At 46.8% G+C, this 144179-nt stretch overlaps 1 protein-coding gene across 2 annotated transcripts; it reads left to right on the top strand.

The window, feature by feature from the left end:
* Positions 1 to 56736: 56736 nt before the first annotated feature.
* Positions 56737 to 123873, top strand: SLC16A1 (solute carrier family 16 member 1). Of its 2 annotated transcripts, none has more exons than XM_069633356.1 (5): positions 56737 to 56951; positions 110527 to 110787; positions 117263 to 117406; positions 118037 to 118903; positions 122905 to 123873. In XM_069633356.1, exons 2-5 carry the CDS (start codon positions 110571 to 110573, stop codon positions 123177 to 123179), a joined length of 1503 nt encoding a protein of 500 aa, XP_069489457.1. In that variant the 5' UTR covers positions 56737 to 56951; positions 110527 to 110570; the 3' UTR covers positions 123180 to 123873. The 2 variants fall into 2 exon arrangements, with proteins under 2 accessions (XP_069489457.1, XP_069489458.1); XM_069633357.1 differs by lacking the exon at positions 56737 to 56951 and adding an exon at positions 105269 to 105340.
* Positions 123874 to 144179: the final 20306 nt, after the last annotated feature.

Genomic DNA, 144179 nt, shown 5'->3' with positions numbered 1-144179 from the left:
TTAACATTAACATTAGAGCCTGCATATTTATTTTTGAATCCAAACAGGGTCATCATTGATTATATATGTTTCAGCAAGTGAAATGCATGAAGCAAGAGGCCAGGTATTAAAGAGGCGGACAGTGTGTGGCCACCAGTATAACTTATCGGAACACAGTAACCCCCTAACATACGTAAAAAGGATATTGCAAGTCCCTGAAGTGCGGTACAGGGTACTTTATCCCATATATGATGAGATATTTGTAATTTTGTAATTTGTAATTTATTTTATTTGTAAAGCGCAACCAGGCCCTAGGGCAACGGGGCGCATCATCTTGAAGGCAAGTACATACTATACAAAAATAGAATGCAGAAGGTATTTACAATATATATACAATGGTACATGGTTACAATGTGTTCCTAGACAGGGCCCTGTCTAAGGTGCAGAGTTCAAGCAGTCTGCAGGAACAAGACTAAAGACTAAAAAGGCTCAGCCTTCTAGTGGCAGGGCAGGTGCTTGCCTAGTAAGCACGTACTTGGAATGCAGTTTCTGAGAAAGGTGGCGAGGGGCCTCATTCCTTCAGTTGGCTGGGTGGGCACTGTCCTGTGGGAGTGATAGCAGTCCTTGGCTTCATTTGCAATTGGACGGATTCCTTTCCAAATTCGCAGCGTTAATCATTCCCCGTCCAACCCGGTGTATTCCCCGAGCTGAGGCACTGGTGCTGCTGGAACGAGCAGAGGCCTTCATTGGCAAAGCTGGGGCATTCCAAAGTCAACACAGCACTGGTTCTGACCCCTGGCATGATCGGGCCGTCCAGAGGACTCCACGTCACCAGCACGCCCAGGCTCTGAGGCGATAGGGCAATGCCCAAACCAAAAATGCTAGTGTGGGACAGTTTATTGGCTCATGTGGGTCCGTTTGATAAGTTACTTCACCGGGCAGCTAGTAGTTTTGGTCAGTGTTACTGGATAAACAATCTTTAAAATGCACAATGTGCATCACGTTTTATCACCCTCCCCCCCCCGCCCCCTGGGTACTACTCAAAGAGTCTGTCACAAAAGGAATGAATTGCCATTTGCAACTGCAGGCCACTTTTTGATTGGTTCCCGAGACAATCTGATGTTCCAGTCCGACCATGAGCACATCCCAGTCCTTGACTTTCCTTTTACAAATCCGTGCTTTCCGGTACTTCAATGAGCAGAGGTAGTAACCACCCCGCAGGCTATAGAAAAGGAATACTACTCAAATGCCCTGAGTGATGTAGATGAGTATCAGACCTGAAAACATCCTACTAGATGTCTCAAGGTACCCGCAGTGCTCGCGATGAGTACTGGTACTTAAAGGCCCGTTGTACCTGAGGCGTTGTAGATGAGTAATGTTACTCAATGCAGTACATGTGGAGCAGTAGGCAAGTAATGGTTCGCAGTACTTAGCAGTGCCTGTAGTGCTCTCAAACACTACAGGTCATCAATGGATCTCAGTGCCTGCAGTGCTCTCAAACACTACAGGTCATCAATGGATCTCAGTGCCTGCAGTGCTCTCAAACACTGCAGGTCATCAATGGATCTCAGTGCCTGCAGTGATCTCAAACACTGCAGGTGATCAATGGATCTCAGTGCCTGCAGTGATCTCAAACACTACAGGTCATCAATGGATCTCAGTGCCTGCAGTATTTTTGAGTATGAAAAGTACCCACTATCTCATCGTGCATGCTGTGCTGGACAGTATAACCGATACTCACGTTCCCAGAGTGCCTGCAGCCCTGTACAGCAGGAATTGTGCTCAATGTCTCATGTTCTCTGCAGTGCTGTAGGTTAAGCATATATGTGATGAAGTCACATGTGAGCAGGCAGTGGGAAAGGTGCAAGAGAATCAGGGTACTTGGGGGGCACTGCCTGCTTCACATGATTTCCCTGGAGCCGCTATATAGGTGATCCCTCAGGTGTTTGAAACCTGTGGCTGGCCAGATTTTTTGGGTGGCAACTCCCGTGTACCCTCATCATTGTCCAGGCTGGCTAGAGGGGATCAGAGATTTGGTCCAAACATGTGGTGCGCCCCAGAACCTCTCCTCCCATCCCCACCGCCTGCTCACTTGGCCCATATTTGAAAACCTAGAGTTGTTAAATAAAGGAAACATGAACCCCAAATCCATGGGGCAGGAGCACTCCACAAGCAAAGACAACAGTCTTAGTAAAAAATGACTTTAGGGAGCAGGCGCAACGGAGTATGGTCCACGAGCAGGTCCGTGGAAGTGCTTGATGACTCAGCAGATGAATGGGTATAGTGGACAGCCTTTCGCAAGCGGGGACATCAGGCAGAAGGTAGAGCCGACTGCAGAGTACGGGGAGGCCATGGTGGAGTCCGGCGGCCACCGTGACATGGCTGCCTGACTCCAAGATGAAGAGCTGTGTACCTGCAGGAAATAAGTAACACAATACTCAGCACACCTAATTCAAAGGAAGATTACATTTCAATAAACCAATTACGGGGTCTCACCACAGACTGGCCCAGTGAGCCCTGGCGAAGACCGTAATGACCACATTTCTATATAGATCAGAATATAAAAGGGGATCCGGTCAGCAATAAGGAGAGGGGGATGGGACGGGGTCAGAGAAGAGGGGCTGCACAGGAAGTGATCCAGGAGGAGGGAGGAGGGCACTTGAGGGAGAGGTTGGCGCTGGAGGAGGGGGAGATCAAGGAGTAGGAAGGGAGAGGCTGCATCAGGAAGAGGGAATGATCTTGCTTGCTTGCATTCTGAATCAACTAAAGAAAAGGGATGATCTTCTTGGTTGGAGAGCCTCTCTCTCTCTCTCTCTCTCTCTCTCTCTCTTTCTCTCTCCCTCTCTTTCTCTCTCTCTCTTTCTCTCTCTCTCTCTCTCTTTCTCTCCCCCTCTCTTTCTCTCTCTCTCTTTCTCTCTCTCTCTCTCTCTCTCTCTCTCATTAAAACAAAATCTCAAAATTGCGCCTTGGATTAACTCTCCACAAAGGGGCAAAGAAAGTCCAGTCTTTTATCTGCACACTCTTCACAACTCCTGTGACCTCCCCTGGTGGTCTTCCTCAGGTTTCTTAGGATGCCAAGAGAATTCTTTCCTTTTCTTAGCTGTTGCAGAATTTTCACAACACACTAGGGGGTATGACTCACTTCCCCTGGTCTCAGACTTATTCTGGTTTCGGGAGATCGACTCTCCTCTCCTGGCTGCTTGCAAAATGTTCAATAAGTACCTGGGGGTATGACTCCCTTCCTCTGGTTTTGTCAGCAACTCAGTTTCTCAGTTGCCCAAACATTTTCTTTCACAGTGTTCATGAAGCTGTGTCAATGGCGATGCTTCTTTTCCCTTGTTTTACTTTAGTACTCACAGTCAACCTGACTCCCTTTGCTCTGAGGCAGTGTGATTCTTAAGATTGGTGAGGATACATCAATGGGTGCGTGTCCCATACTCGTGTGCACAATTCACCTGGTATACTCTCCTGCCAGCTACTATTGTTATGAGGATCAGCGAAGATGCTTTATGGGTGCGAGTCCCAGATGCGAAGATACAGTCCACCTAGTATACTCTTCTGCCAGGAACTGTGACTAGGATGGTTAACTTGGAGGCCTTTATCGCCTTTATGTGCCCCAGACTCTCACTTTCTTTTCTTGACGTTCAATCCACCTGGTATACTCCCCTTCCAGGTACTGATACAATGACGAATAACTTTCAGATTTCTTTGTATTCTCAGGGTTGGTATCCCAGGCCAACCTTGGACAGGCCATATGAGCAATTCGAACGTGGGCTGAATGGAAAACATGTTACAGTGGGCCAATCTGAACCTTAGAAATTGGCCTTTTCTATCGAGGTTGTTTATTTTAATGTTACAGTTTCAAAGGATGTTAACAATTAAAAACAAGTCTGTGTCAGTGCAAGCCTGTGTGTGCTTACGTGAGGTCAGGAAGAGGTGACCTCTTTGCTCTTTGCAGCCGCAGCAGGTTGCCTGGCAACTGAACAGAGCTGAAACTCCCGGTCGAAGGCATCTCATTTACTCGTGTTCATTTTCATGCCTGACAAACTCTACTAAGACAATTTGTCCGACTCTCTGCCCTTGGTGTTGGACTCCAAGACTTAAATGAGAAAAAGCGATGGGATCTGCCCCATCTGTCACCCTGACTGTCAGTCCCAGCCCTGGCTACTGTTGGCTCGAGACCCCCTCTCCCCCTTCTTTGGGCTGGCGCAGGCCATCGAGTGGAAACGAAAGGTGAGTTAAAAACATATAGGATTTCTATACATGCTTAAAATTAGTATGCTGTTTGTGTATGGATGATTCTGTCTGCTGGTGCAGTGAATTTGCGTATACTGTTCATATGTGTGTGAGAGAGTTACTGACTGAATGCATTTAAAGCATTCCTTTTATAAGCAGGAGAAACGAGCCAACATTAAAGGATAGTTCCGGGACTTTTTTTTTATTGTCCCTACGGTTCGGCCATGTGTTTTTAAGCATAACTCGGTAGATCGTAGAAAACTTTCCTATGGACCTTACCCGACTTTTCGTCCATTAACGCACTCGAAATCAGCCGCCATTTTCTGATAATCCTATCATTTCCCCCCATCGACCTGGCTCACCTGCTTTTGCAGCACTAAATCAAATCCCCCGCCCCTGAGCCTGACATCAGCAGACGCGTACCGCCCATTTCCCAACGCCAAAGCACGTTTCGTGTCAACAATCGCTGCGCCTCAGCTAATGAAGTGTCGCCATGGAAATGGCAGGACGCCTCTTTCCTCAATAAGTATAAACACACCGTTTCACAACACACAGCAGCAGATTTTCGATTCCATTACTCTCTCTGTGTTACTTTGAGTATTCTGTGACTCGTTTCTGTGCTCTGGTCAGCTACCTTCGCCGCTTCTAGGCCTTGTGAACACCTGTACCATCTCTGTAAATTATTTTACTTTCTTTACCACACAATGGCTACAATAATGCCGTATATGTAAGAGCCCGAGTACACCGAGGAAGAACTCCTGGAAAGGCAAGCACGCGAAAACGATGGGGATTCGGACAGCAGTTGGGAGGACCAGTCAACGGATGAAGAGCCTGGACCATGTCGCATGGACGGCGTCTCCACCTGGTGCACGTGCAATCGGTGCGAGCTAATGCCAACTGAGGAGGAGAACTGCTGCTGCCGTGAAAATTCCGGGTGCTTGGCCTACATTTCGGAAGGCGAGCCAAGTCCGCAATGCATCACCGAGCTGCCAGAGTTCAGGGAAGCCTGCCTCTCACGGACCGTGTTGAGGATGATGATGGTGCTTATGCACGAACTTCGCGGCACTGTTCGTCCGCGTAATCCGAGTAACGAGTAAGTATACTCTGGTTGTGATGTCAGTGATGCCACTACTATTTCATGGTCGTCTCCCACATATAAAATTACATCTACATATCATTTGAATGCATGTAAATTGATTCCATATTGTGCATTTTCTAGATCGATTTTTTTTCAAAGCAGAATGACATTTTTTACCTGAATCGACAGTGATAAGAAAGTTTTGTCATTTTAATACAGTTTGCATCTTTCATTTTCACAGGTGGTACAAGCTGGTGGCCTATCGTTGCTTCACTTGGTGGCTTCACGGTAGGCTCGGACACCGCGTTCGGAGAGTAATACCTGCCTGTGCGGTACTTGCCATTAGACAACATTTCCCCAGCGACAGTGGACAATACCACGGATTTTCCCTGGATGTGCTGCAACCGGAACTTTACAATGTGTAATGTTTATTATTTATGTTCAATTGAAATTAAAATCTAAAATAAAACCCAACATATATTTTGACAATGGTTGTTTTGATTTTTTAAATGAATCTAGTGTGTCTCCATTGAATAGTCTTCCTGTGCCTTGTCTTGTCATACCACATGTCTCCGGCCAGCATCCTCCCTCACGCTGGCCGCCCACCTTCAATCCACATAAGAGTTGAACCCATATGTAGCAGACATACATATGTTATTTTGCGGGTTGGCATCAAGCCTCCCGGCCTTGCCTCCTCCCCCAAAAATACTTACCACACCACTTTGTTCAAGCGTTGGCAATAAAAGGCCGTTGGATTTTATTGATACAAAACATGGTTATAGGTAAATAATCAATATGGTTGATCATAATAAATCATCCTTTTGGGCACCGGGTACAGAGATGACCCCCTCTGGCCCGTGCCGCCTTGCCACCACAGGCCAGCCTGCTGCTGACTAACTGCCTAGGCATCCAGGGTCTCCAGGGTGAACTGCACCCATATATTCTCCTGGGAGGGTGAGGTATTTATAAACTCACCCCCCTGCCTTCCATGTACTAGATCCTGCAGCCTGCCTCTTACATGCAGTTAGATGGCCTCTCCTTGGTGAGGCCCTGCGGCAAACGAGTCTTGTCTGCACGACCACCGCCCTATCAAAGGCAGTTCGCACCGGGGTACTTGTGCTGGCAAGTGGCGCTGTCAGGGAGCGATAAAGGCCAAGAGGTGCCAAAGACCATGTACACTTCAAAGTGGTCTATAGAGCATGGGTTGTTGTTCCCATGTCTACCTCCAGACCCCGTGTCTCCTGCCAAGCATCCCCCCTCACGCTGGACGTCCCCCTGCAATCCACATAAGTGTGTCTCCATTCACGAGTCTTCCTGTGTCTTGTCTGCACGACCACCGCCCCAATCCACCCCCCGCCCTATCAAAGGCAGTTCGCACCGGGGTACTTGTGCTGGCAAGTGGAGCTGTCAGGGAGCGATAAAGGCCAAGAGGTGCCAAAGACCATGTACACTTCAAAGTGGTCTATAGAGCATGGGTTGTTGTTCCCATGTCTACCTCCAGACCCCGTGTCTCCTGCCAAGCATCCCCCCTCACGCTGGACGGCCCCCTGCAAACCGCATAATGCCACGACATATACACGTCATTCATTCACAAACACACCCCTGTTTCGAATTCTTTTTAACCCACTTCATATTTCTAATGAGAACTTCTTTGCGCTTTGCTAGTCAACCCGTGAAGGTGCTGGTTATCTGCTCTTCGTCTCTGTGAACTTCCGTGACCACTTCGAGCAAACTCGTTAGTTTGCAACCTGTGAACTGCTCCCTGTTCTACGACAAGAAACTACTCTGATCCTTGCATCTAACTGTTTGTTCGTCAAGGTAAGGCCATGTACCATAATCATTTTGCGTCCAATTTTTTAATTTATATCTATTTGCTAGTAGTTATCAAATTGCATCCATGTTTTCTTTTCGTTCAAGACAGTACATGCAAGGAACTAGTCACATGTTCTGAGTTTAGTCAAATTATTTTTATATTTTTTTAAAGTTATTCAAATACTTATCCGCATGTGAATAACGTGTATAGTTCCAAGAACCAAAACGAACCTTGCATTGAACCTTTTATGTGTCATTTAATTTTTTAACACATTGGTATTCATAGAGAATTGTTGATCTTTACTTTTCAGAACTTTCCACAATGCCTGCCTGTTCCATTGGCGGTTGCCCTTCGAAGACCCATAATAAATCGGAAGGTACTATAATGCATGTTTTCCCTAAGACAATAGATCAGATAAGAGAATGGGTCCGATATTGCGGATATCCACCGTCTGAACTTGAAAGTAGAGTCCTAGAAGTCTTTGCGGACAAGAGGGGTGATCGATACCGCATCTGCAGCAGGCACTTTAGCTCAGACATGTACTCCACATCATTGCTAATAAAGAAGAACACACCGCGAGCGAGGCGAAAATTGCTCTCAACCGCTATTCCCACTCTATTCGTCCACATCCCTCCACTGGTGAGTCAAGTTTACGTATTTATCTCTCTGCCTTGCGGTAGTGTGTAGCATTAGCTAACAATAATTTCCCCATTTATGTATCCACTCAATATGAAGGCGGAAGATTCTCCATCCGTGTCGTTATTGCAGTCATCAGCCACTTCAAGCGCCTATCGGGTAATCTTACTTGGTTATTCTGCCACTGACTTGTTTTAGGCATGTAAATTAATAGTTTTAATTTATCGTGTAATTATTTTACCTAATGGTACACCCTTGTACTCGTCCTCTAGTCTTTGTTTTCAGTTATAATTATTGTTATCCAAAATAATGCAAGTACTGTCTTTCAGGGAGATGCTGAGGAGTCCAACGTATTGACGACAACCGTTGATGTCACTCAGATGCTCGAGGTACGTTTCCGGACAGTTCCATCGATGGAGATCATCAGATCTTGCATTCTTGTAGCGTGATTGTTACACACAATGTTTCTTTCGTTTTTAGCCATTGATATGTCCTTCTGTCGTCGCCCTCCTATGTGTCTTCTTTTTTCAATATTGTGTTCATTACTAATGAAAGTCCTATGTTTCAGGGAGTCGATGGAGCATTAGTCCAAGAAGAAGGGGGAGCATGCAGTTACGGGTCGGCGCAACAGCTTGCAGAAGTGTGCACCGCAGTTACATCGTCCCTTGATTTTCTTATGCATTTGGAGGTATGGATACTGACAGTTCGATCAAGCGAAATCATATGACGTGATTACATCCGCTATACTTCCTTCTTTATTAACGCAAGTACTATGTTTCAGGGAGATGACGGAGCTTCTTCTACAAGAACATCACCCCTAGTAGTTGATGCAGATCTCTGGGTGGTGACACTTCCAACGATCGAGCAAATCGAATCATATTTACATATCCATTATTTAGTTTAGACAACTGATCATTTGTGCAGGTCTATTTAGATGAGCCGTTGACGCCTGCACAAAGTTTATGTTCTTTTTAACAAAATAGAAAACCATACTAATGCAATTAATGTGTTTCAGGGAGTTACTGAAGCATCATCTTTAATAATATCATCAATGGAAGTCTATGAGGAGCCCGAGGTATGGATCTTGACAGTTCCATCTAACTAGATCAACTATGCGTGAATAATTGTCGTTTGAATGTTCTACACAAAGCGTTCATTCGTGTTTTGCTATTGAGATGTACGTGGGTATTGGTCCCCAAGTACATTTTGTGTTTTCAATATTATTATACATACTAATGAAAGTTCTATGTTTCAGGGAGTCGATGGAGCGTCAATGCGTGATGGATGTGCTTATCATGAAAATATAGCCGTTGCAGCGCAAGAGGAAGTGGAGACATGCACACACGAGTCGGAGCAACAGCGTCCTGATGTTGAAGTTCGAGGCAAGAAAGTTTCAAAGAAAAGAAAGCAAAAGAAGGTTAGTGTCCTGGTCACTATATTATGTTGTTTTTCACTGTTAATAGTTCAATACTGTAAGTTGTGTTTAAACTGAACATCCCTTTTCCAATCTGTCCTCTAGTTGCGAGTGGGTGTACGAACTAGATCTACACAGACAGTGAAGCGAACGAGAGATGTTGCCTGTCAAACCTTTTGGCAGGGACTTGAGACTGGAGATGCATCGTGCCAATGGGAAGAATATGAAGTGATTGACAACGGAGCTATACCACCACCAGCCATTGATAGTGAATGTCCGCCTGGTAGTTCGGATGCAGTTGGAGATCAATTTACAGAATCCACACCCGCAAAAACTAAGACCGCGAGAAAGTTGAAGAAATTGTTTTATTCACCCATCGCCGGAGAAGGAACAGATGTTGCAATGGAAGAGAATGAAGTGGACGACAATGAAACACCATCAATAACACTGAACATAGCGGAAGACGATATCAGAGATTCTACCTTTCATGTGAGTGACATGTCCTCAACGTTACAGGCCGAACCAGCTGGGATGCAGAGTGACAGTATAAGGAAAGAGGCCAAATTCATTGTATTCGATAGTTGTTTGATTGATATTATTATTCGGATGAAATGTGGGCATTCGGTTGGTGGGGAAGTATGTGGGGAGCCATTGATTAATGTGACTCGTGCAATTCGAGGCACTAACCTTAAAATACATGCCACCTGTACAAAATATCATCCTTTCTCATGGTCTGCACAACCCATGCTGGGGCAACTGCCAGCAAGCAATCTACTTTGTGCAGCGGCTGCACTTTTTTAGTGGTTCAAGTTTTAAAAAGTTAGAGTCTTTCTTTCGGTTTGTGGGAATCCATTTCATTGCGAAAACTCAGTTCTACAAATACCAAACTGATTATCTATTTCCAGCCATTATCAAAGCTTGGAGAATGGAAAAAATGTCTATTGATAGTACATTCGCGGGCAAAAGGTTCAGGCTAGCCGGTGATGGACAGTGCGACAGCCCAGGATTTTCAGCCAAGTACTGCACCTACCACTTTCAGGACATGGAAAGTAAGAAAATTGTGAGTTCGGTGGTCGTGCAGGTGTCACAAAGTACATCCTCAGTGGCCATGGAGAAAGTTGGCTTTGTAGCATCATTGCAAGAACTACAATTGCGGGGAATGGTGATCGACCTGATAGCCACGGACAGACACGTTTCAATTGCCAAGACAATGAGAGAAGAGTACAAAAATATAAATCACCAATTTGACGTTTGGCATCTTGCAAAAACAATCAATAAAAAAATGTCGGCTGCAGGTAAAAAAAAAGATATGCAAGGTATTTCACAGTGGTCCAAGTCAATCAGCAACCATCTTTGGTGGAGCTCAAAAACATGTGGAGGGTCGTTGGAAATTCTACTGGAAAAATGGCGGTCAGTAATGCTACACTGTAGCAACGTTCACCGCTGGACCACAAACCAACATTTCCACAATTGTGAACATGGCCATTTGTCCACAGAAGAGGCACGGAAGAAGAAGTGGTTGATTCCTTCATCACCCACTCACAAAGCCATTGAAAAGATTGTATTTGATAAAACTATAAATAGAGATTTGAGGGGACTCACGGAATTCTGCCACACAGGAGATTTGGAGGTGTTCCACAATATGTGCCTAAAGTACAGGCCAAAACGATTGCATTTTGGCATGGAGGGCATGATAAATCGGACTCTTCTAGCGGTCTTGGCACATAACCCTAATGTTGGCCGTCAACAAAGTAGGACGACCGGAACTTTAGGGACGCTTCGCTACAATAAGGCCTTCACTAAAAGAAGTAAACAATGGGTGATCAAACCAGTGTTTGAGGATATGCAATATGAGTTTATTGAGAGACTTATTGTTGATGTCCTAGATAGGCACATACATGGAGTTGTGAACGAACCTGTGCAGGGGACAACTGCATTGCCACCCAACATTGCCTCTGTTCCATGTCCACCTAAAGCAGAGCTCATTGAGAAATACACATCACGGTTTAAATGATTGTAATTTGATTGTCTGTTCTCTCGAGTCTCCTCATGTTGCAGGCCCATTGAATATGTGTATCTATGTAATGTGTAAATAAAAGTGATTGCTCAGTGTACATGCAATGTGTCTCTCCACCCTTGCCCCTCCCTTCACCGTGCAGTAGTCCGAACCACCCGGGTGTCACCTGTGACTCTGCTCTCGAGTCTCCTCATGTCGCAGGCCCATTGAATATGTGTATCTATGTAATGTGTAAATAAAAGTGATTGCTCAGTGTACATGCAATGTGTCTCTCCACCCTTGCCCCTCCCTTCACCGTGCAGTAGTCCGAACCACCCGGGTGTCACCTGTGACTCTGCTCTCGAGTCTCCTCATGTCGCAGGCCCATTGAATATGTGTATCTATGTAATGTGTAAATAAAAGTGATTGCTCAGTGTACATGCAATGTGTCTCTCCACCCTTGCCCCTCCCTTCACCGTGCAGTAGTCCGAACCACCCGGGTGTCCCCTGTGACTCTGCTCTCGAGTCTCCTCATGTCGCAGGCCCATTGAATATGTGTATCTATGTAATGTGTAAATAAAAGTGATTGCTCAGTGTACATGCAATGTGTCTATCCAACCTTGTTCATTTGCGCATTAAATTAAACCAAACAGTAATATAAATCATTTTTCAAAAAATATAGAATGTCTTCGTATTTATGGTTCTCTGGGGCTGCAAAGCACGCAGACAAAATGCAAAGATGGAGTGTAAATTTCAAGTCCTGTGAGATGGCCTTACACTGAATGTAGCTAGCTAGGAATGTGTGCTCGTTCAAAGTGAAGGTCAGCTGCTTTGATTTTTTGCTCGGGTGCCGGAATGGCCCACGACTCAGTATAAGGTTCTATTGTTATTTGACCTTGACAGGCCGGGACCATCCCGAAAGACTTCTTTTTGGGGTGTGGTGCAATAACGTAAGAAACGATAATGAATAAAATTTCAGAAACGATAGCCATTTAATGTTCGTTCATTAGAAGAAATAACGTCGGCATAGAAGGAGTGGTATTTCGGGGCTGCCCTACGCACAGACACAATGGAAAATGCAAATATAATGTAAGTAACTCTTTAGATGAGTTTATACCGCAATTTAATTACTATACAGTAGCTTTAAAGACGGGTTAAGTTGTACTTGTACGTTCTATGTGGCATATTGTTTTGTACCGCGCACTATCTTGAGGAGAACCATCTCCTTTTACGGAAGCACCTCAAAACCTTCCTCTTTGCTTCTGCTTTCTGTCTCCCTCTCCCCTGCTACAACTGGTCCACTGTCTGCGACCTCGGTCCTGGGCCCTTCCACTCTCCACCTGCACTGCCTCCCTGTCAACCCGTTGCAAATGCCATATTATATCATATCAGTGACGAAGTGGTCCACTGGCGCTCAGGCGGCTCTGAAAAAGGCGGAGGAGAGGGGGTGGGTTACTGCAAATGACGTATAACACCCAGTTGCACTGTCCTAGCTATGAAATAATTTCCCGACCTAATATATAAAATGAATAATTTTAATAAAGATCTGATGGTGAGACTAATTTCATTTTTTATGTTTTTAAAACAGGTACATCCTTCATTATTGTATGTGTCACGCGTACCAGACACTGGCGGATGGCTTTTATAACCGCCAGTTGCTTCTGCGCGTGAACAACGTTACCACCCTGACCATTTTATGGGACGATCGCTAAGTACAAGTATGCCCTTACGCGGTACTAACGGCTAGATGCAACATACAGACCGTTGTGGTGGCCTAGTGCCTCGTTGTTGGAACAGCCATGCGATTATCAGTGCGACCGAAGAGCTTATTTTATCGTAAACCAACACCTGGTGTACTGAACACGAACATCGCTTGCCTCAAGACGAACTATTTTGGATCGAGAGCAAAGAAAAATGCAAATCGCTGAATATTCTCTAAACATTTGATGTCCAATAAATGTACTTTGCCAAATGTACAATCTTGCCGTTTGCTTTTAAACCACAGTTTCATATTCCGAATTGTGGCACTGTATTGTGAGATGATCTAAGACCCTGTGTACAGCAAAGGAACATCGCGTGCCTCAAAACGAACTTTTTGGAACGTGAGCAAATAAAATGAAAATCGCTGAATATTCTCAAAACATTTGATGTCAAATAAATGTACTTTACCAAATTTACAATCTTGCGGTTTGATTTAAAAGTACAGTTTCATATTCCCAATTGTGGCGCGCTGTGTTGTGAGCTGATTGTGTTGATTTCCGGGTTCTGTGTGGAGTCGCATAGAAGACGCCTGGGCGCGTTTGCCTACGCAGCACAGTCACGTCACGGATAGAGGCGGGGAATATGAATGTTTTGATAAAGTCTGTTTCAGGGGCGGGGGATTTGATTTAGTGCCGCAAAAGCAGGTGAGCCAGGTCGATGGGGGGAAATGATAGGATTATCAGAAAATGGCGGCTGATTTCGAGTGCGTTAATGGACGAAAAGTCGGGTAAGGTCCATAGGAAAGTTTTCTACGATCTACCGAGTTATGCTTAAAAACACATGGCCGAACCGTAGGGACAATAAAAAAAAAGTCCCGGAACTATCCTTTAAATACAGATAGCCTGCTCTGAACTCAAATTTAATATGTAAGTTCATGCTGAGCGTGCATTGTTGGGTCCTACAACGTGTATTATTGTGGGTTGTTTTGCTGTTGTGGCCTTGTATTATTGTGGACTGGCTGACTCCAAGGACTCTGGAGTCCAAGGCCCACTGTGTGTGTGATTTTGCTGTGTACCTTGACTGTGATTTCACTGATCAGAGAGGCCCATGCATGCAACACTGTGCCTAGGGGAAAAGGCCACAGGACGCTTGGACCTTCACTTAAGCCACAGTTAAGCGCACACACGCACATTAACTCAGGACAGGAGAGAACACACAGTAACTCACAGGAGAACACACGATTTGCTCCACAGATGTGCATTTTCGGTGAGGGATCTATTGGGAAGTAAAAGTAACTAAAATGGTGCCATGTCATAATTTTCAAGAAAGACACGTTAGAGCCCCACTCATCCATAGGAGAGCATGGATGTGTATTTGGGCAAGTCCCTGGACCAGCAGGCTCTGCTCATGGTTCCATTTCCGGGGCATAAACACTCCTGCAACATGTTTAGCAGCCAACTTTGTTTTGCCGATTTAAATATTTAGGACTGGGTATTGTGTGTTTGTGTAATCAGTCTCACAAATGGATTGCTTGTTTTTCATTGAGCACCGAGAAGTACATTGTACCTCTATGTATGTCGTAGCCTCAGAAGGATTATAGGCTAGTTTGGTACTGCAGGCTTACACGTGACCCTGAGAGTAAATACAGAGATCGATAGCAAGCAATAAACACTCCAAGCTAGGTAACTGAAAGGTAATAAGTACACACGGGCAAAGAGATGGATTCAATGTGCTTCCTACTGGTGGGAAGTGGTCCATGTTTCAAGGCTAGTGGGCCTGCCTGCCTTGCAACATGGCCAGTGTCATTTATTTATTTGCATTTTTAAAGCGCTGACAAAGCCGGCGGGCATCGAAGCGCTGTCACAGGAATTGTTTGTTTTTAGTTGCGTAATTGTTTTCTTTTGTCTTAGTTGCATATTTATAATGAGCTTAAATGTCTTAGTTGCATATTTATAACGAGCTTAAATACCCAGAGGTTTCTACTGTGTCGCTTCGTGTCGTCTTGCTTCCAAGGTGAACACGTTGCTGCTGAGCTATCCTCCGGGGACCAATTACAGTTGTATGGCCACTATGAAGAATGGGCGATTACTTGACAGAATAGTGGTCTGAAAGTCCTATCAGGCTGGGGAAAAGAGACGTGCTTGACATCAGATGTGCTCTGCCGCTCTAGCCTGCTGAGTGATCCATCCACTTCTCTACAGATCAGTCCTCCTGTCAGTGGAGGGTGTGCCGGATTGGATCAGGATGGGCGACTAGCTCACAATCCTAAATCTGTCCATGATAATTATCTGTGATGGATTTGTAGGTCAGAGGGCACTGAATCATAAGGATGTTGAAATACAGTGCCAGTTCCCCTTGGCACGTAGGCAGGTAAACGGGTGTATTGTATGATCAAGCACCACCTAGTTCACCGGGTCTTAATAAGCTATAGAACGTTATAGGGCACGCTGTTTTGTGGCCACCGAAATCCCCGTTTACTAAATGGCCACTTTAGAAATCTACGTGTGAAGGACCCGGAAGTCAGTTTCCAATCCCAGCAAGGCCCGCCCCTGCCAGTCACCATTCAAAGGCTGATGAGTGGTGTCAAGTTGGGTAATCAAACCCCATGATAGTGCTTAGAAGAGGGAGGAACCTCTGGCCTGTGTAATGCTGAAAGGCTGCACTGCTGTCAACATTATTCCAAGCAGTCTGTTGCTGTCTAACCATGTGCGCAAGTGTTCTCGTTGTTATAATTTTATACCAACATAAAAAAACGTCATGAATACGCTGACTGGACTAGAACTGTTGATGCAGCGTTGAATACGAGGCTTTCATATAAGCTTGTGTCACACTATAAAATAAAGGGGTGCCTTGAACCACATCTAATGGAATTCCCGGATAAGAACAGGCGCCATGATTTTATGCGTTTTCGATTTAACGTACTTAAGACAGGGAAGTTCAATGGCCTGAGGGGAAGGCTGGGTCCGGCATCATCTGTCTGTAGGTTTTGTAAACTAATTGATTTTTCTGAAACGCTGCGACATCTTCTGATTGAGTGTATGGCATTGAAAACGGAACATATTAGTTGCTTTAGTAAATTTGTAACAAATTTAGAAAGAGTGAATTTAGATATTCTGTGGTAGGAAAGACTACATGATAGAAGGGTCTCGCTTCAGATTGCTGTAATTCGCTTCGTTACAGACACGCGTAAATTATTTAAGAAAAACCCCTAGGTGCGAAGCTCTATTTGACTATCGGTACTATGATAATGTTGTGAATGTTTCCAGTGCTTTTATCTATTTAGTGCTATTCTGTATGATTCTTAATATATTTTATTTCCTGTGTATGATATCTGAGTTTTAAAATGTCTATGGTCCTCATTACGACCCTGGCGGAGGACCATGGTGCTAATAGCAGCATGGTCCATGCCGGTAACTTACCGACTCCGCCATGGAGAAAGGGGGAATTACCACCCATTACAAGGTTGGCGGGGCAGTAATTCCCCCTTCCTCCATGGCCCTTCCCATTCCCATTTTTGCCCCATAGGGCTCAATGGGAATGGGGAAGGCGCTAAGTACGGTACCGCAAATTGCGGTACCGTACTTAGCACCAACGTCCCTTTGCGGGTCCCTACTTTAACGGCTGGTGTAGAGCAGCCGTTAAGGTCGGGTCCTGCAAAGGGACCTCGTAATCAGGCGCTAATGGGTTAACGGCGCCACAGCCTTTTACGGCGCCGTTAACACATTAGCGCCAGGGTCGTAATGAGGCCCTATGAATTTGCTTATTTGAATTTTGTAAAGGTTACTTGTAACCAAAACAAATAAATAATTAAAATAAACATATTGGCGATATGTTTAAGTGGAGTTTATTGATGTCAGATTTACCAAGCTCACAAATATTTTTGGTAACTCCGTTTTTAACTTTTTGATTGTTACATGCACACAGTTGTCTACTTAGTTTATTTTATTTTAAGTTGGGTGCAGTATGAAGCACACCGCAGACTTTTTTTTAATTCCACACACTTTATTGAATGCCTTTTATTAATGTTATGTATATGTATTTTCTTTTGCTCTCTATCCTCCTTTCAGTGTACATCATGCATGTTTTGCACTACACGCTACTGTAGATATTTTTTATATGTTGTGTGATTAATACTGTGTTTTGTAAATTACTTTTATTTAACATTCATTTCTAGACTAAGCCTGAAAAGGCAAACATGCAAAAAACATTACATGGTTCTTTAAATGAGAATATACACATGAGGCGTTGTAATCTACTGTGAAATTGCAAAGGGTGAAATCCCAGCTCTGCAACTTCACCAAATGATTTAATACAGGTCAAAATATTTTACCTCGCTAGATTTATTGTTCACTAGCTGTTAAAGTTGTCAGCATCTTGAGGTGGTTTTGGTAAGGTGTTCGCTATATAAACAGCTTCACACATACAGTTTAATACATTGGAATGTTGCTTCATAAAATTACTAGTTATTGATAGCAATTTGATGCCATGGAACCTGGCTTCCCAACGTGAGTAAAGTTCTGTCATCCTGGGAAAATCATCACATGCTTCTGTGTTTGGGTCCACTCAACTGGCAAAATTGAGAGTGACAAAAACAGTAACTACTATTTGCTTTATTAAATAATTAAAAATGGGACTATTCAGTTTTATCTTGTGTTGTGGGGCAATTGAAATCTCAGTGCTGTGTTATGCACAAGCCTCCTTCCTTTTATGATTGCTTATGCATAGTGTGGGGCAGGATAGTATAGTATCACAAGTAAGGACACAGACACAAAGGTAAACTTTTCAACACCTTTATTGAGTTTGACTGTTTGACTGGCGTTGGAGACTTCCTAGTTGGCCCTAATTCTATAATGGGAGTTGTCTCGACCATCAAGATAAAATTAAAATGGTCCAAGTCAGTCAAACAAAGGAAAAGTCTGTGTCAGAAACCTATTCTTGCCCTCACGTTTCACAATAACTAAGTGTGGGAGAATGTACAAAAATAAAGATTGCATCAAAAGAATGTCAGAATGGCAATGAAAGTGGCTCACCACTCCCTTTCTCAAGTTCAGTTCACTGGGGTTCTTACAAAGTTCCTTCAAGGTGAGTGTGTGCACAGTTCAACACTTTCCCATGAATCTGTTAGGCTTCCCGCGCCTATTTAATGTCAGTTCAACGTTTATCACAGTTCTCTTCAATTGATTTTTTCGGGCTTCCCTCACCGCCTTCACAATTCTCAAACAACAAGATATTCACATAGTCACCTTTTAGTTACTCTCACACGCTGCCTATGCCCGTCTTGAAACACTTAAACATGGCTGAAACACTTTCAGCCAAACAGCTCCGCTTCACAGAGCTCGGGTAGAACTCCCTTACCCAACCTTTGTCCTTCTCTTTCACAATGTGTTACGCTGACCTGGCTCCCAAAGGGGCGTTGATAGGAACTGGACAGCTGCGGTCTCCACCAACGTGACGCGTAGTGCAGAGATGACAGATTGGACTGGCCCGCCTAATTTCATCTGCTTGATCCGTAGAAGTATTTTCCTGAAAGTGGAAAAAGGGAATTAGCCACCCGTGGATTTGAGTGATAACACCCCACTGTTCTTCCCACTAATCACCTCCGATATCTCCTTTCATAGTCTCACCTTATCTTTATAAAAGATGAGCTCTCCATCCTGCGTGGAATGCAGGGGCACATAGATAACCAGTTACTTCACTGGTCTGAAGGAGTTGGGAGAGTTCCAGACCAATATTGACTCTGAGGTCCCTGGCGAGGAACCGTAAGTATATAGTTCGTAAGAGTTAAAAAATGTCTGATATTCAGTCTTGTCCGATTCCTTTTACCTTGCAGCTTGACCCAAGAGAAGATTGCCTCGTGGCAGCTGGTAGCGTTCAGGTAAGAGTCTGTATTACCCAACACTGTCTGGTAAATGATACATGTGTTTAATCTGTTGCTTTCCCTCCTTTTGTTACGCTCACCTGGCTCCCACAGGGGCGTTGATAGGAACTGGACAGCTGCGGTCTCCACCAACGTGACGCGTAGTGCAGAGATGACAGATTGGACTGGCCCGCCTAATTTCGTCTGCTTGATCCGTAGAATTATTTTCCTGAAAGTGGAGAAAGGGAATTAGCCACCCGTGGATTTGAGTGATAACACCCCACTGTTCTTCCCACTAATCACCTCCGATATCTCCTTTCATAGTCTCACCTTATCTTTATAAAAGATGAGCTCTCCATCCTGCGTGGAATGCAGGGGCGCGTAGATAACCAGTTACTTCACTGGTCCGAAGGAGTTGGGAGAGTTCCAGACCAATATTGACTCTGAGGTCCCTGGCGAGGAACCGTAAGTATATAGTTCGTAAGAGTTAAAAAATGTCTGTTATTCAGTCTTGTCTGATTCCTTTTACCTTGCAGCTTGACCCAAGAGAAGATTGCCTCGTGGCAGCTGGTAGCGTTCAGGTAAGAGTCTGTATTACCCAACACTGTCTGGCAAATGATACATGTGTTTAATCTGTTGCTTTCCCTCCTTTTACAGGTGCGGCGTGAGAAATTATGACGTCTTGATGAATAATGCCTCCGGCGGTAAAATCAGGTAAGTCTATGGTGGTAAACAGATTGTCTTTGTTTATTCTCTCGGCTCACCTTGCTGTTTTTTGTTCCCCTTAGGTGTCGGAGTTCGGCGAAGATGAGATGGAGACTGCACCGGACCGTGGAGATGAAAAATGCCTCCGGCGGTAAAATCAGCTAGGTCTATGGAGGTAACAGAGATTGCCTTTGTTTATTCTCTTGGCTCACCTTGCTGTTCTTTTGTCCCTCTTAGGTGCCGGAGTTTGGCGAAGATGAGATGGAGACTGCGCCAGACCGTGGAGATGAAAAATGCCTCCGGCGGTAAAATCAGGTAAGTCTATGGTGGTAACAGAGATTGCCTTTGTTTATTCTCTCGGCTCACCTTGTTGTTCTTTTGTCCCCCTTAGGTGCCGGAGTTCAGCGAAGATGTGATGGAGTCTGTGGCGGATCGTGGAGGTGCTGCGAAGGCTGGTGAGAATAGCGCAGCGCTACAGAGGGCGATGCGACGCGTAAAGAATTAACGTCTCTTTCCTTGTTTGAAGGTGCGATGGATCCGGAATAAGGTGAGAAATAGAAGTAATGTTCTTGTTCTAATCTTTCCTTCTTCTTTCTAGGAGCTCCAGACTCGAGGCGGGCGTGGCAGAAGGCTGGATGCTGACGTGCAGGCACGGTGACCGTTACGCTGCTGGATGCAGAATAATGTGAAGCGTGTGCTGCTCTTCGGGCGTGGTTTAAATAGCCTTCAAAGTAGTCCCAGGTAAGAAGTTCCCCCAAGACCACACCCGAGTAAGAAAATAGTGCCTGAAGTAAAGTAGTTCCCTTTAGGCTTCACGTTGGCTTGGATTCTTAGCAGCATGGTCTGCATGAGGTAAGTGTAAGCATATGAGCCTGGCGCCTGTGGCGCCAGGACTGACCCCTTCTATGCGCCTGGTGCCTATGCGCCAGGACTGTACCCAGATAGCCCGTAGCCGGGGCTGCTGGGCTTTTGTTACTCACCGGAATGGGGAGTGTGTAAAACAGACCGGACCTCTTGTGCTGGAGAGTTGCTTGAAGGAGCTTGGGTTGGAGCCTCCACCCGAGCCTCTTCTCTGTGAGGGAATTAACTCTTTAAACTGATATGACCACCTGCTGAACTATACAGACAAGGGGACCGATCAATCAAAAGAGCGGGGAGAACACACCGCCACAGACCCAGCTGTAAAGAAAAGACAAGAGATGAATATTCTGTCAGCTTCAACCCTGGCTTTCCCCAAGACTATTACCCTTAAATAGAGTACCTGAGTGAGTTCCCCTTAAGCCATAAAAAAGTAGCTGGAGCAACCTATAAAGCAGAAGAGGCTTTAGATACTAGCTAAATGTGAAACTTATAGTAGCTAGATCTGAAACTGCCCAACATTGGTAATCAAGGAAATATACTTTACCACTGGTGGAAGTAAGAGTAGTGTAAAGAATCCTGGGCAACAACGAAAGTATAAAATAAAAAAAGGAAGGTTAGTAGGGTAGCTATCCCCGGACGGAACGAGGGTCGCACTGGTTTCGGGATGGTGCACCACAGCAAAGCGTTCCAAAATGCAAATGAAGCAATGTTATCCAAAGATGAGGTAACAGTTCGATGAAGACAGGATTCCAAATGAAGAATTTTTCTTACCAGTTTTATTTCCCAGGAGAAAGGAAGCACTTTAATGAAGGATTTCAAGAGTCCGTGGTCAAAAGTTATGAATTCAAACAGGAAGTAAATCACAATCCAGGAGTCCAGGAGTAGGCGAAAGGTCTGGTACACGGGCGGTCAGCAAACACAACAAAATCACAATCCAGGAGTCCAGGAGCAGGCGAAAGGTCTGGTACACGGGCGGTCAGCAAACACAACAAAATCACAGTCCAGGAGTCCAGGCAGCAGGCAAGAGGTCTGGTACACAGACGGCCAGCAACCAAAACCAAAGTAGAATCAAGAAGTAGGAGTCCGTGTGCAGGCAAGGTCGGTACACGGAAAAAACAGGAGACTTCCGGAATTAAGGTACAAAAGGAGCACTTTAGAAAATGCCGGTTGTAACTATAAACAGAAGCAGCGTTCTGAAAACCGCTGTGGTTTAAATACAACAAGGAGGTGTGACATATTCGAAAATGAGGCTCCCGTATTAACGCCGGGAACTACAATCCTTGACAGGTTTTCTGGGAAATGTAGTTTGTTGCAGCTATTCTCCACGGCAGCTGCCAGCGTGAGAAAAAAGGTGCATGACGGCGCCGTAGCCCCTTATGAAGAGCAACCACTTTCTTGTCCCTCTTTCTGGCCTTGCATGGAGCTCCCCAACTGTCCTTATTAACACGGGAGACTGAAGAGGCACGGGGCAGACCCCGGGGAGTGTGATGCGGCGAAGGTCGAGGTGTAACAGCTTTTTCTAAGCATCTGGATGCCTGCTCCCGGGACTGATGGGCCTGGTCCGGATTCCCGGGGGTAGGCATCATGACACAATGTTCACCTGTCAGAGACCTTCGCAACTGCATAGTATTATCACTCCCATGGATGACCACTCAGACAGTAGGGTCCTTATCATTATCGCATTGCTAGAGACTTTCGCAACCGCACAGTATTCTCAACCCTATAAGTGACAACTCTGACAATGGGGTTGAGATCTCAATGTCCGTGTCTCTTGCACTTCGTTTTGATAGTTCATTAGGACGGGTCCACAGCCACTGGGTTCCTCGTTTCACAAAATTAGCAGTTGAATTTCACATTAGCCTTTCTGGATCTCTTCACGCTCTCTTTCCCTCATGCCCTTTACTTCAATGGCTTTCAACATATTTCGCATTCATTATTCACTGTTCGGTTATCTTTCAAGAAGCGTTTAACAACGTACCTTCTCACACCGCACCTCTCTGTTACTTTGTTTCTCATCGACTCCCTCGCAAGCTAAATACATTCAAGCTCTCTGTTCAGTGTCTTAATCCTTCAACACGTAGCTTTGCGTGTAACACTGTAGCTTTCCACTATGGTGCGTATCACAAACCAGGCTGTCCCTTTCTTTGAACTCCCCGGCTGTGATTGCTTTTGGGCGTCCTTCTATTTTCAGCTTGCCAAGGTCAGGGTCTTGCCCACCTGCCCATCAGAGACTCCCGCAGCAGCCTTGCTGCCCCGAGGAGGAAACGAGTAGCTTGCTGGCACATCGAGGAAAGGGATTAGCCGGCCCATGGACTCCTTCTCTGAACTCTCCCGGCTCCTTGGAGACACGGCTTTCTCACCACACCTTCTCCATCCTCAACTTGTAGCCTGTCAGTGTCTTGCTGTCCCGTTCTCCCTGGCCTGGTTCTCAGCAGCTCTCTCTCAGCTGCTCCTCCATCTCACCTTCCAGCTTGCCTTCCTTCTTGGTCCCTGTCTCGCTTTCCATGTCTTTCTGTGCTCCACCTTTTATAGTCTGAATAGCGGTCCATGGGTTTCAAGTGTATGTGATTGTGACTGAGTGCCTGACCTCACCTGGCCTTATTAGTGGGACAAGGCCAATGCATGTTACTAGTGGTAATCTTCCTAGTCTCAGTCTTCCTCTTCCTCGTCTCAGTAGTCAGGCTGATAAGGAAAGGGGGGGAGTTATGGGAGTTGCACTATCCCATAAAGGTAGAGGGAATATGGGGTGAATAAGTGTCAGGAAATGGGGGATACCATCTCTCACCTTCGGTTGTCTCCTCCCCACTCCTTGAGGACCCCCAACCCAGGTGATCCTCCCTTGCTTTTCCACACCTAGGGTTGGGATCCAATAGCAATGGCCCTTCCCATGCCACCTGAATAAGGGATCCCTGGGGACTGAGTCCTGAAACACATTCAGGTTTTTCACAAGAGAAAGAATTCTAACCCTAACACTGGCCAGACTGCAAGTGCATGGACACAGGTTCCAAACACAAAGAAAGCCTGCAAGGGTGTGGCAGCAGATAGGAAGCAGGAGAGGGGTAGAACTCAAGGATGTTTCTGATGTGGGATGCCAATTGCTCTAAAACCAGCCCTGATCATAGTCATGGCATATGTGCGGTGCAGAAGTTCACATTTCAAGGGACTCTGATCCACTCTTGAGCACATTATTTACTCAATTACTGTATAACTCACTCCTAACGTGAAACTTTTATTTGGTCTCAGATACACATTATTGCAGGGAAAAATGCTAAGAGATGTACAACCACAATTGTTAGAGTGTGTACTGCTGACAGAATATCCTAAAACATGAATATGTGATACATAGCTTTGTCTAAAGCAAAGCATGATGGACCATAGTACAGAAGCTGACACCCATTCTGCAGATGGCCAACTTGCATGCCCTCTCTGATCACTGACTAAGGCCCAGTCTGCAGTCAGCAATCAGAACCTCGCTTGCTCTGCTCCTCAGACCGATATCATGATGATCAGTGTTCATGCATTTTTTGTATTTTGGTGTTGCAGGTAGTCATTCTCTTAGTAGCTACAAGAAGTATAAAGAACTAGGCCAAACACAATAACGCGCACAATGTATGTTTCTGTGGCAGGGAAGTTTACCTGCTATGCAACACTTTGCTATTCTGCCACGGGTAGCAGCAGCACAATACAGTAAAAACGTTAACCCCATCACAATCAACACAAAAGTGCGCAGTGCCAACCCTCCTGCATCTTCCCGAATAGTGAATTGCAGAATGTCACAAATTACTGGAATTTGCAGATGTGGGATGCTTTCTGTGTGACAACTGTTTTTTGATGTGGGACACTTTTATTTTGACCTGCCCCGGCTCATTTCTATTCCCAGTCCGACCCTGTCCCAGACCTGTGACTCTTGTTTCCTGCCAGGTTGCCAGCTTCTACACCATTGCCTTGGGCCCCTTTCACCTCCCCTTGCACTTGCGTACCTTTCTCTGTGGTCCATGTTGCTCTTAGGGCTTCACTGATGCTCCTGGCCCGCCTCCATGTTTCCTCGCCGGCCAGCGGTCCCCTAGAGCTTGCGTCAGCTCAGCAAAGGTGTTCTGACTTGAGTGTCGTGTAGACCGATGAGACCTCCGTCCCCAAGTGACGTACAGGGGAACTAAATAGAAACCCACTGTACGACCCTTGAGGCCACAGGTGAGAGATGTCTTCTCGGATCCACGGAGCCTCTTGGAACACCGATGCTGCTGTCAAGGGGGGAATGAGGTTAAGTACCAGGCAAGCACAATACAATGAAGAAGACAAGTAACTAAAGTGTCTTACCTATCTGGTGTAATGGAGACCCAGGTGACCTAGTATGGAGGTTCGAGGCTCATTAGATGCGGCGATCCTTGGAGTGGTAGAACCGCAGGTTCAGCGTGGATGAAGAGTAGCCACCTGTGGGAGTTAGGGCTTGACTTGAATCCCCAGTGGGGAAGAAGGCGTAGAAGATCAGCAAGGTACCAAGGGATGATTCAAAGACAAGTCGAGGTGTAGTCCAAAAATCCGGCAATGGGTAAACAGTTCCAAGCAAAAGTACCAAGGGGTGTCCGAGGGAGTCCGAGATAGAGTTCCGTGATCAGGGTAACAAGGAGCAAGTTGTAACGCCAAACAGTGTCCGAAGCCAGCTGAGAAGCAATGAGCGTTCTGTCTCTCAGACCTTTATACTGATCGCCCCTGGGTCATGTGACTTCTCTGGATCATGTGACGTCCACCAAGATCACATGGGGAACGCCGCAGTGTATCACGTGACTGGCGGGAAGACGTAAGGCCGCCCTTACTGCTATACGTTCTCCAAGGCAGTTGCCAATGCAGAAAGGGTTGCAATCGAGCCCGTACACTGGTACGGAGCCTTCGGTTCTGTGGGTTCACCGAATCACTTGAGCCTCGAAGCTTGGGAGGAGATGTTGGGGGAATGTGGGCAGTGTTCTGATGTGTCGTGGCCTGGTGTGCAGAGGATCGCCTAACATAGCCCCCCCCCAACGGCCCACGACCCCGTGGGCAGGACGGATGATCCCTATGGAAGCGGGCTACCAACCGCGGGGCGTTCACATCAGATGCGGAAACCCACGAACGCTCCTCCGGGCCGTAACCCGTCCAATCCACCAGATACTGGAGCCTACCCCTAAACCACCTGGAACCCAAAATGGCCGACACCTCAAAAACATCAGGAGAGGTCAAGGACACCGGCGCAACAGGTGTACGAAGACGGACTGAGTCAGGACAGGGTTTGAGGAGGGAGACATGAAACACAGGATGGATACGCCAAGAGCTGGGGAGAACTAGACGAAAAGCCACCGGATTAACAACCTGCGAGATCACATACGGCCCGACAAAGCGAGGCAGCAATTTCCGGCAACCCACCAGGCGAAGATGTCGGGAAGACAACCAGACCCTAGAACCCACCACCAGGGGGGGAGCAGCACGACGCTTGCCATCCACACGGGCCTTCATAGAGGCCTTTGCTTCAGTGAGATGAACCACTGTACTCGCATGAATAGCAGAAAGATCCCTAAGACACGTCGTGGCCGCAGGATTCAAAGAACCAGAGGCATCAGGGACCGGCAAGACCTTGGGATGTTGACCATGGAGGGCGTAAAAAGGAGAATAACCAGTAGCCGAATGAGCCGCGTTGTTATACGCGAACTCCGCAAGCCGCAAAACGGCCAACCAAGAGGACTGATGTTGCAATATGAGGCAACGAAGGTATTGTTCCATCGATTGATTCGTCCTTTCGGTCTGACCATCGGTCTCCGGATGATAGGCCGAAGAATACCTCGTATCGATGCCCAATAGTTTCGTCAAGGCCCTCCAAAACCAAGAGGTGAACTGTGAACCTCGATCGGAAACTATGACCGAAGGGAGGCCGAATAGCATAAACACATGTTCAAAAAACAAGTCCGCCAAGACAGGGGCCGAAGGGATACCCCTACAAGGAACAAAATGGGCCATTTTAGTGAACGTGTCCACCACTACCCAGACGGTATCAAAGCCTTTTGACTTGGGGAGATCGGTAACAAAATCCATTGTTAACGTATGCCAGGGCCTGGGAGGTACCGGAAGTGGAAGCAACAATCCAACCGGTCGACCCCTTTGATGTTTAGCCTGAGCACATACCGCACAAGACCTGACATAACACTCCACATCGCGCTTCATAGAAGGCCACCAACACCAACGCTTGAGTAGATCTAAAGTGCGCTCTTGTCCAGGATGGGCATTGAAGGGAGCGTCATGAGACCACTCAAGAGCTAGGTTACGTGTATCAGGTGTAGGAAGAAACAGGCGTTCATGTACGAAGGGTAAACCATCAGAATATACAGGATCCCATTCTCGCAACTGGTCAGAATGAACGCTAGTCCAGGACCGGACCGAATCCAATAGTGACAATGAGGGTGTACAGAGACAAATCACATGGCTCTTACCGAGGACAGTGTCGGGGAATGTAGGCAACTGGACCCCTCCCGGAGAACGTGACAAGGCATCCGCCTTCCCATGTGAAGTGCCAGGACGGTGCATGATATGGAAATCAAAGGCGGAAAAGAAAAGATGCCATCGGACCTGTCTGCTATTAATGCATTTCAAAGAAGCCAGATCCTGTAAGTTCCGATGATCGGAGTATACCGTGATGGGATGCCTAGCCCCCAGAAGATGATGACGCCAGACACGGAAAGCATCCATGACGGCCAAGAGTTCCTTCTCCGTAACGGTATAATGAGACTCAGTACTGGAAAACTTACGGGAATGATATGCAACTGGATGTAATTTGCCTGTATTTGGACATGTTTGTGATAATACCGCACCGAGGGCAAAGGAAGAGGCATCCGCCTCTACTATGAACGGAAGATCAGGATTTGGATGTTGGAGTACCGGTGCGGTAGTAAAGGCGGTTTTCAAAGCCTCAAAAGCCTCCTGCTGTTCTCTCTGCCATTGATAAGATACCTGAGGACTAGTCAGGGCCGTAAGCGGGGCTACAATTGTGGAGAAGGAAGAAATGAAACGTCTGTAAAAGTTGGCAAATCCTAAAAAAGCCTGCAAGGATTTGAGTGTTCGAGGTACTGGCCAATCTAATACTGCTTTGACCTTAGATTCATTCATGGATAACGCCCCAGGGGTGATGTGAAAACCCAAAAACTCAACAGTTGTCTTATGGAACTGACATTTCTCAGGTTTGGCAAACAAGGAGTGTTCTCTCAAACGGGTCAATATTTCTCGGACATGGTTCACGTGTTCGTCAAGATCACGAGAAAAGATTAAGATATCGTCCAAGTACACAACCATATATACATCCAGTATATCCCTGAATATGTCGTTCATGAATCGTTGGAAAGTGGCCGGGGCGTTACATAGGCCAAAGGGCATGACCAGATATTCGTACAGGCCATACCGAGTGCAAAAGGCGGTCTTCCACTCGTCTCCCTCGCGGACGCGTACTAAGTTGTATGCGCCGCGTAGGTCGAGCTTAGTGAAAATGGAAGCGTGTGTTAAATGGTCTAGTAGTGGAGTGATTAACGGGATGGGATACCTATCCTTTTTTGTGATAGCGTTAAGACGCCGATAATCTACACAAGGGCGTAAATCCCCCTCCTTCTTGGGTACAAAGAAGATAGGACTTGCCGCGGGTGAAGTGGAGGGGCGGATGTGTCCTAATCGTAGGGCGTTCTGTACATAGTCTTTTAGCGCCAGTTCCTCCGAAGGAGACAAAGAATAGATCCTGCCCGAAGGAATATTGGAATCGGGAAGCAGTTCGATTGGGCAGTCATATGGTCTGTGTGGAGGGAGTACCTCAGACGAGCCCCGGTCGAACACTGTCTCAAATTCTCTGTATTCTGGCGGAATCCCAGATACCAACCCCCCAACAGTATGTGTATGCACAAACTCTGGATCGTCGACAGTCAGTGTGAGTTGGGCTAAGGCCCCCAAGGCCCGAGAAGGTGTGTCAGGGGCTTGATGGACCGGAAGACAATAGTTCTGACAGATATCAGACTCAAAGACTACAGTACCTGACTGCCAATTGATCAATGGATTATGTTCATGTAACCATGGAATCCCTAGTATGATGCCGAATTGGGGTGTGGTGATCAAATCAAAACTCAGGGTTTCGGTGTGTACTTCTTGTATGGTTAACAGGAGGGGTGCGGTTTGATGTCTGACAGGACCAGAAACCAGTGCAGAGCCGTCTACGGCTTGGACATGTTCCGGACGTGTTTTCACCACTAAAGGTAGGTTGAGGGAATGGGCCAAATCAATATCTATGTAGTTACCAGTGGCACCCGAATCGATAATGATATTGACTGCATGAAGAAGGCCTGTAGAGGGACATAGGGTAGCCTTTACAGAAATGGGTTGCACACGAGTAAAGGCAAGAGAGGTACCCGGAGAAGATGACGGAACACTCGACCTGTTCTCCGGTTCTAAGGTCGAGCCGTCCGAAAAACCTGACTCTTCCGGGGCCGTCGAGGACACTCTTTCACGAAATGGCCAGTGGTACCACAATAAAAGCATGCATTATCCACCCTTCTACGTTCTCTCTCAGATGTTGTAATGGGACTACGTAACCCTCCCACTTGCATAGGTTCTTCGGTACTGGAAGCAGGTGTGCCAACAAGAGTGGGAGAGGAAGAGGCCCCTATTTCAGCTCTACGCTCCGATCGTCGTGCATCTACCTGCAAGACCAGATCAACCAATTCCTGATACTGAGTAGGCATAGAAGGGATCACTGCTAAAGCATCTTTCATGGTGTTGCTCAACCCCCTATAGAAAACCACCGCCCTCTTGTTTTCTGGCCATGATGTTTCCGCAACTAGTTGATTGAATCGGGTGATGTAATCTATCAGAGACCTTTTACCCTGAGTCAATTCCAACAACTCCAAATCCCTAGACTGTACCTTGTGTCGGGTATCGAATACTCGGGCCATTTCTAGGACCAACAAATCAAAGTCATAAAGAAGTGGGCTGTTGTTCTCTAACAGGGGATTGGCCCAAGCAGCTGCTGTTCCGGCCAAATGGGAAAGGGCGAAGGCAGCTTTAGCAGTGGTGGTGGGAAAAGCCAAAGGTCTGCATAGGAAATGTAACTTGCACTGATTAATAAAGGTTCTGAACTTCTTGGGATCCCCTTGATAGCGTTCAGGAGCAGCTAAGGGGGAAGGAGTTGGGAGTATCATCGGAGTCGGGACTACAGGAGCAGTAACGGGAGAGGGTGTAGTGGAGGAGCCGGTATCGCCAAACTCAGGGTCTGCAGGAAGGGAATGTTGAACACTTTGTATGGAATCCAACCTTTGATGGATCACAGTGTTTGCGGCGGCCATATCTGCCCTTAATATTGTAATTGCCTGAACTAAAGCAGCTATGGGTTCATCCGTGGATCCCTGCATCGTCTAACACGACTATACGGCTTCTCAGTCTGTTCTGACTTGAGTGTCGTGTAGACCGATGAGACCTCCGTCCCCAAGTGACGTACAGGGGAACTAAATAGAAACCCACTGTACGACCCTTGAGGCCACAGGTGAGAGATGTCTTCTCGGATCCACGGAGCCTCTTGGAACACCGATGCTGCTGTCAAGGGGGGAATGAGGTTAAGTACCAGGCAAGCACAATACAATGAAGAAGACAAGTAACTAAAGTGTCTTACCTATCTGGTGTAATGGAGACCCAGGTGACCTAGTATGGAGGTTCGAGGCTCATTAGATGCGGCGATCCTTGGAGTGGTAGAACCGCAGGTTCAGCGTGGATGAAGAGTAGCCACCTGTGGGAGTTAGGGCTTGACTTGAATCCCCAGTGGGGAAGAAGGCGTAGAAGATCAGCAAGGTACCAAGGGATGATTCAAAGACAAGTCGAGGTGTAGTCCAAAAATCCGGCAACGGGTAAACAGTTCCAAGCAAAAGTACCAAGGGGTGTCCGAGGGAGTCCGAGATAGAGTTCCGTGATCAGGGTAACAAGGAGCAAGTTGTAACGCCAAACAGTGTCCGAAGCCAGCTGAGAAGCAATGAGCGTTCTGTCTCTCAGACCTTTATACTGATCGCCCCTGGGTCATGTGACTTCTCTGGATCATGTGACGTCCACCAAGATCACATGGGGAACGCCGCAGTGTATCACGTGACTGGCGGGAAGACGTAAGGCCGCCCTTACTGCTATACGTTCTCCAAGGCAGTTGCCAATGCAGAAAGGGTTGCAATCGAGCCCGTACACTGGTACGGAGCCTTCGGTTCTGTGGGTTCACCGAATCACTTGAGCCTCGAAGCTTGGGAGGAGATGTTGGGGGAATGTGGGCAGTGTTCTGATGTGTCGTGGCCTGGTGTGCAGAGGATCGCCTAACAAAAGGGAACATTTGTTTAGACGTCCGTGCATCCTGCTCTGCACATGTGCCATCCCAACGGGGCACCAGGCGCTGCTTCCTCCCTATTCATGGAGTGGTCCCTCGACACCGGACCCGTCTTGCAGCGGCATACTTCCTACATTGCGTCCCGGACTGCCTTCTCTCCAGCACTTCCTTCTCTGTACCCCTGGTTCCTCCAGGGAGGACTCGACATCACTTTGAGTCCTTCCTCACTTTTTATACACCAATCAAGTACGTAGATTGACTAGACTGATCATTTTGTTTCCGCGGGTTACTCGTTAGTACTCCGTACCTCTTCCTCGTCTCATTACTAAATGGGTCAGTCTCCCAGGAACTAATAGAGTTCATCCTCATCTTGGTATTAGGAAGAAGAACTCTATTTGGGTAGTTGTTACTCTTCCTTGTCCCATTACTAAATGGGTCAGTCTCCCAGGAACTAATAGACTTTATCCTCATCTTGGTATTAGGAAGTGTCACAACTAGCTATGTCAAAAATGCACTAACCAGATCAGACAAAGCAACAGATGATATGAAGACAGTAGGAATCATCACCCTGAAGTCCCTGTGTCCCTGCCATGGTAAAACCAAGGTCACCAGAGACCTCAGGGAAACCCTCTGGGGAATAAAACCCTGTTGGTGATGGTTGTTGGATTTGGTGGAGTAAAGATTCACAGTTCGTAACGAAGCGAAGAACATCTATGGAGTGACCAGAGCGGTGCAAACTTCAGCAGGTTCAGACAGGTAATGGAGGAGGTTTGCTAGGAAGACTACCCTGAATGGCAGTAGCTGAGGCTGGGAACGCGGATATGGAAAGGTGCTAGAGGTAGGCAAAGAGAAGTAGAGTTTAGAGCGGAACGTTCCTAGAGAGAGGGCATAAATGCAGGTAAGTGTAGCAAAAGGGTATACAGTAAGAGGAGGCTCAGAGCGATACTCACAGAGCGTCGGTTTAGAAGATTGGCAATGCAAGGATTTCCATGGCAATGACCATCTTGTAGACTTTCTGCTTCTGGCACTGTAATCCGATGCCATCATCACGGTGCATGGGAACAACTGCACCGCCACTTGGAACTTTCACTGCCATGATGAAGGGAGCTTGCAATGTTTACATAGACGAGCACCGTAAGGCCCTCCATTGATGCCACACAGACCAACGCCTGGCAAGAGGCAGGACAGGAAGGGTGACTCTACTTGGGTAGTTGGTACTCTTTTCCTTCTCTTCCCAGTACTAAATGGGTCCCAGGAATTTATAGAGTTCTTCTTTATCTTAATGTTTTGAGGGAGAACTCTAGTTGTATAGTCCTTGCTCTGCCTCTTACCTTATTCTGAGTTCACTGCACTTCCCACTTCCCCTCCCCCGTGGCACTTCTACCCTTCCATCTTCCCTGCATTTGTGTGATCTGAATGACACAAGGCCTAGCAAGATCGTTATTTTGTCCTCCCTTATTTCCCCTCCTTGTCTTGTCACGCCTAGAAACACTTGTATACAGGCGCGTTATAAATGCCCCATCATATCATATCATACCAGTACTTCCTACATTGGAAGTGTAATAAAAACACATGGAAAAAGTGGGAATGGTACTTATATGGGTTTGTGAGGAAGGTGGGCTAGGGTAAGGTGGGTTGTGGGGATATCATGTTCTCGCCAGCTCGTCACTAATCCCATAGGGGATTTCCCTCCAGATGAGATCCACCCGCTCAGTACCACCCCAGGGAGGCAATCGGTTAGCAGCTTCACCTCCCTGGCCTCATGGGGAGGAATTCCCTCTGGGCGAGTAGTGGAGACATCCAGGATTCATCACAGGAGGGAAAGATCGAATGAGGAAGGGAGAAGCTGAGGTGTAAGGAGACGGTTGGCCTTTTTGAAGAAACAGTAAAAAAAGTTAAGAGAATGAGAACAAAGTAATTGTGATGAAGGACTTTGTCAGAAGGGTCCTGAACACTTGGAACCCCCACAAGCAGTGTAACACACCTTTCTGTGCACTACTCTCAGGTTGGGAAGCAGCAATGATCTGATGAGCACGAATTCTAGGGTACAGCGTCTGATTACCAGTGTCATTTAGGGGATTAAGACTTTTTAGTAATTTAAATCATTTGACACTTGTTGTAAATTGGTAATCTATCCACTTTGTAATTTCATCTAGATTAAAATGTGTGTGATGATTTTATTTCCTCTGATGTCCTTGGTATCAAAGGTTAATTGATATCACTAACTTTCATTTCAGTTAATGGGAAAGCATGATGGTCAATTAAATGTTTTCGAGCCTATGGTTTTGACAAATTCTTTTGGCCCACAACCGACCAAAGCCAACTCCACTTCCCTAGAACCTCAAAACATTGTGTTTTTTATGCAGCTCTATGTAACAACTGCATTTGCCGGGCCAGTGAACCAATTGAATTCTACTTGCCAATGTTAAGTTAATAGTGGAGCTCCAGATCAAGTTACATGGGAAAGATTAAGGCCAATCTTGACTAACATGCTATCAGTTATCAAACATCCAGAGCTCCAACTGTATTATCAGTGTTTGCTCCAACTTTGCCAAAATAATTAAAGTGTGAACCAGTAAAGCCTTTCACACATTGGCTAACCGTGTGAATATCCAGCTGTCGGTCTCTGGGTCACGCACATGCGCACCACCCATGCGGACTGCCGTATTGGCTGCACCCACAACATCTACTGGGCACTGTTGCAGACAGCATGTGAGAAACTGCAATGCTTTTGCTTATCTATGGTCACTGATCTGGGGTAGGTGTTGGGCGTACCTGTGCAGTGGCCGAAAGGTGCTGAAAGGATGTGTGGGGCGTAAGGCATCATGAAGTAGACGCAGCCAACTGAATAAAGTTTGGACTATACATTTTTATTAAATCAAAAGGAGGGTTGTCAAAAGGCCTAACTTGTCCTATGCTTACGTGGGATTTCCCAACCTAAATAAACTAAGGACAGTCTGTGTCAGGAAGTCCAAAGCAAATGGCTGTCTGTGTCCAAAACATATACTTGCCCTCACATCTAATTGTATGCAAGGTGGAGGGATGTCAGCATCAAAATGAATAGTGTTCAAATAAAGGTTCAAAGCTTCTTTCAGCTCTTGGTTTGTTAAGGGTTTTCCTTCCCCAAGTTCACAATAGTTCACCATGCAAAGGGGTTCCCTTCCCCAAGCTTTCACATCTTTCATATTTGCAACACAATTCCTTGGGAAACTTCCCACCTCTTCTGTTTTGGTCACCTTTTACCAATTTCGTATAGTTCAGTTCTTTGATTTCAAATCTCACAAGCTTTCCTTGCTTATCAACACAAGCTTCCTTGTGAGTGCTTTCAGTGGCTTTTCCCATAGAGGAGTGCACTCAGTTTAGGCACAGTTGTCGTACCACACAGTCCACCCATTACAGATCACGCAACTGACACGCCTTACTTGTGTCTTCTTCATAGGCACGTTGCCACTGCTTCAGCTTCACAGTGGTGTTTGAATCATTCTCATTTCACATCCTCATAACACTTTATCATTGCTTGTTTCACCACCATTTACTTGTTGCACTTTCACATATTCTCCTGGCTCTTGCCAATCCTTGTTCACTCTAGTTACAGTTATGGCTCTTGCCAATACTTGTTTACCAATGCAAATTTTCTCAAATCACACATTTCCTTATATTCTCATGGCTCTTGCCAATGCCTGTTTGCCAATGTTTGTTTTCTCAAATCACGCAGGTCCTTCTATCAGGAAGTTCCGCAAACTTGCTTTCAATCAGATATGTATTCAACAAGTGCTTACTTTCATTTTCATTGTGATCGTTATTCAAAAAGTACTTGCTTTCATTGAAGTCGGTATTCATTAAGGTTTTGCATGCTCGCCTGCTTCCCCGGTTCCCCCTTATGTGGTTGACTCACCGGCTGGAGTTTACGGCATTCCAGTAAGGCCTCCAGTCGCCACCAGTTCCTTCTCTCTCGTTCAGCGCCTCGCTCTGTCTCTGCAGCGTGTCTCTGTGGCTTCGCTCGTACCAGCGATGCTTCTCTCGCAGCTCGGGCTTCGCACTGCAGCTTCGCCTGGTCATGCCGGTTCCCTTTCCATGGTCCACCACTGGCCTCCAGCTTCCTTCAACCTAGCTTCCCACTGCATGAGCTCTGCATCTTCCAGGGTCTCTTGAGCACTCCACTTGCCACGCTGGCCTCCAGGAGAGGTCCATTCTCATGCAGCGGTTTGTAGACCTGCTTCCACAGCTGACTCAATTTTCGCCATGCTTCCTGCTTTAAAACCTCCCGCCAGGCTGTTTGGTCCAAGAGGACTAGACAGCTCAGTGCTGAATCGGGAGTTCCGCATTACGCTTGCTGGCCTCCTCCTTGGCCCAGTACATGACTGGTGTTTGTATGTGTATGTATCAATAAAGAAAGGATGTCTTTCTTTAGTTGGTCTCTTCCTCATCCAGTACCAAACTGATGTCTATTGGGTAATGTTTAAGGGAATCAGGAAGGAATCATAAGGAAAATATTGAAAATAGCCTATAAAGGCTTGGGGGACAGTAGACTCATTGTGGAAGGAAAATGGGGGGTGCCATGTCTCACCCAAGGGTGTCTCATCCCCACTCCCCAAGGTTTCTTCTGCACCCAGGTGATACTCCCTTGCATATCCACCCCCAGGGTCAGGATCCGGTAGTGACGGCCTTTCCCTGGCCCCCTGGGAGGAGGATATATTGGGGAAGAAGTGAGGACACCCTCCGATTCCTCATAGAATCCACGATAGTGGGGCAACTTTTTATACTAAAGAGAAAAGGGACCAAGTACATTTCCTATTGCACTGATGACAGGAGGGAACGCCAGGACCAGAGCATAAAGCTGTGGTCCAGCAGGCACGTGATGAGGGAGGGGGGTGGGGGAAGGGTTCAGGATGTCTCGGACGGGTGGGTGAGTCTGGGGGCATGGGCAAGTCACAGGGAGAGGCTCCATGTTGCCTCCCCACAATCAAGATGGCACCACCCGGGGCAGGGCTTAGGGTGACTTGAAAATGTGGGTGGTACACTGTGTGTTCTTGCTTGCATTTCCAGCCATCTGTTTAGCTGCGCATGCCTCCCTGGGTGGGAATACTCTTTTCAGCCCTCAGCACTCAGGAACCTGGATGTCTTAGAATTAGAGGGGGAAAGGACGCCTGCGAGAGATCAGGGCTCACTGCCTGCTAGCAGGTTCCCTAACACCATTAAGGTAACAGAACCCTATATCACTGAATAAAATTAGGCAGAAGCAAGCCGGTAGTGGGTGAGTTCGGATAGTGTTCCAGATCCCTTGTGTTGTAGCAGTGGGAGGAGCAAGGAAAGCAGAAGGAGAGAGCAGGAGATGGCCAAGCCAAATCATCCTCAAGGAGTCTGCTGGGGTGATGGCACAGATGGTGGTTAGAGCCAGATGGTACAGAGGTTTGGATATTTACAACTTAGAGATCATGAGAAGAGCATGTGGGAGATAACGTGCAGATGGATGCCATTTGGCTTTGGGGTTATAATTACTGCAGCCTGAAAAAGACCCAGGGGGAATGCGATCCAAGGAGACACGAAGAGGAAAGGGGACCATAAGGTATTTTCCCGGTGGGGGTGTGGCACATGGTTACAGAGTCCCGGGACACTTTGGATCATTGAGATCATGTGAAAAGGTCTAAGTAAAGAAGTGTGCACTCTGGGACTGTGTGTCCATTGAAGGGCACTTTCCCAGTTGTGGTTGCCAATGGTAGACCTTAAAAGACATTGGACTCAGAACATTAGATTTTCTTTGCTTGGGCCCCTATTACTTCACTTGACGTATTTCTCCATCCTGACATGGTTACTTGGAATGTCCCCTTTTGTCTTGGTCCTCCCCACACCCTGCACACAATGAACAAAGATATTGGGCTATCCATAAGTGATGTGTGATTTTTTGTGTCCACCTCGTCAAATCTTTTTCAAGGTAAAGTGCCGTAGCATATCCTACCTCAAGTCAAAGATGTTCTGAGTGCCGGATATTTAAACTGGTGGTCAATTGATGGGATATGAACAGTAATTGGCGTTCCGCTGGTTGAAATAACACATTCATAGATACATCAAGCAATGAGGATTAGTTTGAGATCGGAGTAATAGATGTTGGCCTACGAAACAAACTCAACCCCTATGATTTGGAGTAGGATCTTCGGTGAATACATCCTGAATATCACATCGAGCCAAGGAGGACTCTGCTCCACCAGCTCCATAGACACAACAAAGAACACACTCTAACAGGGTGCCAGCCGACATAGTCCCAGCAAATGGAACCTTGTTCATTGGACGTCATGTCTCTCGAGGTATCAAGCAGGTCTCTTTAACCTCATGGCAACCTTGGGTTAGCTCAAGCTCCAACCTCCAGCAGAATCAGGGTCTATAACTGGAGTTCAAGCAGAAGTAGATTGAGCTGAAGTTAAAGAAAGCAAATTAATGGTCTATGGTGAATCCGAATGAAAACAAGGACCGGGGGATCCAACATGTGAACATAACATCAACCATCCTCTGTTAATGGAGAGTAGCCATTCCTAGGTGTCGAGACCAACCTTCACAGCATAGAGCTCGGCTCGGCAGTAAAGGTCAGCATAGCCAGCTTGACAACACTGGGTGTTGAGACGATAATGTTCATCAAAGGTGGCAGAATCAACATGACAACTCAGTGGACTTGGACCTGCATGGGGGGATTGGGTTCAGCATGGAGATACCTGCACCCTCATCCTATGTTGTTTCCTACTGACAATGGTATATCCTTGCTTCTTTGATCTTGCATAACTGTTAGGGCTGGAAGAAAACTAGTGTGTTGTCTTTGCAGAAATACTACAAGGATGTTCATGTGTTCCTACACTACACTATCTGCTGTCATCTAATGTACATGACCAGTGCAAGAGGACCATTCCAGTGTGGTTCCAACATGGTAGTGAAGTCAATCATGCCCTCTTCGTCGCATAGGTTTCTGGAGGTTTATATATTCAGCCAGTGAGAGGTTGGACATGTTTCGCAATTCTTCTGTTGTTTGTAGTTGCTGTTGAACTCTTAGACAGTTTGTTCCAGGTTCTGTAGTGTTCAGAACTCTAGCTGGGTTCTTCTTACAATCCTGTGTTTTTCTCCCTTGTTCTTGTCCCACCATTAGATACTTGCTGATGTGGCACTCTGTCCCTCTCTGTGCTGTTTACAGAGTGGGCAGTGCAGCAACAGAGATGGGGCATCCCTAACCCCCTTCGAAACCCACAGCTCAGGGGTAAGTGCTGCCTCAGCATCAAGCCCTTGACAGGAGAAGATCACATATGGGTCCGAGTCGCTATCTCAATTTTTCTACAGAGGTTGCCCTTGTGTTTCAAATCAGCCAGCAGGTACTGTTTATATGTGTTAAGGCTACTGCCTGTTTTTTTATATTGTCTTGTTCTTTTTATTTAATTATTTAATTTTTATTGACAAATCGAGTGGAGAGTGACTGACCTCCCATGACTTCGGGTGCTCATTCCCGAAGGTCAGGTTTGTTTGATTTCAGACCTGCACGGAGGTCTCTCTTCACTGCCTATTGGCAGGTCCTTCGGGCTTGGGCTCACGGCGATACCATGTGTCGTGCTACAGGTCCCATTGCTTGGAAGTGCAGTAGATGAGCGTAATGGGCACACCTTGTGATCGCTGAAGTCCCCCCAAAGTGTAGCCCGTCTGTGCTCGTCCGGGCGCAGGGCGGACCCTGGATGTCCCTTCCTTCTACTTGTCTAGCTCTTCACATTTAGGGAAGGTGGGGGCTTATCTCGGGATGCTTTATTACGTCTTGCCCCTTCTGATATTTATTTTCCGCCTGGCTTCATTCCTCACAGTTCAGGTGGCCCTCCTACGTTGATTATAAATAATGAGTTTTACAAATGCTTCCTTCTAAATGCCCGATCAGTGGTTGCTGTGAGGAGTTAGAAATGAGAGCCGGACACAAGGTAGTCAGGTTTTCAAACAAAGACATTTATTACATTAAAATGGGTTGGGAAAATACCTTTCTGGCTCTATTCTAAAGAGGAATTTCCCTACCTAGAAATCAAAACTAAGGATCTGTCTGTGTCAGGATGTTGGGAACTGAAAAGCTGTCCCAGTGTCCAAAACTTCTCCTATTCTGACCCTCACACTATAAACAAAAAAATTAAGGGTGCAAGGAAATGTCTTTAACTTGATGTTAGAAAATGTGTTCAAAAATAAAAGTATAAGAATGACTCCAAAGAAAAACGTTCTCCAAGTTACAGGCCCTTGGATCCAGAGGGTGGTTCCCTTGCTCTGGATTCTTAAATACGATGGCAACATTGTCTCTTTAGCTAACAGTTCCCTTGGGTCTTCACTGGACTCACAAAGTTCTTGTTTAAGCATTAAGCTCTGTAACAGTCTTTCTGTAGACTTACTTGTAACATTGTAGATTACCTGGTATACTCCCCTGCCAGGAAACCTTATTCAATGTTAGCTGCCTGGTGAACTTGCCTGCCAGGACTTCTCTAATAGTTTTTCTGATCTCCTGGTATACTCCCTTGCCAGGAATCCTTATTCAATTCCAATTGCCTGCCAGGACTTCTTAATCGTTTCACAGTTCTTTGGTTATACCACAATAGTATATACCGTGAGGTGCTTGGTATATCTGTCTATGGTAACCTTTGATCAATCTTTTCCCCCCCACATTGGCATCTCATGCATCTGTATTTGATTGGGTTTTGCCTTTGTACTTTGTCTTGTCTGCATTCAAACATTCTTCTTATTGGGTGCTGAATTTGTACTTTGCCTTGACTGCATTCAAACATACTTCGGGTATTTTCTGCAATAGCAATTTTGAGCTGTTCAAACATTTGTTGCCAAGATTTTCAGAACACCCCGTAGTCCCCAGCTGCTTTGAGCAGACACACCGGTTTCTTCGAGCATCTTTGATGGTGCTCGCACCTGTGTTGTGTGGCTACTTCACCTACTTTCCACTTTGGAGTGTGCAGATGTTCTTCCAGTGTCCAGTCGTCTCTGCGGTCACACGTAGGCATTCCTTTTCAGCCCGGACTGGAGAATGATGTCTCTCCGAGCGGCCTGGCCTCCAGGAAGTCTGCACTGTTCCCACCGTCTCCACTGACCTTCTTGCTCGTCATGGCTTCTCTCCTTCTGGCCCTGTGGCTTTCTTTGTTCCAGCAAGCCTGCCAGTATGCTTTGCATTCGTGAGTCTTAGCCTTGGGTTCCACGTCCTCTCCTGCACTGCTCGATTCAATAGTGTCGTAGCCATCTTTAAATGTCCCATGCCCTGAAGACTTGAAAAAAACAACCAGCCTGCATGTTGTACTTTGAGCTCCTGCCACTTTGCACAAACTCCTGCCTCCTCCTCATCTAAGTACCTGGGTGTTTATGGGGGTTGGAGTCCATGTATGTCATTGGACTTTTAACTCCTACCTGGTTTTTCTCAGGGATTTCACATAAAGGTAATTAGAAACAAAAGGTGTAATGTGTGCGTTGTGGGGGTTTGGGACAAAGGTGGGGCTTGACCAGAATGACAATAGGCAATTAAGAACTCGTTTATTATAGGGTCATCCTCATGGCAGAGGAGGGAATAGTGGGTCTTCTCCAATTAAGACAAAGCATCTCCCCGGTAGTTGTCTCCTCCCATGTTGTCTCCTCTACTGTATTGGTTGTCAGGAGTGTAATAACCTATACAATCCCCTATATGAGTTATTCTACGGGCTCTCTCATGTCAGGTGGCAGGCCTGGTCCAGACCCAAATTACTATCTCTAACAATGTTGCAGTGTGAGGGTCTTACCATTGGTTCTTGCCCATTGCTACCCACCCCTAGGATACTGAACTGTGGTTGGCTAGAGCTGAAGTCCCCAGGCCTGGGATCCACAATGGTTCTCAGCTCTTGGTGTACCTTCTCAAGGTAATGCGAACAACTATGTTTCTGCATTGTAACTTGTGTGTACCAGCTTAGAATTAAAAAAAACACCGGGCATTGCCGACCGGTAGCCCTGTGCTGCACTCCCAGTGGAAAGTAATCCCCAAAGAAATTTCACAACCTAGTGTGGTTCAAAAACTCCTAAAAGGAGTCAGTTAGTGTCACGAGTGGGGCTCACCTGTGACTCTGTGTCTGATTCGCAGGAAGATATTTCAGCCTCAGCAGATGGCGTAGTCCGGTCCGGAGTCTTTTTTTTAGAGAAGAGATACGGTCTGTTCCGGGAACTCGCCAAAGTGGTTGCGTAAGAAGGCAGACAGCAACCAAGGCGGAGGATTCCCTGCACAGCCTGTTAGGGGAAAAAGCCAGTGGCAGAAAAAACCCCTGAATTGTTTGAATGGGCACAGGGCTGAATGGAAGTCCAACGATCTTTCAGTTCCGGGAAGAAAACAATCACTGAGGTGCGCTCTTGTAAGCGCTGCGAGGAAATAAGGCCAAGAGGTTCTGCAGCTGGGAATCCGGTAAGTGCCAGGTGACAAATCCAGCGTAGTACCCGACAGAAGAAGGCTAGGAAACCAAGTTCATTCATCCATCTAATACAGGATCGGCAGCAGGTAGGGAGTAATGAAAACTGGAGAGAGACAGAAGAAACTACAACCCGAAGCCGTGAAACTAGACGTGATACCGCAAAGACAAGAATAAATAGAAACCAAGGAGCGAACCAGATAATCCCGATGAAATCACCCAAATGTTTACGAGGAGAAACAGAAAGTATGCACAGTGAAAAAACCAGAAGCTGGAAGGAGCTGTGAAAATGGTAGGGTGAAAGTAACGATGCCCCGGAGGAAAGGCAATACGAAAATGCCGAGAGAAGGAGGCGGAGTTACCTGGAAGTGAAAAGCCGAGTGGAGGCAGAGAAACTGAGGAAATACACATAAAGAGAAAAAAGATACCGAGAGTGGTAACACCAAAGTCGGAAAAATAAGGCTAGGAAACCACAACGCTATGAAAGAGAAATGTTAGACGGGAGGTAAACACAGAGGACACGGGAACCAAAGGCAACCGTGTAGCGAAGAACAGGAAACAGTTGCAACGCAAGGAGGAGGTGTGGCTAACCTCCATATGAGGCGCACAGAACGTAAAAGCTAGAACGCTGCACAGGGCGCCGTGAAGGGTAAATTAATGGCGCTTCCACCGTGTCCAACACTTCCATCGTCCTGCCCTCATGACAGTTAGCCCAGGTAGTTGGTAGTATTTAGTTATTTTCACATACACATATTCAAACTTTTTTCCTTTTTTCATTACAAAATAATTGTTAATAAAAACATTTCAATGTTTACCTATTCCTGTCCACCTGCAGGACCATAGCTAGAAAACACCAAGCTGATTCAAGGCAGGTAAAAACAGGTAAGTAATCATATTTTATATCACACATTTAGTTTCCACCACACTGTTAAGCGCACAGTGTGGAATACAAATTCAGGCAAAAATATACAGTGGTGTATTTCAGATAACAGAAACAGAAACACAGTTGAGCTGAAAAAGCGCTCAAATTCACCTAGAATATATAAAAATGACTATGTAGAAATTCCATCATGTCACATAGCATCTTGTTTTGTTCCGAGCAATACAGTATATGCTGCTCAAACAGTCATCAACATTGAAAAGCATTCCTATGTGGTAGTGGGTGCCAACGCGTGTCGGATTGAGTTAATCCATCTTCACGGCAGGGCGTGTTTAACTTTCACAGTGTGTTTGGGATGATTTCTCTAGGTTAGTCCTACAAGTGATAAGAATATACTTATTAAATCTCTAAGAGTGAGGAGTAGTTGGAGTAGAAGAATAATTGAAACACACACTAAACTTAGTGGTAGAATAAAGGAATTCATTGATAGTCATTCGCTGTGGAGAACACTTCATAGTCCCCAGGCTGCGAAGTGGTGATGGCGGGTAAAGACTCCCAAATGGATGTCTGTAATTAGAGGGAGCTCGGGTCAGGGCCAGATACTATAGTATACTCACAACAAAGATGTACGAACTCTCATGCTTTGAGAGCAAGAGCTTGTCGGTAGCTACGAGAAGATGTCATATCAAAATAATGGAGGTATAGTGAAGTCGGCTGCTATGGGTGCCGTGACCCTTGGTCATCTACAGAAGTATGCCTGTATCATTTAAGGGGTAGATCGATCGTGTCCCCCCTCGCTTACCTGGCGATTCAGAACCGGAGCAGGAGTTGAGCAGCCCGTCACCAAGACGCGCTGCTCGCCTCTGCTCCGTGTAAATGGTTTCCATTGACGCTGTGCATGCGCGTCCCCCCTGAAGATGCCATCTTTGTGTGGGACTTCCAAGTCTGCACTCGGCAGCTGTCTCTCGGGTAATCTTCACACTGTTGAGGAGTGGAGACTCCCAAGTGGATGTCCGAAAATAGTTCAATTTGTTAGATGTTAGTATTCGGAGAGCACTAGTTAGTACACTCATATGGCCCTTAAACATCCATGGCGAAGCCGTGGAGCTATGTCCATGGTTGCCATGGTAACAACGCGCATCGCAGCTATGCTACCTGCACTCAGACAATGCGGGGAGAAGCCTGCACCAAACATTGTGGCGGACAGAGTGTCCTGACAATAACTAAAGGTATTTGTGAGGAAATATCCATACGCAGTCCCCTCTAGGTAAGAGCTGATGTAAAGGGGTTCCAAAGTAATTTAATTAAAAAGACACTCATTTGTTCCTTCCAGATTAATGTGTGGAACTCTGCAGAGGTCCAAAGGGGGGTGTAAGGACAATGTAGTTATGTTTAGGATGTATTAGATACAATGTGTCAGGGATTCCATGCATACAGGCGTAGTTTGGACCATAGAGGTAATATAAAGTTAAAGTTAAATAGCGAGAAGAGGGGCACCACAGTTAAAGTAAACTGTGTGGAGCCCCCCCTCTTGCTTAGTAATGGGGACCCAACAGGGGTGGATGAGAGAGTTCCTCAAACCTATCTGCATATGGGTCACAAGTTAAGTAGTATACTGATGCGCAAACATCATGTCTCCTGCACACAAAAGCATGAGTGTGTACAGGCCAAGTACCATTTGCTCAGAACTGTATAGTAAAGAGTGTACATTGTAGGCATCATCATTACCGGCATAACTGTCGGTTCCTAGACCGCTCACACTCTAGGTGACCAACCTCGCTGGGGGTATAAAGCGAATGCCCATGCATAGAACAATACATTAATTCAAGATGTCCCCAGTACCCTCTGCGGATCAATCACATTATAGGAAGCGCATAATGTCAAACTCGCAATTCATACCCTTGTGACTAAGACAGTCCAACAAGTCAATCCATATGATCTCCCTTTGTAGCATTTTCTTATGGATATCTCCCCCTCTTGGTCCCACCTTCACTTGTTCCAAAACCATACATTCCAGTTGGGCAATAGAGTGTCTTGATTCAATAAAGTGCATTGCTACCGGTGATCTAAGATTTTTTGTCCGTATATTGGATGTATGCTCGGTCCATATCAATTTGGCCTTTGTTGTGGTATTCCCTACATAATAAAATCCACGGGGACATTTTAATGCATAGTCAACATTGGTAGAATCACAGGTACATGAGTGTTTAAGTGTAATAGGTTTTCCTGTATGTGGATGTGAGATAGTGTTGCCTGGCAAAATGTTGCTGCAATGTTGGCAGTTAAAACACGGTTGTGTCCCTTTATATTTTGTTGAAACTGCCTGGTCCATAGGGGTTTTGGCTCTGATCAGACTATTTCTTAAGGCCTTACTGTTTCTGTATGCAAAGATGGGAAGCTGTTGGAAGAGTGATTGTGTTTGAAGGTCCATTTGTAGCATTGGCCAATTTTTATGGATAATATTCCTAATTCTCTTACTTTGAGCTGAATATGTGGTCACGTATACCATGCAGTCATCTTTTGTTCGATTTTTTGGGGTGAGTAGAGTGTTTCTCTCTATGGAGGACACCTTCTCTTCAATTCCAGAGATTGTAGTTGGATGATATCCTCTTTCCTTGAACTTTTGACGTAGCGTGGCTGCTTGTCTCACATATTCAGGGTCCTCCGAGATGTTTCTCCGGTACCGTAAGAACTGGCTCAATGGTACACTGTCCATTGTCCTGTGGGGATGGAAGCTGGTAGCTAGTAGAAGGCTATTTCAGTCTGTGGCTTTCGTAAAGATCCTGGTCTCCAATTTATCTCCCTTGATGTAGACTTCAACATCCAAGAAATTAATCCTTGATTTGCTTGTCAGTGTAGTGAATTTAATTTGCGGATGCATCTGATTCATCATGGAGAAGAAATTATCCAGTTCATCATCCGGGCCAGACCAGATGCCAAACATGTCATCTATATACCTCCCAAAGAGGGTCAGATGACGTGACCATCTCGCAGATGTCAAAAAACATGTGTTGTTTCCAGGTAGTACATGTCCATGTTGGCGTATGCTGGTGCCATAGCGGCCCCCATTCTGGAGACTGAGAGCTACAGATAAAACTTGTCTTGAAATATGAAGAAATTGTTCATCAAAACTACTTTAAGTAGTGTTAACACAAACAGTTTGCCACCCTGACAGTTGTCCACGGCCTCTAAGCTAGCTTCATGTGCAATGTTGGTATACAAGGATGTGACATCCATAGTGAAGAGGGTATACCTTTCTTTAACAAACTCAATCTCATTTAATTTATTCAGGAAATGCGTAGTGTCTTTAATGTACGTTGGGGTGTCCTGTATAAGGGTTTGTAGAATTTGATCCAGGTATTTTGCAAGGGGTTCCAGAAAGCTCTCTGTTGATGGGTCGCCCCGGTGGGTCAATCAATCTCTTATTGATCTTTGGGAAGATGTACATTACAGGGGTGATGGGATGTGTCTTTTCCAAGAATCTCTGAGTTTTCTCAGTGATCACTTCTCTCTGTTTTCCACCTCATCCAGTATCTCCTTAATCAGGATCCTCATCTGTTCTGTTGGATTGTAATCAATTTCCTGATATGTTTCACGGTCAGTTAGTTGGCGCTCCAATTCCGCTATGTATTTGGTCTTGTCCATTGGCTTAAAGATAATATTGCTGTTGTCCAACAAACTTTTGAGGGTTTGTCGTTCACTAGTCATTAGAACTAATTATTGTGCTTTGGAACTGTAGCAGTTGGGATTTAACCCTGGTCATTTTTGAACATTGTTGGGACTATTTGCATCTGGGATTCAGCCCTGTTATTATTTTTTGAACTGTGTTGGGATTCAACCTTGTTATTACTTACATCAGGATTAAATGACTTGGAACCAGAGTGCGCGCCTGACCTTCTTTTTCTACTTAATCTAACAGTATTGAACCCTACGGGCTTCACGTTATGTACAGCCCTCTGGGAAAAAAAAGCCCATTATTACCTTGCTGTGGTATTTTAATGGAATTGTGAAGCCATGTTCCCCCCATTCCATTCCACAGATGAAGTAAGGTGTCTAATGTGTACTGCAAATAAACCTTAATTGCAGATAAGTGTGATTGCTCGACTTTCACAAACCCCCTAAGTGTTAGGTCTGACATTCTAATCCCTGTGTGAATTCTGTACTCTAGACACAGACCAGATGTGAGCATCTTAGTAAAAAGTTCTAGGTAGCTTTGAATTACATAGATGCAGTTACTCTTGACTATGTAGGCAGAAAGCCCTCTTAACTGAAAAATATTCAGAACAGTCAGTCACACACTTGCATCAACATTCTATTAGCATGTATGATAGGTGGCCAGCAGGACAGGGCAACATTCAGCCAGATGATGCACGTTCCTACTAGATGAACACCTTACAGTTTTGAGATCTTAGAAATTCCATCATCCATACAAGTTGTTCATCGCATCAACCTTTTAAATATTTATTTATTTAATTGTGTTTTTATAACGCACCTAATACCATACCTGAGTTGAGTTTGAAAGCAGAGCTGATCCGGGATTTGAACCTTTGTTGCTCTGCGTGGTCTTGCTTCCAAGACCAGCGCATTGCCCCTGTGCTATCATCCATCAATATAAACCTAACAATGCCCACCATTGAACTATAGATGTCCTGTATGCTTCAAGCAGAAACCAAGATATCCATAGGCCCCAGTTTTGTTTTGGAAGGGCAGCCCCGGTTTTTTTTCACAAAAGGCTCCTTGTCCTGGCAAGATTCTATAAAACAGTCAGATGACCTAGTTTTAGGGAAATGGATTTAAACAGGATCACTGTGGACGGGTTGAGTAGGTTGCAGCTGCAGAGAAATAGTGGGGTAAAAGAGTATGTATATGCCCCTGTCCTGGAGCTTGCAGTCCTAGGATTTTAATGGGCAAATCCAGGACTTCAAGTCCCAGAATGCAAAGCAAACACCAGGCCTGGATTAATCTCCCGAATGGAATGGCTAATGTTGGTATATATGTGCTTTGGCTGGGCACAGATCTAGTGTGCACATATGAGTGCATTGCCAGAACAAGCGGCAAATTGCTAAATCATCGAAACTCTCTGGCAAGCGGCTGTTTCACAGAGGTGTGTACGTTTGTGTTTTAAAGAAGTTAAAAAAAAAAAAGAACACGAAAGCGCATTTTGCAGCCGAACTTTTCAATGTTTGACCGACTGGTTGTTCTATTACTGCACCCCATTAATAGTGACCGACGCTGCAGAAATAGCTAAAAGAACAAAGTCAAACTCATAGTAAATGATCACAGCACATACTCTCGTTGACCCTTAGCGCAACAGTCTGACACGTGACCGATCGGCCATTTTGCAGAAAGCTTCTTCAGGCAGGGTCATTGCAAGTCAACTCTAGTCTAGAGACCCACAACCGGAAATGGGGTCCTTGCTGTTGCTTGTATCGTCAACTGCCGCCCCCTCCTGGTGGCGTGCCATACGGCGGGCCAGTATTGCCTTACTCTGCCAGTCTCTTTTATGCAGGAGCATCAATTATGTATCATGCAGTTAATTATGAATGCCTTCAGAACGTGCAGCATTGCACGCTGTCTAGAGGTTAAGTTGCTTCAGTACAATTGTGCAACCACCTCCGCAACGTAAAATGACATCTAAAAGAAAATAGCAGGGAGAGGCGTAGTCGGTTGCTAGGTTACTGTCACGTACTTGTATGCATGACGAAAATCCCAGGCAGGCTTGGGCAACGTCAAGCTATACCTAATTTTGAAATCCCGTGCACGAAATACTGGTTTATGAATTGTGAAAGTGTTTTGACTGTGCCATCATTGCACTTTTTTTTTAATGTAATTCAAGATGGTAGGAAAATACATAACAACAATATCCATTTTACTCGGGGGCTATACATCCAGTCCTGGTTTTACCTTTGCAATCCTGGTTTATAATGGGAAAATCCTGGACGGCAAGTCTCAGCATGATACATTAAAACCAGGACTGGACTAGCACCACTGGAGTGCAATGGATAATGTTGGCATGTATGTTGGAAGACCCGTACATGTAATTGAAGAAGGGCCTACGAAAAACTAATAGTCACCAACTTGACCACAAGGTCACTCACTATAGGTTTATCCTAATTTTATCATAAACAGGATATGATATTTCTGCTTTGCCCTTCAGAATATAAAAACAACACTTGTATTTATATATCGCTGGGTGCAACATAAATATAACAAATTGAAATGTGACAAAGTCAGATCCCCAATTCTGTCCGAGGGCCAGGATTGGACTCAGCGGGGCAGTGTAGCTCGAGCCAAGAGCTACTTGGGGCAATGTAGGGAGTTGCCGAGCCACTCCTCCAAGTCCTTGGCCTTGCCCATATCAGTGTGAGGCACTTTCCTTGTCAGAAGACTCGAACTATGGGTTCCATTTGTTAATAGCCCCTCAAAAATATCGCCTTACAAGAATGCGCCGTATTTTTCCAGCAATATTAACCCATTGAACCTGCTGGGAACACCCCTGCAACCTCCATATTATTTTAAAGGGAGCGGGGGACACCCCTGCAAACACCACTCCCATTTCCCCCAAAATTATCCCCACTAATATCGCCTATGGACGTTCTCGACGACCATATATATGGCGATATTATTGGTGGGGATAATATTACCTGATACCAAAATACAACATTTCACGATGGCCCTTGTGTAAAACCCTAGCCCCAGTTACTTCACCCATTTGGGGAATAGTAATCCCAACTAAACTCATACTAGGACTGTAGAGAGTACCTGTGGTGTAAGAGTGCTACAATGACTAGAGAATCAGGAATTCCACGACTCTCACCCAGACTGCCTTCTGCGTAAAACCAAACATTAAAATAATTTGTTATAATCGAGAAAACTCTGTAGGATCCCATATGGCAGACCAACGAGACCAGCCTCCGACGGAACACACACAACGTGGTCAAGGTATAGCACTGCCACCACTTTCCACCCATACACCAGGTCGCACAACAATACGATGAGCCCGGTAGAGACAACGCTTCACAGTCTACATTGAAGTCCTTGGTGATGCTGAACAAGCACCAGCAAACAGATAGGTAACCCTTCCAATCACTGTGTTGGAAGCCTAAGGTTGACAATGTTAAATACGCCCCAACCGGAAACGAATGGTGACGGCTCCCAAATGAAAGACAGTCGTGAGGATAACATTCAACGAGCAACAAAGCACTCTGCGATGAAGGAGAATGCCAGGGAGTACAGGCTCAAGTTCTATAACATGAAAGAGAAAACAAATAGGCCATCAACGAGTAGCTAGCTAAGCTAATTATTTTCTGCCATTTTAGCGGATACGTCTATTATATACATAAAGATGTCCTGCTAGTTGGTGCAAGAATGTGCATGTTCAAGAAAAACTTTACTTCAACCTGGAGTAACCCTTGGAAATAGCAAACATGTAGAAGGGACAGAAGGAGAAATACAGGCTGAGAAAGTTATAACACAAGAAGCTGATAAAACTAAAACCAGCCCAAGATGCACACTTGAAAAAGGCAGTTGAAAGGGACGCAGAATGTAAAGCAGCAGAGAAGAGAGAGAATGATTCCACTGTGGTAGCCGGGAGATAACCTGCCATCAACTATGGCTTCATGGTTGTCCACTTTTCTTCCTGTACAAAAGTCACTTGGTTTATCAATGAGGGTTCTGACCTTTCCCCTTGTTTTTGTTTTTAAAACAATTTTATTAATTTTATTCAAACAACAAATAACAAACCAAACTCAACTTACAGTGGACACATAACTTGCTCATCAATGCACATACATTGTAACTTTTTTCGCCCACTGTATTCCCCTCCCGCCCCCGAGCCTACTTTCTCCCATTGTTAGTCTCCATCTCTTGTGGTGGGGAGACCTCTCCTGCCATGCTTATTGAATCATCATCCCTTGGTCCATCATACGAGGGCCCAAATAGCTCTGCTATTAGTTGTCTCCAACCTGCTAGGGCTCCAGCTTCAGCCTCTATGTCTCCTTTACACGCTTCCTGCCATGCCACTGTTTCTGCCTCCGCCCACTTCTGCAAGTCCCTCCACCACGTCTCCACTTTGGGCTTGTGACACGCTTTCCATCCCATTGCAATCCTTCTCTTCGCCAGAACATATGCCAGATCTTTCAATTTACTCACATGTTTAAGCTTCCGCGGTCTCGGGAACCCTCCCAACAAACAAGCCCACACAGTATCCACCTTCATGCAGAATCCCTTGTCTTCCATTTTCTGTGCTATGTCTCCCCAATATTTCGCTATCAGTGGGCATGCCCAGAACATATGTACCATTCCTGCGTTTTCCTCATTGCATTTGGGACACACTTGGCGTCCGGCGTTCTTAAATTTGGCTATCTTTAGAGGGGTCAGATATGCTCTGTGAGTTAGGTACAACTGTATTTGTTGCAGCCTAGCATTTCTCGATACTTTTTTATGATACCCCTGAGCCCTTTCCCACATCCCGTCACTCATCAGGTCCCCTACTTCTTCCTCCCAGTCCAGTCTAAGTTGCACCATTTCCTTGCCCACTTGAGTCATCATCATCTCGTACACCCTAGACATTTCATGCCCTCCTTCTGCTATAACATATATCACATCTAGTGTGGTGTCCGGTTCCCCTGCAAGTTCCACCTCGGACCAGGTATCTTTAATTCGTTGCAGCATCCCATGATACGTAATATATTGCCCAGCACTCAAACCCGTTTGTTCCACCAGCTCCTTAAATTCCAATATTTTCCCTTCTTGCCACACATCCCCCAATGTTGCTATTCCTACCGGTTCCCAATACTTCCTAATAATTAACCTTAGTTGCTTTTCTGTTCCCATCATTGTGACCAGTGGGATTTGCGGAGAGCACAGGGCCGGCTTGTCCATCAACCGGCACGTCCTCTGCCACATCCCCCACCCAAGACCCAACATCCCTGGACGACCTCTTAGCTCCCGCTTGGGTAACCATATCATTTCTCTCAAAAAATATGGGGTGCAATCTCCTTGATGCAGCCTATGCTCTAAGGTAGGCTCCGCAAAGAGCGCCATTTGGCTACATGTTGAAACTGGCTCGCTACATAATATACTTCCCAGTTTGGTAATTTAATGCCCCCTTTCTCATGCGGATTTTGGAGTTTCCACAGGGCTACCCTGTTCCTCATCCCGTACCATAGGAATTCCCTGCATATGCTGTCCAACCTAATAAAGAATTGCCGGCGTATGGAGTATGGGATGTTCGCGAAGCAATGCAACAGTCTGGGCAATGCCACCATCTTGAGCATCGCCCCACGCCCCATCATTGCCAAGGGGAGTTTTGCCCAGAACTTCATGCTGTTTTCCAGTTTCTGAACCGTTCTTTCTGTATTATGCCTATGTTCGGCTTCTACTGTATGGTATATATCCATCCCAAGATATCTAAAGGTTGTGGCCTCCCACGGTATCTGGAGTACCGGCAAATTCTCCGCCAAGAGCCCCCTATATCTGCCCAGCGGGAAAACACAGGATTTACTGACCATTCCGCAACTTGCAGTGTCTCTTTCTCACTCCCTGTGTTCAGAGTTGCTTGTTCTGATCCAAACAGCTTTTCTTCTGTGGACTCTTTATCCACCTGTTTCCTTTATTTGCTATCGATATATAGGATGAATAGAAGGAGTCCCCAGGCACTCTTCACTGATTTTTCTACTGGGACGAGTAAACTGAGTCCCCAAGTATTCTTCCCTTATTCTTGTACTGGGACGAGTAGGCTGGGTGTTAGAAGTAGTATTAAGCAAACAGGGTTTTGTTTAAGCTGGATTTCCATAGGCCCTGATGGCGTGAGGTGCTCATATGATAGAGGGTTAGGGAGTTCCTTGATGGAACCAGTGTTCTTGTTCCCAAGAGGGGAGTCTCTCTGTGTGAGGGTCCGCTTGACACCACCCATAGGGGGAATTTTGCATAGCGGGCTCACCTCCCTATCCTTGTCGAACGGGAAACCACATTATACCCTCTTGATCGTATGTGTATATATATATAAATTGGCCTAGGCCAAGTCGCTCTGCGAGGAAATTCCCGTTGCAAGGTCCTGACCTTGGATCTGTGTAAGCTGCCATTTTAGGTTCATCAGTCATTTTAGATTCTCTCTCTAAAGTCACCCTGTGTTCTAAGATGGTGGACAGTGTCATTTTGAATGTAACATGGCCATCTTGACCTCTATGTACAAGTTAAAGTGTAAACAGCCTGCAGGCCAAATGTTAGGGGCATGTATTGAGACCTTGTCCTTCGTTGACCTGTGTATAGAGGATTACCTGTGCCAACGAGACTAATCCATGAATATATGTTGTGCACAATACTGTTTGAGCATCTTATGTGAACACTTGTTTTACCATATTTTATAAAGAGATGTGCAAAAGGTCAACGTGAAATCCGAAGACACACTGATGCTATTGTAACTTGTTTGCGAATATATTAAGAATAACCCTACAGTTGCATAAATTAGAAGCAAACTCGGCACGAACTCTAGATCCAAGATTCATTAACCTGCAAGTGGGTTGGACATCATGTTTTGGAGTGTATAAAAGGTGCGACTATTCTGATGTACAGTCCCACTCACTTCCCACACCGAACGGGCTGGTATTCGCTATGGTGAACTGAGGGCCTGACAGCTATCTGATACTCTGTTTCTTTGAAAACTGTTCAGTTACTTTGAATAAAGATCTGTGTATCTTTATAACCTGTGTTTGGTGTATTTCCTTTTGAAGGTACTCAGCCTCGATATCTTCTTTTGATTTCACATCCTCACATGGAAGGCTCCCCACTGAAGTGACAAAATTCCAGGGTTCGTCACAGCATGCAGAACTTATAAAGTCAGAGCAATCAAACAAAAAGACACAACCTCCAGCAGAACCCTATCCCCAGTAGAGCAAGGGCAGTGCTCTGAATAGAAAGCAAAGAGCACTGGAGGAAGAAACCCCAAGCCCATGTGTTTGAAGAGTCTAGGGGGTGGGCCAATAGCTCTAGCTTGACCCTTCGGGTGACCATCCGGGGCCGGGTGCTTCCATTTGCTTTGGGGTGCAAGGGCCTGATATGCCAATGATCCCCGGTCACCTCAGTGTACCAGGTTCAGGAGGCAGGAACTCATCATACTTAGGTACTGTTACGAATCCCAGGGTATTGTCACTGCTTCCAGGGGGGAGGCCCCTTCCCATGAGGCCAGGGAGGTGAGGTCGCTACCCGATAGTCCCCCAGTGGGGGGTTACTCAGCAGGTGGAGCTCATGGGGAGGGAAGTTCTCTATGAGACCAGTGATGATCACCTTGTGAGAATGCAGTCTTCACCACCTTTATTTCAATCCCCTAAATCCTCTCACCCCACTCATGGCCCTCTAGTTCCCTACACATCTATGTATATCTGTAGAATAGAGGATTCCATTCGGAAAGAACATACTGGGACTAGGAAGAGTGAGGTATAGCTAGCTAGAGCAAATGCGATCACTGCAACGAAGAAGATCAAGCAAGGCAGCCAAAGCCTGCTGTGGAACCAACACACACGGTGCAGTCTGTTAAGACTGATTTGGCAATAAAAAGTGAGGAAGGACTATTTGCAATGTGAAGCCAGCCCAGGAGTAGAGATGGAGTAAGCCAGCCCTGGAGGAGCGAGGAACCAAGCGCTGCTTCCGTGGCGAGAGACCCGACGAGAAGGGAATGAGACGCAATCAAGGAAGCACGAGTGTTTCTAGAGGCCACATGGATAGGAAGCCTTTCCGGTGGCAGGGAGAGAAGAGACCCGACCAGTGAAGCAGAAGCAAGGAGGAGAGGTGCAGCAGGTTATGTGAGAGAGAACTTACCGCTGTGCAGCGGTTGAGGACAGAAGGCTGAACGAAGAAGTGGAGAAATTGCGTGCTACTCTTAGGACAGACCGGAGACCACAACAGCATTTCCCACAACAGTTTTCCAGTGCACTAGACTACTGGTTGGGATTTGTTCTGGAGCACCAGTATTTCAGACTCTAATGACCATTCAGCTAAAGGGTATTTAGGGCGTCAAATATGTTCAGCATAGCATGACAAAGATGACCACAGTATCGCACTCTGGAAAGAATTTTAACAATCTTGGAGTTTGGTTGACTGTGGATAAAAGCTGATTCCCTCAGGAGGAATTGGACTATTTAGGTTACTCAATCTTGAATGAAGGAGGGCACCCCAAGAACAGCCTAGTGAAAAGCATCCCAGAATTACTGAGGGGTGCTTCTCATGATCAGATGAAGTTATCAGTAGGAATGGGAAAATACTACGCAAAATGCGTGAAAAAACGTTCAACCAAGACAGAGTGCATGAGAGCGCTAATGCACAAAGGAGTATGGTATGTGTGGACGGGGAACTGCTCCAGAGAATTCAAATGATGAAGCCCCTTTGATTCCAGATTAGAGTTTATTGTAACTGTAGAAACAAGTGCATATGGATTGGGAATCAACCACACGCAGAGAAAAAAATCATCAGATGGCAGCCGTGCAGCAGTCTGCAACCTGTGAACTTGCAGGTTATTTGGGACGCAACTTCCCAGCAGAGGCATTGCTAGGGGGGGGGGCTAAGAATGCTATAGCCTGTGGTCTTTTGGTTGTAGCCCCGGATAGAATCTCAAGAGCTACGACAAAAAGGCTAGCTAGCCCCCAGTCCCGACAGTTCCAACAATAGGGTAGCCCCCGGTCTTTTCTGGACTTAGGAACACTCCTGCTTCCCAGGATCTCTCACTGTTGACTGTGCCCGGTAGGAATGATGAGAGTTGTGGTCCAAAACATCTAGAACGACAAATATTGCAGATCCCTGAAGTAGGGGTTTGGATAAAGGTAAAATTAGCTCACAGAACAATCCACTGATTAAAATATATAAAGTCCATTGGAGCAGTATACCAACGAAGGATGGAAAGAGATGGCATATTGAGAATGAGAACGGCTTTGTGTGCAAAAGGCAGAGCCAATCGAAAATCGCACCTAAGAACCTCAAGCTGAGGTCAGCCACTACAAGGAAAGGGGATCCAAATAAGGGCAAGAACGAGCCTCAACTGAAGAACTAAGTGATAAGAGATGGAAGTGAGATCTCGCAAGTACACCTGGAGAGCAGGAAGGTAAAGGCCTGAGAAGATTGAAGCGAACAAAACAAGTACTAAGCAAGTGAGGAGATCTGAACAACAATCCCAACACTATCTTTCAAATTCCAGGAAGGCAAGGTGATGCAGTGATGTTACACATGCAGCGCAACCTCTGTGGCAGATGAACAGTGCCATGCAAAGTGGGAGCGGCCAGAACGGACTGATAGAGAAATGCAGTGCTTGGCGGCATGGAAAGAGAAGAGAGCTGCGTTGCAGATAGAGGCGGTTGAGCTAGGTGGGGCTCGAGCCAGCCCCAGCAAAATAGCTGGCTTGAGCTCGAGCTTAAAAAAAGCTGAGCCCTTTTATTTCTCTTCTCATGGGATAGGTTGTGTGTGTAGTCGAGGGTTGGATTTCTTCATGGTATGTGTGAACTTGTCACAGTAGGGCTGGTTTCACAGGATCTTCGCCGTGATGGGCCGCTGCTAGCGGTGAAGCTGTGCGCCCCTTTTATTATAGGCATCACATGGTGGGTGCAGCGTGCACCTAACACGAGACATTGCACGAGCCATGGGTGGGGATTCAACCATAACAAACAAACTGTATGCCTCGGTCAAACACTGACTTCACGCAAGTGAGATTAAGAGGCGGTTTATTATTTTGGTGTGTGTGTGTGTGTTTAAGTCTTGAAAAAACAGTTGCAAACCCCAGAGGAGCTTGTAGGCTGACATTATTTTATATTCTGGCGCTTGCAGGCTAACATTTCGGATGGAAAAACAAGTCTACATTATACCCTTTTTGCTTAACTTAAGTATTTATAGATTCGCTCGGTTACTAATGTGATTTGTTGACTTCCAAGTAATCTTTTGAAAGCCAGCCTTAATACTTTTAAGTGTCAGCTAAATAATATATTTTGACAAATTTCAAAAGTGCGGAAATGTGTAATCCTGAGCAAATTATTTCATCTCACTTAATCATATCTGACAAAATTGGGACGGCAGGTATGAGTTTGGTGTTGGGTGGCAGGTTTGATATGATGCATGTATAGCACGCAACCTGGATGGTATATGTTTTGTGCTGTGTTTTGACAGGATGCCAAAAATATGGTTTGTTTTGGGGAGGCAGGACGTCCGGTGTGTGCTGTGGGAGTTGAGGTGTAACCTCAGCTGGTCTGGTTATTGTGTTGTGGAGGTGATGGACTTTTTTTGTGCAGGTGGAGAGGAAAGTCACCAGGTAAGGGTGCACAGTGCCGGAGAGTTAGAGGCAGGACGTCCGGTGGAGGTATTGTGCTGGTTCGTCTGGTGTTACCCACAATTCACTGGCACCCCCTCATCTAGCTGTGTAGTGGCAATGCTCCTAGGATAAAGGAGAACGCCGTGAGAGCTGATATTGTGCGATGAGTTTTCGTTTTTTTTACTGGCACGTGAAAGACTAGATTAATGCTACAGTGTGGATTTGCAATTTGCGGAACTTTGCCTCTATAGGGTTGTTGCATTATTTGTATTTTCTGTGAAGGTTTCTGATAGGGTTGCAGTAGCATCATGCTGTTAAAAAAAAAAACTGAGGACACTTGTATTATTTGTTTTGTAGTTTCACATGTAATTATATAAATGAATGCCGGTCTGTATTCTGTCAGCAGTAGGTGCTAGCATTCCAAGCATAAACCCAATCCTGTGGGCGTGGCCTACACCGTGTGAGGGGCAGGGCTGCCGAGGCGCTGCGCTATTGGTGTGAACATGGCCGGTCTGCGCATGCGCGTGAGGCTGCCGCACTGAAGAAAGTTGAGGGCGACCCGTGGAAGCTGGCACGTTCGCACAAAGGCGTGTGGCGCTGAAAGCAAGGGACTACGGCACGAGCTGGGCGAGTGGACGTTTCCGCGCGCTGGGACGCAGGAGCTCGCGCGCACCCTCTGCGGGGTCGGCTGCGCTGCGGCACGCGCTGAGGGGATTGTCCGCCGCGAGCTCAGGTGAGGTCCGAGGAGGCGCAGTGATCTCGGGCGGCGCGCGCCTGTAGCGTCCGTTATCCTGCGCTGTGCGGCGCGAGCTCACTGCGCCCGTTATCTTGTGGCAGGACGGCACGCGGGGTTTCAAGGCTGCGGTCGCCCGTTGGTGGGGGCGGTTGGTAGAGGGCACTAGTGGGCGGCGCTTGAAGTCTGAAGTGGCAACGGCAGGGCTTTGTGTCTGTGCCTCTTCAGGGCCATGTGCCGGGACTAGCCCTCGACTACGTGCTGGAGCGCCCCTATAGGATTGGGGCGTATCTTGTGGAATGGTTTTAATTGAAGTGTAATTTTTTTGTTGGGCTGTTTTTGGGGGGACGTTCGGTTGGGTGGGGTGTTGTGTTCATGGAGTTGATGACTCAAGGTGGATGTATTAAAGCATAGGCTGCTGACTACTTAGTAAGGGTTGGTGTCTCATGGGCTGTGTTTGGGCTCCTGTTTAGGTGTGGTCTGGAGGTATGTGATGTGTGTATGGCATAGATGCTAGTCCGGTACTAGTGTTAAACTTTCCATTCTGGAGTTACCCTTTAAAAAGCATGTACTTCAAGTCCCAGAACACAAAGTGAACACCAGGACTGTATTCGCGTCTTCTGATTGGCCTAGGTGGGGCTATATGTGAAGGGCCCTGTATGTGGAAGGAGGAGATGGCGGAGGTGGGGCTGTATGTGAAGGGCCCTGTATGGGGAAGGTGGAGATGGCGGAGGTGGGGCTGTATGTGAAGGGCCCTGTAGGGGGAAGGTGGAGATGGCGGAGGTGGGGCTGTATGTGAAGGGCCCTGTATGGGGAAGGAGGAGATGGCATATGGCGGAGGTGGGGCTGTATGTGAAGGGCCCTGTATGGGGAAGGTGGAGATGGCGGAGGTGGGGCTGTATGTGAAGGGCCCTGTAGGGGGAAGGTGGAGATGGCGGAGGTGGGGCTGTATGTGAAGGGCCCTGTATGGGGAAGGTGGAGATGGCGGAGGTGGGGCTGTATGTGAAGGGCCCTGTATGGGGAAGGTGGAGATGGCGGAGGTGGGGCTGTATATGAAGGGCCCTGTATGGGGAAGGTGGAGATGGCGGAGGTGGGGCTGTATGTGAAGGGTCCTGTATGGGGAAGGTGGAGATGGCGGAGGTGGGGCTGTATGTGAAGGGCCCTGTATGGGGAAGGGGAGAAGTATGTCTTGATTCTTGTGACCTTGATGCTGGAGAATGTAGGCAGCTTGGTAGTCTTTTGGGTGGAAGTTCGTGAGTTGGTTCCTGGAAACTTGGTATCTGGAGGACCTGTGTTATTGGTATAGAGTAGTTCGCCAAGGGGCATTGCGTGGGGGTGTTGTGGTGTGAGTTAGGATATTTGGCCATGGGTTTATTGAAGGATGTGAGGACACTGGCTGATGTGCTAATGTTAAGAGTGGACTATTGGATGCATGGCTGCATGCAGGGGTGAGTGTTCTGGGAGTGTGAGGGACTGATGAATGGAGGCAACAGTGGGTCCTCTAGCCGCCGTCATTCCTTACCTCAGCACTGTAACATCAATAAAGGGTGGTCCACTGCATTCCCAGGGTCTGTGTATGCAGGGTTTCATGTTTGTTGTGGCCAGGCCATGTGGCGTAGCAGCAGTGGGCTTGGTACTGCTCTTGGTGGTGGTGATCTAAGATGCTCAAATGTATTAGTGTGCCCGCCAGTCTAGAAGCGAATGGCGTCCTATCTCGGAGGCCTAGACTGTACCAAGCATGATGGCCTCAAGAACACTCCGCCTAGCTCCAAAAATGAAGGTGACATGCAGGTGTCTAGTTTGTAGAACCACTTTAAACAAGGACTCGGGCAATATTATGCCCACCCTTCAAGAATTTGATCTAAGCTCCTACAGTTAATGCTAAAGTTACGTTTGCTCCAGGCAAGTAAGGACTAACCTTTCCTCAGTTGTCCGTAACAAACGCTCAATGTGTTGCCATTCAGTTGGTTGCTTTTAATTGAGCTGTTCATAAGTTGCCCTTGCTGGTTAGGGTGGTCAGTGTGTGCTTAATGGGAATTGCTAAATTTCTAGTCTTTAGTTTGTGTGGAACTTAAGGCATCGACCCCCATCTTTTCACAGCTCGGTAGTTAACGCTTGCGTCAAGCAGTCTATATTGTGTATTTTCCTATCCTGATATTTTATTTTTGGAGAATGTTAATTATCGTAATAGTGGGGCTGCCGAGTTGAATGCCAGTCCTCCATTTATGATAGAACCTGCTCTGTGCATGGGAGGGCGGTTGCACGCTGGTTTGGTGTCCCATACCTGCTCTATGCGTGTGATGGAGGAGGCATGCTGGTGTGGTGGTGTCTCATCCTGTTGGTGGTATTTCCTCACATGCCGTATGCATGTGAGGGCGGATCCACGCTTGTGAGGTGGCAGCTTCTCTGGTTTTAGTACTTTGTGTTTATTCAGTAGTGTTAACTTGCCCCAAGTTATATACGTGCTATGGGAAGGGGATGCATCCTGATTTGGGGATGGCCCACCCTGTTTAGACTTCAAGTTAGCTAGTGTGATGAGGGGAGGAGTTCACCTTAAGTTGTGAGCCACGGTTCTCTGGCCTGTTACTGTAATGTTGACTGATATTGTTCCCCCTCAGTGCAGGCCTGCTTCTGCGTCTAGCAGTCCTGTTGCCGTCTTTAGTAGGCTCCTTTGTTGTAGCCCACCATGTAGAGAGCAATGTGCAGCGCAGTAGGTGACCTTTGGTGGTTCTCTGGCTTGGCCCATTTTCGTTCTTCGTGTTGGTTTGATTGCCCATAACATTTTGGGACTTCCCGCCATCGTGTTGGCTCCTACACCGCTTCTGTTTATTACCACTAGGATGTGGGGTTGTCCCGTTTTATATATGGGTCCAACTACCTCATTGTATCCTTTGGATCAACAGTTACACTGTCTTGTCACCATTGGCAGTTTTGCTGTGGCCTGTCGCCCTCGATGTTTTTGTCACGTTTAGCGGTTACGGATGCCAGGTGACTGGTTTTTAATTTCGTCATTGGGCTTATCCTTTTCTCCTCTCGGGGGGAAAGGGGTGCAGCGGTGTGAGTGTTAGCCTGCATGGGTAGAAATTACAATTGTACAGTGTCGTTTCGGTGCAAGTGCTGGTTAGTTTGCTGCTCTGCTTGGGGTCTCTTGTCAATGCTATTTGGTGTTTGCATTTTCTTTGAAAGAAGTGTGGGGAATTGGCTGATACTGGTTTCTGAGGTGCTAGTCATGACTCTTGGAATGTTAGATGGACAATGTCTGGGTGCTGGACTGAGTGAGGTTAAGAATGATGATGATGATTTGGTGTATTGGGTATTCCCTCCTATAATGACTTGCCTTGGGACCTCTTCTTCTTACCTGTGCGCTGTAATCTCATTTCAGTAATAGAACCTAAAGGGGGGCATTAGCAGACCGGTAATGTGCAACCCACCCCTCTGAGGGTTCTATTATAACCCTGTACGTTGTACCGGGATACTGTGTTTATTTTTCACCAGATGAGAAGGCGGGGTGGGTAGAAGAAATGCCAAAAAATATGGCCGCCATGGATCGGGGAGAAGGGACTACACGTACCATCTATCTTTCCAGTACTGTTCCCGGCGCCAGCGAGGGATAAAGCAGCAGAGGCAAGTGGGTGGGTATAGGGAGAGGATTTGGGGAGGAGGGGCAGAGGATGCAGGGGACGCACTTACCATCATTTCCGGTGAGGTAAAATGGCAGCCTCCCGCTATGAGGCTTAGCGCAGGGTCTCTCCTGGTGTGGTAAAGATCCCTATTCTGAGCTTCCTCATTGGCTGAAAGGCTGCCCCCTTAGAGTACTAATAAAGGGTGGTCCACACTACCTCCTGCGTAATTACTGGGTGATTTATCTATTTCTTTGGGTGGTCTTAGACTCTGGGGTGGATGGTAGAATTAAGCTTCTTGTACAGGTGGGTGGCGGGGGTGCGTGCAGATAGGCAGTAATGTTACCTGGAAGTTGTACGGTACTACTGTGTAATGGTGCAGTTGTAATAATCATGTACTTACCTAGCTACAGGAAATTGCGAAATGGCAAATGTTTACACCGTCTGTGGTGGTGTTGCTTGAGGGGAGTGGTGGGCAGGATTTGCGTGTCGGCATAGTTTGTCTAAACAATCCCTTTGTCGTCTAATAAAGGTTTTGTAACTACGTTGTAAAGTGTTGGGGAGGGGAGCCTTTTGGGGCACCACATAGTACAGGGGCTGGTAGGGCAGGGCGCTGGAAGAGAACACTCTCATGGTTCTTTCAGAAAGGAAGGATTAAATGCAAGCAATGGCTTCGGGCGAGAAGTGTGCAGCTGTGGCCAAGTGATGACACAGGATTTGGTGATCCACCAAATCAAAGGCTGCAGGTAGATCCAGAAGGAGGGGTGTCTTACCTGTATTGACTGTCATCAAGTTGAATCATTGGGTCCAGTAAGGCAGATTCAGTACTGTGGCTATTAGCATAGGCCCAGAAGGGTGTGTTTCAAGAAGATCTAAAGATATGCAGCCCTAGCAAGAAAAGTACTGTGGTGATGGGATGGTGTGTACTATCTGCATGACCTTTGTGTGTGACGATTGTAGTAGACGACTATGTCGGTCCTAGTAAATGTGACAGCTGCAGTGCAGTCTACAGACACGCCTCGGGTCGGGCTGGCTGCAGGGAGACCCACGTAGCCGTCCTGACTGGTACCTGGCATATTACGCTGCGTACTCTCCACTAGCGTTGAACGAAGGGAACCTCTCCCTGCAGCCAGCCTGAGGCGTGTCTGTAGACTGCACTCCAGCTTTTACTAGGACTGACAGTCGTCTACTACAACCTACTATTTATAGTAGAGCTCCCACTAGCACCACTTTAGATGCTACGAACCTTTTGTTGTTGCTATGATTGCTCCGATTGTAACTAGGCTACGTTGTTAAAATTCTCCCTCCTGATGAATGTTCACACTAAAGCCTTCATGAACAGAAACATGTCGAGACATCTCTCTGGACTATAAACCGAGATATAAATCTTTTACACATTTATTCTAATAGAATTGGTTACCATACTATTTGCTTTATAAGTACCCTATGTGTTTTTTTTTTTTTTTCTGTGACAGTTTTAACTTGCTATTCAAGCTTGACACGTATTCCTTGTTTTACATATTGGATGTTCAGTTTTGTACTGTGGACCCCTTTTTTTTTTACGTTTAATCATTATGCATCATTATTAAAATTTGATATGCACTTTTTATCCTGATTGGTCCCCCATGCATATTTATGTTCTGCATCTCTAGCATCTGCACTATAGCTTTGTCTTCTTATATACTGATTATTATCGTCCCGGATATAGACAGAGTATACACTGCAAACTTCTTTTAGCCAGTAGTATACCGGGTTTCCTCTCCTTATAAGTGGAACATTCACCTAGTGCAGGGGTGCACAACTGATTTTGACAGGGGGCTGAATGTACCTTACATGAGGGCTATAGTGGGCCGAAAAGTAAAAGTGGGCGGGGCGGTAGGCGGGACACGTCAGGAGGCTTTTTCAACCCCAATTTGTATTAAACACATGGAAAAAGATGTTTTTGAGGGGTAACGATTTTTATTGCATTTCAAACTTACATTTTGTACTACACATTTTCCATTGCTATCATTTATTTCTAACTGTGCCTGTTTTAGCTTTATTATTGAGTTCACTCTTGGAGTGCAACACTATGCCCCATGGCCCCCTCACCCCCAACCAAACACTATGCCCTGTGGCCCCCTAACCCCCAACCAAACACTATGCCCCATGGCTCCCACCCCCAACCAAACACTATGCCCCAAACACACTCAAGCATGCACCCATACAGAGCTGAACCCCCCCACCCCCCAACTCAGCACACAAACATGCACCCATACAGACCCGAACCCCCCACCCCCCAACTCAGCACACAAACATGCACCCATACAGACCCGAACCCCCCACCCCCCAACTCAGCACACACAAACATGCACCCATACAGACCCGAACCCCCCACCCCCCAACTCAGCACACACAGAAACATGCACCCATACAGACCCGAACTCCAAACCCCCACCTCAGCACACACACACACACTCAAGCATGGACCCAAACCCCCACCCCCCCAAATCAGCACACAAACATGCACCCATACAGACCTGAACCCCCCAACTCAGCACACACACAAACATGCACCCATACAGACCCGAACCCCCCACCCCCAACTCAGCACACAAACATGCACCCATACAGACCCGAACCCCCCACCCCCAACTCGGCACACACAAAACATTCAAATCAAAACATTCATACACATCCGACACACCCCCCACCCCCGCATCTCAACATACACACAATACATTCAAATACAAACATTCACACCCCCCCACATCTCAACATACACACAAAATACATTCACACCCCCCACATCTCAACATACACACAAAATACATTCAAATACATTCATACACATCCGACACACCCCCCCACCCCCGCATCTCAACATACACTCAAAATACATTCAAACACAAACATTCATACACACCCCCTTCCCCCCCCATACACACACAAACATAAAGCAAAACAAACCCGACACACAAACACAAACAGACCACTTACCGGAGACGTGCTGGAAGGCAGGCAGGTAAGCTGGAAGTCGCTGGAATCGCACTACGGCTGGCATGGTCCAAGGCTGAAATGCCTTCCGGCATCAAGCCTTATGGACCACGCCAGCCGTAGTGCTGGCCCTCCATTGGTGCAGCGCACACGCATTACGTGGCTCGTAGGAGCGACGTGATGCGTGTGTGTGCTGAGCCAATGAGGGCCAGTGTTTTCACCGGCCCGGAAGTCAACAAAGACCCTCCATTAGGAAAGTCTGTGCCTCGCGGGCCGGTCAAAAGGACATGGCGGGCCGCATGTTGTGCACCCATGACCTAGTGCAAGGTTGGCCTGGCACTTGTGTTTATGTGCAGGGAGCTTTCTTGTGCCCATCTGTGGCGGGGGGAGGTAGAGTCCTCTTTAGATTGGAGCAATTGCAATGCCTTTAGAGTTCAGCATGAGCATGCCCTATTCTTGCACAAACATACCTGTTTTCAAAGAATGTTTGTCGTCCAAAACACCTCCTAATGGGCACTCTTTGAGCTCTTTAATCCAGCCTCAACATCAATCTTTCCACTCAGTGCCTGCCGGTGTTTTCTCAAAGCAGTCTTCTCACAATCACTTAATTGGAGCTGTAAACCCGCTGCTGGTGTAATATTCAACCACTCCTGCCTTCAGTCACTCAATTCTTAAGCACTGTGTGTGTCCTTAATGGATATCCTGTTCAAAACAAGCACTGGCAAAGTCAACTCTTTGGCTTGTGTATGTATTGGGCCTTTGCCAGGCACTCCGATCGGAAAACGGGCACTTTCACCATTTTGCACTGGCTACCATAAATGGTCAGTCGATACCATTGCGGTACAAGCACCTTTCTCCTGCCTACACAAGGCCAAACTGTTGGAATTACCAGTAAACCTCGGACTGAAATGCCGACCATGGTCCACCAACTGTTATGGGGCTGTAGCCTATCCCGAACATACAAACATTTAAACAAATATATAGATTAGGGGTGTAACAGTATATCGTTATAGATACCGAGAACAACTTAATTGAACTGTAATAACCATGTTTATAAAAGTGTACCGTTTTAGGGCCTACAGCTATTAAGTGAGCTTTTCAATCTGATTTGGCTGCAGTAAGCAAGTGCTACGCAGTCTGGATCTTGCACTGTGGGATGTGGCGTCTGCCAAGGGGGCTCTTGTTTGGCAGACAAGAGCATAGGGAAAGTGAGGCCACATTAGTAAACGCAGAGCTGTGACTGGCCCTCTCTGATCGGTAGTGTCGGGTTAAAGATCAGCCGATTTGTAGTTTTCCCACCAATTTGAAAGATGGGGAACTACACATCCTCGAATTCAAAGGATAATTAACTGGATACCCTTCTGATGTATGTCCACAAAAAAAACGTTAGCTCTGTAGACTGTATGAACACTGGGCCCATCGGTGCTTTGTGATAGTATATAAACTGCCCCCCCCCCCCCACCCAAACGACCTCCCTGTAGATTTGCATATTGGCACGAGTTGATGCTTCGCTTGATACTTCACCTGCCCTCTGCATATGGCACTGGACTCTAGCAGGCAGGACAGATTCTACATTCAATTTGAAGTATCCAGAGAAATCGTGGTGAGATTTATCAGGTCTATCCTTGATTTGTGACGCCGCCCATGAAAGCATTCCTCAGTCTCATCTCACATGACAGGGGTCCTAATGCGCTCAGACCTGGGGGAAATGGTAATGATGGAGCTGCGGTGATGTGGTGGTTCATGCCATATTTGTGCCAATATGTATTTTAACTGCCATTTTCAAATAGTTTTTGTGCCACTTACTTAAGAAGGTAAATGAACATGTATTCAAGAGAGAAATTGACGGTGCCCACTGAACGCGGCCCTGTTAGGATTACATGGTCAGTGGTGACTCCAACTTCAGACCTTTATAATACACCAGGCCGATGATAAACAAGCTATAGTGATTTGATCAATATGCAACCTTTCGGTGAGTGTTGGCTATGACATTTTGACAAAAACACAATGACATGGGCTTTCAGACCTCGCATGAATGATGTTTTTCCCTTTTTAAAGCGTTATCAAAACCAACTTTTATAATTGATCGCAGCAAGGGGTCCTGATCCCCATGCTATGTGGTTCCAAAATAATTACAGGTGGAATGCCTTTATTTTTTTATTTTATTTTTTTCACCCGATTGTGATATATTGATAAAGGGTCAGGTCACGGTCCATCACTGCATTATTTTGTATAAAGTATATTCAGCTGCATTAACAGTTCATTTCTATCATCAAACGGGAGAGAAATGGACTTTCTGAAAAACCACTGATATTAAGGCAAACTCGCCTGGTTGTACAGCCGTTGTTCTGTAATATTGCACATAAACTCTGATAACCGCATGCTGTGATGCATGCAAAAAAAGGACTCGCGCTGTCCAGCATCTTTTAGAGATTGCTTATTGGGTTACCATTTCAATTGGGTATAAACCATACATCACGCAGAACTATGCAATGTGCTGAAGCTGAAATAGGTAGGGCGGTGTGTCAGGTTATCTTTGTACACTTTATTGTTGAACATCACCTCCCATTGATGTATCTGCTGATACAGCAGTTGCCAAAAATGTGGACTTAAAAATGGGCAGCAATCCATACTGGGTCTGATTGTCTAGTCTTGGAAGTTACCTGAAACCTGGTGCTACAAAACTAAAATCAACCACAAGAGCACTCTCCCACCCAGGGATAGCTGCTGCACAACCTTGAAGTAATACACATGTCTCAGGCAGGCTTCCACATTTTGCACTATTGAACTATTTGTTAGGCAGAATCCTGTGCATTACCCTCTGGGAACACTACACACGATTAAGACTAAAAGTGGAAGTACAATTTCACCTTTGGTGCAAGCCTGTACCACTCAGTAAAGTGGTAGCGACTTATCTCAAGAGTAAAGTGATCAGTAGAACAAGTTACTCAAAGGACCAACAATTACAGTGATTCAAACAAACACTTGCTCATGGTTTCTTGGTAAAAGGATATACATTTATTTACAGTCAGTTTGAAAACATTGCACTTGCAAAAGCAGCTCAATATCACACACTAATAAACCACAGTTGCTCAACCCGTAAGTAAATGAACAGGTTCAGCTCCCCTGAAGTGGGAGCAAAATGGCACTTCAGATACTTAACCATGTCTTTTTACCCCTTCATTATCAGAATAGACAACACAAATACTTGCATAGGCAGGGCAAAGGGTTTCAGTTTGCTACAACCAGCTATTCAATGTGTAGGCCTGGGCCAAAGTCAATGGTTCAGAGTCTTTGTATAGGATAGCACAGTTCTGATAGTAAACGGTTAGTTTAGAAGAATTTGGCTAGGCGAAAAGTTTGACGAATGTTAAGGGAAGGACAAGCCTTCGAAGTTGAGGAAAGTTCCACAAACTTTCGTGATGGCCGAAGATTTCCGGACTGCGTTTGCACAGTAGACGTCAGTTTAAGGTGTGAGTGCACTCTATAGGAACATAATGTGTGCTGGGTCAGTAAAGACAATTTAACTTTACACGCTCTGGGAGACCGTAGTCCGTCCCAGAGAAGGTATTTAAAGTCTGTCACTGCACTGAAGGTACTGTGTGACACACAGAAAAAGATGATGCCTGTGGAGTTGTTTTAAAATTTCATAGGCAAAGAACACAAAGTAAAACATCAAAAATACATGGAAGAGTGGGGAAAAAAGACTCTCTTCCCAGGTAAAAAAAATCAAATCCTAGAAATCCAGCAAAGGTGCTGGGGGGTATCAAAATGTAAGGGGAAATTGGCACATTTTGAGATTTCTCCCCAACACTATTGGTCTTGCAGAATTAACGATTGTGGTGGGTATGTGGAGAACTAGCGTTCATGCTGAGGCCCATTGCCTCTATGCGTGGCAAGGAGAATGCTTTCAGTCATCCTTAACCTTCTACACCTTATATTTTGACAGTGGCAGCATCCTTTTATTTATTTTTTGACCCTCTTTCTATAGACCACTCTAAGCCTCCTAAAGATGGTGTCCTAATTTGGCGAGGATCAACTCTACCTTGATGGACTTGTATCCCGTTCAAGGCTTGCTGTCTTTCAAAGATGCCACAGGGAACCCTAAGGCATTACCTCACAGGGCTGCTTCAAATACTGTGCTGCCCACACTGTCTCTGCTCTGTCATACATACCACTTTTCGAATTGCCATACCCTCTGTCCTAGACTGTTAATGCCTCCGTTTTTTTAGAGCACAACTTGAAGCTGCTACTAATTTTCTTCAGTGAGCCGTTATTCTAGCAGGATTTGAATAATATTTTATTTGAGAAGGGATTGGAGTAATATATATTCCAACGTTGCCGGCATACATAATGGTGGTAGCAACACTAGTTTATGTATTTAATGATCCATAATGGTGTTAACACTAAGTGCTGGATTGGGTAGGGGGCGTCCTAGTCGTACAGGGCCATTCATTGTAGCAAGAGCTACTTGACTGGAATGTATGGTCCGAATATATATCCGCTGCTCTCGTTTAGTGTGGCTGGCACCAGTCTTCCTAAAACTGTAGGAATCCTTATATTGGCACACTGGGATTTGGCTTTGCGTAATTTCAGCAGGGTCTGTAGTGCCTGTGTGCACCTGCCTCCTATACTATGCCATGTTTGAACTGTGCCGCCCCCACTGCAAACGTGCCTTTTGCAATTCAGCTTGATTCCAATCGTCCATGTGCAATGCAAGCCGCTCATCCCTAAGGAATTAAGGTTTGGCTGACGGGGCGACCTGTCATGCAAGCAGGGCATCCTTGCTGGGAATTCCTTAGAATCTGGGGTCCTTATGCCCAGCAGCTGCACTCTGCTGTGGATCCGTTGCACGACTGCAACGCATGCGGGCATTTCCTCAGCCAATGCATTCCCTGGTGTACCTTCAGGCGATTAAGACTAAATGTTTACGCTCCCAGAAGGCATGTAATTATTCTCATGCGACCTACTGTTTCCAGGAGGACAGTTTAATTGGGGCCTGCTTGCCAGTGGTGCGTTTTCTGGCTGCTACAATCGAGCTTGTGCAGGTGAATATCACTGTAGCGCCGAAGCAATAGCGATGACTACTAAGCAGTAATGTCATTCCTCTTAGTGGGATAATTTTGTAGAAAACGAATTCATAAAAAATATGAAAATGGTACCTTTTGTTGTAGAAAAGCCAAACACCTTGGTTTATCTAATAGGTTGTGGTTGGGCAGGGGGGAGTGGGATAACGAGACCATCCTACTTATAGTGATGTTATCCTTGCTGGAACAATTGCAAAGTGTACTTTCAGAAGTACAAGCAAGGTGCCAGATTTAGAGTTTGTCATCTACCACTCGATTTAGTCTGGCATGAGATTGGGTTTTTATATAGCCTCTAACAATGGCTGTTCAAGCATATCCAATTCAATGTCACTGTGTAACGACCTTGGGAGGACGCGCCAAGTAGGGAGTACCATCGGGTGAACGCGGAGGGGTATTTGTCGTTTGGGCTTCATCATGCGAGCCGCCCCCCGCCATTTCGTGGTCCATACTCCTGTACCCAATCCCGCGGCCTTTATACACAGCTGAAACGTGCCATGACTGCAGTACTGCCTCATGCTGCTAGATTTCATTTTAAGCGATGGAAACAAATGACGAATTATTGGGTTTGCAATGCTAGGTGATTTTCTTTGCTGTTGGTTGTCCGCACTGTGGTACCCCCGACTGTTTCTTCGGGCCTCTGCCATGACTCTTTCTGCGTTTTAGAGGTGTTTAGCTGATTCTAACCGAGCTTAAAACGTGTTTATAAATGCTTCGGAAATGTTTTTTAAAACTCATTGCCTGCCTTCTCTTTTTTTTTATTGCACTGCACAAGAAGAGCCAGCCTTGTTTGGTGAGAACCTTCGATGAAGCAGTGTTCTTGGAAGCTGTACTTGTACACGTTTTACAAGCCTTTTAATGCCGACTAATGAGTTTTGTAAGAATGTTTGAGCACTGCAGTTGTAGAGTAATTCCCTTTAAAAGGTTAATGTTTAAAGGGGCCTCCTGGACCTTGTTTTCCTCTGCAGTTAACCATCCTGTCCTGGATTCCTAGCACAGTTGTCTGTCCGTCTTCAAAATGAGCGGAGTCGTGACTAAACCTGCAATACAAGTAACAGAACCAAAGAGAGGCGTTTGTTGGATTAAATGTTTTCTTTCCTGCACCAGTTCAGTGGCTAACCTGACTTTGCCTTTAGCTCTGTTTGTCAATAACGCCCCCCTCCTTTTCTGTAGATGTAAATGATGCACTCTTTAGTACCCGTTAACAAAATGCACTTGCTTTGGGATTTGCAACTGCTAATTGCACACTGATATTGGTGCTGAACCAGCATCGGACATCATTTCAGCACTTGCAGTTGATTGCATTTTTACATTTTGGGTATGCATTTGCTGGCATCGTAAAGAATGGGCCCTGCGCGACTTTTGGTATCGGGTAATAATATCGCCATATGTATGGTCACCATAAATATCGCCGCGAAAATGTCGTGGCAATATTATTTGGGTGACCATATATATGGGGACAGGGGCAAAAAAAAATGTGGGGGTTGCGGGTGTATCCCCCCGCATGTTCCATGCAATGTCGCCACAAAAAACGGCAATTTTTCAGCAATATTTTTGCATGGTGAGATTTTTGTGGCGACCGCGACTTTTGGGTGAGCTCTTAACCCCTGCTTGCGGATTCAATACTTCTTGCCACAGCTGCACACTTGCAATGCCAGAAGACTGCAGCTTACATTGTTTGTTTGCTCCAAAGGCCCACTAAATGCCCACTAAATGCGGTTTATCTCTTTACCATACATCACAGCCTAATCGTCACATTTCTCGGGGCTGTAAACTATGTACACCAGAATGCTGGAACTTCTAACCGTCTGTTGTAGAATTGCAGGACTTTCGCAGTCCGAAATAAGACTAAGAATGTTCGAGCAAAGATGCAAATAATGTGCTGTACCCAGGGTGTCCGTGTTGGCATAATCATCGCTGATCGAAGGAAGATCTAATGCATGTAGTCCGTATGCCCCTTTTTCCTGGCTTTGGAACACTTGCGCAGCATGCATACCTTAACATTGACCCAAGGACACATAGTAGGTGCTCTACTTTCCTGGTCGGCAAAGATCACTCTATGAAGTTCCAGCCTCGTATCGAACTCAGCAGCTAAGCAAGGGACATTTTCAGAATGTACTAATACAAGCAGATCCGTTGGCAAGTTGAGGGCGTTTTAGGTTTTAATACTTAGTGCTGAGCCTCTTGCACACTGTCAAATCAACATTTGTTTTAGCCTTCTATTAGGCCATAACTCATTAAATGTGGGAGAAGGTGATGACCTGGTAAGCAAGAAAACGGGCTGAGCGTGTGGCGGGGAGGGGTCTGATGTGATGCGAGGGAAGAGAGCTGGACTGTGCTGGTGGGGGTGAGGGGGCGGGGAGTAGTTTGATTAGGACTAGGTATTAAAGGCCAAAGATCAGGAATAAGAAGCAGGAGCTTAAACCAGCTCCTGGACGTGCAGCATTAATCGGTGACCAGGAGGCACCACTGAGAACCAGGAGCTAGTCCGTTGCATAGCATTCTGCAAATCTAACTTGCATACACGATGCTAACCTATAATTGTCACTTATTTATGGCCCAGCAAACTTTAGCCCCTTAACTGCTGAGGGTTTCCCCTCCCAGTGCAGAGCCCTTTTATTGGTGGTTTTGTTATGTCACCAAATCATTTTGTTACATGTGATATCTTGGCCAAATTTGGCCCCATTTCTTGCCACATGAAGGTGGTCGTAATGCCACCAAGGGATCCTAGTTTGCTGTATGAAGGTTGGAGAATAAAAAGAGAAAATATTTTTTTTCTTTCAGAAAATGGCAAGAAAATGTACAAGAGCTAGGAACAAATGGTTTGCTGTTCTGAACTCTCAATTTTTCAGACTTTCCAGAACAGGTTCAATGGAAACAAAACATTTGTATAGGGTTATCAGTTTTGCGAGAGGTGTGTGTGTGTATATATATATATATATATATATTTCTGATGTTTGTTAATCTGCTTAGAATCACATGCTGTGCATAGGTCCGACATCCAGTGGTCACTGCGGAGTATTGCATTTTGTTTTTCGTAGTCGAAAAGGGGACGTCGACAAGGCGTGCCTGTAACACTATCCCTATAGTGACGTGTGTTGTACCCACAATCCCTCACGCGTCGAGGTCCCTCAGATTGTTTTTTTCCGCCCAGATACTGGTCGCCTTTACGCGGAGCTCCTAGAGAGACATTGCAGATTTCATCTCCTCGACCTTTGGTCGTTTTCCTATATAAATATAGAACATATCGATCCTCCCCTCGACGCTGTTGTGAAGCTTCTCCGCCGAGCAAGATCTTCGACGGATGGGACGAGCGGAGGAGATCCTTCGGCGTTGCCGAACACGTGGCCTGGCCTCGCAGGCCAAATACAGTAGGGAGAGTGGGGGTCGTGGGACATCTCTAATTCTTTTCTGAGAATGCCTTTCCTTTTCCCCTTCCTTTCCCTTGGGGTGGTTATCACGTTTTATTGCCTCAGCTATCGAGAGGACACCCTTTAGGTTTTGCCCGCTTTGCAAGGGCAAGTTTACTTGGAAGGACAAGCATTCACGGTGTAACCGCTGCTTGCCCCTCGATCACAAGGAGGAAGGTTGCACGGCTTGTCGGCTTCTTAAGCCGAAGACTCTAAAAGACCGTAGGGTCAAAAGGTGGGCGGCCTACGCTATGTCGAAGGCCGACGCTCCACCCACCGTCGCTACCTCCGACAGTGACGAGGAACGTGATACCACGACCTCCGCTACGGAAGTCGTAAACCCCCCTAGAGAGCGCACACGCGCTTCGTCTGTCCCTGGCCCCGACGGGCTCGGCTCACGCCCTGCTTATGGGGATGAACACCCCGGCGACACTGACGCACACAAGACCACACATAAGCACACAACCCATGGCTCTAGTTTGCCGAAGGCAAAGAGCATCAGCGCCCAAGGAGACGCAGGTTTCACCGGCTGCCTCCTCGGACCGTTAGGGTTTGAAGCCCCTCTCGCAACCGCAGCCCCGACCAGCGACTGGGCTTTCGGCAAATAAGGGCGCCGCCCCCAAATCATCGGCCGGAGCGCATCAGCAGAAAGCGCATGCTGCCGTAGAGCGTTCGACACCCATAACGTCGAAACCACAGCTCTCCGCTGACAAACGAGTCGCTGAGAGCTTGGCGAGGATCGTGGTAGCTGACGCCCACAAGCGTACGCCGAAAGACACGTCGAGCGCTACGCAAAGGTCGAAAGACACACCTGAAGGCTTTTCGGAAGGCGACGGGACACTTTCCTCGACGTTATGGGAGAGGTCGAGCCGTGTTCAGCTACAAGACACCAATTTTCCCCCGCTAGACCGCTCAGGGGTACCCCATGAAACCATGGAAAGGCTCCATCTCTGCATGGAAAGAATGGAGAGGTTTATGAATGCCCAAAACCCTCCCACTCCAAAGAGAATAAGAGAAGGGCCTCAGGAGGACCCCAGGGCCAAAATTCCAAGATTAGTCAATCCCCACCAGGACACAGACTTCCACAGTATGTATGACCTCACTGGGGAAGAACATTATTTTGGGGAAGAGGATGATGTTATGGACGAGGAAGACGGACGGAACCAGGAGGAAGGTCTGGAGGACAGCCCAGACTCGGTAGGAGAAGGCTTCGGAGAAAATCCAGAAGAAGGACCTTCTCACCCCTGGCAATCACCATCAATATATTCCGACACTGATGTCCTAAACCTAAATCCTCCTGACATTTCACCGGTTAGAAACACGTCTCCCATTGACGATCAACCCACATTTAATGCCCTGTTGCGCAGAGCAGCAGCACACTTCGAACTAGACACTGGGGAGCTCTCTCCTGAATTAGACTTTGTAGAAAGGGTAATTAAGGAGAAACCCCCGGTCAGTCAGACGATTCCCCTCCTCGCTTCGGTGAGGAGAAGAATCATCCCTTTGCTGTCCACACCCGCACTAATCGGAGGGGTCAATCCTAGAATTGAAAAACTTTTCACTCCTTCACCCTCAGACCCGCTGTACATCAGGGGACATTCCATTCCAGATTCCCTGGTAGTAACCAACACAAGGAAGAGGGCAGGGGTACCACTTTCCACCAGTGACGCACCACCTGACAAGGAGGGCAAGCGGTTATATGCCCTTGCTAAAAGAATTACATCCTCTGCCGCCTTTTCGGCAAGAATTGCCAACAACAATTCTTTGCTCGCTAGCTATGCGGACACGCAGTGGGCCAAACTGCGGAAAGACGCCGAAGAAGCGCCGGAACCATTACGTACACGCCTGCTTTCAACTATTGGCGAAGGAACCCAGGTCAACCAGAGTATTGTGAAGAGCTCTCTGGATGCGGCAGAAACTGCGGGACGTTCCCTCGTTCAGGGAATAGTCCTAAAACGACACGTATGGCTGCGCAACTCAGGGTTCAAACCGGAGACACAGGCGTCTTTAATAAATAAACCTGTTGAAGACTCTAACCTCTTCGGGAAGGCGGTGGATGTGGCTCTGGAGATGGCTAAAAAAGAGTTCGATACAATCAAAACTCTTGACCAAATCTCTAAGCCCGCTACCAGGCGCGGATATGGCAATAAACGCTTTTTTCGTGGCCAACGCCAACAACAAAACCAGCACCAACAGTACCCTGCCACCAATTTCCAAACCAGTAGTGGCCAGTACAGTCAAAGAGGACAGCGTCGGGGCAAAGGAAGAGGGCGAGGGTCCACCCCAGAGGTTCCCAAGCCCCTAACAACACCAAGTGACGCGAAGATTCGCGTCCCCCCTCCCATGCAACACCGGTCGGGGGCCGGATAACATCCTTTCTTCCAGCATGGAAGGGTATAACGTCAGACCGCTGGGTACTTTCCACCGTAGTCCACGGATACTGCATCGAATTCAACAGTTCCCCAACATACAAACCCCCGAGGGGACGACGCATGTCACCGGAACATCTTGCCATCCTTCTACAAGAAGTACAGCAACTGCTGGAAAAGGGAGCCATAGAGGTCGTGCCTCTATCTCAGGTAACGGAAGGTATTTATTCAGTGTACTTCCTTGTACCCAAAAAGGATCTAACCATGCGCCCTGTATTAGATCTGCGCCCAGCGAACAAGTTTATCAAACCCCAAAAGTTTCGTATGGTGACCCTACAGGAAGTGATCCCACTGCTATCACAGGGAGATTACATGACAACATTGGACATGAAAGATGCATACTTTCATATTTTAATGTTGCCAGCGCACAGAAAATACCTCCGGTTCATGATAGAGGGCAAACACTACCAGTTCAGAGTGCTACCCTTCGGCATAGCATCAGCACCGAGAGTATTCACGAAGGTACTGGCAGGGGCAGCGGCCCACCTGCGCAGGTTGTCCATCCCAGTTTACCCTTACCTCGACGACTGGCTCATAACAGGGGATTCTTACGAAACCTGCTTCTCCAATACCCAAAAGACTGTAGACCTTTTGTTCCAGTTGGGCTTCTCCATCAACGAAAAGAAGTCCAGCCTAGACCCCAGCCAAATCAAACAATTCCTAGGGGCTCTAATTCAAACAAAGGACGGCCTCGTCTTCCCCTCCAAAGAGAGGGTTCAAAACATGTTGTTTCAGATCCCTCAATATGTGGCCGGTCGAGAGGTGACGGTACGCAAAGCAATGCGCTTGCTAGGCATGATGGCGTCGTGTATTTATTTGGTACCTCACGCGCGCCTGCGCATGCGCCCAATGCAAGCATGGCTCAACAGCCAGTGGTGTCAGGCCAGCGGACTATGGGACGATCTAGTAGTGGTCTCGCAGGCCTTAGTTCTCTCGCTACGGTGGTGGACAAAAGAAAACCTAGAAAAAGGGAAACCCTTTGCCACACCCGCGGCGGAAGCCACTCTAACCACAGACGCATCCCTCACAGGATGGGGGGCTCACCTATCCCATCAGACTGCTCACGGAGAGTGGACTCCGAGCGTAGCATCCAAACGCATCAATCTTCTGGAGCTACTAGCGGTGTTCAAGGCGCTAAAGGCCTTCCAGGAACACCTACAAGGCAGGACAGTGATGGTCCTTACAGACAGCAACACAGCCATGTATTACATCAACAAGCGGGGGGGAACCCACTCTCCAGGACTGTCCAAACTGGCCGAAAACATATGGAAGTGGGCTCTCAAACAGAATATGTTCCTTCTGTCACAACATGTACCAGGGGAACTCAATCTGCTGGCAGACAAACTCAGCAGAGATTTCCCCCTGCCCAAAGAGTACGAATGGCGACTGCACGAAGACACCGTCTTCGACTTCTTCACGCAATGGGGATTCCCAGAAATAGACCTGTTCGCAACCCTGGAGAACTCGCAATGCCAAAGTTACGGCTCCAGGTACCCCCAAAACCAATCCAAGGGGAACGGTCTGTCGATTCGATGGTCAGGGAAATTTGTTTACGCTTTTCCCCCGACTCCCCTTCTCAACAAGGTGGTGCACAAGATGCACCAGGAACAAGTAACCATGATACTGGTGGCCCCAATGTGGGCCCGACAGCCATGGTTCGCTCACTTGATGGAGATGTCTCTATCTCCCCCAGTGAAACTCCCCTGCCCGTACAACATGCTGTCACAAGACAGGGGCAGGACTCTGCATCCATGCCCCCAGAACATGAACTTAGCAGCCTGGCTCCTGAGGTCGTAGAATTTGGACATCTACAGCTCCCGCAGAGATGCATGGACATCCTCAGGGAAGCCAGAAAACCTAACACTCGCCACTGCTATTCTAGCAAATGGAAGAGATTTGTCATCTGGTGCAGAGGAAAGAGCATCAACCCAATTGACTGCTCTCCCACACATATTGTTCTATACCTGACCCATTTATTGGATTCAGGTCTAGTGTTCAATTCCATTAAAGTCCACCTAGCGGCACTTTCTGCATACACCACTTCCCAACTCAAAGTGTCGTGGTGGAAGATCCCTGTTATAAAGGCCTTCATGGAGGGAGTAAAGAGAATGCACCCCCCGATAGCTGACCCAGCTCCCGGATGGGACCTTAACGTGGTACTTACAAAACTCATGGGATCACCTTTTGAACCCATGCACAAAGCAACTCTTAAAGACCTCACTCTTAAGACTGATTTCCTAATAGCTATCACCTCCATCAGGAGAGTAAGTGAACTACAGGCTCTTTCTGTTCTAGACCCCTTTGTTACAGTTCACAAAGATAAAGTGGTTCTACGCACTCACCCAATGTTTGCTCCAAAATTCCATGTAAACCAGTCTATAGAACTACCAGCGTTCTTTCAAAATCCTTCCAACTTGGGAGAAAGGACTCTGCACACACTAGATGTGCGCAGAGCGGTCATGTTCTACATGGAAAGAACCAGATCACTGAGGAAGACTAATCAGTTCTTCGTCTCGGTGGCAGCAGGAAGAGAAGGGGAAGCAGTTTCAAAGTCCACTATTTCTAGATGGATTGTCCAATGCATCACTCTCTGCTATACTCTTGCTAAGAGAGAACTGCCCTTTATGCCAAGAGCACATTCTACTCGAGGCACGGGGGCGTCCATAGCATTCATTGCAAATGTTCCCCTTGAGTCCATCTGCAAAGCGGCTACCTGGAGTTCTGTGCACACCTTTACAAAACACTACTGTCTAGATGCACACTCTAGATCTGACTCCCAGGTGGGACAGGCAGTATTAAGACATCTTTTCTCTACTGTTCCTTCTCATAACCCACCGCCAACTCCGGGTACTGCTCGTTAGTCTATGCACAGCATGTGATTCTAAGCAGATTAACAAACATCAGAAGACAATGCATTACTTACCGTAAAAGCATTTCTGATGGTTGTATCTGCTTAGATTCACATGCGCCCATCCTTCCTCCCCGCTTGGATGGAAGGAACATAGACATCTTTCTATATTTCTCTCTTTTCTGTACTCACTCACGTCTAGAAGGCTCCCTCAGGGCAGAAAAATACAAACAGAGGGACCTCGACGCGTGAGGGATTGTGGGTACAACACACGTCACTATAGGGATAGTGTTACAGACACGCCTTGTCGACGTCCCCTTTTCGACTACGAAAAACAAAATGCAATACTCCGCAGTGACCACTGGATGTCGGACCTATGCACAGCATGTGAATCTAAGCAGATACAACCATCAGAAATGCTTTTACGGTAAGGAATGCATTGTCATATTTTTTTTTACCAATAGGACATGCATGGACGGTAGGGTAGGAAAACTGAATGGGAAGAGAGGTGGTAGCAAATAATAAACATTATCAAAACCAAGTGAGAACAATACATTTCCCACAGGTGTCCCAACATAAATGGTACCTCAAATGTGTGGGTGCAAAGGGAAAAGGCTAAACCACTGGTACATCATATGCCCTGGTTAACGCTGGATTTGGCTTTGTTGACAACCCGCAGATTTGGGCTCGGAAACCCATGCATTTCTGAAAGACGCCTGTGGGAATCCAGAGGTCTGACTTGCGCAAATCACCCTTAACCTATTACCCACAAGTCCCAGATTAGGGGGGGGTGGGAACAAAATGTTCAGACATTTACCACCAGACAACCACAGAAATGCTGCCAACAGCACATGTCCTACCTTCCCACAGGTGTCCCGACAAACGGTGGGTGCACCTACCTGGGTGTCGACCGTCCAAGTCAAACGGCAGTACGAGGGAGTCGTGACAGGGTCTCCATCCCTTCCCGGACAGAAATTCTGTAATGAAGTTCAGCGAGAGCTCCAGGCTAGGTCTGGTCACCCACCTGAGACTGGTGCCCGAGGCCAGGGACATCAGCCCACCATCCTGGAGCTCTAGCCTGCCTGTGTTACAGATGTTACCCCACCACCACCACGGGAGCCCCGGTAGTGTGGCAATACCTCCCCGTTGGGCAAACCTCTAACACAGGCCAGCCAGAGTTCAAGGATGATTGGTGGTCATGTCCCTGGCCTTGGGAACCCATCTCCCATGTGGGTCGACCATGCGCAAGCCCAGCCTGCAGCTCTGGCTGTGCTGCGTTACAGCTTTTCTCTGAGAAAGGACCGGGACCCTAGTGGGGCTCCCTGGAACCACTGCTGGGCTTGGGGACTGTCTCTTACATGGGGAAACGGCCACCTATGACATGCCCCCCCCATCCATTTGGGGCTAGAGGGGGAGAGGGCCACATTGTTTTTGTAAATATCCCTGGTGGTCCAGTGCCCCCCTCCCCCGAACAAACCCCAACACATTTTCGTTTGTCCTTACCGCTTAGTACTTAAGGGGTTATATGTCAATGTTCTGTTTATAGTTCAAAATAAACAGAGTAAAATTCTTGTGTGTGTGTGTTCACATCCGATGGCCTGCAGAGCCAAAAGTGATTCCTGGTAGCTATTTGTGTCAAGCTAACCAGGCTCTTCTAAACTACAAGCAGGAGCTAAATGGCTCCCTGTTCCCCCTCAATTTCGAACCCTGGGGGTCTATGAATAATTAGAAGGGGCAAAATAAATATGGGGATCCCTATGAATACCAGTAGCATCTCTAGTGGGCCTGCAAACCAAATATTCAGATACTCTTGCACTTTCTTAAGCATTGTCATGATCTGCAAACCACAAAGCGAGGGCTGAATTGCCGTGTCCTTGTACGTTTCTGAAGACTGTATGTAATGTTACTCGCACCACTGAGGCAGTAGTATACTTTTGACAAAGTTGGCATCTGCAAAGTTAAAAGGTGGACTTATGGGAGGATGGCTCGGCTGCCTGCACAAGTGCCTTACCCCAAATGTTGTGCTTGCCACTGATCGTTATCTTGGGTGGAGGCAGGACTTTCAGCGTTGGTGTATAGGGCAACACTCTGGTGAGGAGCCATGAAGACCCAATCATAGAATGTTATTTGTAAATAGCCACTGTTGAACTATAAAATGCACATCCTGTTCAATGACCAAAATTAAGATTGAATAAGCAGGAGCTAAACCTCTTCTCTCCTTGCCTCCACCTCCAAGCTTCTCCTTTAAAGATTTAAATATTCACTGTGACTCCCCCTGATGCACCCCTTGACTCTTTCGCAACCTCTGACTGTCCCTCTCATCTTCCGTTGGACATACCTTGGATGCTCCCCATCTCCAACCCTCTCAGTACACCTCTCCTGGGCTGATCATGCTCTTGGGTCCTCTCACCTGGACGTTCTTGGTACCCCCGGTATTGCCCCTGCCTGCACTGCCAGTCTCATTCATTCAACCAATTAAGTGAGTGTTAGTTGCTGCTTTTGCCGCCACCTTGATTTTCCCCCTCCTGCCACTTACTTTCACACTGACAGTCCTTACTGACCTTCAACTCTCCATCTTCTATACTCTGGACATACTTCCCCCTGTCGTAAGGATCTGCATGCAGCCTACCTCCAACCGCAATACCAGGTATGAAATCTAATTAGCCTCTCTGCAAATGCCATGCTGCTGAGCGGAAGTTTCAGACTTTGAGCACATCCTTGGACAGACTGGCCTGCCCCGAAAGCAATACAGACTATCCATCAGCTCAAAGGCCTGTATCCAATCTCTGGGGCCACTAACACAGCAGGACTGTTCAAAATCGGTAAGGAGCTCGCCGAACCTACTGCAGTCTTCATTTCTCCTCTTCACTGGCCTAACACTTCATTACTAAAACTCAGGACATCCTGTCCTCTCTCTAAATCACTCATCGACTCTCAGGACTCCCTTGGCCCCCTTCTCCCCTTCCCTCCTACTCTCCTCTCCCTCCCATATAACCTGATGTCTCTAGACAAGTCCGCTCTATGAAAAAAACAGGTGCTCCCCTGTTCTCCAGAACTCCGACTTTGCCTCCCTTGCTCCAGCCATGGCTGAATCCTGCAATCATTCCTTTACCACTGGCTGCTTCCCGCTACCCCTCAAGCACTCCCTTGTGCACCCTCCTCCAAGCCCTCTGCCCCCGCCCCTCCTGTCCTGCTAACTGCCTGCTATCTCCATTGCCCCCTTCCCAGGCTAACTCTTGGAGAAGCTGGCCATTTCACAACTCATCCACTCCTCTAAATCTGTTGGTTGTCTCCAAGACCACCAGTCTGGCTTCAAAGCAGCCAGAGGCACAGACTGCACTCCTGAGCACCTGTGCTAATCTCCTTGCGTTCTTATTCTTCTTGACCTTTTGATATGGTCAATGATGCCACACTTATAAAGTGAATCTGTGATGGCATCACGGACCTGGCTCAAGACTGGTTGACCTCCCTCCTATCTGACAGACCTTCCCAGGTTCAACGGGACCTTTGCTCTCCTCCATCACTCTCCACTTGTGGTGTCCCTCTAGGCACTATCCTCTTGCCTTAGCTCTTCAACATCTACCTTGCCCCTCTAGCCTATTTGATCTCTGCCTTCGTTCCTAACTTCTAGTGTTATGCGGACGACAGAGTTCTCCATTTCTTCCTCTCATTTCTGTCTGCTATTCAGGCATGGTGTACTGCCAACAATCTATACCAGAATACCAGTAACACTGAGATCCTTCTCATTGGCACCCCCAACTCCCTCCTTGCCTTGTACTGTGTGGCCGTCCTACATGGGGTCCCTCTCCCTTTCCTCGGCTTCCCCCAGAAATTCAGTGTTTCCAGAGCTCTGGTCTTCTCCAGGCTGGACTACTGTAACAACCTAATGCCTAATTCCTCCCTTTGGCCCCTTCGACTAATCCAGACTTGGACTGCAAGACTTTATCTTTACTGCTCTCCAGCCCAAAAAAGCTCTCCACTGGCGCCTGGCCGCTGCAAGGATCAAGTTCAAGATCTTCTGCATCATCCGTAAGGCTTTCTGGGACCCCTGCTACATCCAACCCTCTCCTAAATACCTTCCTGCTAGAGCCCTTCGATCTTCTTGAGCAAACGCTTTTCCAAGCAGAGATTGGGGGTAGGCAGATCTCTCTCCTGCACAGGTGCCTCCCTCTGGAATGGCCTCCCTGCCCCTCTCCGATTTGAGGCAAATCTCCTAAGTTCCAGAAGCTTCTCAAGGTCCTCCTTTTCTCGTTCTCCCCACCCCTGTCTTTTTTTTTTTTTTTTTTTGCTTGGCTGCCTTGTTTCTTTTCTTCTGATTATTACAGGGCACCAGTCTACCCCTGCACTTGGTCTCCCCAGACAGCACCACACCCTAACCTGCACTTGCAGGCACCCCCCCCCCCCCCCCCCACTGCACTAGCCTAGCTAGGCCTTCACCTCGTGAGCCCTTCCAGCCTCGTCCCTCGTACTTGGCACATGGACCTGCATCTCTGCTTCCCCTGCCACTTGTCAACCTGGCCTCCCCTAATCCATGGGCCCTTTTCTGCCCAAACACCCCCCCGCACTTCTTGTTACTGCACTTGCACAATCTGCTTTTGTTTTTCTTCATCCCTGTTCCCCCCCCTGCCACCCTCTTTTGCCTTGAACACATTTTGCTGTAAATAAAATTACCCCTTCCCCATTTATATATGCATTGAAACAGGTTAAAAGAAATGTTGTTTTTACAGTGATTTCTTCAATGTTTTCACGTAGATCCGTAAAATGAGATTATAGTTCATCCCTTGCCGCATAAGCTCTCGGAGTAGGTTAGTTCTGGGAATAAACTGTATGTTAATTTTTTTTTTATTAAAGCGCTACACTCCCTTGGACCTCAGAGCACATGAGGGAGAAAGCAGGAGGGAAGAGTTAATAATAGTAAAATTAAGCTGAGTTGAAGAGAAAAGTCTTCACAGATTTCTTGAAGGTCATCAAAGAGGAAGAAGCTCTTGTATTTATCGGAAGTACATTCCATTCCGTGGATGCATGGATCAAAGCTTCTACCACTACATTTATGGAAGCGACCGCATGGTTGTTTCAGTGTGAGGGGATTGTTGGAACACATGTCACGAACCGTGACCCAGAACCCCACTGGCATGGTCACATGCCAGGTAGTGTTAGGGCTCGGGGTTCATTTGGGGCCCCCAAGGGCCTTGCATTGTCACCTAGACTCTCCTGGTGCCTTTGGCACCAGGCTCATATTTGGAATGGGACTTTCATAGGGAGGCCTGCAGCCAACATGGAGGCACCCAGAGTCTAGTCCCTAAGAACCAGACTCTGCGGTGCAGTGTTTTAGGGTGTGGTAGCCCAGACTACTTTACAGGATAGGCTATATAAACCACACCCAAGCTAATGAAAGTGCTTCGCATTATTCTGCAGCCAGCAGTGTAACGCTCACTGTGGTCAGAGACCAGCACCTGGCGTTCCTGGAATCGCGGACCTGCAGAGGAGACAAAAGAACATTATTCGCAGTTCCAGTTTACCTGCTGTCTTCCATCCTTCGATCCCAGCTGCTGTAGTGCCACCCCACACACCCCCTCGCTGCTCAATTCCGTCTGTCCTATACATTCCGTAACCTGTCGGAACAGTCGACTTCAGCTTGTTGGGCGTCATGTAGCCAAGTTTCAGTAAGTGCAAATGGGTCTGGTTTGTGCATGGTAATATGGTCTGCGACCTCCGCCCCATGTTGTACTAGGGGTCGGGTATTCAATATTGCAACAAATTGTTCTGTGGTAGATTAAAGACGTTACTGGGAGCAGCTTTGAAGTGCTGTTGTGACTGATTTGATGCCACTTAAATCACTCTCCATGCTAGTCAAGTGAGAGTTGTCAATCAAGTTGTTAAGTAAGGGTGGCAGTCTTATCCTTAACTCTACTGGTCCTGTGTGGCAGTGGGGGTGGGGAGTGGGGGTGGGGGAGGGCTTCTTCTATAAGAGCATGATCGTTCAAGTGAGTCTTTGCTGGCCACTGTTGTTGTACTTGGTATGACTAGTATGTGGAATGTCCACTGCATTTGTTTCAGCAGCAGGCAGTAATACAAGCGCTTGTTTAGCCATATATCTGCCAGTCTGCGTTGGTTGGGGGCGGGGGGGGGGGGGTCATACTATTTGTATCCATGAACAAAGTAGCGCTAGCAAATGGACTTACCTTCCAGCAGGTGGCTAAGCGGTTAAGTGTTTAGTAGTCAGAGGGGGGGGGGGGGGGGGCAGGCATCACCTTGCACTAACCGCCCTGAAAAAACGCACCTCCAACGTTGTAAGTCCCGGTTACTGTTGGGAAATGTAGTTTAGATGAGGTATAGCTGGAACTACAGGAGTTTTACTATCGCCGGCAGTGTGAGTGGCATACAGAAAGGTGCACAAAGGAAGACTGCCTGGGCACTTTCGAAACTAGATGTTACTAATACTGGATTAGCAAAAAGCGTGGTGGCAGTGGTCTGCTAGAACATAAGGCAAACGTGATCAACAGGACACAAAAGGCTTTCCTCAGGGCAAATGGGATCCAATGTTGACCGTTACTAGGAAAAAGCACAATGATCAAACTCTACTGAAGTAAATGGCATTCAATTCAGATCATGCAAGTTACAAAGGTACTTGCATGCGTTGTTGGCAAGCAGAAAATGTACATGATGCAGGCTGTGCAGAAGCAATCTTTTATCCACCTGCTCATAACACAAACCACTGATTATCTTTGCAGGGCCAGAACTTTATGCAATCTACACTTGGGGGTTATCTGGTTCCTTTCCATTTTTTTGTATTTATTTTTGTCTAATTGGGTAGAGGAATCGTGAGTTTTGTCCTTGGAGCATCTTGAATTGGTTACCTGTTGGTTTTAAGTGTGTGTATGCAGGCCTTGCAAATTCTTAAATCCCACTAGCCCTGCAGGCGAGATCTTTAGTTTTATAATTGATCTAAGAGAAATACTTGCCCCAAAGTGACTGGTGATAAAATATTTACCAGTGCTTTTTGAAAAATGGTGCATGTCCCCATAAGCACACTTCATATTTGGTGCTATGTTGTCAAGCGTGCACAGTAAAAGTTTCTAACCTCCCCATAATAGTTGGCAAGGTCGAGTATCCTTCATAAAAAAATTACTCGCCAATGCTAGCTAGTCGCTTTTTCGCTAATGTATTGTAGCCCCCACCACTTGCTCTTTCTTTCCCAGTTCCTAGGGTTACTCTAGACCGGGACTGGTTTCTTACCGTAGGAGGGTTCTGTTTTGGGAGGTCCTTCCACCCATATGTGGCAGTCCCTCATTTGTAGGTTAGAAAGTGGACTAGGTGACCACTGAAGCCTGTGCAATCTACTGTGCTGGTAGTAGAATGATGGGACTAATTTTGGAAATCCTGCACCCTCACCAAATAAAATGAGTGCTTGTTAAGACGGATTTCTGAACTCTGTCCTGGCGGCGCAGAAGGCCAACTTAATTACTTGGAACAGGGTAACCTCTGGACAAGCCAGACCAATCAGGGTAGCGATCGCGGCAGTCAAGACTAGGTCTCAAGAGGGGTTAGGGTGACTGAAAGCCCGCAATGAGCACACAAAGCAAGGACACTTACAAACTACTCCAAACAGGTGTTATAATAAAAATATATACACATTTATTCCAAGGCCTTTAAAACAATGACCGTAGCGAGAAATCACAATACAACTCTAGTAAACCAACACATACCATACCAGTAAAATATATATACAAACAAGTCTCAAGCGTTAGATGCACGAAATGTGTAGTCCACCTAAAAGGGAAGGAAAACAGGCAGTGAGGAAATAATGCTTAGACCTAGTCCGCCTTCAGAGGCACCTAACTAAAAGGAAGTCCGAGCCCTACGAAGAGTGCCTTGTGCTCAAAAGTACCTGCACACGCTGGTGCCAACGGGCAAAAAGGGGAGTCTCTTCGAGGGAGTCAGGCAGTTCAGTTTAGTGCACAAATGAAGAACAGTTCCGCGACTCAAGCGCAGCCTCCACTGTGGGCAGAAGCAGAGCGCGAGTACGGGAAGGCGTGCTGTTTTGACACAGCGGGGAAAAGCTATGGGCTCCTGCAGGAGGGCGACCAGTTCCTAGCTATGCTACTCACCGGTCCCCGATGCAAGCAGACCCGGGCTTCTCCGCGTCAGTTTCAGTCGCTGGCAGGTTCAGGAGAGCAGGGGACGTCTCGTTGTCGTGTAGATTCTGCAGCAGCAGAGTTGAGTAAAAGACGTCCCAAACGAAGTGAACCCGCACAGTTTGTTACCACAGCAGGGCAACGGAGCGGCCGTGTGTATCTGAGCCAAATGTACACTACTCGCTTCAGACCTGGGAACGCCAAGTGTACGAATCGGGTGAGGGTGACAAGGACTCAATACTACACAACCTGGCGGCGGTTACAGAGCAAGACTCCTGTGTAGGCTGGTCAGTCTGCTGGATGGCCCAGAGACCCTTCCGAAGGCTTACGAGCAGGAGATGGTGAAGATGCCGAGAATAGCTGTCCCCGCTATTCCAAGGGTCGAAGTACCAGTACAGGCCTTCTGGTTCGATCAGAGGTAAAAAGGGTTTCACAAGGCGACAGCAGTGCAGAGGAGCAGTCCTTCAGCGGGTCACCAGCGATTCCTCGGTTCAGCCTCGTGGTTGCAGGATACTTGGCTCCTGTATTATTTCGTGAGAACTCAGGAGATCGACATGGTAGTGGTGTTTCCAGCCCCCTCTTATCCACGGTTCCCTTCGCGCCAAAACGGAGGGGACCCAATGGGAGATCCGCTCATCAACACTCACACCATACGTGGACCTATCGCGGACCACGGTGGTCCCAGGCATTCACACCACCCTAGACTCTCTGGCACCCAGGATGTATATTGGGACCAGACATCCCAGCCCACATCCTGGAGGCACACACCAGGCCTGTAGAAGCACGCGAAAGCATCCGTGTTTCGTGGGAAAGTACATGCCCAAATAAGGAAGGCCCCGGGTCGGCTCGACCTGGGGAAGGTGAAGGGAGCAAGACGGTCAGCGGACAGGACAAAGGAGCCTCGTGGTCTGGCCATTTTGGGAGCCAGGCCACCATTTTGGGCTAAGCTCGAGAAACGCACTTAAAACGCCAAAAGGAGCTCAAAACACAAACGATCGCTGCCACCATTCCCGTCCGTGAATCACTTGCACCGATCAGTTACAATCCAAAAAGAGTATCTAGGGCCTGTAGAAGGCTAGAGACCCAAGAGAGCAGTAACTTAGCTTACAGTGCCCTCTTGTGTCATGTTGCACGAAAGCCGCAACATGATAAAAGAAACTACGGAAAACAGCGTTTCCCGGTACTGACTGTCTTAAGGGCATGTCAGTTTCCCCGTAAGAATGGAGGCAAAGCCCAGAGGAGTGCGGCAGAAGGCTGCACTTCTCTGGCAAAGTCGAGAACAAGGTGAAAAACGGCAAAAAGTCATTTTCATAGAATGGTGACATTGATCATTTTCCTTATCCACTCGTGATTCTGAATCCTCACCTACAGTTTCCCTTTGAACTGCTTGGCTAATGAATATTTTCCATTGCCTGTTGGCGGACAGTGGGGATTTCACCAGTGTGTGACTATATTTGTCTGTATATTCTAATCTCATCTGGCCTTCAAAAAACACTCACCCTGCTGCAGCTTTCTGCCTGGGTGTCCCCATCGTTGGCATAGCCCTGATTTCGACAACGTCCAGCCCCTTGCTTTTGTTTTTGTATTTCCTTTCCTGGGTAAACTTAAAATTAACCTAATCTCTTAATGAATTGCCGCTACCTTGTTTTGCAACCTTAGTCAGTTGCAAATTGATGTTCTTTGGTATATGAACTCACTGAGCAGGACCTACCTCTGCAGAACTTGATTGACACGCAGTAAGTCTTTCGTCCATGTACAGTGTGAAATGCAATCTTCTGTCCCTTCACATTGACCATTTCCCCTTTCTTTTTATTTTTACATTTGTTTTGTTCATTTAAATACTTCCATTAGTCCTCACTTGTTTGATTCCAACAAGGCTCAATGCTTTGGCAGGCCTAAGACCTGCAGTGCGAGAGAAATTCACTCGCCCGATGGTAACATGTGACACATAATTTACCTTGAGTTTCTAAAAAAAAAAAAGTTGCTTGTCACCATAAACGCACTTCATGTTCGGTGCAATGCTGCCACCAACTGCTAGCCATGCAGTGAAATCTGCATCCGCCTTTTACTGTAAACAGTTTGTTAGTAAATGTCAAAAGTTTCAAACTTCCCCATACACTCCAGCAAGGTCTAGTACCCTGCAAATGGTACTTGGCCTTCAAAAGAATAGCCTCGCCAATGCGAGTGGGCTAGTAGATCTTGCAAGCCCTGTTTGTCTTTTTTTGTAATCCAACATTTTCTTGCTGCGTTCTGCTCTCATTTCCCTGCCAGTTTAGTTTGTTTTCATTGGCTTGTATGTGGTGGTCTGTATTCGGAATACCATTGTACAGTATTACCATTTCAGGCTTGGTAGAAGGTTAATAAAACCATAGTATGGGTTTGTTGGGAAGGACTGATGCAAACACCCAGCTGATCAAGCAGCATTGCATAGTTGGCATTTAATCTGATAATTTGGGTGGGGGGGCAAATGGAGTAGGCCATCAGATGGGGTCTTAAGCTAGGGCTAATGAGGGGGGGTGATAGTAAGTGCAGTAGTATGAATTGGGAGGGATGTAGTGCTACACTGTGATCATTTAATGTGCAGGTAGTAGTGCGTGAATCATTAATTTAGTGAATGTTTTTCTCTGGGGCATTGGAGTTTTTCAGGGGGGTTAAAGGGGAGCAGAATAAGAGGTTGTATCAGGTGGGCGAGAAGCAGGCTTATTGAGGAAGATGCAGGGTTGTATAGTAGTGGCAGATGGGAGGGGGAGAGTAGGTTTGAAGCTGTGATTATGGGCTGGGAAATATATCGATGAGCTGAATAGACTACATTTATTAACGGGTGTGTCTCCGTCCTCAAAGCGGAAGAGGGACCCTGTATTTGCACTTCATTTTGATCAATGCCTTATAAAGGTGTGTTTGTGACATTGCGCATGTAGTTGGTGGCATACAACTGAACCCTTAACGCACATAAACAATATCTCCCAGCCCTAACGAAGGTCCGTGTTAGGGAGAATATTCAGCCCATAAATATCGCTTACTTTTGGTCTAGATCGGCCAGCCCTAACGAAGGTCCATGTTAGGGAGAATTCTCAATGTGCTAATTTCCCTTACCTTTGAGACCCCCAGCAACTTTGCTGGGTTTCTAGGATTTTTTTTTTTTGTTTACCTGGGAAGAGTGAGCGAGTGAGCCTTTAACACTCTTCCATATATTTTGATGTGTTAACTTTTGTGTTCTTTGGATATGGAGTTTTAAAACCACTCCATAGGCATCATCTTTTTCTGTGTCCTACAGCACCTTCAGTGCAGTGGCACAGGGTTGTCTTTCAAGACTCCCCCCCCTTCTCTGGGACTGACTGTCTCCCAGAGCATGTAAAGTTAAATTGACTTTACAAGTCTTTTTAAATGTACGGACCCAGCACCTGCTATCTTACTATAGAGTGCTGGAGGGGTTGCCTAGCTTCCCATGAGTCTAAACACCCATGTAACAATGTTACCCTTTACCACTTGACGTTGCTGGTGGCAGTGGTTTTAAACTAACAACTACGATTTTTCCTGAAAAAACAGGTCAGCCATGTTCTCCAATATGGCGCCCAAGACCTATCTGTAAAAAAACAGACTTTTTTTGCCATTTCTTTTTGGAAAGGTCCTTCTGCTGTTTGTCTGTGCGCCAAACCAGGTTTGGTCCCTTCCTTCGTTGGCCTTTGGGGGGCTTCAGTCCTGAAGCCCCCCTCTGGCGCCTGAGTGTCTGGGGTTGACAGGATGTGAGGGAGGTGCTTGTTTAGTCTCGTAGGAGACCTGAATGCACTCTGGTGTGATGGACAGCCACCCTGCTGTGTGAGTGACAGCCAGGCTGAAATGAATGGTGCGGGAAACTTCTTTTAAAACAATTCTCTGGGACTTGGAAAGCATAGTCGACCACTGGAACGAAAGAACCGAAGACGAGCTGAAGGAAGAAGACTGCTGCAACTCCTGGTCCACCGGTGAAGCCCTGATTCAGGTCTGAATTGCCTGACTCCATCGACGGAGAAGCCTTTCAAGGGTAATTTGATCCCTTGAGTTTGGGAACAACCAACTCGTAAGCCACCTGGACACCATCCCCATCATGGTCGAATTTTCTTCAGAGTGCTGTTGAAAACCGGCTAACCAGGGGGAGGAAACAAGTTTGTGGACTTTAAGGCGCTCGCACCTTAAACCAATGTTTTGCCAAGCTTGTGGCCTCTTTCCTGGGCAGTGCAGGAACCTCCAGACCTCGTCCTTCTTGTCCCGCGACTGAAGCTCAGGAAATGCAGGAACTGCCTCGGCTACCGCTTTTCTTTTACAAGGTACTGTGCAAGTACAGTGCAGAACTTGATCGGCTGCGGTGGAAGGTTGAGAAACTTTCCCGACTTTGAAGGCGTGTCCTCCCCAAACCAACATCTGACCATTCTTCTATGATCTCTGGCAAAGGCTTAACCGTTTACTGCCAGAACTGTGCTATCCTATACAAGACTCTGAACCATTGACTTTGGTCCAGGCCTATTGATTTGAATTGCTGGTTGTAGTGAACTGAAATCCTTTGCCCTGCCTATAAGTATTTGTGCTGTTGATTCTTGTAACCTTTTTCTTTTGAAGTGCCATTTTGCTCCCACTTCAGGGGAGCTGAACTTGTTCGGAAATGATTGGTGTATTGTAGTATATTAGACTGTGATGTTGAGCTGCTATTACTAGTGGAATGTTTTACAAATGACTTTAAATAAATGTATATTCTTGTTCCAAGAAACCTTGACTAAGTGTTTGTTTGAATCACTGTATTTGCTGGTCCTTTGTGTAACCTGTTGTACTGCTCACTTTGCTCTTGAGGTAAGTCTGGCTGCTCAGCCACTGCTACCACATTACTGTGTAGTACAGGCTTGTACCAAAGGTGAAATTGTAATTACACTTGTAGTGTTCCAAAGAGTGTACCGCATATGATTTTGCAACAGTCCTAAGCAGCATGAATGTGCCCTTTGCCATGTGCACACATATTAAAAGTTGAGAATATTGTCTAAGGCAGCAACAGAGGATCAGATGAGACCTTGTAGGATAATTGGTAGTGGTGCTGAGGCCACCAGGGGGTGATTAAGAGTTGCAGCATAGTGATGGGTATGGAGGCAGTGGGTATTTTGGATGCTGAGTAGGTTGAGCCAGGATGCAGTGACCGAGTTGAAGTGCTGGATCCTAGGGACTTACCTTGGGAACCCGGGGTGTATGGTCTGGGATGGAGTGAGAAATGGGGCAAGGGTGACGTAGGAGGCTTCACAATGGGCGTTTTGGTAATCCGACACCGCAAAAAAGTTAAGCTTAGCAACAGGTGCAGGCTTTATATTTTTAAATGGGCGGGGCAAGACCAGTACTAAGCTTTGTTGTGCAGCCACTAGGAAACTAGTAAGATTCGAGGTTCTTGGTTGCAGAAAATCTAACCACCAGGTTAGAGGCAATCTGGTGATGGCGGGGACCTGCATTTGGCAATAGAATGGTGCTCTTCTAAGGTCATTCTGGAAAATGAGGGAAGCTTGGAGCAGTGAAGAGAGGTTTCTACGCTGTCCATGCAGTCCCGTAGAATAAAAATGTTTTAATTGGTCTGTACATTTAAGCCTGCAGGTACATTTATAATGCAAATGGTCCTTATTAATTTTTGTTTTAATAAACGGGTTCAGCATGTATGAGTTTTTGTTTTTTTGCAGTATGGTTGATCTAGCCTGGACTTTATGAACGACAGATAAAAGCGGCGCCCGAATTCACCCCCTCCCTCGCTGCCCTACCAGTTTACCGATCAGAGCCACTTAATTGGTCGGCCAAAATGTCATAGATGTTAGTCAGCAAGGCTAGGCCACACACGAGCAATTCAAACCTACCATATTTCACACAGGCATGTCTATCAAGCAATGGGTTAATTGCAGTGTGAAGAGTAATGGACTTCAGAGCCCTGTGAGCCTCCACCCACTCAAGCAATACAGAATCCTAACACATTTGGATTGGGGCGGATGGCTCGTGGGCAATGCGCTCGCCTTGGAATCGAGGCACGGGAGCAATTGAGGTTCGACTTCCCCGGGTCCCCGCTTAGAAACCTCTGGGAAGTTTTCACTTACTCATGGAAAAAAAAATGAGCCAATTCTGGGGCGGAAACCTGCCTGCTTTGGCGATTTCGCATGAATTTGTAAACGTTTTGTTGCTGCAAAAAAGCGATAAATGGTGACTTTGGAAATGAGGAGCCCTGCTGGCGAAGTGAAATTGGAGAATTTGGGTGACTGTTTCGCTAGCTTTAATTTCGCCCACCCTTTTTGTAAGTGAAGGACAGCTAATTCTCCTGCAAGAGAAAATCGCTTGACGTGGATTTGCAAGCCAGTCATGGAGTAAGTCCTCGGGAAATAGAAGAGAAACTGCTGTAAGAGCTTGAGATGGCGAAACTATATAAATGTTTACATGATGCAAGGAACGGGTTGACCACAAGCATCCCTTTTCAGATTGCATAGGCACTGACCAAGATGTGTTGTAAGGTGGGGATCGTGGACTCTTGACATGGGTTTGTTCTGTGCAGAGCCTGCTGCGTTTGTGCTGCATTTGCTTTGGTTATGCCATAAAGTAGCCTTGTAATGTCTGTCAGAATTAACCATATTAGGGGGCCAAATTGTATATCCCACCAGCCTAGTCTTGCTGTGAGAGCATTCGCTGAAAGCTGTGCACTAGGCAGTGACTTCTATGCCTAACTCTGTTATCCCTAGATTGTGGCAATCTAGCAGGACGCCTAATATAGCTGACACTTGGCAGATAGTGGCGGGCGAGGAGGATGTTTTGGAGAGGCTCTATGCTTTTAATTTCCAAATGAGGGGGGAACTGTGTGTATGGAAAAGCCAAATGTGTTGGCTTTGCCAAGTCTTGCTTTGTTGAATAAAATGTTCTTGCGCAATTGGTCGGTAAGGCAGGCACAAATGTGCAGGATCTCATAAACTGGGGATGGGGAAGATAACATGTAATGGTCTACCCATCCTTGCCCTATTACTCCACCATACCCTCCCGTAAGGTCTACTTCCCCTGGTGTAGCATAATATGCCACAATCTGGACAAACTGTTCCACAAGACAGTTATGGTGATGTTCGGTGCAGTACAAATGCTTATTAACATCTAAAGCGTTTAGTTGTAATCTACCTGCCAACACTCTTGAGCCAGCAGAATTTTGCTACGCTTGGGGAAGAGATGCGACAGTCAGGTTGCCTAAACTGACCTCTAATGCTTGATGCAGCTCAGTTTATGCGAGGAGGAAGAGAATCAGAAATATTCCTTTAATGCCATAACTTTGTTGGAGTTGATAAGTGATATGCACCCCACTTGTCCTGGAGATTCCTTCCCATCCAAAGTTCTGTTGGAGAACGGAGACCTTGTTGGACCTTTCCTTACTCGCTTTGTAAATGCTTCTTTTCAGCATGCTATTGTCCGGGATAGCATCAAGAAAGTTACTGTCACCCCACTCAAAAAGCCGCCCTGTTGTCAAGCGCCATCTCGGACCTATTACCAACTCCTCTTTTGTTTTGAACATAGTCGATAAATAGCAACCAGACAATTCCAGAGCTTCTTGCATCAAAATAGAATTTTCCACCCAACGCAATCTGGCTTTAGAACACCACAGCACAGAGTGCGCTACTTGACTTACAAACATATGCTGGATATTGTCGCTAAAGGTGGTGGACTGTTGGTGCTGCTTGACCTATCGGCACCTTTCGATTTGTTAGATCATGTTATTCTTGCTTCTCTGGCAAGTGTGGGTAAATGCCAACATACACAAAGTATGGATCCCGTCTTTTTAACAGATGGGGCTCTGCAGTGCATTGGGGAGATGCCACTTCTGACCATGCACCTATAATTTATGGAGTACCTCAAGGAGTGGGGATCTCTGCCTCCGTTCAACCTTAATATGAAGCCCCTTTGCGACCTGCTGGCAGGAATGGGTATTCTACAAATTCTGCCAATACTCGTTTTGAAATTTGAAGGGTAAAATGAGACTGATTAAAGAACTCCTCTTTCAAAATTGTAAAACAACCAATGACCGAGCATCGATTCCTCTTAACTCTAAAAATGAGTTGCTACTCTTTGTTCCAGCCCACATGAGGGCCAAGTTGGAGTTTCGATATTGTGATGCTGGAAATGCATCGGAGGGACAGGGCCTCCATATCCTTGTCCTTTAAAGCTTTTTATCATGTGTTCTGTCGTGTTTTCCACGTAGGGGTTCATGTGGGACTCCTGGCGGTGCAGCTCTTTTGGTTTGGTGCAGACCCATGGGATACCCTTATGGCACTCATGGGTGGGCGTACAACTGTGCCCCATGTGTGTTTTTGGGCACGTGTGTGGGCCACAGAGCAGGGTACGGGCTGGTGGCACCTCCGTGCTGAATTGACTGGTGCCCTGAGCGTCCTCCATTTTGGGATGACCAGGCCCTGTCATTGGAATCGTTAGATTCCTGGTGAGGGGGTGTATGGCCTCTTGCCTTCCACCCCCTGTTAACCTGATCTTCCCAAGTCCCAGGAAGCCCTGTTTCGGTCCCTTCCCACTGACTTGCTGTTGGGTGGAAGTTCCATAAACGGTAGTGCGGGAAAGTCCCGACCACTGGAGTCTTCCCAACAACCGTATGTTGGGGGTACACCTGTGGGTGGGACCTGAGTGAATGGAGTGTGACGAATCTACACTTGTTGTGGATGTCTGGTATCTAGTGGTTGACACAATGACTGAGACAGCCCTGTCTGAAACTGGAATGAATGCAGTATTGAATGGCGTGGTACTTGTCCCAATCCACGTTCTGTGAGTGTCTGGATGGAGAAGAATGGCGTGAATGCACCGTGTGCCTGATTGGCTGACTGCCCTTCGAAGTGATTGGCTGCCTCAGTGTGACCCAGCAGAATGAATGGGAGATCAACGGTATATCTGGGGACCTCTCACTGCTAGGAATGGTGTTCAGAAGCTGAAGTCCACACTACGAAGAGTAACTGGAGTGAAACTGAAGCTTGACCTTGAAGCCCTGCTGGAAGAGAATAATTTATGTTGCTCTTCACCAATATGAAAGCTGCTGTGTTCAAGGACTGACCCAGAGGACCTGGGAAGACGCCCTCTTCCCGAGCTACAAGGGACCATTGTGCACCAGCTGATCTTTGCCAAAGCTCCCTGGTAGACAGACCTACGAAAGGCTGCCGACCAGAGACTTGGACTGCCACAGGATCCCAAAGAGAAGTGCCCACTGTTGTCCGCCACCATTGACTGCCATCACAGACGGGAGCCACCGTGCTCCCGTTGCCTAAGAACATTCGATTCATGGATGCCCTCGTCTGCACCGCCGCCCGCCTGATCACGCCGGAGAAGGCCAGGCTGACGATGCACCGAGGAGCATCTGCTGGTGGGTTTCCCGCCACCCAGAGACGCCGACGACTTGACGCCCTTGCTGGGCCACAGTGTCCAGAACGATCGACATTGAGGTGTGCCACACGCCTCTTCCTGGCAGGACGTTTACGCTTCGCCGTCGACGAGCACCGCTAGGAAAGAAGCTGCTACTTCACAGCCGTAGTTCACCCTGTTCTTTGCCGGACGTTCAACCCGTGACTCCTGCCGTAAAGGGAGGGCACTCAAGAAGGGCTGTCAATTTCCCCGATGAATGCTACAACGCCAGGTACTTTGGGGTTGCAGAGCTATTGGAAAGTCTCTTGTGAACAATGTATGGACTGGGCTTGTGATGTATCTTTAGTCTACAGGTGTGTGGGGGGGGGGTCTCCACACAGAGCTGTGTCTAGAGGTAGGGGCCAGCATTCTGCCAATTGTTCTAACCAATTGCTTATGTCTATTGCCTTTACAAACTGATTTGTGTGATTAACTCTACAGTTGATGCACTTAATAATTGTGGTACCACGTAGAACTGTATAGATTTGCCATCATAGATAAAAGAGTACAAAGTGAGTTATTGTGATATTGTACATAACCTGGGGCTTGGGGGCTACACTTGTATTTAAGAACCAGCCTGCATCACCTCCTGGGCAGCTAGGCCCTGATTGCTCGTCCATTGGTACCAACAATAGAGAATAAAGATTTTCCATAATGTCTTACTAGAAAGTCTTGATTCTATTAAAGACACGGAGGCGAGCATTATGCTTCTCTTTCTTTTATTAAATTATTAAAGGAAGCTCAGCAGCAAGAAATATTTCTTCAGAATGCTGAAAAATATGTATGTAACAAGAAAAAACAAGTCAAAACACTCTAAAATCTTGAGAGTTGAAAAACACAAGAAAAACTCCATTTCCCAGGAGGACTGTGAAAAGTTCAACATGAGGTCACCAACATGTGACTCGAAACGTCCAATGACAAGGGAGGTCCCTGCATAAACAGTCCTGAAAATGATGCCACTTCCTCTTTCGAAGCTGCGAATGTGTCCAAGATAGCTTTGAGCCAAGGTCATCATGTGGTGTAATACGGGTCTCTTGTATTAAGCCGATTTGTCTGTTGACCCTGTCAGGAATATAGAACAAAACATAGTTAGCTTGCGTATATTATAACCCTAGTTCCCGTAAAGGGGTGGGAGAGAAATACATTGTTACCCAGACAACAGTACTTTTAAAACAAAACCATTATTTGCAATATATTCATATACAACAATGTGTAAGCATATTTAAATTTCTCGCCGGGTGGGATAATGCTCGCCTCCGTGTCTTTAATAGAATCAAGACTTTCTAGTAAGACATTATGGAAAATCTTTATTCTATGTCAAGACCGGAGGCTCCCATTATGCTAGTTTAAAGCTTACCTACCACAATAGCCGCCGGCTGTTCTACTGGTTTCAGATAAAATTCCTTGAATACTGATTCACTTGCCCAGTCTGCCATCCTCATGATGTCATCCAGGCGAATCCCTACTTGAAACGCTTTGGAGGCCATGGCTCCTCTGACAGAGTGCGCTCCAAAGTGTAAGGTATCAATCCCTGCTTGATTTAGGGTCCACCTCACCCAGCGCGCTAAAGTTGGGGAGGAAACTGCTTTATGTGGTTTACGTAAGGCTATCAACAGCTGCCCGTCTGGCGGGTTCCTAAGAGGTGCCGTAATCTCCTCGTAAGCCTTTAGACATCTGACTAAGCAGAGTTTTGGTTGATCCGTAAAGGCCGGATATGAGATCACTCTAGAATTGCACTTTGTCCTTCTATGTAGGTGGAATACAATGCCATCTGGAGAGAAGGTTCTGCCTGCTATGTCTAGGGCTTTAACATCGGAAACTCTCCTGCAGGAGACTAGACAGAGCAGGGTAACTAGTTTGCCGGACAGGGCGGTGCGAGATAGTTCCTTGTTATCTGGCCAGGAAAGAAACAGATTAAGTACTATGTTAACGTCCCAAAGCTTATTATAGCGGGACGGAGGAGGTATTGTAAGTCTGATGCCCTTGAGTAGTCTGCAAACTAAATGATGTTCCCCTGCCGGAACTCCTTCTATAGGGTCGTGACCTGCTGAAATTGCAGAACGGTATGCGTTAACTGACCTATATGCTAAGCCTCTTTCCACTAAGGATGCGAGGAAATTGAGGATCTCCTCTACAGGTGCCGAAACTGGATGCAATCCTTTCTGTTGACACCAGTTTCTCCAGGCGTTCCAAGAGTTAGAATATCTTTTGAGAGTGGCAGGGGCCCAACTCTCTTCGATGAGGCTAACTGCCTTGAAGGACATGCCTGGAACTCTCCACCTTGCCCTGAAATCCTCCAGGCTGCTAAGGACAGAGAGCCGTGGAGGAGTAGGGGGTGGCGATTGCCCGCTGGATCTAGTAGAAGATCCGGAAATCGGGGTAGAAGGATTGGAAAATCCGAGGAAAGTTCCAGAAGAACTGGATACCAGGTTTGAGAGGTCCAGACCGGTGTTATCAGAACCAATTCTGATTGCTCCTGACGTGCCTTCGCCAGGGTCCTCGCAATCATGTTGAAGGTGGGAAAGGCATAGTGAACCCCTTCTGACCAAGGTTGAAGGAAAGCATCTGTCGCCATCGCTGCTGGATCGGGGTTCCAGCTGAAGAACACTGGAAGTTGAGCGTTCAGGCGCGAGGCAAACAGGTCCTTGGACATGGGACCCCAAACTCGTTGAATTCTGAGGAAGACTTCTCTGTCCAGTCTCCAATCGCTGTAATCGGTCGTGTTCCGGGAATACCAGTCTGCTACTACATTCGTGAGACCAGGTAGGTATTCCGCTGTGACAGAAATCTGGTGTTGCAGACAGAAATGCCAAAAATCTTTGGCTAATTCCGCTAGGGGTCGAGATCTGGTTCCTCCCAGATGATTGATATATCTCACCGCTGAGACGTTGTCCATTTTTAACAAGATACAACAACTCACTCTGTCTTTGGCGAATGAGCGTACTGCGAAGGAACCCGCTAGGAGTTCTAGGCAGTTTATGTGCATCTCGAGTTCCAAAGGAGACCAAGTTCCTCCTGTGGCTACTGAACCGCATCTCGCTCCCCAGCCGGAACGGCTGGCATCTGACTCTATCACGAGATCTGGTGCTGAACCGAAGATTGCTCGGCCGTTCCATGCTTCCATGTGGGTGAGCCACCAGTTGAGCTCTGTCCTTGCTTCCAGCGACAGAGTTAGCCGCTGTGAGTAAGAGAGACTGCGTCTTAGGTGTTGCCCTTTGAGTCTCTGTAACTCCCGGTAATGTAAAGGTCCGGGAAAGATCGCTTGAATAGAGGAGGAGAGAAGCCCTATCACTCTCGCTAGGTCCCGAAGAGAGAACTCCTCCCTCTGAAGGAGTCTGCGGATCTCCCGTTTGGTAGAATGAATCTTGGCTATGGGGAGACGGAGCTGAGTTAACTCGGTGTCTACGATGAACCCTAGAAATTCTAAGTTTCTGGAAGGGAGAAGAATTGATTTTTCCCAATTTATGAGGAAACCGAGACTGTGGAGTAGGTCTATGGCTAGCTTGGTCTGATGCTCCGCTAGAGCTTGCGACTGAGCCAAGAAGATCATATCGTCTAAGTATATGATTAGGCGAACACCCTTTTCTCTGAGATGTGCTACTACCGGCCGGAGGAGTTTGGAGAAAACCCAAGGAGCGGAAGAGAGACCGAAAGGTAAGCTCGTGAACTCCCAGCTGTGAAGATTCCAAGAGAATCTGAGGTAACTCGTGTGATCTTGGTGTATGGGAACCGTTAGGTACGCGTCTTTCAGATCTAGGCGCGTTAGCCAGTCGTTGGGTTTCAGAAGATCTCTCCGCATGTGAATACCCTCCATTTTGAAATGTCGGTAGACAATAAAATCGTTGAGGGCCTTCAGATTTATTACTGGACGCACTTTCTCTTTTCTGCGTACCAGAAATATAGGACTGAAAAACCCGCCTTGGTTTGTGCAGGGGCGAATCGCTTGTTTCGTTGCTAGGCTGCGAATTTTTGTCCAAAGCGACGTGGTCTTCCTTGGACATTGGAATGGAAGCAGGACAAATTGTTTGGCAGGGATGCGCGAAGAATTCTAGGCGCAAGCCGCGTACTGTATCTCTGACCCATGCGTCCCCTGATAAGCAATCCCAAGCATGTGCAAAATAAGCCAACCTCCCCCCTACAGGGATATGGGGCGCAGGCGCTGTGAAGGGCAGACTGACCTGTGGTTTGCAGTTGCTGTGCTGGGTACCGGGCGGCTCTCCTCCAGCCGCGACCTCTGCCTCTCCCTCTCGAAGGGAAGAAGGTCTCTGAGCGATCGTGCCAGGCGTGTTGCTCTCTAGACTGCTGAGATCTTCTATCAAAGGAATATCGGCCGGAAGAGCGACCTCTGCCTCGTCCGGCCCTGGCAAAAATTCTTGAAGAAAACACTCTTTTAATGGATGCTTGCGCTTTGTCCAGCGCGGTAAAGGTGCCTACGAATTTGGACATCTCCTTCATGAAGGAGTCTCCGAAGAGTAGGCCTTGGGCCGTTGCACCAAATTCCGTGTCTGCTAATTCGCATAGTTTAGCGTCTATCTTGTGCTGGATACCTTTGCGGCGTTCCGCTGAAATGGTACAGTTGGCATTGCCCAGCAGACAAATGGCTCTTTGAGCCCAACTTGAAGTGTCACAGGATCTATTGGTTCTCCTGTGTCAATAGCCGCCTCTGCTAGATCCATTATCTTGGCTAGAGGGCCTGTAATGTCCAGTACCCGGTCTTGGCACGACCTCCAGGAACGATCTATACCTTTTCGTGGATCTTTAATATTCTTTCCTAGGAAAGTAATCATCCTGGAGTCTAACTCAGGCGTTAGGGCCACTTTATCTGGTATTTCGGGGCGTGGACATTCCGCTCTAAGTTTTGCTCGGACCTCTTTGTCCAATGGCTTACGAAGCCTGTTCTTGATGTAATCAGTTGTCCTAGAAGAAGACTCCCAATGTGAAGATCTGGGGTGTACCAGATCCTCCGGCACAAACATCCCTTTAGGAGGAAGGGAATCTGTGCTTAACTTCTTCTTAGGGATGGGGGCTACCACAATCCCTGAGGTAGAGGGTCGCGACGCAATTGAGTGCGTATCTTCTTCAGAGGAGACTGGGGACTGACTGTGAAAGTCGAGCTCCTCTTGATCCTGGCCCTGTTGATATTCTTCTGGGCTTAGATGTGATATCCCTGAATTCTTCCTCCGGGTAGGAGGGTTCATCTGTGGAAGGGGGTCCCTTCCTGTCCAAAAAGGCTTTTTTAAGCCTGGAGAAGGCGTCTGATAGGGCAGCAGTGGCTGGTTCTGTCTGGCTCGGGGGGGGGGGGGTCGTAGAGTTCTTACTCAGGCGAGCCGGTGTACATCCCCCTTCTGAAAGGTGCTTCCTTTTCTGAGTCTTTTTCTTTGGTAGGGATTTGTCTTGCAAATGCTCCTCCATGTCATCCAGGCGCTGCTGAATAGGCATAAGCATTTGTGTTACCGCTTTTTTTATGCTGGTCTCCACTGTGGAACCCAGTACTTTCTTTAGGCTGGAAGCCATAGCCACTTCATTAAAATCATAAATCTCTTCCTCCTGACCAGACCAATCCTGGCTCTCTTGAGGGAAGTATTGTGCTGCCATTACTTTAAGCACCTTTCAATTCACCCTACCTTTTTTTTTTTTTTTTTTTTTTTTTTTTTTTAATTGTGTGTGGGCAGACCGCCTTCTCTCAATGCCCAATGAAGGAGCTGAGGAGAGTTATGAAAGCCCTAACCAGAAGGGCACGGAGCAGTGATCAGTTGTCCTTCAAATTCCTCTCCCTTTTTTTTTTTTTTTTTTTTTTTTTAAATTTAAATTCGGCACAGTTCGTTGAGGTCAGCTCCCGGCACTCGCGATCGCTAATCCGCCGTGAAATTACAACGGAAAGCGATCGCGAGCGCCAGGAAGCTGAGGAGCGGACCTGCGACGGCAGAAGCTCCCTCTGGTGGCTGCTCGAGGCACCGCGGTCACTTCGCGGTTTCCTTTAAGCTCTGCGAACACGGGTCGCAGTAAAATGAAAGAAGAAAGATCCGCGGGCTTTACGCTCGCAATATTAACAAAAATAAACAAGATAAACAGCCGAACGAAGGCTGAGAAAGGCGAAATACTCTCCGGCGCCGGCCGGAAGCGGTCGGCGTCGGAGAGAAAACACTGACACACTCGAAGTGCGCTCGACGCACGAAGTCGAGAGATTATTTCTCACTATTACGCGCGACGAACGTAGCGCAAATCATGAAACAATCATTTCAAAATACATAATAAACATGACAAACAGATCCAGAAAATGATGTACTTATCTCTTGCTGTGAGCAGCAAAGAAAGAGGAAGTGGCATCATTTTCAGGACTGTTTATGCAGGGACCTCCCTTGTCATTGGACGTTTCGAGTCACATGTTGGTGACCTCATGTTGAACTTTTCACAGTCCTCCTGGGAAATGGAGTTTTTCTTGTGTTTTTCAACTCAAGATTTTAGAGTGTTTTGACTTGTTTTTTCTTGTTACATACATATTTTTCAGCATTCTGAAGAAATATTTCTTGCTGCTGAGCTTCCTTTAATAATTTAATAAAAGAAAGAGAAGCATAATGGGAGCCTCCGGTCTTGACATAGAATCGTGGCTGGGGTCCTCTGCTCTCTATATGGTAGAGAGGCACAGAAGTACAGACCCCCCTCCAGTCTTTACAGATATGCATATTTTGTATTGAATGGCTGTAATATCACGCAAAAAGAGTAAGACCATGGGTACATATCTGAACATCTGTTTGCTCTGAAGCTCAGACAATTTAGGCCTCTGATTTCTGGGAGGAGTTGTGAAACGCTGGACAGATCCACGATTATTGTAATGCTCTTCTGGGTGGTGCATCAAAGAGCTGTATCCATTAACTCCAGGTGCCCCAGAATGCCACTTGTATTATGTTCCCCGGGCTGAACACCTCTCAGAGCACTGTAAACTTCACTGGCTTCCAGTGAAAGGTAGAGTCAAGACTCTAGTCCTGGTGCATTAGTCGGTCTATGACTCGGCACCAGGGTACCTTAAAGACAGATTGGGGTGCTTTTATTATTCTTTTCGCTGATGTATGATCCAGTAACAGTCAGTCGCTGGTTTGCCCATCACCAAATCGAGTGGCAATGGTAGGTCCTTTCAGTTTCTGGCAGTTGCTGCCTGGAAGCTTCTTTCGCGACCCTACGCTTGCAGAAAAATCTGTTTCTCTTCTGCTAGAAATGGAAAGCTCGCTGAATCTATCATCACTGATCTGTTATTTTGATGTGCTGTTTTGTGTTTTAGTCGCACACTGATGCCTGTTGGGTTTTCGGCACTAATACCAATAAATGTGGAACCTCACAGCCACTTGGGTCACTGCACCACTGCTCTGGCGACGATCTCCCTTCTCCGGTGTCAGGCTTCTCTATACACTACTTTAAATGGTCTAGAGTTAGTTTCTACTGGAAAGCCTTGTTGCTTGCTTTGCAGTTATTCAGTTAAAGACCTCAAACGCTTTGTTGCCAGCTCTATTCAAGCTCCTGGATCCACTGAGGTGCACTGCACTGGACAAGGTGCCATTAGATGGGAATGGATTGAAACGACACTTCCACTGTTTGTGCTCCAAATTTTGCCCCAAGGTAGAAGAGTATTTGAAACATTCTCTTCTCCCAGTTTAGTTGCATACTATGTAGCTATGCTATAGTTTGTCAAGAAGTTTTAAAAAATGACACTGGCTCTCGATGGGGTGGAGTTTGAATCCACTGCGTGTTCTGTTATTGGTTCAAAGTAGTTTGCTTGCTAGGGACAAGTGTGTTCAAACAATTATTTAAATTGTAGAGCAATTAATGTGTCCTTAATGAGAACATTGGGCTTCATTTTGGTTGCGTGCGTTTCTGCAGTTTATTAGCAGCTGCTGCTGGAACTTGCTGGGTACCTGTATGATATCTCCATATACAGTTACTGTGGTGTTTTATTTGTTTACTTGTCTATATCTGATCCGTGGTGGGCGCGGTCTCGTTTACAACCTGCAGATCTCGAACTCGGGCATAGCGTATTTGAGAAGCCAACAAACGTCCCCTATTCGGAATATAGATCATCTCCAAATATTCAGGGAAGAGGGCACTGCATTTCAGCTGGTGGAGAGCTTTTGGGGGGGGGGGGGGGTCGTACCTGAACATAATCTGTCCAAACGCTCTAGCCTTCACTCAGAAAAAAGTAGTTTCAGCTATAGGTACCCTGCCATCCCTGGTTCAGTACTTTTGGGGACATGCTTCATGTATTGACTTTGTGATCCTACTCTGTGCGGGACTCTTTGACTAGGGTGCAAACGCTTCACACAACGTCAAGTTGGACGTTTTTCTTGTATTTTCTGTGCCAAGAGTGCTGGACATAGAAGAGTACCCCGTATGCCTTCAAAAAGGTCTGTTACTTTATGAAGTGTAAGCCGTGCCTTGTTTTGAAACCAATTAATTTAGACTTGGAGCGATTTCCTTGATTATCAAGAACAATTGACCTGCCTGGATGGAGTGTTGAAGGTCCTGGTTTTCACTTGCAGTACATTGCACCAAAGGAAGGGTAATTGCAAAAGCAAAGCGCGATTAGCACTCCTACGCCGGAGTGACTAGGTTTCTGCCCATGTTACTTCCTTTGGTGCTTAGTACCGCACATAGTGCCTACACACCACACTTGCATCGCGTGTTCTCCCCTTGATGGCGATCAATACTGTGGGACTCTATCCAGAAACGGTATAGCCTGAATGGAACATAGACACTTTGATGAATGAGGCATGAAGACAGTCTTTGGCAATTGGTAGGAACTTTTTTTTTAAAAAAAAAATCCTATCCTCCATAACCTGCTGTTTTACAGCGCATACTGAGGTGCATTTATGGGATGACGTTTCTTGCTGGGCCGTTCCAAGCAATCGGTGTTGTCTTGTGTCTTTTCATTAATGTGGCCAATTACTATCTCAAAAGGCATGAGGTGGAACAAGTCTGGGGAAAAAAACTACAAAAAAGTGGAGAGTCTTGAGAACAAGAAACCCCAAACCTCTTGCTGTAAGCAGTCAAAGGAATCTCTTCAACCACTATGGGTTTGTTTGCTTGCGTGGAACTGTGATCAGCATGCCAGCCACATTACCGTTTAACCTCTAGCCTGGCAGCAGAGGAGTTCATTCCTCCTTAGGAGGGGGATTGATGATGTGCAGATCAACCATCTGAACATGTTGCTGGGTCCCTAAACCACAGCCCTGCGTGAGACCAGACCCCTAACTCAAATGCACGTATCGGTCATTACAGCAGTGGGACCAATGATACAAATTGACTGCCGAACTGCTTCTCCAAATGAGATCGAGGGGGGAAATGTGAAAATGTATGACGCGCCCACACTTCTTTCTGTTGCTGTTTTTAGCAGGATGGTTCCTGAACCTTAGGTTTGACTATTTTGGGCGGCATTCATAAAATGTATTTATCCTGAAGGTGGTCTGTGCACACACTGTCCCAGTGGTGTGCAGAAAGTAGTCCCCTCTGTAGATTGAAATCTGAAGGATCGATCTTCTACCTTGCGCCACCTGAAGACATTCTATTAAGTGCCCTCTGTAATATGATGGTTAAGAGCCACATCACTGGCCCTTCAGTCTGGTCTCCACATTGAGTGGGGTTTGACTAGTCTCCTTTCACCAATGTTTCATTCAAACCCAAATCCGCACATTTAGAAATTGTAATTTGTTGCTTTCCTGGCCACTGTTGGGTGTGTTTGTAATTTTTTTACAAATCTTTTTGGCACAAGGGATGTTCACCTTTAATTGCGTGGTTATGCACCTATAGTCTGTCGCTCTGATTCAGACTGAAATGTATTTTCTCAGCGGTAGGCATTCTTATGCAGTTACAATTTGCCTGGGAGTAATGTTTCAATCCCCTCTTTAATAAATACTTGAAGCCTATGGTAAGGTTAACATTGTGCCGTACAGGTAGTTACAAATCTAACCTTTACATCCACAAATTCAACCAATCAGTTTGAATATTCACCATATGGAACTATCGAACAATTAAGGGGTCCATTAGTTTTATAAACTGAGCCCAAATTCCACTAGTGCAGCCGCACCCACTCCTACCATAGAGCCGCCCCTGTGTATCGACCAACTAGAGCGTCTGGGTTCAGGTTTAGCGTTTTGTGCACATGGCGAACCTCGGAGGCCTGGCGAACATTACCGAATGTGGTCAAAATGACTGTTTCTCCTACTGCAATGCCCCTGTTCGCTTGGGCTCGAGGTGAAATGCTGTATCCCTGCTGATTCCCGCCGGCTTTAAATCGAAGTTGGGTGAGCTGGCGAGGCATTGCTGCTAGCTGGTGACGCGGAAATCCGATACCCGAGTGAAGCAATCCCGCTGCATCATGTGAACCGAGTCGCTGCCCGTCATCCATTGAGGAGTTTCTGTGCCAGCCTCCGCTCTGTGGCAGTGCAATGACCTTCAGGACAGCTCGCCCTTCCCCGCCGGATCGTGAGTAAAATGCTGCCCTTTCTGTTGCCACGCAGGCTCTAGCGGCGCTGCTTTGACTATACGTTTGGAAAATCGGTACAAGCGCCTACTTTTAGCTGCTGGTATAGTTTACACACCAGTATGAAAGCGCTCTTCTACAATTCTGAACAGCATGGCCCCATTTTTTTAAATCAAGACCGACTAAACTTTTTTTTTTAAAACCTTCCTTCCACCCCAACCCCTTTTATTTTTGTACTTTTTTGTTTCGCCCTTACATTGCGAGGCACAACAACTGCAGTGCGGTGGTATGTTCTGATTGTGACATTAATTTGACTTTTTTTTAATTTATTTTTTACTGTGACCCACTAGTGAGAAGCCTTTCTCTGGTCTTTCCACGTATCTAGTCTAGTTAGATTACTTTTCGTTTTTACTCAAGTGACGCTGACTTAGTGGGTCAGACCAGTGCTGTCAAATGGGCTTTGGCAAGAATACATTTGTGGTCCAGTTACGAAGGGAAAACCACTGGCCGCCTGTTTGAGCAGCACCCATGATGGGGGTGTGTTTGGTGTGTGGTGGAGGGGGTGGGGGCAGGGGAGGGGATTAAGTCCAGCTGATCCGCCATGCCCAAAGAAACTGGCCCACACCAGTGTGTTTGGTCTGCACTTGGGCATTGCCCTGTAGGCCTGTCCAAGTCTGAGGACTTGTTGCTACTTGCGTAGCCCCCCCAAAACATTCATTGTGCTCAAATTCTAGGGACCGAACTGTGTGGACTGCTTGTTATGTTGGCTGGTAGAGATAGTGAGTGGGGAAACAAAGACAGATGCAGCGAGAGGCGCACAGAGGCACAGGAGAAGCGGAGATAGACGGGGAGGTGCAGAGGCAGGCGGATCAAGACAGATTTGATGGCAGGGCAAATCTTGTCCTTAGTCTCTTGCTTCAACTAGCCGTATCTCCTTTTTTATTTTTTTGGATAGGACCCATAACAATTGTCACTAACTTAAAACTGTCTCTTGTTTTCAAGGACCATTTTGGAGGCGAGGACAGCTCCAAAACCGGAGGTGGGATACAGTTCATCCAGGGCTCTTCCGTTTCAGCTAATGTGATAGGCCTTAATGTGAAAGCCAGGGAGTTGTGTGTAGAATCTTGAAGGCGACTGAGTCAATACGAGGTTCACACTCATTGGTATGAGGATCTGCGGCCAGCTCTTTATAAAACAATTTCTTCTTTTTCGGCAGCAGAAATGTTAGCAAATGCCCGAGTGCTGGCAGTCTGAGTTACTTGGATTGAAAAGCTGTAGAACTTCTTTGTAGTGCTAATCTCTGTTTCGCAGATGGCTAGTTTGTATAACTTTTCATGGTTTTGAAGTGCCTCAGAACCATCCTTTATTCTTCTTGGGGCGATCATCTAGTACGTGTCATGTGAGTAATGTATGACGTTGCTAGAGTACTTGGAGAATCTGGGTCCGAAGTGGGCTCCAGAAGCTTGTACACCTATGGATATGTCCTATGTGAATTTTCTTAGTCCTGACTGAAAACTATTGGGAGCGTTGTCTTGGTGAACTTGGGGCCCTTTAGGAACGTGCATGTAACGGATGTGATCACACAGAATAAGTCGGCCAAATAACCGAACCGTTTTATTGATTATCTAAAACGGGCAGTTCAGACAGTAGTACACTTGTTTTCTGTCGGCAATCTTTTCACACAACGTTGACTTTTTACAAATACGCCAGAGGTGAAGTCATACTACGTGGCAATAATGAAAAACCATCTAAGGATTGACTTAAGGGGAACATCGATGTATATATTCTACAGGAACTAGGATTGATTGGCTGTCCACTGTCAGGTGGACTACATATGTCTCCCTCTAAAACATCTTGGAAAACATTAGATAGTTTCACATTGGTTCTCAAACTATACGGTCCTTCATTATTTGGGCCCCTACAATTGGTTGGCACGCTTGTACCAGTCTGGAACATTCGGTTCACTTAGCAGCACACACCCAGACCCAGGTGCAAGGAGATGGGGCCTGACACTTCCTCCCCACCCAATTAGCCCAGCACCTCATCGCCCTTCCTCCCCACCCAATTAGCCCAGCACCTCATCGCCCATGCTTTATGCAATAAAGCTTGTCTTTCTTGCAGTGTTTTTGTCTGAGAATACACATGAGTAAGGGCACTCCGTATTGTGTTCAGGACTCAAGTTCAAACTCTATTTTCATCCTTGGTTCACGTGGCAGGAGGCCATGATTTGGTCCATTTTGCAGGTTTTTAAATGTCTCAAATGAACTAAACGTCGCACTCTTGGTTTTCTTTCTTTGCACCATAGCCAGGGATGATCTTTCATACATTCGCTCCTTTCCAGAATAGATAGCTGACCTTGGCTGATTTGGTCTTGACTCCTGGCCAGACAACCTTGCAATTCAGCTCCATGATTCAGGTTATTTTTGTTGCGACATAGTTTTTCCCTTCCTCTTCATGGGTCCTGGCTTTGTAAATTCATGATACGATGTCACGCTTCTATACAATGGCGGCTTCACATGCATTGACTTGTATTTCAGCGTCTGTACAACTATTGAAAGGTTGATTCTCTGCAGCATTTTGTGTACATGTAACCTTTTTCGTATTTAAAAGCGCACCTGGTTCTTTGCTTAGTCTCTTCAGGATCTATGTCTTCAGCCAGTATCCTGAGATGTCGTTCATACTCTGACATCACCGGCTTCCTTTCTACACTCCTCCAGTTCCTTCACAGAGTTCCTCCCTCATTGTCGTCCCTTCGGGGGATGCATTCAGTAGGGTTGTCTCAATGGTTATCTTCTCTCAAACGTATGTTGTGGTATTGGCACAACTACTGGTATCAAACACGGCACGATCTCAGGGCATCCAACATATGGGAGGCAGTGGGCAGGGTTTCCTGAAGAGACCTGCAGTTGCTACTCTACATTGGAGCAATATATTTAACTGCACAAAGAGTGATTGGAGCAAATGCATGGTCGTACTGATTATGGATTGAGGTTTCGCGATGTGACTCAATCTAGGATCTTCCCTTAAATGTGGGTTCCCTATTGTGGACTTGAAACCCAATGTTGTTGGAGGCAAATACGTTTTGACAGCCTTTAACACGAAGGATCCGATCCTCAAATGTAGATGTGCTCGAGATAAACTTGCAAGAGGAAAGGCTGCGTTTCTCACCCCCCCTTAAACGACCCCCCCCCCCGCCCGCCCGCCATGTGAGTAGAGCGTGACACGTCCCAAACGGATGGCCTGCTAGTGCAGGGTCTCTTCATTGGTGAGTACCCTTACTTTAGGAGGGCTGTACCTGTGGGCCTCCAAGAATTTGCTTCATAGTTTGCACAGTGTGAGCCAGCACCCAAACTACTTTTAATGCTTGTGCCACTGGAGCAGATTTAAGGTGGAAACTCTTGTGGGGATTAATGTCACTAGGGTTTGGTGTACAGTAGTGTTAGTTCTGTGAGATGTGGTAGGGTTTGGGGCGGCGGGGGTATGCACTTTAAGCATTGTCCTAGATCACACCATGGCCGAATACTTTACACTGCACTACATTTCTGAGCCCTAAGGTCGGTTTGCCTGCGTTTCTTTGTTATGATCATACTAAATGGCCATAAAGCGACTTCGTTATTGATCAGTAAAACTCTATAGTTCATCTGAAGCAATAAGAAACTGTAAGAATAGTAGCGCACTCAAACATGCTTTCTAAGAACCCCTGGGACAGTAGTGGGTTTTTGGGGGAAAAAACATGTGAACTCACAACACTTTAATGCTCTTGAAGTAGGATTTATAGTAGATCCTTATTAGAAAAATCATTTTGGTTTACCCTTTTTAAAAAAAATAAATAAATTTGCTCCACGGTATAGGTAGGTTCTAATTCTTTTACGTGTATGAGATTTCTTCACTGAAGGGCTATAATTGGGGTGCAGAAGTTGCACTTTCCACTACTCATTGGCTAGTGATATCTGACACTTGACGAGTAAGAAATGGTTTGCTGGTATCTATAAGGTTGAGACTTTTGAGTGTGGCTGGTGATTAACTTGCAGCTTGAAATGTTGCCCCTGCTGTAATAGTTGTCACTTATGTGTCCCCTTTTGCGCTTTGCTTCCTTAATGTAGTTGGCCACAGCATACGTGATTTTATCCTGTGCCTGCAGTACCAGATTCCTTGCCTCCGATCCAGTTGAATACCATGTAAGGTTGGCAACATAATCGACTCTAGCATTAGGTTACCATCCACTGACAGGATAGCAGGAAGTGGTGCCCAGTACGACCAACCCATCCCAATTGTTTTCTCCTGCTTGCCTAGTCCAGCACCATGTTCGCCTGTCTATAGAATATTCACACTCCTAGCAGTAGCCGATATCCATGGATCGGCAGATATCGGGAATCTGGTTTTGCCTGCTGCATTTGGGTCTTTCGACTGCACGCACCGTTTCAGTGACCGTCATGTATTGCCAGTTGACACTCTTGTGTACTCCTCCGGGCACTGACTGGCGCGATTGGTAAATTCCATTGTTTGGCACTTGCGAGTGGGGGCATTCATCTTTCTCTGCATACCCTGCATGACCTCTGCACACCCATTGGCCAAGTTTGCATTAATCTCGGAACCCAAGTATCCAAGAGAATGCCCTTTATAGAAGCCATCCGTTTTCCTGTTGACCGGAACTGCCCTTTTAAACCTTATTGTGTAATTTCTCGATCAGCACCTGACCCACAAACTGCTTCCGATATTTTACCTCTGAAACCTCAGTCCAATTTGGGCCATACTGTGCACCGAATTTAATATCTGCTGAAGCCACGTCCTTTGTTGCAGCTGCCTCAAAATCCTTTCTGCTGGCCTTCCTAGTAATTGATGGCAGTTCATTTTTGGTTGTATGCCTTGGCCAAGTTTATTTTTCTTTCATTTGTTGGTGCTGTACTTTGTGGTTAATTACTAATTATTTTGAGATTTTGCTAGGAATTTTTATTCTGGTCGAACAAAATATATAGCAGATTAAAACACCCTCTGTGTTCAAAGGAGGTGGTGAGAACCCAACAGTGGTTTACTTTTCTTTGAATGCCACCCTTGCTTTTATTGTGCTAATGGACATATACAGTGTTCATAGCATTTTATTAAACCTGCTTAAATAAATTGCATTACTTTGATCCTGGGGAATTGTGTTCACCTCTTGGTAACCAGGATTCTCTTTCCCTCTTTCCAGGTTCTTCCTAAAAAGCATCGGAGGCTCGTCAAGCCTTTTTGAAGATGGCTCCAGCAATCGGAGGCCCTGTTGGGTATACCCCACCAGAAGGCGGCTGGGGTTGGGCTGTGGTGGTTGGGGCCTTCATCTCCATTGGTTTTTCCTATGCCTTTGCCAAGTCTATTACAGTCTTCTTTAAAGACATCGAAGTCATCTTTGGTGCCACGAGCAGTGAAGTGTCATGGATTTCGTCCATTATGTTGGCTTGCATGTATGGAGGCGGTAAGTTCCATCCATTTTGTTTTCCTTAGTATTGGCCGATTTTTGCTTTACTGTAGAATTTATATTCATGGATCACATACTTCTATTAATGACAATTCATTTTAGATTTACTATGTGTAGCTGGACGTCATGGTATGGCTTTGTAGCACCATGTTAAAGGCCAATGTATATGCATACTTCCATATGCTTCTCCCCCGCCCCCACCCCATTACCCTTCAGCTAGGTTGTGCTACCTAACAAGGCTCCAGTCCTGTTTCCACCTCTTAGTCTACCCCTCGAATTAACCAGTAGGACCCTCAAATTTTACTTGTGAAGGCAACCCTCATTTACATGCGACCTGGTGTGTGGGGTGTCCTCAATTATGAAGTAGCTTAGTTTCAAGGTGCTACACTTCTAAACGCCACCTGCAGCAAACCTATGCACGCGGTTTTCAGTGTGTACTAGGAATTTATTTCATGGTGGTTTACTTTAGCATGTGTATGGCATCTAGTGAGTCATAACAAATGGTGTTAAAAAAATGGCAATTGCCTCTTTCTAACGTCGCCAGGGAACTGTGAAGCTACTGCGATTGGATAGTCCGAAGTTAGGTTGCCTTTTCACAGGACATTGATATCTGGGAACAGGCTCCTACGCCTCCCCTCTGGAATGAGGGTTGCATTCCTAAATGGCTCCTCTCCTGCTTTCTCCTCTGCTGGCAAACTGCCCTCTCCTCATTTCTTCTCCTGGCAAACTGCTCTCCTGAACACCTGTGAATACTTGCTCTCTAACCTTCCTTCTGTCCTCATTTTCCTTGATCTATCCTCTGCTTTTGGTCAACCACGCCGTCCTACTCAATTGGCTCCACCTGTGCATCTCTTTTCGGGTCCTAGCCTGGATGACCTCCTTACTCTTGGGTATTTCCTTTCGCTACACGTGGTGTCCCCCAAGGGGGGGGGGTGTAACCTCTTTAACCATACTTGGCACCTCTAGCCCACTGCGTCTCTACCTTCTGTTATAACTTTGTTATGCAGATTATACCCAGCTCCCCTCAGCCTCCTCTGCTCCTGCTCATACCTGACTGCCCGCCATTCAGGAATGGTGTGCTTCCAACGATCTCTGCCTTCCTGCCAGTAAGACTGAGCTCCTCCTCATTGGGACACCTGCGCCTGCCTTCCCGCTCTCATTCTGGCAGCCCACCCTGGGCCCTCTACTTGCACCTTCCTTTGAGGCTAAGAACCTTGGTGTCATCTTCAATGCCACCCTCTCCTTTTCTCCTCGCATCTCTTGACGTCTCTGCATTCTTCCCTCACTTCCCCTAGAAGCTCACTGTCTCCAGAGCTCTGGTCCTCTCTAGGCTGGATTACTGCAACAGCCTCTTTTTAAATGCCAGCCTCTACATTTCACCCTCTACAACTAATAAGGACTACAAGACTTTCTTGGGCTCCAGCCCAGGGATTGTGTATCTCAAGCCCTGAAATCTCTCCACTGTCTGCCTGTGGCTGACCCTGTGCATCGTCTACAAGGCTTTCTGGGGCCAGGGACCACACTAAATCCAACTTTCTCTTACTAAGCATCTTACTTCTCGAGCCCTCTGCTCATCCATCTCCAACTCTGAGCATCAGACGCTTCTCCAGGCAGAGTGGGGGGTATGTCTGTCCTCCGCTGGGGCCTCTCTCTCTGGAACAGCAGGACCACATAAGGTTCAGGAAGCAACTCGAGACCTTCCTCATCGCTTCCTCTATCTCTCCTTGCTGATGTACCTGTCTGTGCATTCTGGGTACCTGGCCACTCACTGAACCTACGGGACAGGCTCTTGCACGAACCGTTGTCCTTGCAGTGCATCGGGGCCTCACAACCACTTTGGAGAATGGATTTGATTTTGAATATTTATAACCTGCTTAGAATGGACTTAACCGTATAAAGGTGCAGCTGTAACAAGGGGAGAAAAGATCTAGAATATCACTGAAGTAAAGGAGGATGAAAAGCCACCACATAACCTGCCCTTCTACTATTTTAATATGAAGGTTTTAAGGGCCTTCCGAAACTGAGTGACCGCCCCTGATCTCCAGATGCCGAAGATGGCAAATCTTCAGTCTCCTCTGGAAACATATACCAAGCGGGGGGACACGCGGCAGCAACTGGTCCCTTGCATGAAGCGTCCTTGAGGGATTGTGACGACAAACTTTGGTGTTTAGTACTCTAATGCCAACCCATTTACGCATTTAAAAACAAACGTGCCACTTTAATGCAGTCTTCCACTGCCAGCCAGTGCAATGAGTCGATCTACCAAGCTGGCCAACCAGTCTGACCGCCGCATTTTGGGTTTTCTGGAGCCTAAACATTTGGCGGGAATGTCCATCACAAGACTATTACAGTAGTCTTAGTGGCTGAGTATTTGTCAAGGCCTCCTCCACCACTGCTGCATGATCCTCAGGAATAAGTGGTAGCACCCGATGGAGCATGCACAGAGAATGACTGCCTGAACCTTGTCACCAACCTGTGCCTAGCTCCCCAGGGTCTCCTGCCACAGGCAGTCTAGATTCTTAATTTTAGTGGCGTATTGAAGCGCCCCACCAAGCATATTTGGGACAAAGGGATTCCCTTGCAGCCAGAACAAGCTGCCTAGGCCCAAGCAAGATGAGCTCCGCTTTAGCTGCGTTCAGCTGAAGCACATTGTTAGCCATCCACTTCTTCCAGGCATGGATTCACCTTAATGAAGGAGTCCTCAATATTGTGCATTTGTTTGTCATCTGTGTACGAATGATGGCTCAGACCAGGACTCTTCACAATGTTCAGCACAGGTCGCATCTATAAATTAAATGGCAGGGGATACAATGAGGATCCTTGTGGGACTCCAACGCATTGCAATGGGGTCCGAGGTGTTGCCCATCTATTGGCAGTAATGACTCAATCCATTTAATGGCCCGTTCAGAGACATTCCCAGGCACTCAAGTAAGATCTTGTGATTGACTGTTGAAGGCTGCACACAGGTCCAGCATCAGTGCAAGCCCCCCCACCCCCGCCCTCTATCTGTGACCTCAAACAGCTCGTACACCGGTGGCAAAGCTGTTTTTCTTCAATGCTTAGGCCGAAATCCAACTGTCCAGCAGTGCCTCCTTTTCAAGTTTGAAGTTGGCACGTTCTCCAGTATTTTTCTGTGCCAAGATGGGCAATCAACTGGTCGATAGTTCTTCAGGCTGGCCAGGTCCAAATGAGCTTTCTTTAATTGATAATATATACATTTTTAGCTCACTTGGAAAAATACCCTGGGCTAACTATTTGGTAACAAAGGTGGTCATATAAAAAGAGGTGTTTTGGGTTAAACGTCTGGCAGTACCAACGGGTAAAGTAAACCGGGAATTGTTAATCGGTTTGAGATTCAGGAGTGATTGTATTAGGTCCTCTGTAACTGGTTGAAAATCAAACCGCGTGCAGTCCCCTACTTTAAACGACCGATGCACCTAGCTGAAGATATGATCCCAAACCATCTACCGAAATGGGCCACGACTGGCCCTACTGGTACTTTGCCACAATAACTGTATTGCTTCTATATTGCTTCTATTCTTTCTATGAAACGCATTAAATGTTGGCTGTACTAGCGAGGGCTCAAGAGACTATGCAATACAGCTTGGCTTACAAAACCTAGTTACCACTGTAAATACGTCTCTTGACTGGTTGCTGGCATTACAGGTTTCTTTGTGAAGAAAATACTTTTCGGACCTAAAGATGGCTTGTTTCGTAGATCTTCATGGCGGTTTTAGCCCTCGCGGCGCTTTCGGAGAGGAACTAGATTTTGGGCAAACCAAGGTTTAAAGATCCCCTTAAGCTTGGATTTCAAAGGGGAATATTTGGAGCAGATTGTATCCAGAATCGTAGTGCCATTAGTGAAAACCTCCTCACTTGACTAACCAACATCAATACTAGCCAGTCTGCTGGCTAGATAGTTGCCTTTTTGAGTGAGCACTAATGGTCCATCCTTGACTTCCCCCTTTTTTCTCACCGGAATAGTCAGTTCATTGTGATCGGACAAGTGAATGGGAACAAGTATCCTTCAACACTAGTTATCCCTGGGCAGTACTATATCCATACAATGACCCTTTACATGTGAAGGGACAGTCGTCTGTAGTGGGAGCCCATGATTCCCCATCATTTCACACAATTCTTTAGAGGCTGGATGTTTAACTATCCATCCATTTTGATATTTTATTTCTATCGCGCTCGTACACAAGGGTTTCAGAGCGCGACAAGGCAAGGGAGAACAAAACAGCGATCTTACTAGGCCCAGTGACATTGAGAACGCGCAAGTGCATGGGAGAGAGGGGAGGGGAAAAGTGCATGTAAAGGGAGGTGGAAAGTGCGAAGCAGAGGAGAAACCGATAAATAACAATAAATAAATGATAAAGGCAACAAACGGTGGTAATGCAGCCAGCAATTTGCAAGTGCTAGGTTTAAGGCAGCAGACAGGGTAGGTCTGATAAGTGCAGGAAGAAAAAAGGGGGGGGGTGTATGGGTACAGATACAGACCCCAGTGCGGGAGGGTGGCAGGATGAGCAGGTACCTGGGCCCAAAGGACAGAAGGTGGCCAGGTGCATGGTGCCAAGAGAACAGATCAGCAGGGGAGAGGGGGAGGGAAGGCAGATGAAAAGAGGAAGGTTGACCCAGAGATGGTTCTCCTCGGTTTAGAGTGGCAAGGAGGCTGTTCCAGAGGGAGGCCCCAGCAGAAGACAGAGCTCTACCCCCAGCTCGTTTCTTAGAAAAACGACTGACCCTGAGGGAGTTGGAGGTAGAGGAGCGAAGAGCCCGAGAGGGGAGGTATTTGTGGAGGGGATAGCTGAAGGTATTTTGGACCCAGGCCCCAGAAAGCCTTGTGGTCAATGCAGAGGGTTTTGAATTTAATCCTTGCATCCACTGGGAGCCAATGGAGAGATTTCAGAGCTGGAGAGATACGATCCCAGGGCTTGAGCTCGCAGTCCTGTTCTGGATTAGTTGCAGAGGGCGGAGAGTGGAGGCAGGTGGATTTAGAAAGAGGCTGTTACAATATATTCCAATCCCCTAAACCCGGGGGTTCCTTACAGTCTGCTCCCAGACAGGACAGCCAGAAAGATATCCAAATTCTCCCAAATATGTCTGCCGAACCTGGGGGTCTATTGCCCAGGATGACCTTTACCGAGTAGGTGATAACCCAAAGGACATCTGACCCACCTGAGACCATTCGTCCACTCTTGAGGTGGGAAATATGCAATCCTCTATAAATCATTGCTATGCCCTCTTCTTGCCAATCCGATTAATAAAGTGTATACAGTAGTCCCCTGGAACAAGATGGTGAAATTACCTCTGCGACCCCACCCCCTCGCCATGTTTCAGTAAGAGCATCTCCAAGTTGTGGGGGTCTTTACACTCGGCCACTTCCACAGCATGGGCAATATCAGAACGATCTGGAACCCTACAGTCCCTTGACTATCTGCACTTAGCAGCCACACCCCTGGCAGTACTTATGAATTCCTTTGCACGTCCACCACCACCCCCCCCCCCCCCCCCCAGACACTTGCATGGTCTGAATGACACTAGGCTTAGTAAGATCGTATTATTTTTTTCTTTCCTTGTCGCGCTAGAAACACTTGTGCAGGCGCGTTATAAATTCGGTGACCAAATTTAATTAATAAAAAATGCCTGTATTTCCAGTTTTGTCACCCTGGTGCCATTAGATGATGCTCACTGTTGTGAACTCAGTTTGGGTGACACTGCTTATCACGTCTCCCTCTGTTGCTAGCCCATGCTCTTGAATGCAAGGGTTGGAGTCTTTACGTTGGGTAGCCTTCACAACGCTTCTTTACTGGGAATGTCGGAATTTATTTTCAGGAGTCTTTGGAAGCGATTCCATTTCAGCAAGTGGGATTGTGCAGAGGACTGCAGTGCATGTTTAAACACTGAAGAGACCGATCACTGATGGGTCTAAATGGCCTAAGTTTCAGTGGCTGTACTTGTATGGCATCCTTTGGAAGGGATGGGCATTAAGTTCAGTCTTTTTTGTTCCCTTTTCTGTAACTTATTATTTCCTACTGCGTCGGTCTGGTGGTCTAACCTCGTCCTGAAAGACTCTGCTAAAAGTTCCCCTTTTGTGTTGCTGGAAATCTCCCTGGAACTCTGTAGGGTGCAGGGCCATGCCTACAATCCATTCCCTACAAGTGGAAAACTGCCCGCCCTCTCTGGCAGACCACCAGTTGGGTGCGATCTTCCTCCATATGTTCTTGCTGTGCTGGTAGTCAGTTCAGATCTTCGAGAAAGGGGCAAAACTGATAATAAACCTAATCCACCAACCAGCTAGTGTGGGTGACTTCACATTACGAAGGCAATCTCGCTGAAGTGCCTCCTATGCCTTGCAAGGCAGACCATGTTCTATGAAACGCTCCTATCTTTACTATAAACATTTTGCATCTTGTGCCCTTAATGCTGCTCGCAGTGACCGATAATGTGTTCTTATTTTGTCATGTTTTAGGGCCCATAAGCAGTATTCTTGTTAACAAATATGGAAGTCGGCCAGTCATGATGGCTGGTGGATGTCTTGCGGGATGTGGGCTCATCGCTTCATCTTTCTGCAACACCGTGACGGAGCTTTACTTCTGTATAGGGATCATTGGAGGTAAGTCCATGTACAGTACGTAGATCACCACCCCACGTGCAATAGCCATAAGCAAGTGATTCTCTGCAACATTAAAACAATCTCTACTCTTTCCAAACCTGCCGTGGATTGTCCCTTCTGGGCTGACGTTGCCGCTTGCTTTTTCTTCCTGCAGCATGCCATAGTTGCCAATGTGAATATACTTTAGGCTGATGAAAAGAATTGCTAGTAGTACCTTCCTTCAAACAATACATCTTTCTTTATTCTTACTGCAAAAAACATGGTATACATTGTACTTTGGTGCCTTTCGCTAAATAGCCATTGGTTTCTTTGGCGCATTCCTGCACTATTGCATTTCAGATTTCGTATTACTACTTGCCCTATTCTAGTAAAACCTGTAGCTGCCTATCTCTCCCTCGCCAGTATGTGCTGTCGCAGCTACCCTACATCCAGTCTACTTGCGCCCCACTTATCTGGACAAGTGGGTTATGGGTTACAACAAGAAATGTCAACTGTCCCCTCAAGAGTCTCGGCAGTAGACTACTAAATTGCATGAATTTAGAGAGGTGGTGGGCTAGGGCCAATTCATGTAAGATTATTGAGGTTGGACAAGTTTATGGTGTAGCTTAAATATTTTTTTATTTCTTGTAGGACTTGGACTTTCTTTCAACTTGAATCCAGCTTTGACAATGATCGGGAAATATTTCTACAAGCGACGACCCATTGCCAACGGACTAGCAATGGCAGGGAGCCCTGTATTCTTGTCTACTCTGGCCCCATTGAATCAGTACCTGTACACCATATTTGGATGGAGGGGGAGTTTCTTAATCCTTGGGGCTCTCCTGCTGAACTGTTGCGTTGCTGGCTCTTTGATGCGACCCATAGGCCCCAAACCTGAGACCTCTAAAAAGGTTGCAAAGGAAGTTCTCCAAGAAGCTGGAAAGTCCTCCCTAAAGAAAGATGACGGCAGTGGGGATGCCAACATGGATTTAATTGCTGGAACGCCAAAGACCAAGCCGACAGTCTTGCAGACCATCAACCGGTTCTTGGATTTGTCCTTATTCACTCATAGAGGCTTTCTAATTTACCTCTCAGGCAACGTACTCATGTTTTTTGGCTTGTTCACTCCCTTAGTCTTTCTAAGCAACTATGCCAAGAGCCAACACATCTCCAACGAGTCTGCAGCCTTTCTCCTCTCCATCCTCGCCTTTGTGGACATGGTTGCCCGGCCTTCCATGGGCCTCGTCGCCAATACCAAGTGGGTTCGGCCCAGGATTCAGTATTACTTTGCTATTGCCGTTATTTATAATGGCGTCTGCCATCTCTTGGCACCTTTGTCCACCACCTATGCTGGATTTTGTGTCTATGCTGGGTTCTTTGGGTTTGCTTTTGGCTGGTTGAGCTCTGTGCTCTTTGAAACCCTAATGGACTTAGTTGGAACGCAGAGGTTCTCCAGTGCTGTTGGACTGGTGACTATTGTTGAATGCTGTCCGGTGCTTCTGGGGCCACCTCTTCTAGGTACAGTATGGCTTTTTTTTCTGCAGCCTCATATTTACAGTAAAATCTGCTATAAATACATGAAATTGCACCTGCACACCTTACAAGATAAAATGACTGTCCAAAGCTTTATTTATCTGGTACATAAGCAGTAACGCGATCACCACTGTGATGGTAACTGGCACAATATAAATGGTGGGTAGGGTGTCGGTGTTCAGAAATGAACTGGCTGGTGTTGGGAGCTACTTTTTATATACTGGAGTAGTTCATTGTTTGCCTGCATATATAGCACATAGCAAAACTTGCTTGCCTGCACAAGTTTCACAGCAACATAGATTGCTTAATCGTTTGCCTAGGTAACCTGTTGCATTGTCTGCATAGCTAGATTGCCTCCACTCGCTGTACTTCCTGCAGAACAATTGCTTTGCTATATTGACTCCTTTTGGTCGCTTGCTTAGCACTTCGCTAGATTGACACATGCATTACTAAGTGACTAATTACCTTTCTACATAACCTCGATTGCCTTGCTGTACTCTACATAGCACTATTGTAGCCATCTCATAACTACTGGATAGCAAAGCCTGTTTAAATCCAGTGATTGGGTATTGCAGAGCAGGATTGACTCATTACCTATCACTCTTGCGGCTAGATTATCTCGCCACTATGACCAAGCAAATCCTAAACATCTAGTCTTACAACATCAACCCAATCACTAGAATAGCTTGATAAAAACATTGGAGAGCCTACACAGAAACGGACATATCACACATGTGATCTGCAAGACATTATATAGATGCAGTAATTCACAAGTTGGGACAGTTTGTTGCAATTGCTTTGCCCCTTAATGTGTGTTTTTTAAGAGACTGTCTTTTTACTTTGCTCGTGTACTTTGGCCAAAATCAACCAGATACATATACATGTGTGTGGATAGGGGAGGTGTGGGGTTGTGGGCTTAGGAGGGGAGACGGGCAGGTTGAGGGGAGGGAGCATGAATTCGGGTTGACCAAAGTGCACACTTTTAAAAATCCGGTAGAACCACCTATCCCCATCCTCCAGGGAACCCATTAGCTAATCACCTCACCTGTTTGGCTTGCAGTCGAGCCTCCTCTGGTGCATTCAGAGTAACTGACGCCACCAGTCGACCCACTTTAAAGACCGATCGTTACAAGTAGTAAGCACATTCTCTCAATCTAGAATGTGCTAAATCCCAAAGAATGTTAATCATTCATCCCAAGAGAATGCTTTAGTAGGCCAATCTCAACTAAATGCCTGAATTAACCTGCGAGTAACGATTGCCCCCTTTCAAACTTCTCCACCTCATCCTATTTGTCTTCAGCAATCGGATGTCTGGAAACTGCAAAAACCACAGAATCCAAGGAACAAAGATTGAAAGGGTTGGAAATGCACTGCTCTGATAGGCTGTAATGGAATCCATCTTCCTCACCTGGGAGGCTAACCACCTTAACTCACTGAAGCGTCTACCCAAACCAACCAGAACCACGTTTCACAAGAAGAAACTTGATAGATCAGCAGCCTTATATACCTACCATGACGGCCATACACTACCATATTTCGACTGCAAGCAACAACTAAAGACATCACTGGACATCCAACCACTACAATCTCTTGTACAGCCAGATGCCACAAAGAACAGAGCGCCACGTCTTTGATGCAACCAGATGCCTGATCAATGCAGGTTCCAAACACTCCACTAACCTTTTGACTATAGAGTGGATAAACTCTACCTACTCCTTTTTAAACTTGGCCTGGTGACCAATTTCTGGGTATCCGAAGGGTTACAAGACTGTTTCGTCTGAACACCTTCGACATATCCAACTTTGCGGCACATGCACCTCCTCCGTCTCTTGCCCTCGTTGCTTAGCTTCCTCAATTTACACACCTTCTGTCACATTGTGCTTTTCAGATCAACTCGTTACTGTAGCACGACCTGTTGTGGATTACTAACTTCTAACTTATGTTCTGAGAGTTCAAGATTTGGCTCGAAGACCACTCTACCACAATCACTGAGTGGCCCTAGCTGCACTACGCTTCAAATAAATAGTATGGGGGCCACATCCTCCTAGCCAGTCGTGCTGTTCTTCAGTGCAGAAGAAGCCATGCACGGTTTGCACTACCATACTTAACCCACAGTACATGCCCCTTGTGGAACCATCCATAAGGCCATCAACAATGAGCACACCCTGCAAAGATGGAAACATTACCACTCTATTGGAAAGACTAGTAGCAAACACATCTGCAGAGGGACTAACTTGCTCCACACAGGGTGCGAATTCCACAACTGGGTTTCATGTCTGGTTGCTTTTGAGTAATACGATCTATACACTCGAAAGACGAAATGATTCACCACCCCTGCAAAACTGCTTGGATCTTGTGTAAATCTGTAGGGAGAACTACTAATAAGCAAAAGTCAAAATCAAGAAAGCGCACTACTCTGAACGCATGGAATCGGCAGAAAAACACCAAGACTTTTTCAGGACCATCCAGGAATTCCAAAACCAGATGGTCCTGCATCACAAACCCTACTCAAGCCTGCAGTAAGATTGCTGGCCATTCCAATAAAAATGCCCAACACCTGGACTGTGAAGGGCTGCCACACACACAAGTCACCAATGGGCACTTTGCTGATGCTTTCTGTCACTGCCTTTCATTCTGTTCCAACTACAAAGGACCCACGTTCTACCCTTGACTCCTGCAGCCCATGTGGAGCAGCATGGCATTCAAACCCAGTCCTGCATGTAGAGGCTGCCCCACCATGATTCGCGTGCAAGAGACAAACCGATACTGTATCCATCTTGGCTTTCTAGTCAACATTTCCATGCCCCCCCTTTCCTTCCACTGGACCTAGTCAACCGATCTGGCATCATCTGTTCAAACTATACAGATGATATACAAGTTAAAAACGTAAACCCGCCAATAAACGCTGCAGTTACTAAAACCTGCCGTGAACATGTGGGTGCCCGCAAAGAGCCTTAAATTAATCCTTTCCGAAACAAAGCTCCTGCTCTACAGTCCTTTTTTTCTAGATTCTAGAACCACCTCAATCCCTTGGCCTGGTGCGGTGGGAGTGTGCCCAATACTGTTGGCAATGGTAAAGGGAGCGCAAGGTGAAGCCATTGCATACTGCTTCTTCCAATGCCACACTGTATCGTAGATCTCCTCTTCTCCCCACCCACACGCTGGCCACCTTTACACAAACCAGGAGCGCGCCTTCCTGTGTTTGCTTCGACTAGACATGTGGCCTTGTGTAATTTTAAATGCTGGGAGTGTGGTTTGGCTCCTGTATGGGGGGGGGGGGGGCAGATGACCTATATTAAGTCTCTAGCGGTCGTATCATGTACCTGCAATCACACCGCCCTGCCTCTCCAGAAGTCTTGTCAGTGTACGGGTTTGTTTTACTGAGGATTTAGCCGGTCAGATAGCACAGCAAGTAGAGCGCTCGCTTTGACCTCTGTGCAGAGCTTGCTAATGCAGGTTCGAATTACAGCATGGCCAAACTCAGCCTTTCATCCTTCCGAGGGCGCTAAAAATGAGCAACACACACCGTGGGTAATGAGCAGTGCTTGGATGCCTTAGCGTTCGGAGCGCTATATAAATACAGAGTATTACTTATTTTCAAGACTGAGGGTAATTCTGCACAGTTACACACCACTTGTGACCGGAACAAGCTTTACCCCTGGAATTAAATCTCTCGAGGTGTACAGCTGTCAAAGTGTATTTGAGAATACAATGGAATTATCATGTCAGTCCGTGATTTGGGGCACTTGCTTAAATGAGTCTGGCATTCCACTAATAATTTGCTGATTTGACAAGGCTTCTTCGCCAGCATACAAAACCTGCACTCCTCACGGGCTAGCAATGTACTCTTGGCGAGTAAGAAATGACGTGCTATGTGTATTCATAGAATTGAGGGGGCGAGTGGAACTATGGCTTGCTGTGAGTAGCTTGCAATGTTTACGCCTGTTTATCGTGCTTGTCTGATGCCTATGTTTCTGTGTCCTTAGGCAAGCTTAACGATATTTACGGAGACTACAGGTACACCTACTACGCCTGCGGAGTCATCTTGATCATCGCCGGCATCTACCTCTTCATTGGAATGGGCATTAACTACAGGCTTGTGGCCAAAGAGCAGAAGGAAGAGGAGCGGAAGCAAAAAGCAGCCGAAGCAAAGGAGGACGGCGCACATCTGAACGATAATGACCGTCACAAAGCAAATGACGCAGCCTTACCTGAAAAGACTGAGGAAGACCCTCTAACAGAGCAAGAGAGTACAATTTAGGACATGACTTTATTTTTTATTTTCTAGGAATTGTGCGTAGTGAAAAGCTGGAGTACCAAGGAAGTGTGCCTCCGTGAAGGAATACTGCACTACTGTCCAGTGTTTCAACGATGGTCCTGAACAATTCTCTAATCCACGATCGGCGTAACTTCAAAACTGAACCTCAGTTTGCATCATCCTTCGTTTTGTGAGGTGCTGCATCTGATGACTCTGTAGTGTTTTGGGCTTTTAATAGAAATATATGAATGTGCTAATCTGTGCCTTAAAGTTTCGTGTCTACCCGTAATTTTGTTTTTAAAACCGCTTCAGCAGATGTTGCACACAATCTAATTTAAAACCCTAGAGGCTGACGTATAATGGTGAGCTGTTGAGAGTGAGTTGCAATGTCCCAGCATTGCATAATATTATTTTTTTTAAAAACGTTTTTATTGCATAACATGTTTTTTATTTTGACTTGTTGGGATAAATAATCCCAGTTCCAGTTGGTGGTCTCGCCGATTCTAAATCAGAAATGTTGTGCGACGTGGTTCATATTTACCTAAAGGGACTAAGCTATTTGAGCCATGTCAATGGTTGCTTCCTGTAGCAGCAGTCACCATTATGTTTCCTTGGCCGCTCTGCATAGGCCTGTGTTCTGTTTCTCAGACTCCGACTCATGATTTTATTTTTTGTAAATAAAACTTTTTACTCTGCATATGACTTGATCTTAAGATGGTCTAAATTTTGAAGGATGATTGCATTTCTCTTATTTCTAAAGGTTTTAACAAAGGCGGGGCTAAAATGTCCCATTTTTGCCAGTGAGGTTGCTAGGCTAAATACTCGGTATCCACACGATTTTCCTAAATGAGGCGGACTGATGTAGAATTGCTGTTGGACCAAGCACCTTGTAAACAAATCTGGATACATGTTTAAAGCTGGTTATTTTACTTTATTATTGTATAGGCCTTACATGACCATCTACAGAATTTGAATACAGATTTTAAGTTGGATCAATAGGCAAACTATTGTGACCACAGGATGTGCAGAGTTCATAGACAAGTCTTCCACTTCTTTGGCACTAGTTGAACAGAATGAAACGGATTAAGTATCGGTGTGCACTGTAGAAGTGAGAAGGTATTTATTACCTGACTGGGCAGGGTGACCCTGTTGGGACTGGCCCCCACGCTCCAGGATGCTAGAAAAGCTAGGACCCCTTTGATGCAGGCTTGATGGTGCAATAATTACTTTATTAGTAATCATTACTTTATTAATTAATGTATTAACCCCGGGAAGTCCGGTCTCGACCAATAAAGCGCAGGTTTCAGGGCAATCTAGTCGGCTATGGGAAAAACATCAGTCAATTAACACTAGTGGCGTTGGAGCACTTGTAGGCCGCTAAATGTTTTCTGAAGAACTTTATCTCGATACAGGAAGGAACAGACCATTTGGTGTACCCCACAGTTCTATCCCTTATAAAGCTACAGGCAAAGCTTGCTTGTCGTAAAGCTCCAAGGCTGACAAAATTGCCCTATTACCATAGTTTTAAAGAGGAATGGATTCCACCACTATATTGTCCCAAACTCCTCTTTGCCTCAGCCTGGTGGTCAGAACATCTTCCCCCGCCAACCCTGTTTCTTTGAATGCAAGTCGCACGTAATCAAACTTATTCCAACATTGTATCTACCATAATACTCCGGGGGGGGGGGGGGGGGGCAGGAGTACTTTTTGCCAAAGGGGGTCTGAAAACCAGAACTTTTTTTTTTTAAATTTTTTTTTTTTTTTGCATTTAGTTCAAGCTCGCAACATTTACTCATAAAAAAAAAATGTGGGGAAGTAGCCAAGATGACTGCATCATCAATCTGCATAAAACGATGTAGGCTAACTCCTAGTTGCAATTCGTGTGGGCAGGGGGTCAAGAGCACCCCTTTCTAATGCATCTATTATACCCTGTATGTAGATTAAGGGAACCACAACGCAACCATGGAGCACCCCTCTGTTCACAGCAAATCGTTGATTGCTCCATACCATATAGATGCCTCAGATTCTGAATATAGCAGTTTGATAGTCGACCAGTGACATGGGTGCATTTCATTCCCTTCGTACCCGCCAGAGTGTATTTCATGAAAACGAATCAAAAGTTTCAAGCCCTATAAAATGGCATACAATTTTTAGTTTTTTTCTAGGACTACATTATCAACATTGACTCCTGCACAAAAGCAGGCTTGAGCTTTGGTAATCCCAGCTTCATTTTGTAGACTAGTTGGGATGATCTTGCCAAATATCTTCCTGGCAGAATCTAATGAGATTTGACGTTAGTTTTTTGGGCGATCCTCCCCCACCCCCTTTCTTATAATTTGGGACTATAATCTCTTTACTCCAAATCTTGGATTGCTTCAGAGAAAACAGGATCTTTAAAGACCTTGCATAGAATTGGACCCAAATCATTAAGTAATCTTTGTAAAAATCAGACGGTATCCCGATTTTGAGGGGATTGGGTCCTCCGACGTATTCCATATCTGACATGTAATCACCACAGCTGTGCTGCTTCGGAAACTTTTTCGGCGTCTGCGTCCTGCGTCGATGCGCCGTCGTCGAGGACCTTGTCCGACGTCATCTGATGTGATAAGTAGGACGCACGACGCCCATAGCCTCAGTTCCGTTTTTTCCGCGAACGTGTTGCTTCGTGTTTCTCGGTTTAAACGCCTCGACTCTTTGGAGTTCTGTTCTTCTCGGTTCTTCGAACCTGTTCGTTTGTGAAAATCCTTCTGAAGATGTCTACTTCGTCCTTCGACCCCGCGTCCGGGTTTCAAGAAGTGCGGGGAGTGTGGGTCCAAGATGTCTGTGACGGACTCGCACAACGCCTGCCTCTGGTGCCTCGGGGAGGCCCACGACACGGATGACTGTATCGACTGCCAGTCGCTCACGTCCAAAGCCTTACGCGAACATAAGAAGAAGTTGTCGGGTGTCCAAGCCCCGGAAGTCTGCGGGGCTTTCGACGGATGATTCGAGGGGTGACTCTCCGTGTCATCGTCGGAAGTCTCGTGGGTCTCCTTCTAGGAGTCGGTCTCGCCACTCCTCTGCCTCTTCGAGGCATTCTCGGAAGCGCCGACATCGGTCGTCTTCCAGGTCCTCTTCGAAGGGGTCTGCCCGGCACGTCGCTTACCCCTCCGGCCGTGCGACACCGGAGGAATGGGCTTCCTTCGGGAAGAAGATGTTGGCGATTCTTGAGTCGCAGGGTACTCAGACGTCCGGGCCCCCGAGTGGGGTCGGTCGTGTGAGGTGGAGAGACACCGCTCGCAAGAGTGGTCGGCACGAGTCACGGGAGAGGTCCCGTTCGGACAAGGGGACTCGTTCTCGACGTACCCGTTCCAGGTCCCGGTCCTCGACGCGTTCGAGACCGTGTGCACCTGTGAGGTCTTCGAAGAAGGCATCGAAGTCGAGGGCGTCGACAGGCTTTCTCGAGGCTCTGGCTCCGAGGAAGTCGTCGATGCCGTCGACGCTCCGGTCGTCGAGGGACACGCTCGGGGCTCCGGCCTCGAGGGCTGTGTCGACGCCGCCGATTCTGGAGGCGCTGCATCTGACGCTGATTTCCTCGACGCCGATCCTCTCGGCGCTGATGCCGGTTCTCTCGCCGCTGGCGCCGATTCGCTCGACGCCTTTCGTGTCGGAGGTACCCCAGGGCACGGGTGGACCCCCTAGGAAGGCTCTGGTTAAGAGCAAGCACTCTCGAGTGCCTTCTTTTCGCCACCTGGACTATATTTCAGAGGCGGATGAGGATTCTGATGGCCTGGTTCCTAGTCAGGTTCCGGATGACATTGTCTCGGGCCATAGTCAGTTTGACGAGTTGAGACAGTCACTGCATGATGCCAGTGGACTGGACACCTCTCCGGAGGTGGAGTTTTGTAGGCCTGAGCCTGGCTCTCATGCTGATTCCTCGTACCGGCGCCTTATGGCTAGGGTTTCTGAGTACTTGGGATGGTCTGCTCCCCCAGGGGAGTTTGTGCAGGATGATCTGACCGACATCCTTGATGGTGGTCCCCCAACTGACCCGGTTCTGCCGTTCCATATGGCTTTACAGAGAAGGGTGGCGGCGGCTTGGACTGCTCCGGAGAGTCTCCCGGCGGTGGGCAGATCCTTGTCGCGGAAATACCGTCCAGCCAGTGGCGACCCCTGCTACTTGACCAGGCACCCGACTCCGGAGAGTTTGGTGGTGCAGGCGGCCACGGCCCCGGCGAAGCAGGCGTCGTACCCTACCATCCCTCCTGATAGGGACGACAAACGTTTTGATGGCTGGGCGAAGAAAGTGTTTTCTTCTGGTGGTATGGCGCTTCAGGCGGCCAACTCCATTTGTGCCTTGTCACGTTTCACGCACACTCTGTGGAACTGTGTTGCGTTAGCGGCTGAACATGTTCCCGAAGGGGATGAACGGGATGGATTCCTTGCTATGGTCCAGGATGGTAAGGATGCCATGTGTGAGTCCGTTCAGTCGGGTTTGGACTTAGCTGAATGCGTCAGTAGGTCCATGGCGGCGAGCACCGTGATACGCAGATTTGCGTGGTTGCGGAAGTCGGGGTTTGCGCCTGATGTGCAGTCCCGGCTCCTCAACATGCCCTTTGACGGTGAACACCTTTTTGGCAGCAAGGCTGACGAGAGCCTTGAGAGGTTGCAGACCTCAAAAGCTGCAGCGAAGTCATTGGGCGCTGCAGTTCGCCAACCTCCGCCTTTTCGTCCTAGGGGACAGCAGTGGAGGGGTGGTTCCTTTCGCTATTACTCATCCTTCAGTAAAGCGAGAGGAGCTGGCAGTCAAAGAGGCCAACGCAGGGGTACCAGAGGTGGACGACAGGGTACCCGTGGTGCCAAGGCCGCTCGGGCAGTTGCCTCTTTGCCCTCAGGTAACGCCGCAGCCGCTCCCACTCTGTCGTGAGGCCATGTCCCATGGTTCGCCGGTTGGGGGAAGGCTGGCGCAGCATCTTGTAGAGTGGCAAGCCATTACTTCAGATGTGTGGGTTCTGGAGATCATAACCCACGGCTACTGTCTTCCTTTTCGGCACAGGCCTCGCGACAATCCACCGGGGATCCTCTCTTTGCAGAGTCCAGATCCGCTCCTTGCGCAGGAAATTCAAGCCCTGCTGGAGAAAGGCGCCATAGAACTGGTGCCTGTAGCGGAGAGGAACGAGGGATGGTATTCCCCTTATTTTTTGATTTCGAAGAAAGACGGGGGATTGAGACCCATCATGGACTTGCGCGGTTTGAACAAACTCCTCAGGAAGGACAAGTTCAAGATGGTTACTCTCTCTCGTCCTCCAGGCCCTTCAGCTTCAGGACTGGTTGGTGTCACTCGACCTCAAGGATGCTTACTTCCATGTGCCGATCCATCCCAAGCACAAGAAGTACCTGAGGTTCGCGGTTGGCGACTCGCACTTTCAGTTTCGGGTCCTGCAGTTCGGATTGACCTCCGCCCCGAGGGTTTTCACCAAGCTCATGGTGGTGGTGGCAGCGCATCTCAGGCAAGGGGATTCACGTCTACCCCTACCTGGACGATTGGTTGATCAGGGGGAGCTCTCCCGAGCAAGTCCTGGATCATCTATCGGTCACCTGTCGCTCCCTTCACAGGCTGGGCTTCTCCCTCAATTTAAAGAAGTCCCATTTGACGCCAACACAGCGGCTCCAGTACATCGGAGCAGTGCTCGACACTTCCCTGGGGCAGTGTTTTCCTCCCCAGGTGAGGGCTCTTCACATTCAGCAGATGGTGCACAAGTTTCAGCATGCCCAGACGCTCCCAGCGTTCGAGTTCTTGAGGTTGCTCGGCCTCATGGCATCCTGCATTCTTCTGGTGCCAGAGGCTCGCCTGCGGATGAGATCTTTGCAGTGGGCACTCAAGACGCAATGGTCGCAGTCCTCCGGCAGGATGTCGGACTCGATTCAGGTGCCGTCCTCGGTCGCCCGGGACCTTCTGTGGTGGGCCGTCGAAGGCAACTTGATGAAGGGGGCTCCGTTTTGGCTTCCCTGGCCGGAGGTGACGATCGTGACGGATGCATCCCTCACGGGATGGGGAGCTCATGCCAACGGGCTGACAGTCAGCGGTCGTTGGTCTCCGTCGAGTCCAGACTCCATATCAATCTGTTGGAGCTGAGGGCCGTCAGGCTAGCCCTGAAGGCTATTCTGCCGTCTGTGCGAGGGAAGAATGTCCTGATCCTGACGGACAACAGTGGCCATGCACTACCTCAACAAAAAGTGGGGGGGGGGGGGGCAGGGTCACTTCCTCTGTGCAGGGAGGCGATGCAGCTCGAGTTCTGGGCCATCCAGCAGGAAGTTTCGATCTCGGCAGTTCATCTGGCCGGAGCCGAAAACGTGACGGCGGACGCTCTGAGCAGGCAGGGCGCGATCTCTCATGAGTGGGAGTTGGCTCAGGAGTTTCTCCTGGAGATCTTCGCCCTTTGGGGGACCCCTCAAGTGGATCTCTTCGCCTCCAGTGTCAACCGGAAGTGCGAAAGGTTTTGCTCGCGGGAATTTCCACCAAAAGGAGCCTTAGGAGACGCGTTCGTGGTGGAGTGGTCATTCCCGCTGCTGTACGCGTTTCCTCCAGTCCCTGTCATCCCGCAAGTGCTGCGGAGGTTACGGAAGTTCGGTTCCCGGATGATCCTCATTGCCCCGGCGTGGGCTTGGAGGACGTGGTACCCGGACCTTCTCGACTTATCCGTCTGCCCTCCACCTCGTCTTCCCTACCGAGATGATCTGCTCTCACGGGAGGGGGGGGGGGGGGGTCAGGTTCTCCATCCAGAGGTCAGATTCCTCAACCTTCACGCTTGGCTTCTGAAAGGTTGAGGTATAAGGATTGGGACCTCCCTGAGGACGTGATGGAGGTGTTGCTTTCGGCCCGAAGGCCAGCAACAAAGTCTCTGTACCGTTGCCGTTGGCGTAAGTTCTGCGACTGGTGCAGAGTTCAGAATGTGGATCCTTTTGCATGTGACATCCCCATGGTTCTGTCCTTTTTACTTTCTTTGGCCCACAGGGGCTTGCAAGTGGGTACCGTTAAGGGTTACCTGGCGGCGCTGTCCATCTTTAAGCGCTCGTCTGAAGAATGTTCTTACTTTAAAATCCCTTTGATTTCACAGTTCCTGAAAGGGTTCACTAATGTGTTCCCTCCGTCACCTTTCCTGTAGCCCGGTTGGGATTTAAACCTTGTTCTTAAGTTTCTTATGGGTGCTCCGTTTGAGCCTTTACATTCTTGCCCTTTGAGGCTGTTAACTCTGAAAACTGTTTTTAGTTGCGGTTACTTCCGCTCGCAGAGTGAGTGAGTGAGTTACAGGCACTTTCAGTTAAGCCTCCCTTCACTGTATTTCACAAGGACAGGGTTGTCCTTAGAGTTCGTCCTTCTTTTCTTCCGAAGGTAGTGACGGAATTTCATTTGGCCCAGAAGGTTGTTCTTCCGGCATTCTATCCTCCTCCGCATCCTGGTAAGGATGAGGAGAGGCTCCATAGGCTTGATCCTAGGAGAGCTTTGAGCTTTTATGTTTCACGCATGTCCCGGGTCAGAGTGGATGATCAACTCTTTATTGGTTACGCTGGGAAGCGTTTGGGACAAGCTGTGACGAAACAGACTTTGTCTCGCTGGATTATTTTTGCCATCTCAGAGTGCTACCGCTTGGCGGGTAAGGACCCACCGGCTGGCTTGCGGGCCCATTCTACCAGGGGTATGGCTGCGTCTACTGCCCTGCAGAGGGGTGTTCCTATTCGCAACATCTGTGATGCAGCCACCTGGGCTTCAGTACATTTGTACGTCACTATTCCCTCGATTCCATCCGAGCACAGGATCTGGCCTTTGGCAAGGCGGTCCTTTGCTCTGCTATTTGATTGGCTATTCTAAATTTTGATGTAAATTCTTTCCCTCCTCCTTGCTTTTGGTACTGCTTTGGGAGTCTGTCATAGATATGAAATACGTCGGAGGACCCAATCCCCTCGAAGAACAAGTTACTTTCTTACCTGGTAACTTTCTTTCGATGGAATGGTCCGACGACGTATTCCATATCGCTCCCGCCCTGCCTTCCCCGCTGCAGAATTTCTTTTGCGATTGCAGCTTACGTTCCGCAAGGCTTTGTGTCTGACTGGCAGTTGACTTATGTCACACGTTCTGGGGGAAAAAACTGCAACTGAGGCTATGGGCGTCGTGCGTCCTACTTATCACATCGGATGATGTCGGAGGAGGTCCTCGACGGCGCATCGACGTCATCGACGCAGGACGCAGACGCCGAAAAAGTTTCCGAAGCAGCACAGCTGTGGTGATTACATGTCATAGATATGGAATACGTCGTCGGACCATCCCATTGAAAGAACGTTACCAGGTAAGAAAGTAACTTGTTCTTTTAAGGCAGCACCTAGCATTTATGACCCCCCCCCCCCCCCCCCCCCCCCGCAAGTTCCTACTAGTAGGTCTTTCCTAGCATACAGGCTGAGTATTCCCACCACACGGCAGCAGAGATATGGCATTGCGAGACTTGGTTGACCTTTGCCTTGCTTGGTGATGGATGCCAATCTCCAGAATCCAACACTATTTCACGGTGCTAGTAACGCATGCAGGGCTTCCCACCGTCATTTGACATACTGGCTTTCTTTTCCTTAGAATGTAGGTCCTTATATTTTGCCCTAGAATCTCAATGGCAGTGCTTATCAAGGGCTGCACCAGATCTTTTACATTGCCCTTGCGCAATCCCAGTCATACCAAGGATTTATCACCATTGCTTATTTGATCGGCCTGCTACATATATTAAAATTTTAGTTTCCTGCCTACTAATTCGAATTCTGTGATAACGATTATCAGGCAGGCTATTACGGTGATGTTACCCAGGTTATCTTTAATGGTGTCGTATTCTTTTGGTTTTGCAGCTGTATTCATTTAAGCAATTTTATTGCTTTCCTTACATTGCCCGAAGGTGCCAAATTGAAACTTGACCGAACCATGCTTCTGCCATTACAAGCCCTAAGATTCAAATTGGCGATGGCACAAGCGGATTCCACCGCTCGCCTGTGGATCCTTTTGGGGGCGGGGGGAAGCTGTAGGGGGGGTGGTAGCCAAAAGAATGGGGATATACCAAGCTATATCTTGGTTGTCCCATAGTTCAAAAGTTTTTCCGGGGTTCTAGCTGAAAATTCATATCACCGGCAACAACACTGAATTCACTATGGTGGATCAGGATTATTTGAACTGCTCATCTTATGCAGTTTCAACAGTACGTCTCTGCCTGGGGAACTCATTAGGCCTATTATAAAAATTAATTAAAAACATCGATCTGCCCCTTTTGTTACCACTGAGAGGAACTGAACGTCCACCAATGGGGTTCTACATTTGCCACCTTCCATTCAAGTTTGGCACCAATCCATATCTGGAGACCCCTGATGGCTTGCCCCTGGTGGCTGGGATCGTATATTTTGCAGGTCCCTGGAGATTCGCATATCCCTGAAGATTCACAGGGCTTAAAGCCCATGTTTCCTGGAACATCAGCACCTGATATTCTCTAGCAAAATTGCACCTATCCGGATCGGATATTACTGTTTAGGCCTTCGTTCCAGGAAAGAATCTTCTGGGGTGTACGCAGACCCTACCTCCTTGCCTTGCACATTTGGTCAGGCAACCTGCCCCCATTTACTCCCATTTGGCCTCAAGCCTACTCCACTCGTGCACCCCCACCCAATCCCATCATGGCACACAATTTGCCTAAGCCCCAGCTCCTAATGATCCAGAGGCAGGCACCAAGTAAAAGGGCTGGTGAGGCCACTTTAATCAGTTACCAGTTTGTTGGATTAGCCCACTTGGGTAGTTCTACGTATAGCACTTGATTACTTTGAGAACCATAGAATGCTTCCAAGTTGCAAGGAGTCGATTGGTTTAAGAAGGGTCTGTTGGCCGTTGGAAGAAACTCTTTCAGGTTTGCCAAGGGGCCTTGGGCAATAGCGCACTTTAGTTTCACTTTCAGCCATGTGCTTCGAGGTTATAGGACCAGATGTGTTATCAAAGTTGGAATTGTTGGCAAGATGCAGGTTATTCAAGGACCAGTGGTAATCCATTTCCTGGCTGCTCACTTTCCACAAGCACCCTAGGTTGCTCCTGTACGTAGCCTTTGGCATTGCTTTTGAGTCATTTCTCAGTGGGGCCCAAGTTCAACCTGCCTTGTATATCCATTGCCCCTGTCATTAGATGTGATAGCTGGTATTGGAGGGTCAAGAGTTCTAGATCTCAAAGGGCCTGTCATCTGAAGAGCAAACTCCACTCTTTTCAGGTGCTGGTGGTTTTCTCGTAAGCCTTTTAGCACGCCCACAATGTTGTACAGGTGAGCAACCCAGTAAGGATCTCAAGGCATGCCACTTCACTGGCATCTATTCTGTCGACGCAATTAGTTTGGGTTAGCTGTCCAAGGCATAGCGGGAACCGGCAGGAGGCTAGCCTGCTGTTGCTCTTCCACCACATTCACCATTATTGCTGGTGCGTTCTTCATACTGACTTCTTCAGAGAATGCATATTCTGCCACCACTACCTTTTCTAAATAATGATGTACAAAACGCCCTTCAAATTTTGCCCTGCCTGCTATGAAGTCCTGTGGAAGGACACACCCAGTGTGCATTAGGGATCACCCCAAAAAGCTTTGCAAGTACTAGAAACTCTTTCGACCAAAAAACATTGACTCACCAACGCCTGGCCTCTCAATCAATGCAGGCCGAGTCCTCCATGGATGTGACGGATGACTCCAACAAGAGCAGTATCTGTGTCCTTAGTGATGCTGGAGGTGAGCGGGGTTCATCGGAACCACGGGCCTCCGACTCAATAAGCAGGCTGGCGGCTCTTTTACAAAGACACCCAGTGGTCATAGCATGCACAGAACCCAAAGCACATACCCCACGGCCGTCGAGGCCCACGCAGTGTCTTGAAAAATCCTCAACTTCTTTCCTGTCGTATGGGCCATCGTGGCAGACCTCTGAAACTGGACCCCAAGGTCTGGTTGGACACCGTGTACAAAAGGCTCTTCTTTCTCGTGTTGAACAGGTGGTGCATCGGCAAGGGCCAAATTCCCTACAAGCCACTCCTACAATGTCGGGCTTCCCACCTTCATGTTAATATAGGCATTCACAATTTTAATTTTTTTTGTTGTGCTTTGTTGACTTTATGGACAGGCATCCAGAAGAGTGAACGTCCCTTAGAGATGCCACACAGCCAGGGGCCTCGGCACACAACCCCCCCCCCCTGCCAATAAACTTTGTCTTGAGGCATAGCTAAGCACCTCTACGCTAGGCCCATGGGTCTAGACCTACCAAGACCCTGCTCAGGACATGTATGATTTGGATCTCTGTCGCAAGACCCCAGCTCTCAAGGTGACCTTTATAGTCTGGATCAATACTATGATGAAGATGGCTGTCCTTCATTGCCGGACGCCAAGATCAGCCTTTAGCAGATTTTCCTGTTGACCACCAACAATCTAATGAACTGCTGCTGAAGGCTGCCCATATTTAGATATTGGCACCCAAGAGGCAAAAGTAGACATGGACTTTGTGGAGGAAAGGCTGCCACTCAGTTTATCCCACTGTTGCATTCTGTACAAAGACGTATACAGCCCTCCCTACTTGCGCCCAATCGCCCCAGGGTGGTGAATCCCAGAATAGAGCAACTATTCAAGCCAGTGCCCACTGATCCTCTGTATTATGGGGCAGGTGAACCTGATTCACTAGTGGTCACCATGACCAGAAAGGTGGCTGGCACTCTCCTGGCATCAGCTGAAGCCCTGCCAGACAAGGAACGCGAGAAAATCTATTGTTTTGGGAGAAAGTTTGCCTCTGGCAGCACATCAAGCCAGAATCGGCAACACTGTGCTTCTAGCTAGGTATGGCTGCCACAAGTGGGATGACTTGAAACATCAGATTGAAGCAGTTCCAGAACCTCTAAAGTTGCAATTGTACTATTGCAGATGGCAGGCAGGTATAACTGCATCCACAAAATTAATCATGATGCAGCAGACCATGCAGGCCGCATCATCACCAAAGGCAGGCTCAACAAGGGTCATGCCTGGCTCAGACCGTCTGGTTTTAAGCTAGACGCACAGGCCACCCTCCTTAACATGCCGGTGGAGCCTAATGTACTTTTTGGTAAGGGTGTCGAAGATGCCCTCAAGAGTGTAAAGGAGAATGGCCCTCTTAAATCCCTGGGCCAATCTACAATCTCTACGTACAATTGGGCTCCTCACTACAGAAGGTTTCGGAATCTGGGTTTCCAATGCGCCTCTTGATATACTCGGGCGGACAATCTTCATCTTGGGGCCCATTGCAAAGACAAACCTCTTCTGGTTTTCAGGGAGGAAATAAAAGGTCCAGAGGAAGAGACAGAACCTCACCTGGGAGCGTCTCCAACCCCCCCCCCCCCCCATCCCCACCCCTCCCCAATGATGACTCATGCTACAGCTCCCCATGCCACTTCAGTAGGAGGCCACACTTCACCCAGGCATGGGAGGGGATAATCAGACAAGTGGGTGTTGTCGACCATAACAGGCGGGTATTGTATCAAACTGTTACAAAAACCACCCGCCTGCCAAGACTGAGGAAAATGACGCCAGAGAAGCGCATACTATTAGAAGTAGTAAAGGCACTGCTGGAACAGGACGCCATAGAGATCGTCCCAGCAAATTCAACCTCCTTCCTTGTGCCAAAGAAAGACATCTCTCTGCACCCAGTACTAGATCTTTGAACAAAAATTTTGCATGACCACACTCCAAGAAGTAATTTTCCTCCTAAAATGGGGGGGTGAGGGGGGGTGTGTACATGGCAACATTGGATATGAAAGATGCATACTTTCATATTTCATTGCTCCCTGCGCACAGAAAATATCTGTTTCAAGATAGTGGGAGTGCACTATCGGTACAGGTCCTCTCCTTTGTCTCAGAGCCAAGAGTATTTACTAAGGTGCTCGCAGTAGTGCCAGCACACCTTTACAGAAAGTTAATCCCAGTATACCCTTATCTGGACAACTAGCTAATTAACGAGGATCTCCTCAAATTTGCAAACAAAATGCACAAAAGACAATAGCCCTTCCTTTCAACCTGGTCTTCTCTGTCCACAAAAAGAAATCGAGCCTAGTCCCCAGCTAAATAAAACAATTTCTGGTGGGCTATTCTAAATGCAAGAGGGACATAAGGCAGCGCCTCTGGTAGAGTGAGCCCTGAGCCCTGGGAGTGAAAGGCTTGGCCTAGTTTTTGTATCTATTTGACGTGCTGTAATGAGTTCCAAGCAGCCACGGAGCACGGGTGGAGTGATCTGTTTGAGAGGAAACTCCTGCCTTTACAATGGCATTTCGGCAGCCATTACAGTGTAACGCGCAGGCTCACCCATGACTTGAGCAAAGGCTGCTGGAATTGGAGGTTTCACGGCAACAGGAAAGTGTGTACGGTCCCGGGGAAAGCCTGCTCGCGCCATTGCTGTCCAGGGGCCAAGGGACGTCTCACTTGATGGTTGAATTGAAGCATGCCTTTTTGTTTGGCAAACTCTGCTGCTGTCCATGAAAGTGCAACAGCATCACTGTTAACCTCTGAGGCTTTCCATTGGACGAGGTGGTTGATTGCGAAGTAGGGCATGCAACAGGGGCACTTCAAAGCATTTTGATTAGCTGCATGCCTGTCGTGCAGCAGGGAGGGGTCTCGCTAGCCTAGCGGGGATGATGCTGGCTATACACGCAACAAAGGCATGGGGGGGAAAGCCTGGGGGGGTTTGGGGAGGAGCAGCCACTTTCATTTGTTGCCTGCCCGCTGCCAGGCCCATCAGGAAGATCTATGGGCTTTCAAAGCGTTACAACAGCAACACGAAATCTGAAAAAAAAATATAAGCATTCATAGAAAAAAGCAGCAGACTTAACATGTAAGGTGAGTTGGAGCTTGACTGAGCGGGCCGCATGTGCTTTTTGAAATGCCTGAAGTGTGAGCAAAAGTGCTGTGCTCGGCCGGGTCGAGCACACTGACACGGCACACACCATTTGGAAGCAGCTGAAGGGTGGCCAGAGCGCACACGCTCCTCAGGGCAAGAAACAAAAGACACACTTGCCTGTGTCAGGCTAAGTATGTCCATGAAGCGAGAGCTGAACTCTGCTCTTGACCGCAGGAGAGCAATTGGCCCTGGGGCTCTGAGTATGGCAGACCCGAGGCTTGTACTCCACTTCATTTGATGCATAGTGCTCCCCACGCTATGGCGATCTTTTTAAGAGGTGGCATTCTGTGCTTTCTTTATTTTTCTAGCACCCACATAGCGCATCAAGGGCAGTTAACGGATACCTTTTGGTGTAGTTTCCTTCTTACCATAGTCCTGATTTTAGTTCTTTGCACTCAAACACGGTGATGGCATTGGAAAGGGCCCCTTCATCCGTCAATGGGCTATGTCGGGAGGGGACCTCTTAAGTGCTGAGTGGACCATTGCGTCTCTATTGACTCCCCTCAGATGCCTCATGTTCAGGTCTGAATTTTTATTTGTGACACTAGAGGGCTGTGCCATTGCCCTGGTCTACAGAGGGGTATGTTATTAAGGCCAAACATCAACACATGTGACACTGATTTCTAATGGTTAAATGGAGTATCTTTGAGGCTGGTAAGATAACTCAGTGGGTTGAGTGCTTGCTGCGATCTTTGTGATCTGCAAGTCTCCGGTTCGAATCCTGGTAAAACCAACCCAGCCTTTCATTCTTGGTACAGTGTTTGGGTGAAAATGCTACACATGACTAACAAATCATTATTTTTAGTGGACCATGTTGGGTAAGGGCTCGACAAAACCTGAAGGAACCAGCAGAGAGACTAGAAATAAGGATTGGTCTGAATCGGAGTGCAATGGGAAGGTGCTGTATGGTTCCTTGCCCAAAGGTGAAATGGGGGAATGACTTCAGAGCTGTTCTCCGTTGAGAGGGGCTGGGGGCTATAAAATGTTTTTCCTGCAAAATTCTGATCCGTGGATGCATTTTGACGCGAATACACCATCACTTGCTGTTTTCATAGCAACTGCTCTCTGTGCAGGTTGTGGAGTTGTAATGACTTTTACACCCCCACTGACGGAAACACTTGTGGCGGTAACCCATTTCATAATGAAGCTTTTTTTTCTTTTCCTTTCCCCTATGCCACAAATGGTGCCTTGTTGATGTCGTCCCCACCCCCCCCCCCCCTTTCAGGTTTTTACTCGGCTGCTCCCGTTTCACCCTGGTGTTTGTGTATTTTGTGCACTCTTTAATTTGTGTGTGATGGATCCTTAATCCTGTATACACCACTTCCTCCATACTAATGAGGGTTTTGCTGGACCTAATTTAGTGCCCAACTCTCTGGGGCACTTGGCAGGCACATCGCAACTTTGTAGCGTGTCTTCACCTTTGTGGCTCTCTGAAGTACTCCTGACTGTTTAAATCTGGGAATTGATTTTTGCCGCAACATTATATTTAAGACTTTTGTATCATGGGCTCCATTTGGGTACACTTCTTTCTGGGGCATCACTAGTCATTCCCCTGGCCAGACAGTCTTACTCGTTTGATCTGTGCCTTATTCCAATAGTGCCTATGAAATGTCAGCATAGCTCTGATTTGCCTAAAATGGTGTCTAGTTATCTAAACCCATTACATCGAAATATTTCCATCTAAAAAATGTCTATCTAAGGCATGTTTTTTGGAGGGGTAAAGGGTTAATTTTTGTTCATGTGCATTTTAAAGGGGAAAACAATGGGGGTTTCGGGGTGGGGGACCCCCAAAAAAGAAATAAGGACAAAAAATGCATTAGGTGGAAACATTTAGAGGAAATGTCCTTAGATGCAATGGTTTTAGATGAAATGACCATAAACCGCCTAACACTCCCTGCTAGTGGTAAGGGTAGCTAAATGCTCCCCAGTCCCTGCTGCACACCTCTTGTGTGATGAATGTAAAGGTTATTAGAAGTATGCAATTTTGAAATCCTACAATTGGATAGTTCTCACCAACATTCAATTATAAAGAAGAAATTGTCTTCCATATAAATTAGGAGCTCGCCGTGTTTTGGACTAAGTCCTTCCTCAGGAGCAATTATCTCTTGCAAAATGCATTGCGTCGCGCTGTGTGAGATCTAGAGAATGAGTATAGAAAATATTTGTCAGTTTTCTAGACTTCCCCTTTTTTTTTTTGTTGCATTAACACAATATCAAGCACACATCGCGGATTTCCAATTTTTAATCGCATGGCTAGCAGGAATGGTCATTGTAGTATTGAGATTCTGATCTGTTAAAGTCACAGATGAAAATGTGTTTCACAATTTCAAAATGTACCTATAGGGAATAGTCAAAAAGTGACTGTGTATAAATGACTTATTGCGGTTAAATAAAACCAAATTAAATAGTAAAATCTTCAGGGTGAAATACCCTTTGCCAATGAAAGCTGAAACTGTCTCAATATCCGTCGGGTGGACCGATCTTGTAACTGTGAAAGGGGGAGCTATTAGACCCTCTGATGTAGAATTAATGAGAACGGGTAAAAAAAAAAGAACTTGCGCCAACTGATTTACCTGTTGGCCACTCCACTTGGTTCCTAGAGCAGTGTGTGAGGTTCAGCGTTATTCTGCCTTTTCCCCTCTTGTGTATGAAGAGGAACAGATGTTTTTGCAAATGTCCTATGTTGCTACCTATCTCTTGTAAAGTTGGTTATTGTGAAAAACCTGAATTACATATATTATGTACATAAGATATTAGTGGGATCTCTGTTGCATTATTCTGGAGTGACCCTTATTTAAACATTTTGGTGAATGATATTTAATAAAGTACATGTACCACTTTGCTACCACTGATTCTTATGCCTAAATATTGCCATTCATATACTGTTTTCCTACTAGTAGATATATCCAGCGATATAGCACATAATCTACTTGCGATTGGTAGATTAAGAACGCATCTGATCAGTAATTGTGAGCGACGCAGACAGCTCAACAGTGTGAGTGCTTAAAGACCTTAGTTTACCTGCATCATCGTGAGGCCACAACGGTCTCACGTCGGACACCCGTGATGTTGTATGAGAAGTGGCTGCCTTGTGTCACTCACTAACTGCGAGAGGACGCGATCTATGACAGTGGCATGACTTGGCAAGATCCTTTACTCCTCCATTTAATGGTGGACAGTTATAGACTATAACTTTGAATGTGGCAGTCCATGCACTCCAACATATTTCAACTCTACAGATGGATAGCCATCCCCTGCGTCCATAACGGCCAAGTAACGCCCTCTGGTGAGTGAGCGCGCCGATATAATGAGAATTTACAAGAGATGGTTAGCAACGTAGGACATTTGCAAACTGCTGTTCCTCTACATAGACAGGGGTGACAACGACAGAATACCACTTAACCTCACACACTGATGCTCTAGGAACCAAGTGGAGTGGCATAACTGATAACTCAATTGCCACAAGTATTTTAACCTATTATCACAATGATATTGAGACAGAGTTTCAGCTTTCATTGGCAAAAGGTAAGAAACCCTGAAGATTTTACTTTCGAAGTACATATACTAAGTCATTTATACTTTTTTTTTTTTACTATTCCTGATGGGTACATTTTGGAATTGTGAAGCACATTTTCGTTCCGTGATGTTAACAGATTAGAATCTGCATTCTACAATGTTCATTCCTGCAGGTGAAAGGGATATCCTCGATAATGTGTTAATAGATACAATGTGAAGTCTATAAGACTGACAACAATTTTCTGTACTTATTCTCTAAATATCACACAAAGTGTAATACATTTTGAAGAGATAATTGCTTCTGAGGAAGTGCCTAGCCCGAAACGTGTTGAACTCCTAATTTGACACATTTTGTTTTGATTAAATAATCTGCAAATTAAATATGGAAGATTCTTTTTTTCTTTATATTGAATGTTGGTGAGAACTATCCAATTGTAGGATTTCTTAAGTAAGAAAAATAACATAATTCTAATAAACCTACTAAACATTTGACTGTTCTCAGTTAGGAAGGTGTGTGGTGAATGTGAAGGCCAGGTTGGCTTAAGTCACCATAAATTGCTAGTTTTTTGCCATGAAAGCAAGCCACTCATGAAAACTGTCCATAATTTGCAGTTTAATCTTAAAACTATAATTTGAATGGTATAGTAGATGAAGCAGTTTCTTCTATGGCGGTGTGTGCATTGGACTGCTTGCTTGATGCACTGAATGTACTGGCTTAAGTAAAGTGCTATTGTCCGGTGCTTGGTTTTTTAAAAAAAAATTACATTTATTTTTCTCTGCTGTGCATAACATTTAGGTAAAGAAGTGGATGGCTAGAGGGAGTGACAACAAACCACATTGATGGGTGTCAGTTGGATGTATAGGGTCTTGTTTGGTGGAGAACTATAGGGGTATGTTGCTCCAGAGGTAGCACCCAAGGTTCCAGAAGCTAAATGTAATTTAGTTAATGTTACTAAGTTATCCATTAGTGACATAGTATTAAATGTGGGAGAGCTTATCGTTGCTCACTGGTTGTATGTTACATCGAAGTCTATACCTTTGTGACAATTCACTTTGATGCAATTACTGCGTAGCTACCCATGCATGCACACCTAGCCCCACCCAACCTATACTTTCTATTCCCCCCCACCTCTCTCATCACTTTATTTCTTACCCTCTCACTCTTTCTTGCCCCTGTTTCCTCTTGCTAATCATTGATGGCACCTTCTATCAATGGTGTCTTCCTTTGCTCTATTTTCATTCCCATTCTTGAGCACACCCCTTATCGCATCCTCCAACTTTACGCTCTCCTCATTGCACCCTGATGTCTATAAATTCATAATGCAAAGAACGACAGTAAATGCCAAACTGTTGGCATTAGCAATGCTTGTTTAGTACATGACTGGACCTTTAAAGATGTGGTCTGTTTATCAGGGCTTTGTGGGTGCTTACCCTGCTTATTGAGCCCGCTTTGTACTCCACCTTTGCGTGACCTTACAACTGTAATTTTTCCAGTTGGACCAAATAACATTAAGTAGCGTCTGAAAATCAAGAAAGCCAAACCCGAGACACACAGGTACTGAGGCACACAGCCTCACTTGCACCACTAGTCACGCCACTTTCAGAAATTGCCACAACTGCTCAGCTCAGGACTGGGGTATGAGCGTCAGGGTGTCGTTAGGCAGTGCAGTGCAGTGTATATAGGGTGCTAACCCCGCCCTCTCAGCTGAGTATAGATAACATGATAGGTTGATCAAATGGTTCAATTATTATAGAAATCTGGATATGGTACCTTTATGGTAAAAAGTGCAGATGGCACTGATCATATTTGGGTTAAAATGACACAGGAAGTGAAGGGTGCTTTAAATAGCCCACACATACCATGAGTATATAAAAAAATAAGGGATACAAAGTGAGAAATGATTAAATAAGTAATGGCTCCCTGGAGTATTAATACAGTGGCAGGCAGAGATATATTTCAAAATGGATACATCAAGCAGAAAATGGTGTCCAGTGTAAAGGCCAGGTGTGGAAACCTGACTTGTGCTGATAAGCAATGGAGGCCAACGCATTGAAATGTTCTTTGGCAGCATCTTACAGTACAATTGAGTCTGGGAGGTTAAACTTGGAACGTGACAGGAAAAGCAGACAAGATTCATAATGCGAATGGCATGATGTGCTTTCAGTAGACCACTTTGACATATCAGCTGCAGTATTTGGTGTCGTATAATAGGTTATACATTTCTCCATGGTATAAGACCCTAACTAAACTTGGCAGGACCTTGAAAATCTGGTAAGGGGTAGACATTGGTGTACTGCAGGTTTTATTTGGCAGGAGTTGAGAACTGTCATAATGTGTCCAGCCATGTCTAAAATAAGCTGATCAGATTGGTAAATCAGAGAAAATGATGTCTGCCAACAGTGACTAATGTGGGGTTGGTGTGCATCAGATATGTCATCCTATCATAGTGAAGGGAGGGTTTTTCGCTGGCTAAAAGGACCGATCAGATAAATGCTCTAACAAAGTAGCCATTTGCATGAGGATGTTGCATCATCCAAAATAGCCCATATAAGCAGGTTGAAGGCAAAATGTTGCTGTGTGTCTAAGGCGTGTCTTGAAAATACATCCAATAAAGACTGCTGAGACCCTTCAAGACGCCTGATTTCCTCTGTCTCTGGGTAGTATACGTAGATGCCAGAAGCTTGATGGGAAGAGGACCCCCTGTTCACAGTATTATTGATCATGCAGCAACCAACTGCATGCCAGGCAACCCAGACTCCCACTCGAGGGTAGGGTATTTAAAAGAACAGTGGGAGCCCAGAGCTTGGACCACACTGCAGAACTCCCCACTTGCCACTCACTGCACCCACATGCAGCACCTCACCAAGGTCAGTGCAGTCAGAGGAGCAGGAACGAGGCCACAGCGCCACTTCTCTGCCCTGTTGCTAGGGTTGCAAAGGGGGGTGCGGGGGAATCCAAAAACCTCACACATGAGTGGATGGGCCACCTCTGATGCACCAGAACACCAGGGCTTGGACTCCTCCCAGAGGAGAGGACCCTACACCATGCTCTGTGTGCCATATACTGTGAGGCAGAGTGTCAAGCCGCACCTCACAGCACAACACTACTGTGGCTGAAGACTGCAATTCCAATCAGAGGCTGCTTCCGACACCCAAGAGCAACCTGCTTCCAGCTGCCTTCTGCCTCTGGTAAGTCATGACTCTACTATCAGTGATGTGGAAGGTAGGTTAAAATGAAGAAAAACATGTCATCCTGTGAGGGTGCTATGCACATAGCAAGTCTGTTTTTAGTGTTGATGTCAGTGTCTTGTAGGCAATGCTCAAGAGGTGTTGTTAAGTCCAAGTTACTTTTATTTTTCACATAGGGTTGAGCAGCGAAATTGCTTAATTGTGGGTGCTATACATGCCTCTACTGGAAGCAGAGAAAATGGGGGTGGGGGGTTGTTGGTGGAATAGAAGTTTGACTACACAATGGGCTTCTCTGTGAATAAAGCCCTTGTTCAGAGCGTCCTGATTAGCCAGCACTCCTGTGCAGGGTATGTACGAATCTTA

The sequence above is a fragment of the Ambystoma mexicanum genome, chromosome 13 (genome assembly GCF_040938575.1).
Source record: "Ambystoma mexicanum isolate Mex_15411 chromosome 13, UKY_AmexF1_1, whole genome shotgun sequence".
Lineage (NCBI taxonomy): Eukaryota > Metazoa > Chordata > Amphibia > Caudata > Ambystomatidae > Ambystoma > Ambystoma mexicanum.
The sequence above is the reverse complement of the archived record's forward strand: the minus strand, read 5'-3'. Positions and strand labels throughout refer to the sequence as shown.

What these genes read in the sequence shown, in the direction of transcription:
- SLC16A1 (XM_069633356.1), top strand. Translation starts at nt 110,571, where the DNA reads ATGGCTCCAGCAATCGGAGGCCCTGTTGGGTATACCCCACCAGAAGGC. An exon ending in CTGTATAGGGATCATTGGAG is followed by an intron (nt 117,407 to 118,036) that starts GTAAGTCCATGT and finishes TATTTCTTGTAG; the next exon opens with GACTTGGACTTTCTTTCAAC. An exon ending in TCTGGGGCCACCTCTTCTAG is followed by an intron (nt 118,904 to 122,904) that starts GTACAGTATGGC and finishes CTGTGTCCTTAG; the next exon opens with GCAAGCTTAACGATATTTAC.